We start from the raw sequence: 144,179 nt of genomic DNA on the forward strand, positions 1-144,179 counted from the left end.
AGCCACAAGGAATAAAGGACAGACACATAGAAAAGGGGAAAGCTCCTGCTGACATGGGATCTACTTGCTGGAGAGTGTAACACAGGGAGGAGCGTGGTTTCTGGAGCCTTTGAGGGCATTTTGTGGGGTTTTATTTTTGGCTGCACCACGCAGCAGGTGGGATCTTAGTTCCCTGACCAGGGATGGAACCTGCACCCCCTGCATTGGAAGGTGGCACCTCAGCCACTGGGCCACCAGGTAAGTCCCTCTTTGAGGCTTTAATAGTGACTTGCTACCTCTTTGGGCTTCACCTGGATAAAAGGAAGAAAACCAGAACCTCCTCACTAGGTCTTCAGGAGGCATAACACAGTGACTATACATGAAACATGGATCTTTGGTAGGCACATGGTAAGCATTTAGACGTGTTCCCTATTCTTGTTAGTACTCCGTCCTCAGTCGTGATCAACTCTATGTGAGCCCATGGACTGTAACCCACCGGCTCCTCTGTCCATGGGATTCTCCAGGCAAGAATACTGGAGTGGGTCACCATGCCTTCCTGCAGGGGATCTTCCTGACCCAGGGACTGAACCTGCACCACCTGCATCTCCTGCATTGCCAGGTGGATTCTTTACCGCTGAGCTGTCGGGGATGCCCATTCTTGTTAGCGTCTATCCTTACTTGAAGGAGCGTCCCCTCTCAACTCCTGATTTCCTCTCTCTGCCGCCAGGATCATCAGATGCCTTCTGATTTGTACCTGGGGGCCGCACAGAGATCTGGCAATTCTGGGTGTTGAGTTGGAAAGACTCATTGACCAAATAAGGGTCAGTTCTGTCTGTGCTGTTTTGTCACAGTTTAGGGTCCCTCTAGAGGGGTTTCCTGGGCTTCTCTGGTGTTTCAGACGGTAAAGAAATCTGTGAGCAATGCAGGACACTTGGGTTCAATCCCTGATCTGGAAAGATCCCACATGCCAAAGAGCAACTAAGCCCATACGCCACGACTACCGAGCCTGGGCTGTAGAGCCCGTGCTCTGCAAACAAGAGAAGCCACTACAATGAGAAGCCCAAGCACCACAACTAGAGAGTAGCCCCCACCCAACAACTAGAGAAAGCCTGCCCAACAACAAAGACTCAGCACAGCCAAAAATAAATAAATACAATAAAGTTTTTAAAAAGAGAGAAAGCTCTTGAGAACCGAACTTGGTGCTGCAGGCTGCCACTGGCTTGCCTACCACCATTCCCTCAACTCTGCCGAAGCTGTGTGTGCCTCTTATTGCTTGCATTAAAAGCATTTGTGCCTGCAGAAACTAACACAGCCTTGTAAATCAACTATACTCCAAGCAAAATGATCACTCCATGGGGATTTTCTGGCAGTCCAGTGGTTAGGACTCTGAGCTTCCACTGGAGGGGCACAGGTTTGATCCTGGTCGGGGAACTAAGACCCCACATGCCACGTAGCAGGGCCAAAAAAACCCTATTACCTCCCCCCCCCCCAAGAAAAAAGCATTCATGCCTAGAATATACAGATTGGCATCTGTTTCTCTGTTGAACCCTGACAAGTCAAGTACTGACCATATGCACAGAATTTCTGTCCTCTTGTGCTGGCTCTGATGAGTGAGGTCTGAACTGTTATTAAAAGCAATAAACTCTTCACATATACATGCTTTTTTCCTCATGCACCTCTGGTAAATAAAAAGGTATGAGTTTCACTTGAAGTCCTTAATATCTTTTTCATATGCATGGAGCCTCTCGTGGGTTCTGTGCATGTATGTGTGCTAAGTCACCTCAGTTGTGTCGGACTCTTTCAAGATCCCATGGACTGTAGCCCCCAAGTTCCTCTGTTCATGGGATTCTCCAGGCAAGAGTACTTGAGTAGGTTGCCATGCCTTCCTCCAGGGAATCTCCCTGACTCAGGGATTGAACCCACTTCTCTTGCATCTCCTGCATTGGCAGGTGGGTTCTTCACCACTAGTGCCACTGGGGAAGCTCATGGGTTCTGAGATGGACACAAAGATCTAAATTCCAAATCAACCCTTATTCCACTCATTACCTTCATGGCTGTTTCATTCATTACACTTACAGGATTCGTCTACTGAAAGAACCCTCAGATGAGTGTGAAAACTCAGCTGTATGCAATATCTTTTCCACACACACAGCACTTGTAGGGCTTCTCCTCTCATGGACTCTAGTGAACATAAAGGTATTTGATCTCTCTGGAGCTCTTCCCACCCCTACTCACAGTAAATCCTCCATCCTGGGTATAAACTAAGTAGACTTGAGGAATATCACTTAAACTGAATATGGGGGAATACTTCCCTGGTGTTCCAGTGGCTAAGACTCCATACTTCCAATGCAAGGGCCCTGGGTTCAACTTCAGGGAAGTAGATCCCACATGCCATAACTAAGACCTGGCGTGTGTGTGTGTGTGCTAAGTTGCTTCGGTCATGTCTGACTCTTTGTGACCCAATGGAATATAGCCTGGCAGGCTCCTCTGTCCATGGAATTTCTCAGGCAAGAATACTGGGGTGGGTTGCCATTCCCTCCTCCAGGGCATCTCCTGACCCAGGGATTGAACCCACATCTCATGTGGCTCCTGCACTGCAGATGGATTCTTTACCACTGAGCCACCTGGCAAGCCCTTAGACCTGTGTACTACACCTAAAGAGGTGACTTCCTTCCACAAAATATCAAATAGGGTCCAAAGCATTATACCTCAAGTATCCAGTATACAAAAAAAAAAAAAAAATTACTTATCATACCAAGAACCGGAACAATCAGAACTTAAATGAGAAAAAACAATTAACAGACATCAATACCAATTCAGATGTTGGGCTTATCTGAAAAAAATTTTTGAATTAAGTACATAATCCCCCTTATTCTCTCAGCTAGTTTGAGTTGAGTTTCCTGTTTCTTGCAATTGAGAACATCCTAATGGTTATAAACCACCAGGAGTTCTGAGCAGCCCACCCCAGGGTCTGGTGTTGGCTCTGGATTTCTTTGGTAACATGAAACTTGCGATAGCATAGAATTTAAGTATCCAGTGTCCTGGAAGGTAAGGCCCAGAAGAAACTGTGAGAACAATAAGGTTCTACTGTATAGCCCAGGGAACTCTACTCACTATTTTGTAATAACCTATAGGGGAAAAGAATCTGAAAAGAATATTCCACACATGAATCAATTTGCTGAACACTTGAGAGTAATACAACATTGTAAATTAACTATACTTCAATAAAACAATGGTGGAAAGCCTCCAGTAAATGTACACCTGAGTAAACCATTCAACCAAGCAAACTTGAAAGCATCTGAGAAGCACAGAGCAGTGTTCAAAACACTCTGTGCCTTAATAGCTTAGTGCAGCATCCAGAATGCATGTTTTAATATGTTTTCCCCTTTTGTACACTCGTTGCCACAAAATTTTATGGAAAGAAAACCAACTTTCTCTGTTTCATTCAGTCTGGTCCTGTCACCAAGGGCCCAATAAAAGAAAAATAATGAAACCTACACTACATATGACTGATGGTACACTGTCCAAAGTCTTAACTGGTAAGATAAAAACCTGGGTCCTTTTCTGCCTGAAAAGTGAAGCTAAGCAGGACAGAATGCAATGGGAAAAAATCTAACATTCAAATTGCAGATTGCATGATTTTATGTATCTTTATTAAATGATTATTTCTTTGAATTAATCTTTAAGGCCTCTTCTAAGAATCTTTTTCCTAGTACAATTTATTGTGATTAACTGGGATTGAGTGCACTAAAATTTTCAAATGTTTGTCCTATTTATAGTAGGTTTTCCTACCCTTTGAGTGATACAAATTCCAGGGCACCTGCTATGTTTGGCACTGGTGCCAGGTCATGACTGTATAGCAGCTAACAGATTTCCTGCCCCTATGAAATCTACATTCTAGTGGACATGGATTTTGTTGTGTCCATCATTATACTTTTGCTAAAGTCCTAAGAGCACGTCTAATTGTAAAGCCTCCCCTGTGTAGATTCTATTGAATGTGATAGTTCTGATTGAAACCCACTGCACCATCCTTACAGGGTTTCTCTGCTGTATATTTTCCTGAAAACTGTGACATTTTGGTCTCTGTTGGACACACTAGCCATACTCATACAAGTAGGTCTCCTCATTGGAATTCAGATGACTGTAGGCTATATGAGTCAGGAAACTCAAACAGGGGCTCTGTATCAACCTAGAGGGGTGGGGTGGGGAGGGAGACGGGAAGCAGGTTCAAAAGGGAGGGACATATGTGTACCTGTGGCTGATTCATGTTGAGGTTTGACGGAAAACACAAAATTCTGTAAAGCAATTATCCTTCAATAAAAAATAAATTAATTAAAAAAAATACAGCTTCCTCTTGAATTCTTAAAATACAACATTTTATAAATAGCCCCTGCTGTGCAGGTTTTCTGATGAAAATGTCATGTCTCAGTTCTGAAGAAATTTTTATCACTTGTCATGTGTACTGGACTGATCACTACTATGGACTCTCTGATGAACCTGAAGACAAGAACTCTTGCTACAGCCCTTACCACAGTCAAAACATTTGTAGGGATTCTCTCCTGTAATGGACCCTCCAATGAAGTTGGGAGGTCTGACTGAAGCTCTTCCCACACATGCTGCACTTATAGGGTTTCTCTCCTGTGTGGATACTCAGATGAATGTGAAGCTATCAGTTCCAGATGAAGCCTTTCCCACATTCTTCACATTGTAGGGTTTCTCCCCTGTATGGACCCTCTGATGGGCTTGAAGATGTGAGCTCCAACTGAAACCATTCCCACACACATCGCACATGTAGGGTTTCTCTCGGGTGTGGACCCACTGGTGGTCTTGAATATGTGAGCTCAGACTGAAGCCTTTCCCACATGTATCACATCTGTAGGGTTTCTCCCTTATGTGGACCCTCTGATGGGCCTGAAGATGGGAAATCTGACTAAAGTCCTTGCCACATATATCACATTTTAGGGTTTCTCTCCTATGTGAACTCTCTGATGGGCCTGAAGATGGAAATTCCAGCTGAAGCTCTTATCACACACATCACATTTGTAGGGCTTCTCCCCGGTATGGATTCTGATGGGCTTGAAGGTATGAAGCCTTACTGAAGTCTTCCCCACATACCTCACATTTATATGGTTTCTCTCCAGTGTGAACTTTCTGAAGAGGACCAGAGAGCTGGCTGAACATCCTGTCACATGTGTTCCATTTGGATGTTTTGTCTTTAGGGTAGGCTGTTTGATGGGCTTGAAGTTGTGATATCTTATTGAAGCCTTTACCACACAGCTCACATTTCCAAGATTTCTCTTCAGTGTTGTCCACACAGCAACTGTTGAGGTCTAAGACATGATAGAAGCCCTTCCTATACCGGCCACGTCTATACAGATCCACCCTGGGGTGAATGGGCTCATCAGCAGGAAGGGAGGAGTTCTGATTGAAGCAGTCAGCACCACCTAGACATCTGTAAGGTTTCTCCCCTGGGTTGGCTCTCTGGTGGGTTTGCATATGTGAGCTCTGACCCAAGCCCTTCCCATACTCACTACTCATATGGGGTTCCTCTCCTACTTGCAGCTGCTGCTGAAGTTCAAGATCAGAGCCAAGGCTGATGCCTTTTCCATTCTCATCAGAGGTCTGACCTTCTGAGTGGATGATGCTATGCTGGGATGTGTTCTTCACAAAGTCTTTTCCACAATTACTGTGGCCAAATGCCATCTTGCTTTTGTGTACTTCCTGATCACCATGGTGATGAGATCATTCTCATGATGCAATGATCACACGGCCACAGTTTATTTTTTATGTCAATTTGCTGATACCTACTCTGATAATTCTGACTCTCTCAGATCCATTTTCCTCCAGAAATCTCAGGAGGTCTGAATTTGAAGCTCTTGATTGCCAACACTATTAGAACTCTCCCCTTGAAGCTTTCCCACACAGTTCTCATCTTCAGCAACCTCAGCAGATTCTCCTGCCCACACCCGACAGGAGGAATCAACTTGTTTTAGCAATTTGGACTTCTTGCCTTGCAGACTTATTGAGTCCTGGTTAATTTATTTGTGAATTGTTCCCATATCTGCCCACACATAAGGCCTTCATGCAAAATGTGTCTTAGTCCTACTTCTTGAAGAGTCTCTATTTCATTTTGATTCCTGTGTCCTAGAAGGATAAAAAGTTCAGAGATGAAAGTGAGGACAAGTTCAGGGATATAAGATATTTCACAGGTCGACTGTATTGGGAGATCCTATTCAACCAGTGGATCATTCAGCTGGATTCTTAATTTTATCATGCCTATGGAAACAAAGAGGTAATAATGAGACTCCTTTAGAAGTAGTATACTCTTGGGACTTCCCTAGTGGTCCAGTGGTTAAAACTCTGCATTCCCAATGCAGTGGGTATCAGTTCAATCCCTTGGTTGGGGAACTAAGATCCCACATGCTGCACAGCATGGCCTAAAAATAAATAAATGAATGAATAAAATTAAATTTTAAAAAAGGAACTACTATGCCGAGACTTATGCATGAGGTCAAAATGAGAAATACAGTGCTACAGAGCATGGGACGTTCTCAGCAAAAGTGAAAAGAATATATTTGCACTGGGAGACATCTCCTCTGTCCTGATAATGAACCCATGAGATGATAACTTTATTGTCCTTAATTTAGCCACTAAATGCACATGTTAATACATAAGCTGGGCTCCTCAGGTGGCACAGTGGTAATGAATCCTCCTGCCAGTGCAGGAGATGCAAGAGATGTGAGTTTGATCCCTGGGTCGGGAAAATCCCCTGGAGTAGGAAATGGCAACCCACTCCAGTATTCTTGCCTGGGAAATCCCATGGGCAGAGGAGCTCAGAGGGCTGCATCCATGGGGTCACAAAGAGTTGGAGATGACTGAGCACAAGCACAATACATAAGCGAGATTTGAGAGAGTTCTTCTTTACTTCAATGATGTCTGAATATATAATATTAAACTAATGAACATTGTAACTAGGAAAAAAACTAGAAAATTTATTCCCTTAGCTGACACATCCTATGGCAGTAAAAAAATCCTATGATAATTATTGCTGCTAAATTTGGTTGGATTTTCTGATAAGCCTGAATGACTAATATTATCTTCCAGGTTTTGTAGATATGAATCAGCAAATAACCAATAGATGCTGTAGTAGCCAGCACATAAGACAGCCCCCAATGATCCCTGCTTCCTGATATGAAAACCCTATTGAAGTCCCCTCCACAACATATCAGGATTGGTGAGCGAAACCAAATAGGATATGGCAGAAGTGCTGGTACGTCACTTCCAAGATTATCCCATAAAAGACACTGTAGTTTCTGCCTTCTAATCCCTTGGGTGCAAGTACCTTGGGAAAACTAGCTGCCGTGTTTTGAGAACAGTCAGGGAGAGGGCTGTTTGCCAATGAACTAAGGCCTCCTCTCCTGTCAAGCCAGGGTAGAACTGAGGCCTCCTGACAACAACTCTGAATGACCCCTCTTGGAAGCATCCTTCAGGCCCATCAAGCCTTCAGAGGACCACAGCTCTGGCAGACTTGAGATCTTATGAGATCATGAGCCAGAACCATCCTGTGAGGCTGCCCCCAGAATCCTGATGCACAGAAACTGTGATGTCTATAGTTTTAAGCTGAGAAATTTAAGAATAAGTTGTCATACAGCAACAGATGACTAATTAGGTATATAGAAACTAAACTTAAATTAGACATTCATCAGAAGATGAACTGTGTTCTGAAATAATCCTTTCATCACACCAGTGGTTTATTCTCTACTCGTGAGCTGTCTGCAGGAGGAGGGGACAGTGAGATCCACTTGGCACCACTCTCTGTGAGCTGCAAGGGCTCAGACCTCCATGGTTCTCACCTGAACACTCATCTCCTCGGGTTTCTGGCTCCATCACCCAAAGCTGCTCTTCTCGCCCCAACTGGAGTATTATATCTAATGTGAAGGGTTGATAACCTGTGAAAAAGTAACCACACATGTGTAAGGTGAATAAAAGCAAAATTTTTAATTCCAATACTACGATCTTCATGCACTCTCAGCAGTATTTTTCCAAATTCTGATCATGACCTGTTGTAATAAATACCTCTTCTGTTGTGATCGGGCACGCAAATAAACAGATGCATATCACTGAAACAAGTGACTGAATCCTAACCATTATCTACTTAAAAAAAAAAAAGGATTCTACTTTTACAACTTTGTAGATCTCAACATTTATGTGTTTTTATTTTCATATTGTACAGAAATTTTACTTTACATGATTAAATAGATTAGCTTATTTCAACTGCCAGTTAACTTTTTTCTTTTTTTTTTTTGGCTATGTCCTGCAGCATGTGGGATCTTAGTTCCCTGACCAGGGCTTGAACCTGTGCCCCCTGCACTGGAAGTATGGAGTCTCTTACCCACTGGACCACCAGGGAAGTCCCTGATTAACTACTTTTATCATGTCTCCTTTCCTGTTTTTTAATCACAGTTTCTGTTGCACTATATGCAGTTTCTGACAAGTTATGCTACTTCTGTCCTATTTCATTAGATGCAATAATGATACAACTCACTGACTTTAAACCACACCAAGATGTTACAACTGCAATTTGAGAAAACAGACAAGGAATAAATAAGGTGTCCCATGAAGAGGAGGAAATTCAGGCCCCCACATGCAAGGAAGCATTTCAAGAGCCCCAAACTCTGAAACATGTTGACACCAAGGCAATCCTGAGGGTTGACACTGAGTCCCTGAGACCTCACCCATGGACACCAAGTTCCAGAAGTTCTCCAGCATCACTTCATGGTACAGCTTCCTCTGGGCCAAGTCTAGCAGTCCCAGTGCCTCCTTGGTGAAGGTCACAGCCACGTCCTTGAAGGACTGCCTCCTACAACACCAAACACATGTAGCTTCAATCTTATGATCAGTAGAGGGAAGGGGGTAGGAAGTCACTGTTTAATGAGTATGGAATTTCACTTTGAGAAGAACAACAAAGTTCTGGAGATGTGTTCAACAGTGTGGATGTACTTAAAAGTACTGAACTGCACATTTAAAAATTGTTAAAATGGTAAACTTTATGCTATGTATATTTTATCACAATAAAAAAATGCACATCAGGAGGTAGATGAATAACCCAATTATGGTATATACAGGCAATGAAATACAGTGAAGCAATAAAAAGGAGCTGACCTGTGTTCAAAATGAACAAATGATGCCAGACACAGAAAGAGCACATACTGTGTAATTCTGTTAACATGAAACTCAAGAAATGATGAATCTAGTCTGTAGTGACATAAAGTAAATCAGTTGCTGCCTATAGTCAGGCATGTGGGATAGGCATTAACTGGGGATGAGGGAAAAATTTTGGTGATGAAAATGGTCTACATGTAGACTGAGGCATGTAGACTGAGGCAGATAAACATGGGTATGTTTATCAGAATTGATTAAATACATTTATTATATGTAAATTATATGTAAATTTCACCACAAAATTATATAAAAAGACACAATTAACAAAGCAAATAAACAAACCACAGAATGGAAAAAATTACTCCCAAAATGTATACATAACAAAGGACTTGAACTCAGAAAATATAAAGAACTCCTTAATAATAAAAAGTAGAAGCCAAATTTTTAAATGGGCAAACAACTTCAGCAAGCTTTCCATAAGAGATATGACAATGGGGAAAACCCACGGAAAAGTATTCAACATCACAAGAGAAAAAGAAATCAGTCATGGTGAGATGTCATTTCATTCAGTTCAGTCACTCAGTCCTGTCTGACTCTTTGTGACCCCATGAACTTCAGCACGCCAGGCTTCCCTGTCCATCACCAACTCCCGGAGCTTCCTCAAACTCCTGTCCGTTGCATTGGTGATGCCGTCCAACCATCTCATCCTCTGTCATCCCCTTCTCCTCCCACCTTCAATCTTTCCAAGTATCAGGGTCTTTTCCAATAAGTTGGTTCCTCGCATCAGGTGGCCAAAGTATTGGAGTTTCCACTTCAGGATCAATCCTTCCAATGAATATTCAGGATTGATTTCCTTTAGGATTGACTAGTTGGATCTCCTTGGAATACAAGGGACTCTCAAGAGTCTTCTCAAACACCACAGTTCAAAAGCATCAAATTTCCGGCGCTCAGCTTTCTTCACTGTCCAACTCTCACGTCCATACCAACTCTCACAATCATAGCTTTGACTAGATGGAACTTTGTTGGTAATGTCTCTGCTTTTTAATATGCTGTCTAGGTTGGTCATAGCTTTTCTTCCAAGGAGCAAGCGTCTTTTAATTTCATGGCTGCAGTCACCATCTGCAGTGATTTTGGAGCCCAAGAAAATAAAGTCTGTCACTGTTTCCATTGTTTCCCCATCTATTTGCCATAAAGTGATGGGACTGGATGCCATGATCTTAGTTTTCTGAATGTTTAGTTTTAGGCCAACTTTTTCACTCTCCTCTTTCACTTTCATCAAGAGGCTCTTTAGTTCTTCTTCACTTTCATCCGACTCTTTGTGACTCCATGGACTATACTGTCCATGGAATTCTCCAAGCCAGAATACTGGAGTGGGTAACCCTTCCCTTCTCCAGGGGATCTTCCCAACCCAGGGATCAAACCCAGGTCTCTCACATTGCAGGCAGATTCTTTTCCAGCTGAGCCACAAGGGAAGCCTGTCATTTCATTAGAATGGCTTAAAGAAACAAGATCCATAATACCAAATGACAGAAAAGAAGGGCATGCTGAAAATTTCATGCACCCCTGACGTGTTGTCAAATGGTACAAGTATTTTGAAAAAGAGTTTATATTCACTTACCCTACAAATCCCGTCATTCCATTTCTAAATGTTTACCCAAGAGATATGAAAACACATCCCTAAGAAGGTCTGTGAGGCATGATCACGAGAGTAAAACAATGAAAAGCTACAAATAGGGACTTCCCTGGCAGTCCAGTAGTTAAAACTCCATGTTCCCTTGGCAGGAGGCTTGGGTTCAATCCCTGGTCAGGGAATTAAGATCCCATATGCCACAAACTATGGCCAAAAAAAAATTAATTAATGAAGTAAATAATATACAAATAAATTATGAAAATTTAAAAATAAATATATTAAAGCTACAATCAACTCAAATATCTCTTAAAATGACAAACTGTGATCTATTCATAAAATGGAATATGATAAAAAGGAACGGATTAGTGACACCTGCAACAACACAGTTGAATCTCAAAAACATTATGCAGGGACAAAAAAGTACAAGAGTACATACAGTATGATTTTGTTAATTATGTTTAATTTGAAAACAAACAAATCTGATCATATGATGACAGATCAGAACAGGAGATGCTTCGCAGGTCAAAGAAACTGACTTGAAAGAGACATGAGAGAACTTTGGGGGTAATGTAAAAGTTTTTATTTCTGTTTTGGATAGTGGCCTAATACAATTACACAACTTTGAAAACAGGATATACGATTGTCATTGACCCAACACTTCAAGATTTGTGTAGTTTCTGTAAGTAAATTATATTCTATTTTTAAAAGCCCTATGCAAAAGTGTTATGAATCAAAACCAAATTTATTCAGAGGTACAACAGTCTATAGGCTTAACTGTGACTTCTGAATGGTTAAACAAAACACAGAAACCCTTCTGAGGTAATACATAAAAGAATGCTGAATCATCAGTTCAGTTCAGTTCAGTCACTCATCGTCCGACTCTTTGCGACCCCATGAACTACAGCACACCAGACCTCCCTGTCCCTCACCAGCTCCCAGAGTCCACCCAAACCCATGTCCATTGAGTCGGTGATGCCATCCAACCATCTCATCCTCTGTCGTCCCCTTCTCCTCCTGCCCTCAATCTTTCCCAGCATCACGGTCTTTTCCAGTGAGTCAGCCCCTCACATCATGTGGCCAAAGTATTGGAGTTTCAGCTTCAACATCAGTCCTTCCAATGAACACTCAGGACTGATCTCCTTTAGGATGGACTGGTTGGATCTCCTAGGAGTCCAAAGGACTCTCAAGAGTCTTCTCCAACACCACACTTCAAAAGCATCAATTCTTTGGCGCTCAGCTTTCTTTATAGTCCAACTCTCGATGACTACTGGAAAAACCATAGTCTTGACTAGACGGACCTTTGTTGGCAAAGTAATGTCTCTGCTTTTTAATATGCTGTCTAGGTTGGTCATAACTTTCCTTCCAAGGAGTAAGTGTCTTTTAATTTCAAGGCTGCAGTCACCATCTGCAGTGATTTTGGAGCCCAGAAAAATAAAGTCAGCCACTGTTTCCACTGTTTCCCCATCTATTTGCCATGAAAAACTCAATTGATAATATTAAGTGAAAATATAAAATTGAAAACCGTACCTAGACTATGATTCTAGATAAACAAAGTGTAGCTGACTTACAAGCAGTGTAGTAATTTGAGTTTTTCAAATTTTTTGATATCTGAGTTTCTGTACTATTATTTGTGAAATGAAGATGACAAAATAAAAAAAAAACAAAACTAAAAGCAAAAGCAAAAAATATAACCATAAAAAAGCAAGTACCTGGCATACAAGGAATGTTTTCTTCCTTTATCCTTCTCATGAAAGAGAAAAAAGATAACAGAAGAGAAGAAAAAAAAGAGAGAAAAAAACAAAACATGATAATAGAGAAAAGACTTGTGATTGTCAAAGGGGAGCCGGGTGGAAGAGGGATGCACTGAGAGTTTGGAACTAGCAGATGCAAACTACTATACATAGGATGGATAAACAACATGGTCCTACTGTATAGCACAGAGAACTATATTCAATACCCTGTGATAAACCATAATGGAAAAGAATTTGAACAATAATGTGTTTATACGCATAATGCAATCACTCTGCTGTACAGTGAAAATTAACACTATAAATCAATTATACTTCAATTTTTTTTTAATGTGCCTAACCTTTAAGAAAAGAGAATCTTTGAGGAAAGAGATGCAATTTTAAGAGAGAAAACTCAACTCACCTGGAACTTGGTCATGCTCTGCCACCCCTTCTGGGGAAAGTCAAGAGTCCTGGGAAGACACAGTAGCAAAAGAGAAAGAAGCCTTGAGACATAGGTCCAAGCCCAAGTGACTGCTTCATGTGATTCACCAGCCCCTCGGGCCCTTGGGCAGTGAACAGTCTGCTCAAGTCTAAGCAGCAGAGCTCATACAAGAGTCCCTTGGGGCTCCCGGGGTTCAGAGCCATCATTCTCATCCCGGGTATTGGGGGAAATGAAAGGTAGTGGGATGTACTGGCTATGAGAGTGGACTCTGGGGCCAAGAGGTCCCAGGTCAACCATGGTACTACTCCTGTGACATAAGATACTGGTTTTTCTGCCCTCAGTTCCTGACACAGGGCTCCTGAAACCCTCATAATTTCCTGAATGCTAGAAGTGTGTTTTGTTTTGCCTTCATTCCAATAAAGGAGTCTTTTGATAACATCCAAATTTCAGAGACTGTTCAACGCTCTGTCTTAAGAAATTCACCCTTATTTCTGACAAGCCCATAGTTCTGATTGGCTATGTCACTTAATAGTTTCTGGTCTTATAATGATATTTCATTGGTATCAGCATCTGGTTCTATAAAAGGTATAAATACAGTACTTGAGAATTTTCTTCAAGTAGCCAGAAGAGTCTCAATGGCACATCCCCCTCTGTCATGATGACTGAAGTAAAAAAATATATACTTTAAAATACAACTGCTAGGTTTTTGGGGGGTTTTGTTTTTTCATTTTAAACAAAAGTGCAGTGGTCTGTCTCATTTAAATGAACAATACTGTAGTGGCCACAACAGAACAGATCTGAATTTATAAGGGTGCTTTGGGGCTTTGGTGAGCAAGTCCAATAGTCCTGAATAGGCAAGTCCACCCAGACAGAAAGTCAACTAGTGGTTGCCAGGGGCTGGGAGGGGGCAAGTGAGAGGTGATGGCTCAGGGGCATGAGGTTTCTTCTGGGGGTAATGAAAATGTTCTGGAACTAGATGGTGGTGATGGTTGTACAATTCTGTGAATATACTAAAAATCAGTGAGTTGTACATTTTGTAAGAAAAAGTATATGTTAATCTTATACGTGAATTACATCTCAAGTTAAAAAATAGGAGAAAAAAGGACTTCCCTGGTGGTCCAGTGGTTACGACTCTGTGCTTTCACTGCAGGGGGCATAGGTTCAAACCCTGGTCAGGAAACTATAACCCCACAGGTCATAAGGAGCAGCCTAAAAAATATTTTAATAAAAAAATGTTTTAAAATAGGGGAAAAAACAGCCTTGGCTCAGTGCCTGGCACATAACACAAGCTCTCAATAAGTGATGATATCATGATTACTTTCCCCATATAGTGGAAGAGAAAGCTGAGGATTCATAGAATTACTTTACTAATAATCACAGAGCTCATGAGACCTGACTGACATGAATCCAACTCTGATTCCAGGGCTGGTCTTCAGGTCTCTAATCACACAAAGGGGTATCCTTGGGGAGAAATGAAAGGGGAGTTGGAGGATATAGACTCTGCACATGGAATCAAAGGGTCTGCACATGGAATCAAAGGATGGCCGAAGACACACTTTCTCAGGCAAGGATTGGGCTGGACCATCTCAGAGGTTCCTCTGAGCTGTAAAATCCTGAGGCTGTTCCTGATTGGGAGGAGAGAGGATAAACTGCATCTTCCAGTTTTTTCCTCTGGGTTTGGGGAACCTCAGTCATCAACCTGGTTCCAACCATCCAGGGTCCATGTGACAGTGGTTAACACGCATATAGACCCCAGATGGGTTGAACAAGATTGATGAATGAGATTCCCAACAAAGGTCTGTTTAGTCAAAGCTATGGTTTTTTCAGTAGTCATGTATGGATATGAGAGTTGGATCATAAAGAAGGCTGAGCGCCAAAGAATTGACGCTGTTGAACGGTGGTGTTGGAGAAGACTCTTTTGAGAGTCCCTTGGACTGCAAGGAGATCAAACCAGTCAATCCTAAAGGAAATCAATCCTGAATATTCATTGGAAGGATTGATGCTGAAGCTCCAACCCTTTGGCCACTTGATGCGAAGACCTGACTCATTAGAAATGACCCTGATGCTGGGAAAGATTGAAGGCAGGAGGAGAAAGGGACAACAGAGGATGAGATGGTTGGATGTCACTACCGACTCAATGGACATGAGTTTGAGCAAACACCAGGAGATGGTGAAGGATGGAGAAGCCTAGCACGCTGCAGTCCATGGGGTTGCAAAGATTTGGACATGACTGAACAACTTTCACTTCACTTCACATTGCATATAAAGCCTGTAGAAGAGTATCTGGCATTCACTATGTTAACAGATTATTATTACTCATTCTTCAACAGGTCTCATCCAACCTCCCATTTATTCCATAAACATTGGAACATCTGTCCCGTAGAAAAATCCTGCTCAAGAGTGAAGGAAACTTATTGCCAGCTTGGCAGAAATGACACGGCAAGATAAAATTCCCTCACGTTGGGACAATGTACCAGGATTCCTGGGTCACTCACTCTCTCCTCTCTGTGAGTCCTCTTTGAGAAATCAGGGTCAGGAATGGAAAGATAGGAAGATATGGAAGAATGAAAAGACACAGTTGTGTGTCTCAGGCCCAGGATAACTTACAGCGGACATCCCCAGGTACCGGCTAGGGGTGAGACTCCCTTCTTCCTTTAAAAAAAGTCGGGGCTGTGGATGTCAAAGGAATCCACGGAAAACCCCTCTTTCTGCAGAGGTTAGAGAAGAGCCAGTGGCTCTGCAGTTGGAGCTCAGAACACCCGGGGCTCACACAGGCTTTCAAGGACTGAAAGCATCGCGGGAAGAAGAAACTGGACAATCGACCACTTTTAGCCGCTGCCAGCGATTGGTTCTAAGCAGTTTCACACTTGCTTCACGTGAATCTCATCACATGCCTACTAAGGAGGTACCACTATTAACTCCTCTTTACATAGTGAACAGGAGCAATCTGATAATTCTACGAAGAGTATATCCTTAAGAGATGGCAGAGTGTGCCTAAGGTAGGGGAGGCGAGGAAAACCGAGGGGCCGAGAGACTCTCAAACTCGGAGAGCGCTACCCCGCCTCGCCCCCAACCAGGGGACGAGAACCTCGCCAAACGCCAGACACAAAAACCGTCATCCCTGCCCTCCATTGCTTGTTTCCCGAGGGTGAGGGCGAGGGTGACAGCTGCATACTCCACATCCAGACAGGATCAGAAGACACCCAAACTCTAAGTACTGACTCACGTCTCAGAAGATACTGAAGCCTCTCACGCCTATAGCGGAAGTGCCCGGACTGCACGCTGCTCTCGGACTACAATTCCCAGAATCCCCCACCAGAACAAGGGCTACGGCCCCTCATCCTCGGGGACGGAAGTGGCGCTAATACCCGGCGCACTGGACTACACTTCCCAGAATCCTCGGCAAAAGTAGTGAAACTTTGAAAAATAAAGCTCGTTCAGTTCACCGAGGTGCTGTTTTAGCTTAATCTTCCATTTCCTTCCTGTCTTCTGGAGGGTTTTGGGTGTTGTTGTTTTCATTACATTACTAATAAGTGTGACTGAAAAGTAAGTGTGGCAGCCTGAGAAAGGAAGGGCGGAGAGAATCCCAAACTTGGTTTATTGCTTTTGTACCTGGATGCATTTAGACCACTGACAATGTTTACTTGGCATGACCTAGTCACTCCAATATGTTAAAGACTCATCAGAAGGAAAAGTAACCTTTGATCAAGCCACAAAACAAATAACAAAAGTTTCCCACTTTTGTTGGTTTTAATTGCTCCTTTTGAAAGCTAGAGTTTCTAGCAAATAAAGGAAAATGCGATAGCAAGAAGGGAAGGAAATAAAAAAGAAAGAAAGAAAAGAAAAAGAACGGCCTAGAATACAGGCATACCTCAGTGATATTTTAGGTCAGATTCCAGACCACTGCAATAGAGCAAATTATGAAATAACGTGAGCCCCATGAATGTTCTAGTTTCCCAGTGTATATATTAGGATTACACTATAGTAGTCAAGGTATACGATTAATATTAAAAAATGTATGTACCTTAATTTTAAAATGCTGTTGGAAAAATGGTACCAGAAGACTTGCTTGACACAGGTTTGCCACAAACCTTCAACTTGTAAAATCATTGTAAGAAATAAAACCATCATAAATACTACAGAATGTTTTTTCTCCAGGTTGGTCTAAATCATTGAGCCATGATGATTATTCAAAAAGTTGGTGTTAAAGTGGGGTATCCTGCTCAGATAACCGTAACAAATTCAACTCCTTTTTTTCAACTTCATGAGGTATAACTGCTAAGGAAAATTTTAGTATATGTGATGAATTGATATATATTGTGAAAGGATTCCCACAAATGAATTACTTAACACACCATCAAAGGCTAACTCTTTTGGGAGGCAGAAAGGGAGACCCTTTAATATCTACTCTTAGCAAATTTCAACTATACAATACTGCATTATCAACTATAGTCACAAAGCTATAGATTAGATCCTTAGATCTTACTCATCTTAAAGCTGAAAGTTTGTACCCTTTTTATAACCTCTCCCCATTCCCAGACAGCCATCACCATTATACTCACTGTCTCTAGTAAGTTTGACACTTTTTCCCCTTTAGATTCCACATGTAAGATAAAATGATACCATGCAGTGTCTTTCTGTCTTGTTTCATTTAGTTTATGTCCTACAGTTTCATTCATGTTGTCACAAATATTTCTCCATATTTTTCCTGTGAACCAAAGGTTAGAACGGTTTGATTCCAGTTTTTTTGTTTGTTTGTTTGTTTTTTAAGAAACAATAGTTCATGGGGGTTCTGTTTGTATCTCCTACTATCCTAACTGGAAGCTTCCAAGACACCCTTAAAAAGAACAAGATGAGAAAATGTCTTCTACCAAATACCAAGACTCATTGCAAAGCTATGCTGAAGTAGTGTGGTATTAGTAAAATTATTGAAAAGTAGACCAATCAAAGGGAATTGAGAGTCAAGACATCTATCTAATCATATTTAAATCACTGATTTTCTTCAAAAGTGGCACTACAAAGTAGTGGGAAATAAGGGAAATTTTCAGTAACTGGTATAGCAACAACTGAATATTCAAATGGTGAATAATTAGATTATACGGGAGGCAATATAGACCTTTCTTTAAAGATTCCGTAAGTTGATTTTAGTTGTCACCTATCAAAAAATAAATAAAAAGGAGAGGGAGGGAGAAAAGGGAAAGAGAGAACTGATAAATTTGAATAAGGTCTGGACATTAGACAATGTTATATATCAATATTCAATTTTCCTGAGTGCTATACTTGTAGATATGGAAGTAAATTTCCTTGTTCTTACAATATATCAATATGTCTAAATACTTAAGTATTTAGATGCAAAGGGTAAAAGGACTGGAACATACTCATGGTTAAGAAAAAGTACACGTCAATGTAATATCACTCAACCATAAAAAGGAATGCATTTGTCAGTTCTAATGAGGTGGAAGAACCTAGAGCCTATTAAATACAGTGAAGTAAGTCAGAAAGAGAAAGAGAAATATCATATATTAACACATGTATATGGAATCTAGAAAGATGGCACTGATGAACCAATTTGAAAGGCAGCAATGGAGATGCAGACCCAGAGAACAGACTTGTGGACACAGTGTGGGAAGAAGGTGGTAAAAACTGAGAGAGTAGCACCGAAACACATGCATGACCAGGTGTAAAATTAGACAGCCAGTGGAAATTTGCTATATGACACAGGAGCTCAAATCCAATGTTCCGCTGACAACCTAGAGGGGTGGGATGGGGTTGGAGGTGGGAGGGAGGTACAAGAGGGAGGGGACATGTGGATACCCATAGCTGATTCATGCTGATATATGGCAGAAACCAACACAATATTGTAAAGCAGTTATCTTCCAATTAAAAATGGTTTTAAAAAGTATGTGTCAATATGTGTGCACATACACACATTCACATACGTTAAGAGAATATGTTTCAAATATGTTAACTGGTGAATCTGAGTAAAGGGTACATGAAAGATTTCAGAGTTTTTACAATTTCTGGCATGTGTTATATTATTTCAAAACAAGAAGTTTAAAGAAACGTAAAAAATTTACATGAATCAAAATTCCATCATTCAGAGATCAGTAAAAATAAATACCTACCTTTCCTTTTTAATGAGATCACACAAAAATCCCATGCTTTGTTTCTCCAGGTGAATGTTTTCTGGATATCCTCCAACATCCGTTAACAACAATTTGCACTAGATAAATAAATCATAAAATACTTTGGCAACCCAACTGATTATTTCTATGTTTGCTATAATAAACAATGATGCAATGAACATTCCTTCATATACATCCATGACAGATACATGTTTTAATTCATATTATCATATAAAATAAAGTCATCATATTATGAATTTTTGGCTATATGAAACTTTTAGTATTTTATTCATTTTCATAGTTTTACAGTATTAGTAAAAATAATGGCCATTATAAATAAGTATAAAATGGAAGTTGATGAAAAAATAACCCCAAGTCGTCCTTGACTCCCACCTCCCACCAAAAAACTAGCTAGCATATGGCAAATATCCTTTTCACACATTATCTTTAGGCATATATTCACTTTGTAGTGGTGGATGGTTTAGTCACTAAGTCATGTCTGACTCTTGTGATCCACAGACTGTAGCCTGCCAGGCTCCTCTGTCCATGGGGTTTTTCAGGCAAGATTACTGGAGTGGGTTGCCATTTCCTTCTCCAATATTCACTCTGAGAGATCATTTAAATCAAGTCAATCTTACCAAGAAGGTTACAACCTACTTTTTCCCTGTTAACATCTATGGTTCTATGTTACCAACCATTTAAATGGATTTGCTAGAAAGAGCCACCTGAAGGAATCCCTTTCCATCTCAATATTTTATAGCAGTGGACCCCAACCTTACTGGCACTAGGGATTGGTTCTGTGGAAGACAATTTTTCAAAGGACCAGAGGTAGGGGGAATGGTTTTGGGATGATTCAAACACATCCTTAGCTCCACCTCAGATCATCAGGCATTAGATCTTAGAGGTTGGGGACCCCTGCTTTATAGTTTATCATCAGCATGGACTCTCCAAAACCCTGAATGTGTGTATCCTGACTGAAGCCATCAACACGTTTCTCATTTTTAAAGATTCTTGCCAGTGTGGATTTTCTGATGGTATGTCAGCCGTGAACGGTGACTGAAGTCCTTACCGCATACGTTGCACTTGTAGGGTTTTTCTCCTGTGTGGACCCTCTGGTGGGCTTGAAGCCGAGAACTCTGACTGAAGCCCTTCCCACACTCCTCGCATTTAAACAGTTTCTCCCGGGTGTGGACACTCAGGTGGACTCGAAGGTTGGAGGGGAGGCTGAAGGCCTTCCCACACTCCTCACACTTGTGGGGTTTCTCTCCTGTGTGGACCCTCTGGTGGTGGCGAAGGTTCAGGCTCCGCCCGAAGCCTTTCCCACACTCCTCACACTTGTAAGGCTTTTCGCCGGTGTGGCCCCTCTGGTGATAAATAAACTGGGAACTGTATCGGAAGCCCTTCCCACACACGTCGCATTTGTAGGGCTTCTCCCCGGTGTGGACCCTCTGATGGGACTGAAGACCCGAGGACTGGCTGAAGCCCTTCCCGCAGACACCACACTTGTAGGGTTTCTCGCCTGTGTGGACCCGCTGATGGACCCGGAAGTCTATGGCCTGACTGAAGCTCTTGTCACACGCCTCACATTTGTAGGGCTTCTCTCCAGAGTGGACTCGCTGATGGGCATGAAGGTTGGACCTCCAGCTGAAGCCCTTGCCGCACGCCTCGCAGGTGTATGGTTTCTCTCCGGTGTGAATGACCTGGTGCAGCTTCAGGTTGGAACTGTAACTGAAGTCCTTGCCGCACATGTCGCACCTGTAGGGCTTCTCCCCAGTATGGACTCGCTGGTGGGTCTGGAGCTTGGACGACTGGCTGAAGCCCTTCCCGCACGTCTCACACTTGAACCGCTTCTCCCCGGTGTGGACGTTCTGGTGGACCTGGAGATTTGAAGCCTGACTGAAGCCCTTCCCGCACTCCTTGCAGGTGTAGGGCTTCTCCCCTGTATGGACGCGGAAGTGGATGTGGAGGTCCGTGTTGCGGGTGAAGCCTTTACCGCAGGCCTCGCACCGGTAGGGCTTCTCGCCGGTGTGGACCCGCCGGTGGCAAATCAGAGGCGAGTTGTGACTGAACCCCTTGCCGCAGACGTCGCACTTGTAGGGCTTCTCCCCGGTGTGGACCCTCTGGTGTATGTGGTAATGGGCGGCCTGCGTGAAGCCCTTCCCGCACTCCTCACACTTGTAGGGTTTCTCGCCCCTGTGGACCCGCTGGTGAACACGGAGGTTGACGCTCCAGCCGAAGCCCTTCCCGCACTCTTCACACTTGTAGGGCTTCTCTTCCGTGTGGACCCTCTGATGGCACTGAAAATTGGAACTCTGGCTGAAGCATTTACCGCACTCCTCGCATCTGTAAGGTTTCTCCCCTGTGTGCGTCCGGTAATGGATGATGAGGCCTGTGCTGCTGCCAAAGGCCTTGCCACAACTGTCACACCTGTAGGACTTCTCTCCTGCAGGGTTAGAGTGATGGGGGTGAAAGGAGTTCCGATAAAAACCACTGCTGGCTTCAGGACATTTATTGACAGTCCCTCTTGGGTGAATTCTCTGATGAGTCTGCAGATGGGAGCATTTTTCTCCAGGGTCAACCTTCTGATGAACTGGGAGCACCGCGCCATGACTGAAGCCCTCCCCACACACTCTACAGGGACGCAGTCTCTCTCCTTTGCAGGGTGTCTGTTCTGCATCAGTTTTACCAGGATCGCTCAGTGGTGAATTCTTTGTGAAGCCTTCACATACATGCAGGTGATTTTTCACGTTCATCTGTTTACTTCTGCTCGGATTCTCTGACTCGGTCAGACACCTACTCCCACAGGAAGCCTGGGCTCTCGGAATCAACAACTCCTGATTCTTAAGGCAACCGAAGTGATCTCCTTTATGATTCATTATATGGTTCTCATCTTCAGAAACCTGAAGAGAATCACCTTGAAGGAACCAGGAATTCTTCCTTTGCAGAGTTAAATCATTTGTGGCCTGTTTCCAGATTTGCCAGCAGGACAGCTCTTCACACGAGAGGTATTTTAACATGACTTTCCCAAGAGTCTCCATCTCATTTGGGTTCTTGTTGCCTAAAGAAAAGGCGATATTCAGAGATGAGGACAAGTAATGCTTTGTTCAGAAATATTGGGATTTCACACTGGGGCCATGTTTACCACATTGTTTATCCTTTTGTTATTCTTTCTGAAGAATGGGGTCAGCAGACTCTTATGGAAACATGACCCATTTAGAACTGTATGTCTGTTTAATAGGAGGGTGGTAGCTTTGAAACCAGATGGCTGCAGGACAACTAAGACAACCCACACTCCAGACAAAAGCAATCAATTAAAAGTCCCCTCGTCTTTTCCTTAGCAGCCTTATGACAAATGGGCTTCTACCCAGTTAGGTTACAAAAGCTCAGAATCCAGGCACAGAACAGTATTTTAGGTCCTGGTAAAAACAATCTTCCAAGAGCAAATCTGGGAAGCAGTTGGGATAATAGCATTCATTGTTTTAAACCTGGGAGTGATTCAGGTCTCTGTGAAAGGAAGCAGGAAAAGGGAAAACTAACCTTGGACAGCTGAGAAAGAACTTGGGTGGAGGAAAGAAAGAGAGTGGAGTGCAGACTCTCAAAGGCAACCCCGAATGGGAGGAGAGGGGGTGTTCCATTCCACTTAAGAGTGTTTTGTGCAGGAAGCTGTGAACCTTGCCTTTTCTCTTATTCCCTTTGGGTTCTCTGCTTGAATGTCACTCTGTTGGATGAGGCCTTCTTATCACCCAATGTAAAAATAATTCCTCCCCACTCCCCACTCTTTCCATTCTTCCCATCTGCCTTACATGCTTTATGTTCCCCCACAGCACTTACTGGATTTACTAAACTTCCTAGTTTTTTCTTCCCTCTTAGACCCATAAGAATAACAGTCACAAGGAAAACATGCACTTCGAATTGCTGACATGTTTTAGAAAACTGTGAAACCAATTCCATACCTTGTGACGTTGGGGAAAATGAAAAGATTAAAAACATGAAAAGTGTATCAAAAGCAGTAAGGGTACCACTACGTGAAATGCTTGTTTCAGCTGCAGACATACACATAAATATGCACATGTATTATATTCATGCTGGGTCGGGATGTAAAATACTTCTTATTGAGGATCACAGTTAAAAATGTGTGGAAGGGGCTCCCCTGGTGGTCCAGTGATTCGGAACCCACTTGCCAATGCAGGGGACACGGGTGCGATCCCTGGTCTGGGAAGATTCCAGGTGCATGGAAACTCATGCACCACAACTACTGAGTTTGTACTCCAGAGTCCACGAGCAGCAATTATGGAAGCCTGCAGACCTAGAGCCTGTGTGCCACGAGAGCAGCCACCACGATGAGAAGCCCGCCCACCACAACTAGAGAGCAGCTGCCACTTGCCACAATTAGAGAAAGCCAACGCAACAATGAAAGACCCAGCACAATCTTTTTTTAATGTATGGAAGCCACTGGCTTAAAATGTTTAAAGGGGTGTCAAGTCCTAAATGATTATTTCCTTAAATGGAAACTTACAGTCAAATATAAACTGAACAAGTCCCAACAGGTATGTGTACGTTTCTGGGTATGACAGGCTTGCTAACTGAATGTCCTGAAGATGCCCATGCCCTAATCCCTGGAGCCTGCAGATATGTTAATGGACACAGCAACGAGGACTTTGGGTTTGATTGAATGAAGGATCCTGAGATGGGGAAGCTATCCTGGATTCTCCAGGTGAGCCCAGAGTAACGACAAGGGTCCTTCTAAGAGGGAGACAGGAAAGAACACTCCCAGGGTTCCCTACACATCCCTTTTGCTATAATAAAATCGTAATTGTACGTAGAGAGCTTTCCTGCGCTTGTCCTGAGTCGTCCTAGCAAGTTATTATAGAAGCGCTTGAATTTGTAGCCAGTCGGTCAGAAGTGAGGCCCTGGGAACCCCAAGCTGGTGTCTGAAGTCCTGGGGGGCAGTGCCTTTAGCCTGTGAATTTTGGGTGCTTGGTTTGAGAACTCATTGGAACACGTACAAGGCTTCTCCTGTTACCTGTGACATCAGCCTATTATGACACTAGGATGCAAACTATACTGGAAAATCTATTTAGATTTTCTGTAAAACTTCTGTAATTTTCTTTCCTAGGATGTAAATTACACTGGAAAATTATTTAGGAATTCTGTCATTTCCTTTCCTAATCAGAACTCCTTCATATTCCATGGGTCATGTCAATGCCCTTAGACTTCTGGAAATATCCAGCTTGAAACAATTACCATATATGTCATACGACTGCTTGGGTAGTGGCTATTTAGAAGTTCAGTGGGAAGTTGGCTAGAGGGATGAGGCAGTTCCTGTTTGTAAGCAGCCAACTTGAAATTGTTACATGAGAAGTGATGAACTATAATGCCTGGCATCTTGGTGTGGCTAGTTTTTGATAATTTAATGATACATTCTGATAACTGTGAACAGCTTTTATAAGTTTACTGAGTATGTACTGTTACATATTGAAATATGTTAAGAAATTAGAATTACATTAGAGGTTCATGGGGAGACAATTTTCCAAAATGATCCATTAAATCCTGAAACATGTGGATGATGAAGAGGTCCAAAAAAAAAAAAAAACTACAAAAAAAAGTTTGAGAAAGTGGGGGGCAGAAAATGCTACCAGATTTCTTAAGAGAAAGACTTGGTCTATGGCACAAAGCTGAAGTGTGACAATATGGAGGCTTATGATTCCAGAGGTCCAGTGTGCAATGTAAAAACACTGTAATTTAACTATACTTCAATCTAAAAAAAAGAAAAACAAGACCCTTTCCAGTGAAGCAAGTATGTAACATTCCTGAATGCATCAAATGTGAAGCAACATGTAGACCTGAGAAGGGAGATGGACAAATGAAGGCAGACTGGTGACTCTCAGAATTCAGGGCCTCATCCATCATGTCTGCAGATAAGCTTCTCTGCTTCATTTTTCAGGCAGAGGGGGAATATATACATTTACATTTCGTATGAATATCTAATATGTTTAAATGGGTAGAAATGAGGAATATTCAAATTAAAGAGAAAGGAAAGAAGAGGAGGGAAAGGAAAAGGCGGTTAGAAAGTGAAGTGAACAAAGCAAATCTGAGCGAGGGCAGGAGAACGGAGGGCCATGGAGAGGCTGGGGATCTGGAGGATGAAGCGCACTTCATGGATGAGGAAGGCTGGGGTCACAGATCAGGAGGAACTGGGAGGAGAGCTTCCTCACCCCTGCTCCAAACAATAGTAAGTTTGAGAGTAATTTCTTCACCCAAGAAGTATGTATTAGGCACCTATCACACAGAAGGGCCATCAGAGGCTTTGAACAGAGACAGCAAATACAACTGCCCAAATTCTTACTTTTACAGGGAGACAGATGATGAACAAGGAAATAAAGACAGGTTACTGGGTCAGGAGGTGATAACTGCTTAGACACAAATTAAGACAGGGTTAAGGCATGGAGAATGGGAAGAAGATGGGACAGTAAATCGGGCAGACACAGAAGGGCTGTCTGATGAGATGAGATCTGAGCAAAGACCTGAGTGAGTAAGGGAGTGGCTGGGGGCCTGGACACGGAGGCAGAGAGCAAGTCGAAGGCCAGGAAACAGAAGAGAACACTCCAAAAGGGCCAGGATGGCAGGGATGATGTAAGCAAGGGTAAAAGGCCGGGTGATCAAAGAGGAACTTGGTGAGGAAGCCAGGTCAGGTAGGGTCCTGCAGTCCACTGGAAGGTCTTGGAGTGAGATGGGAAGCCTTGGGACGGTTTCGAGCAGAGACATGGCATAGTCTTACCTGCTTTGTAAAGAACCAGTCTGGCTACCATATGAGATTATAGGAGTGCAAGGGTGGAAGCGTGGAGACAAGTGTGGAGGCTGCTGTCACAGGCAAGAGACAATGGCATGGATGTGGAGAGAAGCAGATTAACTAATACCTGAAGTAACAGCTGACTGGATCTCACTGGAATGCCCATTTCTTTGGGTTTCCCTCTCCACTGTCCACAGTTTTCCTTCTGTCTCCAACTGGGATACCATATCTGCTTTGAAGGGAACATGTCCTAGGAAAAGCCAGATTTATATATTTAAGGTGAACACACAGCTAAAAGAGATCTTTGTCCAAATTCTATAACCCTTGAGTGATATTTCAAAAACTTTTTGATCACAAACTGTAATAAGAAATAAATTTAGGGAACTATACTCAATGTTTTGTAATAACCTACAAGAGAAAAGAAACTGAAAAAGAATATGTATATACAACTGCATCACTTTGCTATACACCTGAAAATAACACAACACTGTATTAATGTATCAACTATACTTCAATTTAAAAGAAAAAAGAAAGAGAAATGTAACCTAGTTCACGACTATATGTAGATAAAATCAGATTTAGCCAATGTCTGTTTTTATCATATTTCCCACATTGTCACACTACTTAATGCAAATGGTCATGGGTTTTGCTGCAATGTGAGTGGCTCTTGATAAGGAACTCTGACAGTTTCTATTCTTATTCTATTTTACTGAAAAAAAACAAAAATAATCCCAATGCAATGACCTAAGGTGACTCCATGATCCACCAAAATATTTGACAAGGTATAGAAGCTAAGCTGCGCATTTCTAGTTCATCTAAAACAGGGTTTTTCAACTGAGGCACTAGTGATATTCTGGACTGGCTATTCTGTGTGGTGGGGGGTGTGTTGTGTACTGGAGGAGGTTTATCCACATCGCCAGCCACCAGATGCCAGTATCACCCCTCCCTCAGCTGTGAGAATCAAAACTATCTCCAGACATCACTAAACATCCCCAGGGACGCAAAATCACCCCTGGACAGAATTTTGCCCAAGTAGACAGGGACCAGAGAAACCTGTGAGTTAGAAACATCTCTGTCTTCCAGGTCAGGGAACCATTTCAAAAGGTCCAAAGTGGACAAAGAAATGACAATCCACTCCAGAATTCTTGCCTGGGAAATCCCATGGACAGAGGAGCCTGGTGGGCTATAGTTTGTGAGGGTCACAAAAGAGCTGGACGTGACTTAGCAACTAAACCACAACAAAATAGTAACTATAAAACTAACCTTCAGTTTAAAAAAAAAATGGCTAAAAGGTCCAACCCTTCAAACAAAGAAGGATCAGAGACTCTCATGGGGGATGAGGTTCAGGGTCAGAGGTCGCCCGTCCTCACCGACTGAGACCAAGTTCCGGAAGTTCTCCACCATCACATCCTGGTACAGCTTCCTCTGGGCCGAGTCCAGCAATCCCAGCTCCTCCTCAGTGAAGACCACAGCCACATCCTTGAAGGTCACGGCCTCCTACAACATCAAACACATGTCAACTCAATCTTACAACCTCCACTAGAAGGACAGGCATCAAGCAGGATAAAGAAGATGAACCCCCAAAACGGTTACTGATTTGGAGCGACTCCAGGCAGTTTTCAGTCCCAACACTTGTCTCTCTCTCTCAGTCACAATGCTGTCACCTCCCTACCGCCCCACTCCATCACTGTTTTTAATGTCTGCAAAGTTCACAGGCCTTCAGCAACCCTCCAGGACAGGTACACAGCTTCTGGTCTGTGCTTTAAAGGCATGAGCCACATCCAGAAACTGCTGCACGCACAGCTGGTGAAGGCATAGGCTAGGTTCACACTTCAAGGCTTTAATTACAGGACACTGGGCAAATTCCCTCACTCTCACTATCTTAATTTCCTCTCTATAATCATATCTAAATCACAAGATGTTTGAAAGGATCACATTAGCGAATACATGTAAATCACTTACACTGGTGCCTGGAACATGATAAGTGCTCAGTAAATTTGAACAAGCAGTTTTATTATAATCTCTTTCATTTCATTTTGTGACCGTACAGTACAGTATTCCTTAGAACTGGTGATTTAGCTTTATTCAATTCAAATAAAGTATAATTAGTTACAGATATTTACTTATCATCAATGCTGTAAAGATCCTTTTTCAGAGACCTTAGCCAAGAAGTAGTATTTGCAAAATCAAAGAATATGCACTTTAAAATATTTGAAAGTGTAATGGCAGGTTTCCCTCTCAAAAGGTTTTCCCGATTCACCTTTCACATGAAGGAGTACAAATGTTTCTGAATCTCTAGACAGGTTAATTAGAACCTAAAGCCTTGTTGGGAAAGACTGAAGTCAGGAGGAGAAGGGGATGACAGAGGAGGAGAACAGGACGACAGAGGATGAGATGGTTGGATGGCATCACCGACTCAATGGACATGAATTTGGGCAAACTCCGGGAGTTGGTGATGGACAGGGAGGCCTGGTGTGCTGCAGTTCATGGGGTCACAAAGAGTTGGACGGACTGAACTGAACTGAAAGCCTTAAAAAACAAAACAAAACAAATTCAAGAATCTAAGTGAAATAAATAAATAGAAAGATTTATCAACATTTTCACACAGTTATTATCATCATTATTTTCTTCATAAATCTACTTTCGTTTTTTTTTTGACACATCTATTAATTTCTTTTGCTCATATTCCAACTGGGTCTTAGTTTGTCTTGCTAATTTTTTTAAGAATTAGAGATATTAAACCTTTATCTAATGTTTACACGTACACCTCACTGGACTTCCCTGGTGGTCCAGTGGTTAAGAGTCTGCCTCCCAATGCAGGGCACAGGGGTTCAATCCCTGGTCTGGGAAGATTCTATATGCCGTGGGGCAACTAAGCCCACACACTACAAGCAGAGAGTAGCCCCCTCTTGCCACAACTAGAGAAAGCCAGTGTGTAGCAACAAAGACCTATACAGCCAATAAATCAACAACACACTAAAATTCTAAATAAATAAATAAATAAGTATATCCCATCAGTTCTAATATTGCAAATATATAGTTGTGAATGCCTATGAAAAAGGAAAATGAGAAAGTGAAAACAGCTAGTTTGTAAGCAGGGTAGCAGTATAAATTATGTTTGTCTATTTTAAGTTTCCCTAATGTTTTCAAAGATTGCTTTGTGAAACAAAGATGATAAAACAAACAAAACACACAGCCTAGCACACAACATGCACTCAAGATGTGTTGTGTTCATTAAGCTTTCCAAGGAAGATTAGGGACAAAGATGTCCCTAACCTCTGAGAAATAAAATCCTTAGAAGACAGAAAGCAATGCCTTACTTACCTGAGACTCGGTCATTTTCTCATGTTCCTTCTGGGGAAACTCAGAGTCCTGAGAAGGCATAACTGGGGAAGGACAAAGAAGCCATGAGATGCAGGCCACGGCTTTCATGACCCCATGTGGGTCTTTGCAGAAATTATGCATGAACACGCATGCTCCAAGGCAGATACGCCCCCATAGCTTGGTAAGCAGGGCTTGGAGTAGACTGCAGCTACTAACAAGACTGTCAGCCAGCAGCCACTGGACAAAGAACAACCTGCACAACCAAACACAGTTTCCCTACTGTGAAGATTGCTGATCCTACTGTACACAAAACAAAAAGACAACCTATGGAATGGGAGGAAATGTCTGCAAATGATGCGACCGATGAGGAATTAATTTCCAAAATATACAAACAGCTCATACAGCTTAATATCAAAAATGCAAACAATAGGGGGACTTCCCTGGAGGTCCAGTGATTAGGATTCCAGGCTCTCACTGCCATGGCCCAGGTTCAATCCCTGGTTGGGAAACCAAAATCCCTGCAAGCTGTGAGGTACAGCCCAAAATACAAAATAAAATAAAAATAAATTTCCAAAAAAGCAAACAACCCAATCAAAAAAACGGGCAGAAGACCTAAATAGACATCTCCAAAGAAGATATACAGGTGGCCAAAAGGCACATGCTAAGATGCTCATCATCACTAATTATTAGAGAAATGCAAATCAAAACCACAATGAGGTACCACCTCACACTAGTCAGAATGTCCATCATTAAAAAGTCTACAAATAATAAATGCTGGAGAGGGTGTAGAGAAAAGGAAACCCACTTACACTACTGGTGACAATGTACACTAGTGAAGCCACTACCGAAAACAGTACACAGATTTCTCAAAAAACTAAAAGCAGAGTTGCCATATAACCCAGCCATTCCACTCCTGGGCATATACTCAGATAAAATTATAATTCGAAAAGATACAAGCACCCCAATGTTCACAGCAGCACTATCCACAACAGCCAAGACATGGAAACAACCTAAATATCCACTGACAGATGAATGGATAAATTACATGTGGTGTATACATATGCAAAGGAATATTACTCGGCCATTAAAAAGAACAAAATAATGCCATTTGCAGCAACGTGGATGCGCCTAGAGATTATTATACTAAACGACGCCAAAAAGAAAAAGTTAAATACGATATGACATTACTTATATGTGGAATCTAAAGTATAACACACATCCATGAAACAGAAACAGACTCACAGATAAAAAGAACAAACTGTTGTTGGGGGTGGGGGGCATTGGACGAGGAGAGGATTGGGAGTTCGGGATTAGTAGATGCAAACTATTATGCACAGAATGGATAAGCAATATCCTACTGTGTAGCACTGGGAACTGTATTCAATATTTGGTAATAATCACAATAAAAAGAATATAACCGAGTCACTTTGCTATACAGCAGAAATTAACAATAACTATACAACAAGTATAGTAAATCAACTATACTTAAAAAATATTTTTTAATATTTAAAACCTAAAGTAAATGTTTTATATCGTTATAATATTTATTTCAAAAACATATGTATTTATAGTAGAAATACACACGTACATATTAACAAGCATATTAAACATTCTCAGATGTATTCAATAGATAACTGAACGTTTTCCTAGTGGTAAGGAAACCTGATTAACTGAAAACAGATGACCGACCAAGAAAGACCTTTCATTAGTAAGTACCTGCGGCTATGCTCTGAGGAGCCAGGAAGTCCTTGCTTTCCCCCCTTTCCGGATTCAGGACGGGCGACGAAAACGATGCGGTGGGACAGAATGACTGTGTCCGTCTCACGTTTCCTGTATAAACTGCAGCGGACATTCCGAGGCACTAGCGCGGGGTGACTCAGTGCTTCCTACAGAAACAGATCAGTCAAACCTCGGAAGGAGCTGTCTCCGGACAGAAAGGCCACGCCATCGCTCCTGGGTGTCTTCCCTGGGGAATCCAGTCAAAACGATGCTCCTGGGAAAATGAACTGCATCAATAGCAAAAGGTAACCCGTTAGGTGCCGCCAGTATTCGAAGCTGCTGACACGTGTGATCTTACTTGAATCTAATCACAACCCTAACCAGTAGTGACCAAATCTCTCGCAATCTTACAGAGGATAAAAGTAGGGGCAGTGATAATCAACAGATCGCCATATATCGTAAGGATAGAAGTAGCACCGCTGCTTGGCAAGCCAGGGAGGACAGCAGAGGGATTCCACACTTCTGCTCTCCGCTTCTCGGCTTCCGCCGGCGGCCACGATCTCTCCATACTAAGACAGATGGCCAGGTAGTGACTCGTACCACGCTCAAGCCAGAAAAGCTCGGAGGGGTCGAGGGGCGCAGGGATAACTCACCTCCCAAGCCGAAAGAAATGGTGGCAGCTGCGCTTTCCCGGAGCGGAAGAGCCTCTGACTACACAGAGCTCCGGAACTACATTTCCCAAAAGCCCTGGAGAACAAGAGTAGCAACCCCTCATTTCCGGATAGAGTTCGGGGTTGGGGTGGAGGATGGAGAGGGGGCGGGGTAGGGCGGCGAAATACATTTCCTGGGACCCCAAGTGGAGGAAGGGCCATGCCCGCCCCTTTGGAGCTTTAACCCCAGACTCTCGGGAGTTCTCGGCCAAAGATTTCCAGAATATTCCTTCATGCTGTCCTGTTAGTGCCAACCTAAAGCAGTTCTCTGACGCCAGTTGAGCTTTGCTTTATCTCATTGATAGAACATAACAAATATTTGAAGAGTCAGAATCTTAATAAAAAGAACTGTAAGAAACATATCAATGCAGTAGGACTGTAACCACTCTACCAGAAAAAAACAAATGGGGCGGGGGGAGGATGATAGCTTTAAAATGTAGTTTTAACGTTTTTAGATATGCATGAAAGACCCCAAAGTGCAATGGGGGAAGATCATCGATTTCTACTATTGTTAACAGAAAAGTCAAATAATTCAGAACTTGGCTGCTGAGGACAACTAGACATGAAGTGGAAAGACAAGTTTCGTAGCCTGTTTGATCAATTTCTCAGTGCAATCAGGGCCTTTGTACTCAATCCTCAGAGTTGCTAAATTTGAAAGATGAAAACATTATTGTTAGTTAGCTGTTTAGTGGCCTCAGTCGTGTCCAACTCTTGGCCACCCCATGGACTGCAAGCCTACCAGGCTCGCCTGTCAAGGGGATCTCACAGGCAAGAATATTGGAGTGAGTTGCCATTCCCTTCTCCAGGGGATCTTCCACCACCCAGGAATCAAACCGGGGTTTCCTACACTGAAGGCAGATTCTTTACCATCTGAGCCACCAGGGAAGCTCCTAGCTGTTAAGTCTTGGGCAAATAAGATAAACTCACTAAAAGTAATTTAATTTTTCAAAAGCTGGAAGAAGAATTTTCCTTGTCCAAAGGACAACTAGACATGGAGTGGAAAGGCAAATTTCATAGACTGTGTGATCAATTTCTCGATGCAATCAGGGCCACTGTAACCAGAGAGTTACTGAATTTGAACTTTTCCTGTCCTTTTTCTTATAGCAATTGCATAAAAAAAAACCCAGTGCTTTTGGATCCTTTCTCTAACCTTCCGATATGCATGAAAATTTTGTAAGACGCTAAGTAAGCTCTGAAGATCACAACAAACTGTAAATTTCTTAAAGAGAAGGGAATACCAGACCACCTTACCTGCCTCCTGAGAAACCTGTATGCAGGTTAAGAAGCAACAGTTAGAACCGGACATGGAACAACGGACTGGCTCAAAATTGGGAAAGGAGTAGTCAAGGCGGTATATATTGTCACCCTGATTATTTAACTTAAATGCAGAGTACATCATACAAAATGCCAGGCTGGATAAAGCACAGGAGTTTGAGCAGGCTGCGGGAGTTGGTGATGGACAGGGAAGCCTGGCATGCTGCAGTCCTCGGGGTCGCAAAGAGCCGGACAACGAGTGAGCAACTGAACTGAATGACACTACTTTAATAATGCGGATAATGAGACCAGGACAGGGTAAGTAACTACCACAAAATTATACCCCTAGGAAGTGGCAGAACTGGCTGGTAGTTGAGGGAGGCCAGTTGAAGCGCCGGGAGACCTTCAAACCAGACGACCAGCGACTGGGCAGTCCCCAAGTTGGGGCTACAGGAACTTCTCTAAACTGGAGGCTCACCGGAGGGGAACACAAACTCTGCAGCCGGACGTGGTTTCTCTTACTCTCTCTGAGGACGAGGGTCAGAGACTCACTGGCTTCACCACCAAGATTAGCCGGGCCCCGGGAACTGAAGACACTTCTACCCGAAGGGAAAATGGGAAGTAGCCAGTCCCTCCTACAACGAAAGCACCGCCTATCTACTAGAGACAGCCAGTGGACCACTTCCCAGAATGCTCCAGCAGTCCAAAACGGAAGTGCTCTGTGCTACGCGGACCTCAGACTACACGTCCCAGAATGCCCTAGAGAAATGACTGCCACGGCCCGCCCCCTGAAGTGGAAATACTTCTGAATACCCTGAACTTCTGGGTATGTATTCTAGAATGCCAGCGCGGAGTTTGGCGAAATTGTTGCGTTTGGGGCTACTATTGCCTTTCTTGAGAATCCCAATCATTATAGTGTTGAAAATTGAGCATCACTTTAGCCACGTTCAAGGGGCTTGAGAGGAGGTTGGGGTAGGGAAGAGAAGTCAGTAGTAAAATTTTAAAGAACTGCCCTATAGGAATAAGTACATAGGGTAATGAATCACCTTTGCTGGAGACTAAAACCAAACTCTAAATCACCTCAATTACTTGAAATCGGATTAGCCTGAATCTTTTCTGTTAGTATCTTCAAGCACTTAAGTCCCGGCTTCCCTGGTGGCTCAGATGGTAAAGAATCTGCCCGCAAAGCGGGAGACCCAGGTTCGACCCCTGGATTGGGAAAATCCCCTTCAGAAGGAAATGGCAACCGACTCCAGTATTCTTGCCTAGAGAATTTTCCATAGACAGAGGAGCCTGGCGGGCTACAGTCAGTCCATGGGGTCGCAAAGAGTCAGTCGGACACGACTGAGCTACTGACACTCAAGCACTTAAAGGGAACAAATGACAATTCTCTCTAGGGAAGATAACATTATCCAAGGTTCCAAATTACTCCTATAATTTAAAAATTAATATAGGGCAAAGTAGTCCTTAAAGAAAAAAGCATTATAAAATATATCAAAAAAGTTTATAAATGTCAAACTACCAAGAATGGGTTCACATAAATTATAAAGCAAACTTGGAAAAGCAAAACTGACAGAACCACAAGGAGAAAAATTCACTATCAGAATGGGAATTTTTAATACGTAATTAGGAAGAAGTGTGGGATTTTGAAAGCATATACTAGTACATAAGCTAATTATTAAAATGAAAAAAAACTCCTTGGTAATTTAAAAAATAACAAAAAATACAGTAAGTAGATGGAAGCAAATGAAGAGATCTATGAAACAGAAAACAAACAAGGACTTCCCTGGATGGGGAACGAAGATCCCATATGCAGAGAGGTGTGGCAAAAAAAAAAAAAAGAACAACACTTTAAAGGCAGTAGTTTTCCAGCCCTTGACTTAACTCACTAAACTATACAAATTACCTTGAGAGTTGGTGAGCTATTTTGATATCTACTCAAAACAAACTATAACATCTAGTGCAATTTGAGGTAGCATGGACTTTCATACTCATATGAAGGTGTGGTCTAGGAAATGAATCTGGGAAACCTGCCTCTCGAGTTATATACATACTCATTTTTGCTGAGTGAAGTTCTTTAACCAAACAAGTGTTAAACATCAGTGAAAAATGAACTAAGAACTAGGAAATGGTATTCAAACCTCAACAAGTTGTTCCCATCATGCTTTGTTCTTTCCCTAAGCACATCTTTTCCTTAGGGAAATCTTTGATGAATTTTACCCCCAAGACTTACATATATTGACTCTTTATCTTCAGGTTTGCCCAATCAGTGTTACCTTGGTAAACAATTAAAACACTCATTTTGTAAATTCCTTCCACCCCATAGCTCAAGGTTCTTTGCGTTTTACAGTACCTGGAATGAACCAGTTACTTTCTTAATCAAATCAAGCACTTGAAAGGAAAAGCCAGTAGTCTGGATTATCCATCCATCAGCCCAGTAAGGAACAGAACTAAGATGTATAAATTTCTACTGTTGGAATTAAAATAATCTTCTGTGCTGCATGGATTTATGCCTAAACTTCATTAGTTACAAAAATATATAGTTATACTAGCTGATATTCTTCGGAGAAGGCAATGGCACCCCACTCCAGTACTCTTGCCTGGAAAATACCATGGACAGAGGAGCCTGATAGACTGCAGTCCATGGGGTCGCTGAGTCGGACACTACTGGGCGACTTCACTTTCACTTTTGTGCATTGGAGAAGGAAATGGCAACCCACTCCAGTGTTCTTGCCTGGAGAATCCCAGGGACCGGGGAGCCTGGTGGGCTGCCGTCTATCGGGTCACACAGAATTGGACACGACTGAAGCAACTTAGCAGCAGTAGCAGCTAGTATTCTGTATCTTTGAACAACCATATACATTTCTTTTTATAATTGATTCCCAGAGTTCTATTCCTTAACTTGGGCTATATATACCACATGTTCTTACTGTGAGGAATTAGTATGTTTAGTAATTTTCTACATTTTACATAGTTTTTACTACCTACAGTACTATAAACATCATAGTATTTTACTGTAAAATTGATGCTTAATGAAAAATTTAAAATATGGAATCTAAAATGTGGAAACTCTCTGAAATTCCTGTCACTGTTTACATGAGGGTGAATACCCTTTTACAGATGACAGGATGCATTAACACGTTTAAGCTGTGTGATGTCCCTAAACTACATCAGCCTGTTACATGCTTTTGTCCCGAGTCTTGGTCATTTTTCTAGATTTGGTTTCATATACCAAAATGTATTTAAATAAACTAGTGAATATTTATTTCACCTTTACAAAATTTAGCAGCATCCTTGATGTGCTACTCACCTTTTCTACTTGAATCTCTTAATTGTAAGTTCTGCTTCTATGATTTCTGTCATAGAAGTCACATCCTGTATTTTGATATATACCCACCAACTTCTCTTCAAGAAGAAATTTCTCAATCCATCGCTAGGAAAAGTGTGCAAGTCAGTCACTGAATCAATGTATTTGATGAAATGACCAACTTTCAACAAATAATTTTTTTCCTTTTATTTCAGGCCAGGAAGGAGTAGTAATGGAGTAGAGAACTCGATGAAAGTAATCTACTTTATAAACAGCATCTCTTCTCAACTTTGGAAGTCTTGATGAAAGTTAATACTAAGACCTTTGGAAGACTATCACATCAAAGCCTAGATGGAAATGGGGAGAATAAAAAAAACCAATAATCGATTCATTTACCAAGAAATGTTTGTCCTTTGTCACTGTCAATAACTCTGACTCGAAAAAAGAATCAATAGTATGTTTTCTGTACTGCAAGATTAACAATCCATTTTTCAGTAAGTCTATACTGTCACAAGGGCTTCCCTTGTGGCTCAACTGGTACAGGATCCTCCTGCTATGTGGGACACCTGGGTTCAATCCCTGGGTTGGGAAGATCTCCTGGAGAAGGGAAAGGCTACCCACAGTATTCTGGCCTAGAGAATTGCAAAGAGTTGGACATGACTAAGCAACTTTCACTTCACTTCATACTGTCACAAAAAGTAACTGAATTTGTACTGTATAAATCTGACAGAATGCTAGACAAACTCTAAGATGGTAAGATCCAACTGGAAGCAAGGCTAGGCAGACAAGAGGAGCTAATCAAAATGGGATTAATACCTCAGACTGCAGTACTGAGTGGTTTACTTATACTTTTAACTCTTTGTCTCTCTGAATTACTTTTAAGGCCACATTTAATTACCTGTTCTGAATAAAACTTTAAATGAAATTTTGAGGGTGATTGCAATATAATTTATAAAACATTTTTCATTTACTAATTCAACAAAATTGAGCACCTATGAAGTATTATGGGTTTCCCTCATGGCTCAGCTGGTAAAGAATCCACCTGCAATGTGGGAGGCCTGGGTTCAATTTCTAGGTTGGGAAGATATCTTGGAGAAGGGAAAGACTACCCACTCCAGTATCCTGGCCTGGAGAATTACATGGATTATATAGTCCACAGGGTTGCAAAGAGTCAGACATGACTGAGCAACTTTCACATGAAGTATTACTTGGCCATGGTCAGACTATGCAGATACAGAACAAAGTCTCTGCATTCTGGAAAGACTACTGGGCATCGAGAGTTCTAATGGGCATTAGTTTTGACCCGTCCATCATACTTTTGTACAAGGCCTGATAAAGTCATACTAAGTCTTCTCTTCTGAGTAGTATAAGGTCAAAGTTGAACTGAAGCCCTTACTATAACCCTTATAAGGGATCTCTGTTATGTGGCATCCTGACTACCGGGACATGTTGAGCTATGGTTAAAACGCTGACTTTTTAATGAAACAAATGATTTTTTTTTTCTTTTGAACTTAACTGGAAGAATTCACATGACACTTGAGTTTTTAAAAAATTATTTTATAGAACTTTTTTCCTAAGTTGACTCTCTGATGGTCTTACCACCCCTATGACTTTTATAGGATTTATCAGCAGCATGGATTCTTTGATGAATTGTTAGATTGGAGCGCCAACTGAAGCTCTTACCACACGTCTCACACTTGTAAGGTTTCTCCCCTGTGTGGACTCTCTGATGAGACTGCAGTTGTGAAGACCGACTGAAGACTTTACCACACACATCACATCTGTAGGGCTTCTCTCCAGTGTGGACACTCTGATGAAGCTGAAGACTTGAGGCCTGACTGAAGTGCTTCCCACACTCCCCACACTTATATGGTTTCTCTCCTGTGTGGACCCTCTGATGCATGTCGAGGTTCAGGCTCCACTTAAAGCCCTTCCCACACTCCTCACATTTGTATGGCTTTTCTCCAGTATGGACTTTTTGGTGGGCTTGAAGGTGTGAACTCCGACCAAAGCTCTTGCCACATTCTTCACATTTGAATGGCTTTTCTCCACTGTGGACTCTCTGATGGGCCAGGAGATTTGAGGCCTGCCTGAAGACTTTTCCACACTCCTCACAATTGTACGGTTTCTCTCCAGTGTGGATCCTGCAGTGAATTTTAAGATCTGCTCTACGACTGAATCCCTTCCCACACTCTTCGCATTTGTATGGTTTCTCACCAGTATGGATCAGCTGGTGGATCTGAAGTCGTGAACTCTGATTGAAGCCCTGCCCACACTCCTCGCATTTGTAGGGTTTCTCTACACTGTGGGCCTTCTGATGGATTTGAAGATAGGAACTCTGACTGAAGCCCTTCCCACACACTTCACATTTATAGGGTTTTTCTCCTGTGTGGACGACCAGATGAACTTGATAATGGGAGTTCCTCCTGAAGTTCTTCCCACACTCCTCACATTTGTATGGTTTCTCCCCTGTGTGGACTCTTTGATGTGCCTGAAGATTTGAACTCAGAGTAAAGCCTTTACCACACACATTACATACGTATGACTTCTCTCCAGTGTGGATTCCCTGATGGGCCTGAAGACTTGAAGGCCGACTAAAGCCTTTCCCGCATTCCTCACATTTGTAGGGTTTTTCTCCTGTGTGGACTCTCTGGTGAATGTATAGATTTGAGCTACAAATGAAGCCCTTCCCACACTCCTCACATTTGTACGGTTTCTCTCCCGTATGGACTCTCTGATGGGACTGAAGGTGTGAGTTCCGACTGAAGCTCTTACCACATGCATCACAAATGAATGGTTTCTCCCCGGTGTGGACTCTCTGATGGTCTTGAAGGTGGGAGGCCTGACTGAAGGCCCTGCCACACTCCTCACAAGTGTAAGGTTTCTCTCCCGTGTGGACTTTACAATGAACGGTAAGTGCTGATCGACGACTGAAGCCTTTCCCACATTCCTCACATGTGAATGGTTTCTTTATGCTGTGGACTTTCTGATGAGTTTGCAGTTGTGAGCTCTGATGGAATTCCTTTCCACACTCATCACACACACTGCATTTTTCTATGTGAACTCTCTGATGAATATGAAGAACTGAGCTATAACGGAAGCCTTTTCCACACTCATGGCACATGTGAGACGTCTCTTTTGAGTGTAACTGCTGGTGAAGATCAAAGGTAGAAAGACTGATAAAGGTTCTTTTACATTCATTACACTGGTAAGGTTTTTGTCCTGTGTGAATCATACTATTCTGATCCAATGTGGAAACCTTCGTGCTGTCTTTTCTATAATCATTGTGGCAATAAGACTTTTCATTCTTGTGTACTCCTCGATCATCAAGGTGGAATGAGATCTGACCAATGCTGTCAACATCCTCTTTACACCGACACAGTTTACTTTGCGTGGAAATTTCCAGGTATCTATTCCGATGATTCCGTGACTCAGTCAAGGAACTTTTTCTCCAAGAATCCCGGGCTCTCAAAGATGCAAACCTTGGATTTCCAGTATCACTGGGACCACCTGCTTTCTCATTTAATATATAGTTCTCATCTTCAGAAATTTGAATAGACAGTCCTGCCCCAACCTGGTCGGGGGAATAACCTTGTTTGTGGAGCTGACAACTATTTATCATGGAGTCTTGACATCTGGTTAAGTCATTCGCAATTTGTTGCCAGATTTGCCAGCAGGAAAGCTCTTCATGTAATCCTCTCTCTTGAACAGCCCTCAGCTCACTTTGATTGTTTTCATCTATAATGACAGAGAATTGAGAGATGTGGACAGGTGAAAGCTTTGTTCAAAGAGTCAAGATTTCACACTTAAGACACAGTATGAGACTTGAATGAACCCCAGCATGGTTTGACTTATCTTTTTCCCCACAAATAAAGTTCTCAGGTTTGTATACTGACAGAAACCAAGAGATGGTCCATTAAAGTCTCAAATACTTAACAGTAATGAAACCCATTTAAAACAAAATGCTATCTGAGATACTATTTATAGCATCTTTCAAAAATTACATGTCGCTCCTATCACAGTACAGTATCAAGAAAGACTAGCATTTTGTTGTGCTCACAGGTTTCACAATGTCTGGCAGTTAGTTAGTCAGGGCTCAAGAAAGGCATGTACAGGTGAACCCCAGTTTGATTTCCAGGATGCTTGACAATTTTGAATTCCAGATTATGTCTGAATCAAGTCAGAGAAGCAAAAGAGCTTTCAGAAGGCAGGTGTCTGAAAGAGGAAAAGCACTGGAAAGTACAGCATGCTGAAAAGCTGCACCAGAGGCAGCAGTACATCAAGGGAATTGTGCTGAGAAGGTTCAAGGTGCTAAGAATCAGTGGGGGTGAAAAAAAGCACAAAAACCTATACACTGTTCTGGCTTCTTAGGGCAGTAGACAGCACATCAGTATCATAATCTGAAACCTATACACTGGATCCTTCTGAGGTAGCTTTATAGCCTAATATGGCTCCACACCCCCATAAAGTAAAAATCAACATTTACAGGCTAGGGAAGAATGATGTCTCAGCATGGAAGGGACTTCCCTGGTGGTCCCCAATGCAAGGGTTCCAGGTTTGATCCGTTTGGGAACTAGATCTCACATGATGTAACTAAAGAGTTTACCTGTTGCAACTCAGAGATGCCACATGCCACAACCAAGACCTGGCACAGCCAAATACATAAATAAATATTAAGAAAACAAACAAACTGGCTGCTTACTTACAAAAAAAATAACCATAGCATGGAAAAATTTTGGACATAAATACATTGGCCTTTAACAAAAATGATTTCCAAAGTGAAGAAGGCAGTTTATGAGTGAGGTGGAAATAAATTCCATAGCTTATGATAAGTATGTAGAAGAAGACTAGACACTATCAAAGAATCATCAAAGCAGTCAATGTGAACAATGATCTGAAATCCCTTCTAAAGGATATGTACAAATCCCACACAAGCAAAATGTTTGTAGAGGTAACAACCTAAGATCCATTTCTGGGCTTGGGAAGAAGGAGATGGGATGAAGCTGGGAAAATCTTTTCAGGGCAAGGCTAACTCACCAGTTGGCTATTTTCTGAGACCTTTTCTCCCCGGATATGATGGATAAGGAAATAGAATTCTTTTTTCCTTTTATGAAGAGCTACCTAAGAAGTAGACATAAGAATTGTTCATTCAAAAAAATATTTTCTCCCCAAATGAATATGCTTGGTACTAACGGCTAAAGGAAAGTCACAGGGAAAGCATTTCACTCAGTTTGGTTATAATTACAGGTTCTATGCATGTGTCTGCTCAAGTTGATGAGGGTCAACTTGTATGGAAAGGCAAACACCCACATATATACCATGGGACCTGAGAAGTTAGAATTAAGCTAGGAATTCATTTGAAGACACAAAAACATTTTGCAATATCCCTATTCACTCGGATTTGTTCACCAGCCACTGGCTATTTAAGTGGTAGGCAAATTTCTCTATCCATTGACTCATCCATTTATTCAACAAATATTTAGAGTCCTTGTCATGTACCAAGACTATTCTAAGCACTTAGGCTTGTGAGTAATAAATGGAAAAGACCAAATTCCTCCACTCTGGGGACTTCCCTAGTGGTCCAGTGGCTAAGACTCCACACTCCCAATGCAGGTGGCCTGGGTTTGTTCTCTAGTCAGGGAAATAGATTTCACATGGGCAATGAAGATTGAAAATCCAGCATGCCTCAACCAAGACTGACACAGCCAAATAAAGAAATCAATATTAAAAAACAACAGTGACAAATTTCTCCATTCCTGGAATACCCTCCAGGGGAAGAGAGAGAAGTGAGAAACAGGTGAACCAAAATGTATGTACCTGAGTGACAATCAGTACTCAGAGGTCAAAAAAGGCAGGGCAGAGAAAGAGAGAGAGAACTGGATTTTCTACAGTGTGGTCCAAAGACAGCCCTCTCTTCCTCTTGAAGGTGAGTGACCTGAGGTAAGTACATAGGCCTGAAAGATAACAGGTGAAAGAGTATTCCATGCAGAGAGGACAAGGAGACACATCTTTTGTAGGTCTGAGAAACAGTAGGGAGGATGATGGAGATGGAAAAGACAGCGTCAGAAGGAGGAGAGGAGATGTCTCACTCAGGGAGGTGATGGGGTCGAAAAGCAGACCATAGAGGATTCCAGAAGTTGCTTTAGGTGGTTTTTATTCTAAGTAAAACAAGTCATAAGAGAATTTTGAACAGACAACTAACATAATCTGTCTTAAACTTACAAAGGATCCCTTTACCACTTCAAGAACAAACTGTAGGAGGGGAAAGGTGGGAGCAGGTGACCAAAATAGAGACTGTGCAATAACCTGGGAAAGAGATGTCCCATGGGGACCAGGTGATGGACAGCACAGGGCTGCTGAGAAGCACAACGTATCGAGAGTTAACCATGAGAATGAACAACTGCTTGGTGCTTACCTAAATTTCTATCTGGGTCGCTGAATTCATCATCCAAAGCCTCTCTTCTCTATGTTTTGTATCTCTTTTGAAGAATGAGAACATGCAGAAGTGCAAGTTAAAATGAACATGTCAGAGCTAAAGTTTACTGGAAATTTGAGTTTCCAACTGCATATTTAAAATACTGAAGAGTGAAGTCTGAACAGCAGAGAAGAACAAATAGTAAACTCGGGACTAATGGTTCTGATTATATTTCCATTATCAAGGCTAATTGTTAAAAACTACTGTAATGATGTAAAGTAATTAGCCTCCAACTAATAAAAATTTAAAAAAAAAAAAAAAAAAAAAAGCTAATTGTTTTAGGAGATTTTGCCTTGATTATAACAATAATAAACAAATATTTTATGTTTCAAAAAAAGATACTGAAGGCCCTGTTTTTCAAACTTTGTATCATGACCCACTGAAGAAGTAGCATTTATTTCATGACTCAGACACATATGTAGGAATATGCATTACTAAAATGAAGGCTGAATGACCTATTTCTGACCAATGTCTATTTTCCTAAAATCTGTTTCCACTGGCTTTCACACCACTCATGCATCAATCAGGGTTTTCGCTGCAACGTGATCTACCCTTCCTAAGAGGCTCTTGATATTTTCTCTAATATTTGATTTAATTAAAAACAGCATGTAAGGCTCGATAAGTTGGCTTTATAATCCACTAATGGGACTGCCACTAATGGGACATGAGTGAAATCTGAAGAACAGACAAGGAACAGCAGGATACTGTTCATTTACTGTTCTTTGACCAAAAAAAGAAAAAGACCTGAGCAATAGCCTCTCATGTCCCACTGGAATTGGAAAAGTCTGGTCTCCAAACTTGGGGAACCATTTCAAGAACCCCAGAGCCTTCAAACACCAGGGTCACAAGACACTTGCAGAAAAAGGCTGTCCTCACCCACTGAGACCAGGTTCCAGAAGTTCTCCACCATCACATCCTGGTACAGCTTTCTCTGGGCTGAGTCCAGCAACCCCAGCTCCTCCTCTGTGAAGGCCACAGCCACGTCCTTGAAGGTCACTGCCTCCTACAACAAACAATACCAGCTCAATCTTATAGCCAGTGTCCCATGGGAGAGCGGCAGCACCAGGAGGGAGAGGAGGAGGATAAGTGGCTCTGGCTCCTGTGCAATGTGTAGCCTTCCCAGTCCCGCTCCTTCCATCCTGCCAACACCACACTTGACTTTCCTTAGCCTCACTGCAAGTGCAGCTATGAAGAAGGAAGCTTTGTGTATTTACCTGGTGTTCTCAGTGAACTCATAAACAAACTCCCTAGAATTCTAACTGCTGCATCCTGAACTAAAAAGGCTTCACTTTTTATTTTTGGCCATGCCTTGCAGCTTGTGGGATCTTAAGTTTCCTGACCAGGATTGAACCCAGGCCATGGCAGTGGAAGCGCAGAGTCTTAACCACTGGACCACCAAGTCGAAGTTACTCAGTTGTGTCTGACTCTTTGCGACCCCATGGACTATGCAGTCCATGAATTCTCTAGGCCAGAATACTGGAGTGGGTAGCCTTTCCCTTCTCCAGGGGATCTTCACAACCCAGAGATTGAACCCAGGTCTCCTGCATTGCAGGTGGATTCTTCACCAGCTGAGCCATAAAGGGAACTCCGCAAAAGGTTTCACTTTTTAATTACAATCATCAATTGTCCCTGAAACATTTACTAGTTTAGGCCCGGCAGTATTTGATGGCACCTGCCTCTCACTGAAGTAGGAACCAGGTGAGGAGGAGGGTCATATGAGGGAATTAACCAAAAGGCCATGCCAGGTTTCAAATGAAACCTTCTTTCTTTCCCCATTTGTCTTTCTCTTATCTAATGGTATACTCTGACTCCAGAGTCTTGGTTTTCTGTATAAGTATGAATTGGTTCCTCATTTTTCACAACCCTTTCATTTAAAACAAAGATAAAACCAAGTACGTACCTCTTTAGACAATTGTTCTGAGGTGTCAATGCAGTGACAAGTGCTGTAAGTACCACTGGACTTTTAAAATTAAGGTCATGGATTATTTCAATCAGAAGAAAAAAAATACTGGGTTAGCCAAAAAGTTCATTCCACCTTTTCCGTATCACCATACAGAAATATAGGAAGAAACTTCTTGGCCAAGCCAGTACAAGATGGAAAAACAAACAAACCAGTAAATAAAATACACACAGGGTCTGATTCAAGCACAGGAAGACAAACCCTCACTCTTGTCATGAGAAAACTACCAATAGTTATTTTTTCTGTGCGAAGAGGCAGTTTTATCCTGCTGTGCCGTATTTGGCTATTTTACCAAAAAACATTCAAGGCACCACTTATAAAATATACCACTTCAATTCTGCATATCTATTATGTCAAGGGCAAAAAGAGGCAATATTTTTCAGAATATATTTTTTGAGAAAAATGTTAAATCAGGAAAATCGTCACTGTAGCATTCGTAAAACAGTAAAAGTCCTAAACTAAAGGTCTATGAATAAAGAATAGTTTAAAAATAGGTACATAAGAAAGCTAAGAGCTGAAGAACTGATGCTTTTGAACTGTGGTGTTGGAGAAGACTCTTGAGAGTCCTTTGGACTGCAAGGAGATCCAACCAGTCAATCCTAAAGGAAATCAGTCCTGAATATTCATTGGAAGGATTGATGCTGAAGCTGAAGCTCCAATACTATGGCCACCTGATGTGAAGAATTCATTCACTGAAAAGACCCTGATGCTGGGAAAGACTGAAGGCAGGAGGAGAAGGGGACGACAGAGGATGAGATGGCTGATGGCATCACCAACTCGATGGACATGAGTCTGAGCAAGCTCCGGTGTTGGTGATGGACAGGGAAGCCTGGCATCCTGTAGTCCATAGGGTCGCAAAGAGTCAGACACGACTGGGTGACTGCACTGAAGTTTTTTGGAACATAATAAAGCAATTAAAAGTGAATGTTAGGTAGTATTAAATGAAAAAAGTTTTAAAATTGTATCTATGTTATAAAGGAACTTCTCTGTAGCTCAGATGGTAAAGAATCACCTGCAATGCAAGAGACCCGGGTTTGATTCCTGGGTTGGGAAGGTCCTCTGGCAAAGGGAATTGCTATCCACTCCAGTATTCTTGCCCGGAGAATCCATGGACAGAGGAGCCTGGCAGGCTACAGTCTGTGGGGTCACTAAGAATCAGACATGACTGAGCGACTAACACAACTACTACTATGTTATAAATACAAATACACAGTTATGAATACATATGATGAAGAGATTGCAGAAATGTAAAAGCAGCTAATTTGTAAGCTGGGAAATGGTAAAGTGGAAGATGTTCTTCATGTCCCTTAATTTTTCTTTTACTTTTCAAATAAAAAATGATGAAATAAAACCAAAATTAAAACAAAAACTAATTACATAAGACAGAAATTTTTTAAAAAGCACACATGGCTCACAAATGTCTTCACAGGCTTAGACTCTCCTTGAAAAAGAAAAACCCACAGGGAACTACAGTCAGTATTCTGTTTTTACAAAATATTTCCCTGTAAGGGAAAAGAATCTGAATATATATATATATACACACACACATATATATATAACTGAATCATTCTGCTGTACCTGAAACTAACACAACATTGTAAATCAACTATGAAAGTGAAAGTGAAAGTTGCTCAGTCATGACCGACTCTATGCGACTCCCATGGGCTATACAGTCCATGGAATTCTCTAGGCTAGAATACTGGAGTGGGTAGCCTTTCCCATCTCCAGGGGATCTTCCCAATCCAGGGATTGAACCCAGGTTTCCCGCATTGCAGGTGGATTCTTTACCAGCTGAGCTACAAGAGAAGCCCAAGAATACTGGAGTGGGTAGCCTATTCCTTCTCCAGTGGATCTCCCCAACCCAGGAATTGAACCAGGGTCTCCTGCATTGCACGTGGATTCTTTACCAACTGAGCTATCAGGGAAGCCATACTTCAATTAAAAACAAATAAAGAAAAACCGATGTAATATCTCTGAGTATGAAATGGTATTTTTAACAGCAAGAGAGACAAGCTCTACTCACCATGAACATGTTCATCTTCTCTCTCCTTCCAGGGAAGTGCAGAGTCCTAGGAAGACAGAGAGGGAAAGGAGAAAGAAGTCAATGAAAACTGGCTTACAAAAATGTGACTAACCCAGGCGGGGCTCGCTGTGAATCAGCAAGGCACTCAGTCGCCAAGTGGCTGCAGCCGAGTGGGCTTGAAAGGGATCCTGCACCAATACGGGATGCCCCCGAGACCCCTCTCATTAGCTGTTCAGGGAGCACCACGCCCACCCACACACAGTGGCCCCATCAGTGTGCTGCGGCTTCCACAGTGGTCATCTTATTCCAAGGTGTAACCAGAGACCATGTGAGTAAGAGCAGGCTTTGGAGTCAAGACGCATGGGCTGAAATCCGGGCTATACCACTCACTAGCAGTGTCATCTTTGGCAAATTATTAACATCTCTCTGCCTCAATTCTGTCATCAGCAAGTGGGGGAGAACAGGGGTATCCACCTCATGAGACTGGTGTAAGGCAGAAAGCTCTGAGAATCCCATCAGGATTTTATTTCTCAGCAACTGTGGTAAAGCAGATGATATTGTACAATTTGAAATGATCCTTATAGATGCAGTTTCTAACAACAGAACACTATCAAATATGGGCAGGTCCCAGGTGGTTGTCCCAAAATGCCAGTTTTTAGAGTTCTGCAAATCTCTGCTTGTATTCCTCATAATTTTGTTACCACAACATTAATATTTAAACTGAAATAGACAACTTTTTATAAAAGGTACAAAAATACATTTTTTCTTTTTAAGCAGGAAGTACCCTTTTGACAATTATGCACAGATGTAAAGAGAACTAATAAAAGCCTGGATTCTGCAACAATAATAAAAAACACCTGGACAGTCCATAACAAAAAATTCCATACAGGAATCTGAATTATAAAGAAAGAAATGTTTAAGAAATAAATGGATGAGAAGAGAGAGCTCCTCCCCATGGCAGAAAGCAAACTAATAACTGTAGAGTGAAAGACAGAAAATCCATGGGTGCTAAAATTTGGAAAAGTTTAGTGAGGAGTAAGACAGCCACATTGTTTCAAAATATTAATTGCAGAAAGGTCAACAGTTACTTGGCAGACACCTTAACCAAGCACACAAAACTGAAATCACCAGCTGGGACAAACCCACAAACTGATGTTTGCTTGGTATGATGCCTTTAGAGGGCTGCCTCACCACTTCTGGGGCATCACTGTTAATAATGCACAACCTGAATCCAATTATGAACAAATATCAGATAAACCAGGGCTTCCCTGGTGGCTCAGTGGTAAAGAATCCACCTGCCAATGTAGGAGATGAGTTTGATCCCTGGTCCAGGAAGATCCCACATGCTATGGAGCAACTAAACCCACGTGTCCCAACTATTGAGCCTGGCTGTGATCTAGAGCCCATGAGCCACAACTACTGAGCCTTTAAGCTGCAACTACTGAAGCCCATGTGTGTCCTAGAGCCTGTGCTCCACAAGAGAAGCCACCGCAAGGAGAAGCCCGTGCACCACAGCTAGAGAAAAGCCTGTGCAGCAACGAAGACCCAGTAGAGCCAAAAACAAATTAAAAAAAAAAACCACATTTTTTTAATGCATAACCTGAATCTAATCATGAACAAGCATCAAATAAACCACAGCTTCCTTGGGTGGCTCAGTAGTGAGGAATCTGTCTACCAATGCAGAAGACACAAGTTCTATCCCAGATCTGGGAATATACCACATGCTGCGGAGCAACTACTCCTGTGTTTCACAACTACTGAGCCTACAAGCCATAAAGCCTGTGCCCCACAACAAGAGAAGCCACCACAATGAGAAGCCCATGCACCGTAACTAAGAGTGTAGCCTGCTCACCCATGCAGCAACAAAGACCCAGCACAGCCAAACACAAATAAATAAAATTATTTTAAAAAATAATGTATAACCTGAATCTAATCATGAACAAAGGTCAGAGAAACCAAAAAAGAGGGACCTTCCACAACATAATTTACCAATACTCTTCAAAAATATCAAAAGTCAAAAAGTCTGAGGAATCATTCTAGACTAAAGAAGACTAATGAACTGAAAACTAAGTGCAATGCATGTAACTGGACTACACCTTGAAGAAGAAAACTGGCTCACCAAGACTTTATTAAAACCAACAAGGACCTACTGTATAGCACAGGGAAATTATACTCAACATTCTGTAGTAACCTGTAAGGGAAAAGAATCTGAAAAATAAATGAATCACTGTGCTGTGAAATAAACATGATATTATAAATCAACTAGATTTCAATTTTAAACAAGATCTTAAAGAAAAGACTAATAAAAAACGTTAAATATGGGCTGTGCATTAGATAATAGTACGTTACCAATGGCATTAACCTCCTTTTGATTAACTGGCTCTGCAAACGAAAAAATATGTAAGTATGATAAAGCAGTGAAAAACCACACTGCACTGAGGGCTAGTAACAAAAACAGCTCGAACTTGGTGTTTTCAACTGATCAACAAGAATCATGAAATGAGAAAAAGACAACACAACACAGACAAAAATAACCAAAGAACTGGGACCTCCCTGGTAGTCCAGGGCTTGAGAAGTCACCGTCCAATTTAGGGAATGCGGGTTGGACCCCTGGTCAGGGAACTAAGATCCCACATTCTGTGGAGCCACGAAGCCTACTTGCTGCAACTAAGACCTGATGCAGTCACTAGTAAATAATATTAAACAAAACAAAACAACAAAGAACTGTTCTCTCAGCAGACATGAGTGATAGACCACTTCATTAATAATGACTCCAGTCCCATTTTGTTTCTCTCATCCACTAGATACAAATCATTATGATATTCAGTAGTCAATTGCATCTCCTTCTTGACACCATCCAATCCAAAACAAACCCTTACTGCCTCAAGCTCTCCTCAACTCAGTTAACACAAACTGAAACCACAGAAGCAGCCGTACCTCACCGCCTCACACCAGGACACCAGTGCTGCATAGGCGTCCTTGCTGCAGTAAGCTAAAACAAAGTGAGCTTTTTGATTACAGGTATGTTTCTGGTGGCTGCTGGCTGGCGGTCACAAATGAGCAACTGAGCAAAACAGAAATAATTGGTGACTCCACATAAAGAGTACATGAGAACTCCTTATACTATTTTTGCAACTTTTCTCTAAGTTTGAAATTATTTTTATATTATTTCCTAATATTTTAATGAAAATAGTTATAGAAAACATTTAACACAGTATATCAACTATACTCCAATAAATATTTTAAGAAATAAAATTTAAAAAGAGAAGCTAGGAATTAGTCATAGTAATAACAATAGTATTAATAGTAGTGGCTCAATGATGACGACTATGGCAAAAATATCTAGTACAATAACTACTAGTTGATCTTCCCACTTTAGGCACACTTTAGCCTAGTTTATGAGGCCTTCTAGGTGGCTCAGTGATAAAGAATCTGACTACCAAGCAGGAGACTCGGGTTTGATCCCTGGGTGAGGAAGATACCCTAGAGAAGGAAAAGGCAACCCACTCCAGTACCCTTGCCTGGGAAATCTCATGGACAGAGCTACCTGGTGGGCTACAGTTCATGGGGTCCCAAAGAGTTGGACACAATTTAGCAACTAAAAAGGAGCAACAGCACTCTAGTTTAAATGACAGCAATGTCTCTACCCCCAAAAGCCTGGAAAGGATATATCTTCACATCTAATACCCTTCCATTTTGATTTTACACTTGCTAGCTACCTTCCGCTCAAGTCAGGATTTTTTGCAAGGATCCCTGACAACTGACAATCATTAGTGGGGTAATAAAATCCTCGGACTACAGCTCTGCTTTACGTGTGACATCCAGCAGGGTCAATTTCCTCAGCCTCAGTTTCCAGACAAGATCTCTCCTGAGCTTCTCATATTTTCATGTGCAGGGGAGTTACTACAGGATCTTGTTGGAATGCAAACTTCTGGGCCCCCTATGTAGAAATTCTAAATCAGAAGGTCTTGAACAGGGCTCAAGGCTGGGCTTTTCTACCCAAGTGATGCCAATGCTGCTGGTCTGTGGACCACAATTTGAGTAGCAAGGCAGTGTAACCTCAGTCTCAAAGAAAACAGCCTCCACTAAACAGATACATAAACAAAGAGTAACCAGACAAAAAGGCACTAAAATAATAACAGCTGTTATCTTTACACCCCAAACTTATGGGTCGGCAAGGAGATCCAACCAGTCCATCCTAAAGGAGATCAGTCCTGGGTGTTCATTGGAAGTACTGATGCTGAAGCTGAAACTCCAATACTTTGGCCACCTCATGCGAAGAGTTGACTCATTGGAAAAGACTCTGATGCTGGGAGGGATTGGGGGCACGAGAAAAAGGGGACGACAGAGGATGAGATGGCTGGATGGCATCGCCGACTCGATGGACATGAGTTTGAGTAGACTCCAGGAGTTGGTGATGGACAGGGAGGCCTGGCATGCTGTGATTCATGGGGTCGCAAAGAGTCGGACATGACTGAGCGACTGAACTGAACTGAAACTTATGGGTAATTAAAATTTTTCTTTACATCTGCATTACCATAATGATTGTTACTTCTATAATATAAATATTACTTGATATAAAATAAATGACCCAGTTGAGAAAACTAGCTTAAAATTGACAGAATAAGGAATTCCCTTGGTGGTCCTTGGTTAGGACTCAGTACTTCCACTGCCATGGGCCCTGGTTCAATCCCTTGTCAGGGAACTAAGATCCAGCAAGCTGTGTGGTGAGGCCAAAGAAACCACACACACAAAACACAACAAACAAACAAAAAAAAAACTTCACAGAATAACCTAAACCTTGCTCTCAAGGTCCCCACAGCTAAGTCCCAACCTACTTTCATGAAGAGATTCTAGTCAGTTCCCTATGCTCAAGAAGAATACATCAAAGAGATTAGCAAACCCAGGAGTTGGACTCAGCCTGCTTGGGGTTACAACCACAGCTCTCCCTCTTACTATTCAGGTGAGGATGGGCCAACAGGATTGTGTTCCCTGGCTCCATCTTCTTATCTCTAAAGCAGAGAAACAGCAGTACTGATGTACACAGCCAGTGAGATAGAAACATGTTCATCTGTATAAAGCTTTTGGAATGGAACTTACGTGACCAAGGCTGTTACAATCATTACTCATTACTCATTCATACGTTCTACAATTTATGTATCTTAAATAGAAGAATGCTCATTACTCATTCATACGTTCTACAATTTATGTATCTTAAATAGAAGAATGCCAAGTTCTACTCCCGTGGGTCTCTGTTGCCTCTTCCTTCGTGTAGTGCTTTTTGAGAAGTCAGGGCTGGGGAAGGAAAGAAGGTTGCGAAATCCCAGGATTGTGTTTGCATCCTCTATATTTCACACCTTCTTGTACCAGCTAGAAGAAACCCTCCCTTTTCTAAACAAGTCCGGAGTCCAGGACAATTCAGCTTCCTGGGCTCACAGAAACTCACTGTGAGAATCCGGGTGCTTCTGAATTACAGTAGGATTAATAACAATCATGCGTCAGGCAATTGTTGACCTTTTGCTATCTCTTTTTTCTCCAATACTGTATTAAGAATTACTTTTATTTCTCTTTTAAAGAACAGCAACGGAGGCACAAAAGGGTTAAGCAACTCACCCAGTGTGACAGAGTATGAAGCCAAAGAGCGAGCTTCATAAGTGGGAGGTCAGGTTAGTGGTGCAGAAAGCCGAGGAGACCCTCAAATCCCAAAAAGCACAACCTGAGCCCGCCCCTTCCCGGGACGCTACCAAACGCTCCGCCCAAGGGCACGAACATTATCACTCTTGGCCGTCAAACCTCTGCTTCTAGCCGCTGCTCCTCTTTCTCTCCAAATGAAAAGTCAGGAGCTGCCGACCCCAAGCGCATTTCGGGGGCGTTTGAATGGATCGTGAAAAGCAGACCTGAAACACCATCATCAAGCGAAAGATGGCTGCTACGTCGTCCTCCTGGGGCCGAAGGGCCTGAGAGTACCGGAGCTCCTGGACTACACTTCCCAGAATTCCGCGGGGAGATATTCGCTGTCCAGCTTTATTATACCTGCAGTATGCGAGCCTACTGGAGAAGGAAATGGCAACACATTCCAGTATTCTTGACTGGAAAACCCCATGGATGGAGAAGCCTGGTGGGCTACAGTCCATGGAGTCGCAAAGAGTTGGACACGACTGAGCGACTTCACTTTATGAGAACCTACACGGAGCTTTGGACTACACATCCCAGAATGCAAAGGGAGTGCGTGTGGGCCCTCCACACTACCGCCCTCTTGGACTACACTTCCCGCGAAGGTCAAAGCGGAAAACCGTCAAAGCGTCACCCCCTGATGAGGAAGTGGCCAGTGCCTCTGGTTTTCACTTCCCTTAACCCCTAAGGTCTCAAGCAAATGTCTTGCCATTCTATCGCGTCAGCCTTAGAACAGGCTTACACGCTTAAAGAAGAAGCATTTTGGACGTGTTCAAGGGCCTAAGTGACATAAATGCATTACCAGCCACAGAGGCTTCCTGGTAAACCCGAATTTTACTGTTTAAATAAAAGAGAAGGAAACTGGGCCTTCTTTGGAACGGGCTTAAGTCAAAAGTCAAAATACCTCAATCCCTGAAATGTGACCAAACATGCTATGTCCTTACTGGTTCCACATCGAGAGGGTCCTCTGTTGTAACTGTGTGTTCCCTCCTCATGCACATCTTTTCAACAGGAAAAGTGAAAGTCGCTCAATCGTCTCCGACTCTTTGCGACTCCATGGAGTATATGGTCCATGGAATTCTCCAGGCCAGAATACTGGAGTGGGTAGCCTTTCCCTTCTCCAGGGGATCCTCCCATCCCAGGTTTCCCACATTGCAGGCGGATTCTTTACCAGCTGAGCCACATATGTAAAGAATCTACCGGCAATGCAGCAGATGCAGGAGACACGGGGTCGATACCTGGGTCGGGAAAATCCCCTGGAAGAGGGCATGGCAACCCACTCCAGAATTCTTGCCTGGAGAATTCCATGGACAGAGGAGCCGGTCAGGATACAGTCCACAGGGTCGCAAAGAGTCAGACACCACTGAAACAGGTGAGCACACTGTATCTGTATCCACTTCGTTTCCAGCTGCTGAATTTCCGCTCTCCATGTTCTATATTTATGGTTAAAGTACAGCAAAAAGATTCAATGGTTGAAGCATAAATTTATCTGTGTATGCAAAAAACAATTTTTTTTTAAATTTTGAAATTGGCTTCTGGGATCCTATCATAATTTTGATCTTTATATGCCTTATGACAATATAGAACAATCATATTATGAGGTGTTAACTACAAGGGATATTTAGTAGTAATTTTTTCAAACTCTATTGTAATGTCCTGCTTTGATGGTACTATTGAATGAAAAAACTGTAACATGAAGTCATAAAATGAAAAATTACCACAAAATGCTCCTAACTACGGAAAACCACTATGGAAGAGTATCCCTTTACACATGATCTTATGCATGTTTACATACAGATGTATGTGTGCATGCACACACACACACACACACACACACACACACACAAAGATTCAATTATACTCTGAAGGTTACAATCTGTGACCTATCAAAGCCCATACTGTGTATCTTTTGCCATTATATTTGCCAGAATTTTAATGTCTTCAGATTAATATACAAATATAGCAAAACTCAAATTCCTGCAGCTGTACACTTATTTCCATTTAAAAAAATTCAGTGACATCATTGATGTGGTGCTTATCTTTTCATATTTAAACTTCATAATCTAAAGCATTCAATTATATGATTTTTAGATCAAAGAGATGTATAACCTATATACTGATAACTACTCCTTTCCCAAAACCATGCTTTACTGCTACCAATAGGTCAAAGGACATAAATGTCAGTCTTGCCTCAATAATACATTTAATAATTTTGTCAAATTCCTACAAGTTTCCTGGGTATTTTCCTCATGGATGTGGGTGACGAATATGGCATAGCCCCTAACTGACAAGTTTTGACAGAAGAAAAGCTACAGTATTTAGTAAGCAAACATTTCAAAGTCTGGATAAAAATGAAAGGAATTAGAAATCAGTAACTTCAAGGTCGACCAATAAAATTTTTTCTAGTGACAATTTTTGTGACATTTTCAAAATGTTACAGTAAATCCTGCCTTAACATTGAGTGACTCACAAAAAATCAATTGTACAGTTACCTATTGTTGCAAAGTTAGTAACATTTTCAGTTTGTACTGTCAGAAAAAAAATCAAAAGACAGTTCAATTTATATTAGACTCAATCCTTGGAAAACTAGACAGGGCCTCAGACAATAACCCTACTTGAGAACAGAGGCTGTGGGAGGCAAGGAGCCAGTTGCAATAGGCTCATATCATATTAATACTGCAGATTATAATATCAAGTGGTTTTCTGTACTTCAACAAATGATCACTTCCTGAATTAATTTTACTTGGTAGCTTTCCTCCTCTGAAACAATTTTCAAATAGTGTACATTTCCCCCTTTCTGTTTATTTAACATATATGAACTGAGCACACCTACAAGCAAGAGTTGATGTTAAGGTTGTGTAGATTCAACATCCAAGTCCCTGCCCTCATGGAGCTCACATTCTCTTGGACATCAGTTTTGACAAGCCCATCCTTACACTTTCATTAAAGGCAAGACCAAACTCTTCCTCTTTAAGTGCTATCGCCCTAAGTGGTATCTAACAAATGTCAAAGTTCTGAATGCAACCCTTATTGTACCACTCAGAGGAGGTTTCTGCTGTGTGGTCTGGTGAACACTGGGATATGCTCAGCTACTGCTTCGACACCCAATGCCTTCCCTCCTATGAGACCTGACACTTGCAAGAACTCAGGGTTGCACATGAGTTTTTTGAAACAATCATTTTGTGGAACTTCTTTCCTCTGACAGTTCCTTGATGTTCTTACCACTCTCATCACTTTCATATATCTCCAGTATGAATTTTGTGATGACTTACAAGATTGGAGCGCCAACTGAAGCTCTTACCACACACGTCACACCTGTAAGGTTTCTCCCCTGTGTGAACTCGCCTGTGATACTGAAGCTGTGAAGACCGACTGAAGACTTTACTACACACGTCACATCTGTAGGGCTTCTCTCCAGTGTGGACACTCTGATGAAGCTGAAGACTTGAGGCCTGACTGAAGTGCTTCCCACACTCCCCACACTTATATGGTTTCTCTCCTGTGTGGACCCTCTGATGCATGTCGAGGTTCAGGCTCCACTTAAAGCCCTTCCCACACTCCTCACATTTGTATGGCTTTTCTCCAATGTGGACTTTTTGGTGGGCTTGAAGGTGTGAACTCCGACTGAAGCTCTTGCTACATTCCTCACATTTGAATGGCTTTTCTCCACTGTGGACTCTCTGGTGGGTCAGAAGATGAGATGCTTGACTAAAGACTTTTCCACACTCCTCACAATTGTACGGTTTCTCTCCAGTGTGGATTCTGCAGTGAATTTTAAGATCGGCTCTACGACTAAATCCCTTCCCACACTCTTCACATTTGTATGGTTTCTCACCAGTATGGATCAGCTGGTGAATCTGAAGTCGTGAATTCTGATTGAAGCCCTGCCCACACTCCTTGCACTTGTAGGGTTTCTCTACACTGTGGGCCTTCTGATGGATTTTAAGATATGAACTCTGACGAAAGCCTTTCCCACATACCTCACATTTATAGGGTTTTTCTCCTGTGTGGACGACCAGATGAACTTGATAATGGATTTTCATCCTGAAGTTCTTCCCACACTCATCGCATCTGTATGGTTTCTCTCCTGTGTGGACTCCCTGATGGGCTTGAAAACTTGAACTGTAAATGAAGCCCTTACCACACACTTTACATACATATGGTTTCTCTCCCGTGTGAATTCTCCGATGGGCCTGAAATTGTGAAGGTTGAATGAAGCATTTACCACACTCCTCACATTTATAAGGTTTCTCTCCTGTGTGGACCCTCTGGTGGATATGCAGATTTGAGCTACACGTGAAACACTTCCCACACTCCTCACATTTGTATGGTTTCTCTCCAGTATGGACCATACAATGACTGTTAAGTGCTGATCTGCGGCGGAAATTCTTACCACATATATCACATTTGAATGGTTTCTCCCCAGTGTGGATTCTCTGATGTTCCTGAAGATGTGAAGCATGAATGAAGGCCCGTCCACATTTGTCACAATTGTGAGGTTTCTCTCCCGTGTGTAATTTACAATGAACAGTAAGTGTTGATCTACGACTGAAGCCTTTCCCACATTGCTCACATCTGAATGGCTTCTCTACAGTGTGGACTTTCTGATGAATTTGCAGCTGTGAACTCTGGCTGAATTCCTTGCCACACTCATCACACTTATAGCGTTTCTCTCCTGAGTGAACTCTCTGATGAATGCAAAGTGCTGAGCTGTAACAGAAGCTTTTTCCACACTCACAACATGTATGAGACTTCTCTCCTGAGTGTATTTGTTGATGAAGATCAAAGTTGGAGAGATCACCAAAAGATTTTGTACATTCATTACACTGAGGAGGTGTCTGGCCAGTGTGAATTACAGATAGTCCGGCCCCATTCTGGCCAGGGGAGTCATGTTGTTGGTGGAATTCAAAATTTTATCATGGAGTCTTGACACCTGGTTAAGTCACTTGCAATGTACTGCCAGATCTGCCAGCAGGAAAGCTCTTCATGTGGTCCTACTTCTGAAATAGTCTCCATCTCACTTTGGATCTTTTCTTCTGCAATGACACAAAATTCAGAGATGTGGACAACTGAAGGTTCTGTTTGCTGTTTTCAAGATTTCACATTTAGGAGAGAGTATGAGACTTGAATGAATCCAGAGAATGTTCCGTTTGTCTCTTCCATTGTGTGTCATGTGCTCTGGTTTGCATGCCAATGGAAACCAAGTAGTGGTCCAGGTCACTCCTACCCACTACCACTAAACCTAACAAAACCCGTTGGTGCGAGTTTCCTACATGAGGTGCAAGTTAAACATCAAAAATTTAACTTGAAAACTGGATAATTAGATGCAAACTGTTCACCTATAGACACTTTCTATTGGATTCAAAGGCAGTGTAGAATCTCAGATAGTAAACTTTATAGTTAGTAAATGATGCAGACAAAAAAAGTTATAGAGATGATAAAATATGAATCAACTAGAACTTTAAGAGAAAGCAAAAACTTTTTTCCAACTAAACAAAACTTGGAAGAAACTAAGATGCCCTTCAGCAGGTGAATGTATAAATAAAAAGTATGGTACTTCCACACAATGGAATACTATTCAGTGCTAACAAGAAATGTACTACCAAGCCAGGAAAAGATGTGGAGGAAATGTAAACACTTATTTCTAAGTTTCTAAATGGAAGCGAATCAGACAAGCATATATACTGTATAATTCCAACTATATGACATTCTAGAAAATCCAGTGCAGCCAAATAAAATAAAGTAAATAAAACTACATATTTAAAAAGAAAGAAGAACCAGCATCATCATCAACAGGAAAGGGGTCATCACATGAAATACCTGTGAAAGTTATATATATAAATCTCCAACACCTGAAATGCAGGTTTTGGTTATCACAATGCATGCATTTCTTACCATGGTTCATGCTTTTTTTTTTTTTAAAGGCCCTCAAAAACTGAGTTTAACTTCTTGAATTACTTTGCTGTACTGCAGAAATTAGCACAACATTATAAATCAACTATTCTTCGATTTATATTAAGGAAAAAAAGGAAAGAAACTAAAATAGAAAGGAATTCAGAAAACTGACTAAATTTTAAAAACTAAAAGGAAGAAAAAAAGAAAGTAATCAGATAGGCAATCATCAAAAGACAAAAAATGCTCTGCAACCTCCTTCCTTGACTCTGGTTTTTACATGACCTATAAAATCCCATTCACACTGAGAGAAACAGAGGTCTCCCATCCCATCCATCAAACTTACAGAGTCAACAAATATTTACAGATGCCTGCCACATACTGGGCTGCTCCTGGTACTCAACAGGACAGACAAAACTCCACACCCCTGGTGATCACACTCCAGGGCTGAGAGAGGGGTGATAAACAAGCAAAGTCTGTGAGATCCAATAAGATGCAGAATGAGGAGAGAAAGGGGAGAATTTTACACAGGGTGGTCAGAGAAGGCCTCTCTCATGATGTTGGAACTGAGCGGAGACCTGAAGGCAGAAAGGGAGGGAGCTGGAAGACTAGTGGTAGAAGAGTAGGTCCGGCAGAGTTAAGGGCTCAGAGGGGAAGAATCTGCTGTGATCACAGTAACTGGCCCCCAAAGAACTCACATCTTGATTTTTGGAGCCTAGACTATGTCAGACTATGTGGCAAAGGGGAATTAAGATTGCAGAAAGGATTTAGGCTGCGGATTAGCTGACCTTAACATGTAAGTGCACCCTCTCCTTTGGGGTGGAGTGGGAGGCTCAATGCAATCTAAAGTCTCCTATGAAGCAGAAGCGTGATGCAGGAAAAAAGCGGAAGAGGGACACGTGACAAGGGAGGACGGGGCAGAGACAAGCGATGTCGCTAGCTGTGAAGCTTGAGGAAGGTGGCCATGAGCCACTGGAAAGGCAAAGACACAGATTCTCCCCCAGAATCTCCAGAGTGAAACCACGCCACACCTCTGACCTCTGGAAGTGTAAGACGTTCAACGTGTGTCGTGTTAAGCTATGGTGTTTGCAGTGATTTGCTCAGGCAGCCACGGGTGATACAGCATCCCTGTCGAGGCTGAGCCATGTGTGGTGTACAGCATGGGTGGGAGACAAGGAGCGAGAGAAAAGGAATCAGAGGGACAGTGGGGGACCATGAGCAGATCCTGGAGGACTCCAGAAGCCACTTTAAGAGGTTTAACTTTAAGAAAAATAGGAAGATATAAAAGGTTTGGAAGAGAGGAATGGCATCCCTTTCCAAAGTGATTTCCTAATGGCAGTCCTTCCTAAGCCTCACTCTTGGCTGCTACCTGGAGAACAGACTATAGGAGGGGCAGGGCAACCAGTACAAAGGTGTGTCAAAGAAGAGGTCTGGCAGTTTGGATGAGATGACAGCCAAAGGGTTGGAGAGAAGTAAAAACACATGGGAGGGCTTCTCTAAGGACCCCCATCTGCCTGGTTCTTACCTGACTTCCCTTCTCTTTGAGTTGCTGTCTTCACCACCCAAAGCCTTTTTTCCTCTTCTAAGTGGAATATGTGATATCTGAAGGGGTAACACCCTGTGAACATGCAGAGTAACATATTTAAAATGAACATACTCTGTGACTGATTGATGTTGACGTTTGGTAGAAACCAACACAATACTGTAAAGCAATTATCCTTCAATTAAAAGCAAATAAATTTAAAGTCAGGAAAAAAGAAAAGAAAATGAATACACTAACAGTACAATTTACTGGAAATTAAAATTCCTGTATCTAATGTTGGTCAATGAGTCAAAACAAGCATAATGAAAATATTTTTAAGAAAATATGACCTATTTGAAAAAATACTGGAACTTCTCTGGTGGTCTAGCAGTTAAGACTCAGAGTTTCTATGCAGTAGGCACGGGTTTGATCTGTGATCAGGGAACTAAGATCCCTCATGGCCCAAGGTGCAGTCAAAAAGTAAAAAGGAAAACAAAAAACCCCCAAAATACCAATATTTCAAGACCTGGACACATAAATACAGTAAGTACTACAGAAACCAATTTCTCACCCGTGCCTATTTTCATTAAATCTCCCCCTCACTGGTTCTTATATGACTCACACAAATGGCCAGAGTTTTTCCTGCAATGTATTCCATTCTTCCTGACAAATTCTGATATTTTTCTCCCTTATTTTATTTTGTTAAAAATCTTTGGCATGAAAGTCAGGTCCCCACATGCCATGTCAAGACCCCAAACGCCTTCCACATCTGAGGACACAAAGCCAAACCAGGGAGATGACCTTGTTAGAAAAGGTGCCTGGGAGCTCTCTGTGACTAAGTGACTAAGTGACTAAGACTCTGCACTCCCAATGCAGGGGGCCTGGGTTTAAATCATGGTCAGGGAGCTAGATTCCACATGCCGCGACTAAGACTCGGAGCAGCCAAGTACATTTTTTTTAAAAAAGACAGGGCGCCTGTCCTCACCCACTGAGACCAGATTCCGGAAGTTCTCCAGCATCACATCCTGGTACAGCTTCTTCTGGGCCAAGTCGAGAAGCCCCAACTCCTCCTCCGTGAAGGTCACAGCCACATCCGTGAAGGTCACTGCCTCCTACAACAAACAATCTCAGCTCAATCTTACAACCAGTGTCCAGTGGAAGAGGGACAATGCCAAGAAGGAGAGGTGGTTGATGGGAAGATATTCCGGCTCCTGTGGAAATGTGTAGACTTCCCAGCCCCCCTCCTTCTGTCCTGCCAACACCACACACTGACTTTCCTCAGCCTCTCGGGAAGTGAGGCTATGGAAAAGAAAGGATGGGTGAGATATGAGTTCAGCTTCTGAAGGACTTCAGTCAATTTGTAGAGTTTCCAGCCCTTCTTCTATCCTGCCAATCCACACACTGATTCTCCTCAGTGGCTTCCTCAGTGATTCTCCTCCCTCAGTGGCAACAGGCTGACTGAAGTCCCTCAGAGTCTGGACTCACTTCCTACCCATCCTCTCCACCTTCTTGGCACTTTCCCTTTTCAAGCAGCCACTGATTGTAAGATGCACATTACATGTGTCTGGTGTTATACCAACATTTAAAAAAAAAAAAATATATTTATTTATTAGTTTGGCAGAACCAGGTTTCAGTTGCAGCATGCAAATTTTTAGTTGGGGTGTGTGGGACCTAGTTCCCTGACCAGGGATTGAACTCAGGCCCCCTGCATTGGGAGTATGCAATCTTAGCCACTGTACCACCAGGAAGTCTCCCCAAATCATTTTAACAAACTAAAATCCCACAAGCCGCGTGGTGTATCAAAAAAAAAAAAAAAAAAAAGAGAGAGAGAGAGAAAGAAAGAAAGAAGAGCTGTGCTATGCTATTATTTGGATATTCTACCTAAGAAACAGCCAACACAACACAGATCAAATATAGTTCTTTCTATATTGAATGCATAGTACATCAAGGACAAAAAACTGACATTGTTTTCACAACTGATTTGAGGGGAAAAGGTATCATGGAAGAGAGCTGTCACTGAAGGGTTGACCAGAACAGTCAAATTTGTAAACCACCTAAATGTCTACAGGTAGGATGTAGTCAAAAATAAAAAGCTGCCAAAAAAAAAAAAGAAGTGTATCAATACAGTGTCAAATGTGAAGTACCCATTTTAAAAAATATATAATATTAAGGGAACAAAGTCAAAATTTAAAGTTAGATGTACACCTAAATACAAATACAGTTATAAATGCACATGAGGAAAAGACAAAGAGAAAATAAAAACAGTTTGCCAGTAGGGAAGTAATGAAATGGGAGAGTTATTAATTTCTAGTCATTTTTCTAGTCCATAAAATATATAATAATCACATAAAATAAAAACAAACACAAAGAAAACTCAAGAAGGACAACGTAATGTCTCCCGCATCTCCTGTTCTGCTTGAGTCATCCCAAAACAAACGTGCAACAATCTGAGCAATGAGATGGAACTTTAACGTGAGAAAGGCAGGTACTACTCACCTTGAGTGTGGTCATGTTTCCTTCTATGCCTAGGGATGGGCACAGTCCTGAGTGTGCCCAGGAGGAGCAGAATTGTCTGAGGAGGTCAGAACTGTCTGAGCGAGTTCTGAGAGTCTGAGAAGGCAGAAAAAGACATGAAAGAGTAGCTTGGGTCACAGATGGTTCTTGTGAATGAGTGCATGAACGTTCAAAGCAGCATTACTCATAATAACCTACAACTGGAAACAACTGGAATGTTGGCCTATGTGTGAATGAACAAACAGAAGACAGACACAAAGGACTACATACTGTATCATTCTATTTATATGAAATGTCTAGAATAGGCAAATCTATGGAGACTGAAAGTATGTTAGTGGTACCCTGGCTTTCTGGAGGGAGAATGGGGGTTAACTAAGGAATCCAACTGCAGAAATGAAATTGTTCCAAATTATTATGGTGATAGTTGTGCTGCTCAGCAAAGTTACTAAAAATCATTAATCTGTACACCTGAAATGGGTGAATTCTATGATACACATATTTCAGGCTGGTAAAAATAAATGTTTATTAATCTACATGTCATTTAGATTTGCAATAAGAATTTATGGGTTGAGTCAATACTAATATTTATATATAAATGAATAAATAAATAAGTAGGGAAGGAGAAGCTTCTCTTTACAGTAGATGTAAATTAGTAAATGTATCTCCCTATTAAAAAACTTTAATAATTAAAAAAAGAGATAACTTTACAAGGAAGAAATCTGACAGACATTACCTGAGCCTAGGAAACAAAGCTGAGTTTACTAACTAATACAGGGATATACTGATATCCTTTGGCTCCAGCTATGTTGCAGTGACAAGGACACCTCACACTTCTGTGGAATCCCTGCCAACAATGCATAATCTGAACTTAAAAATGGAAAACATCAGACGAACCTCAAATGAAGAACTTTCTCCAAAATAACTTGACTATATACACCCCAAAAACATAGACAGCGTATTAAAAAGCTGAGACATTACGTTGCTGACAAAGGTCCGTCTAGTCAGAGCTATAGTTTTTCCAGCAGTCATGTATGGACGTGAGAGTTGGGCCATAAAGAAACCTGAGCGTCAAAGAATTGATGCTTTTGAACTGTGATGTTGGAGAAGACTCTTGAGAGTCCCTTGGACAGCAAGGAGATCAAATCCGTCAATCCTAAAGGACATCAACCCTGAATATTCATTGGAAGGACTGCTGCTGAAGTTGAAGCTCCAATACTTCGGCTACCTGATGTGAAGAACTGACTCATTGGAAAAGACGCTGATACTGGGAAAGATGGAAGGCAGAAAAGGACAACAGAGGATGAGATGGTTGGATGGCATCACTGACTTGATGGACCTGAGTTTGAGCAAGCTCCAGGAGTTGGTGATGGACAGGGAGGACTGGCATGCTGTCTGTGGGGTCATAAAGTCGGACACGACTGAGTGACTGAACTGATACTCCCCCAAAATATCAAGAACAAAAAAGACGAAGATTGTAGAATCATTCCACATTAAAGAAGAACCATATGATTATTTCAATAGATGCAGAGAAAGCCATTGAGAAAATTCAACATCCATTTATGATTAAAAAGAAAAAAAAAACCCTCCAGAAAGCAGGAATAGAGGGAACATACCTCAACATAATAAAAGCTATATATGACAAACCCTCAGCAAACATTATTGTCAATGGTGAAAAATTGAAAGCATTTCCCCTAGAGTCAGGAACAAGACTAGGGTGCCCATTCTCACCACTACTATTCAATATAGTTTTGGAAGTTTTGGCCATAGCAATCAGAGCAGAAAAAGCAATAAAAGGAATCCAGATTGGAAAAGAAGAAGTGAAACTCTCTCTGTTTGCAGATGACATGATCCTCTACATAGAAAACCCTAAAGACTCCACCAGAAAATTACTAGAGCTAATCAACGGATATAGTAAATTTGTAGGATATAAAATTAACACACAGAAATCCCTTGCATTCCTATACACTAACAATGAGAAAACAGAAAGAGAAATTAAGGAAACAATTCCATTTACCATTGCAATGAAAAGAATAAAATACTTAGGAATAAATCTACCAAAAGAAACAAAAGACCTATATATAGAAAACTATAAAACACTGATGAAAGAAATCAAAGAGGACACAAATAGATGGAGAAATATACCGTGTTCATGGATTGGAAGAATCAATATAGTGAAAATGAGTATACTACCCAAAGCAACCTATAGATTCAATGAATCCCTATCAAGCTATCAATGGTATTTTTCAGAGGATTAGAACAAATAATTTCACAATTTGTATGGAAATACAAAAAACCTCGAATACCCAAAGCAATCTTGAGAAAGAAGAATGGAACTGGAGGAATCAACCTGCCTGACTTCAGTCTCTACTACAAAGCCACAGTCATCAAGACAGTGTGATATTGGCAGAAAGACAGAAATATAGATCAATGGAACAGAATAGAAAGCCCAGAGATAAATCCATGCACCTATGGACACCTCTTTTTTGACAAAGGAGGCAAGAATTTACAATGGAGAAAAGACAATCTCTTTAACAAGTAGTGCTGGGAAAACTGGTCTGCCACTTGTGAAAGAATGAAACTACAACACTTTCTAACACCATACACAAAAATAAACTCAAAATGGATTAAAGATCTAAATGTAAGACCAGAAACTATAAAACTCCTAGAGGAAAACATAGGCAAAACACTCTCTGACATAAACCACAGCAGGATCCTCTATGATGCACCTCCCAGAATATTGGAAATAAAAGCAAAAATAAACAAATGGGACCTAATGAAACTTAAAAGCTTTTGCACAACAAAGGAAACTATAAGCCAGGTGAAAAGACAGCTTTCAGAATGGGAGAAAATTATAGCAAATGAAGCAATGGACAAAGAATTAATCTCAAAAATATACAAGTAACTCCTGCAGCTCAATTCCAGAAAAATAAATGACCCAATCAAAAAGTCGGCCAAAGAACTAAACAGACATTTCTCCAAAGAAGACATACAGATGGCTAACAAACACATGAAAAGATGCTCAACATCACTCATTATCAGAGAAATGCAAATCAAAACCACAATGATGTACCATTACACGCCAGTCAGGATGGCTGCTATCCAAAAGTCTACAAGTAATAAATGCTGGAGAGGGTGTGGAGAAAGTGGAACCCTCTTACACTGTTGGTGGGAATGCAAACTAGTACAGCTACTATGGAGAACAGTGTGGAGATTCCTTAAAATACTGGAAATAGAACTGCCATATGACCCAGCAATCCCGCTGCTGGGCATACACACTAAGGAAACCAGAATTGAAAGAGACACATGTACCCCAATGTTCATTGCAGCACTGTTTATAATAGCCAAGACATGGAAACAACCTAGATGTCCATCAGCAGATGAATGGATAAGAAAGCTGTGGTACATATACACAATGGAATATTACTCACCCATTAAAGAGAATACATCTGAATTAGTTCTAATGAGGTTGATGAAAGTGAAGCCTATTATACAGAGTGAAGTAAGTCAGAAAAACACCAGTACAGTATACTAATGCATATATATGGAATATAGAAAGATGGTAATGATAACCCTGTATGTGAGACAGCAAGAGAGACACAGATGTATTGAACAGTCTTTGGACTCTGTGGGAGAGGGTGAGGGCAGGATGATATGGGAGAATGGCATTGAAACATGTAAATTATCATATGTGAAACAAATCACCAGTTCAGGTTCGATGCATGATACAGGATGCTTGGGGCTGGTGCACTGGGATGACCCAGAGGGATGGGATGGGGAGGGAGGTGGGAAGGGGGTTCAGGGTGGGGAACACATGTACACCCATGTTGGATTGAAGTCAATGTATGGGAAAACCAATACTATGTTGTAAAGTAAAACTAATTAATTTTAAAAAATTATGTCAAAAAAATGAAAGAACATTAAGAAAAGTATGAGAAAAGCTCTGTAAAATGTTTATAAACAAAAAATACAACATAAGGCATAAAATTGGACTTTGAACTTGGGGGGAAACCAGTTATGAAGACTTTTAGTTAAAAAACATAACAAAATAAATACAAGACTGTGGATTATTTAATAGTACATTATCCAATATGCTATCTGGCATTACTTATTTATGATTAACTTAATAGGTATCTACTAGATAAAACACTATTCTTTAGTATAATATCTAACATTACCAAGTATGTGATGCTAAAATTCTACAATCAGTCTTTCTGAAATCCCTCTTACCTAGACACCTCCTGATTTCATGGTATATGGGCTTCCTTCATGCAGAAAGTTAAGATAAGCTGTCATTGAATACAGGTACCTTCCTGGTATTATTTGGCTGATGGAGGTACAGAGCAGATAGGCAAAATGTAAACAATCAGTGAATTTGGGTAACAGGTATATAAGAGCTCCTTATACTATTTTTGCAACTTTTCCATAGGTTTAACATTATATAAAGATAAAATAGCCTTAAAACTCAGAAAACAGTCATAGGAATGGAAATAATGAAAATAGTAAGACTAATCAAGAAATTATATGGAAGTTCATTAGTTTATTCTTTCTTATCAGTGTTTGGAAATTCCCATAGTTAAAACACATAAGGGGAAAACCATTGAGAAAGGCGTGATTTAAAAAAAAAGAATCTGCAAAATGTTTATAGACAAATATACAAAAAGAGCCACTAAGCAAAATGTATTAGAAGCTTAACACTTGCTATCATTACACCCTGGATTAATGAGTAATTAAGAAATTTCCTCTCTCAAATTTCCTAATTCTTGAATGCTCCACAATAAAAGCCTGTAAGAAAAAGAAATATTGTTCACAACAAGGGAAACAAAATAGTTGACAATGACTTTAAAAACTCACAGGAAAGTCCAAACCCATCTTATTTAAGGCCCTTCACAATCAATTCCTAACCATGATGCCTGATTCCACCTGGTTCCTAAGCCTTAAGGACTAAAAGAGTATAAACTCAAACTCTGGACTGATTGCCTGAATTTCAACCCCAAGTGAGCCCCTGACTTTGTGGGTGACTATGGGCACATAATTTACAGCACTCTGAGTATCAATCTCATTTTACAGAAGGGGGAAAAAAGCAACATTTCTTTTCAGAGTCATGTTGTGGCACAATGTATTTATTTGTGTAAAGCCCTCATCATTGGGGTTTCCTTGGTGTCTCAGAGGGTAAACAATCTACCTGTAATGCAGAAGAACCGAATCAGATCCCTGGATCAGGAAGATCCCCTGGAGAGAAGACAAAGGCTACCCGTTCCAGTATTCTTGCCTGGAGAATTTCATGGACGGGAGGCCGAAGGGCTACAGTCCATGGGGTCGCAAACAGTTCAACAGGACTCAGCGACTAACACTTTCACTCACTGAAGTTAACAATTAAGGGTTAATTATTATCAATGCTCATGTCCAATTACACATCAGATACATTCTCTGATTGATATAACTGCCATTGTAAGAGAAAAATATTAAGTCCTACTCACGTGAAGCTTTGCAGTTAGTAGCCCAGGAGTAACTCCTACCTCCTGTAGTTCTTTTTGAGGTCACGCTGGGGAAAGAAACAATGCTAGGAAATGCCAGGACCGAGCCCTCGTCCTCGTTAAAAGTTAAAGGCTCCCTTCCCTCCAAGCAGTCTGGAACCTTCTCTTCCAAGTCAGAAGGGGTGGGTGCAGGATGACCCAGTGTCCCACAGACATAGAAAGAAGGGTAAGGGTCACTGAAAGTGGATCTCTGATGCTAGCCCAGGCACCTGACAAATCTTTGAGAAATTAACAGCAAGGAGAAATCAGCATTCACTATTTGCCAGGAACCGGCTAAGATTTATTTGTATCACCTCTTCCCAAAATAACTCTATTACTTTTTAAAGAAAAGTAGATTCCCTATTTCCTCCTCTTTTGTTTGACTTGGTGGGCTTTTTTCATGTTCCTTTAGCTGTTGGGTATTTCTCTCCCTTTTCATCTTGTTTAGATTGCTGTGTCTGGAGTGGGCTTTCTGTATTCTTGTGGTCTGAGGTTCCTTTTTATTGTGGAGGTTTCACCCAGTGGGTGGGGTTGGACGATTGGTTTGTCAAGGTTTCCTGGTTAGGGAAGCTTGTGTCAGCGTTCTGGTGCGTGGAATTGGATTTCTTCTCTCTGGAGTACAATGGAGTGTCCAGTAATGAGTTTAGCGATGGGTCTCTGTGTTAGGTGTGACTTTGGAGAGCCTGTATGTTGACACTCAGGTCTATGTTCCTGCGTTGCTAAAGAATTTGCATGGTATGTCTTGTACTGGAGCTTATTGGCTCTTGGGTGGTGGGTGGTTTTGGTGTAGGTATGGAAGCTTTTGGATGGTCTCTTATTCCTTAATGTTCCATGTAGTCAGGAGTTTTCTGGTTTTCTCAGGATTTGGGCTCAAGTCTCCTGCCTCTGGATTTCAGTTTTATTCTTCCAATAGTCTCAAGGCTTCTCCAACTATACAGTACTGATAATAAAACTTCTAGATTAATGGTGAAAAGATTCTCCACCATGAGAGACAACCAGAGAGGTTCACAGAGTTACATGAAGAATAGGAGAGGGAGGAAGGAGATAGAGATGAGCAGGAGGAGAAAAAGGGGACTTAAGAGGAGAGAGACAGATTTACACAGTTATCTGTTCCCAAAGTGTTCTCCGTAGCCCAGACACCCACAAAGATTCACAGAGTTGGACTGGGAAGAGAAGGGGAATGGAGGAAATAGAGGTGTTCTGAGGTAGAAAACAGAGAGTTAAAAGTGGGAGAGTATCACCACACTCCTGAATAGAAATGGGAACTGAATATTGGATTCTTAAATGACCAAAATTTATATCACATACTACTGAAAAACAAAGATTGAAAATTTAGTGTAGAGGTTAGACTCTTTGAAATACAATATTTAAAAACAAAAACAAAAACACACAAAAAATTTAGAACTGTATATGAAGTTTGGTTTAAAAATAGGGTTTCTCTCTCTTTTTTTTTTTTTTTTGGCAAGGTTATAGTGAAATGAAAATGAAAGTTAAGGAATAATAGAGGAGTATTAGAGGACTCTAAAAGGAAATAGGAGAGAAAAACAAGAAAAAGAAAAGAAAAGAAAAAAAAATTTCTTTTTCCCTAATTAAAAAAAATCGTAAAAATATATGAAAATGAAAGTTGAGGAGTAATGGGGGAGTAATAGGGAATTATAAAAGAAAATAAAAGAGAAAAAATAAAAAATAAAAAAGAAGGAAAGAAAAAAAAAATTTTTTTTTTTTTAATTAAAAAAAAAATATGTACATATATATCTAGGAATTTCTCTGGGGTTGTTGCGGTCAGCGTAGGTTCAGTTCAATTTCAGATAGCTCCTCTTTCCAGCTTACACTTCTCGATATCTGTAGGCCCCTTCCCGTGTAGTCGGTGTTACCTTCAGGGTTTTTAATCTGTTGCACCGGTCCTTTCTGAAGCGGTTCCCTTTGTTTATTTGGCTTCTGTTTGCCGTCTCTTTGGTGTCTAATTTCCGCCCTGACACAGGCGGGCGGAGGTGATCTCTTATTTAGGTTCTCTAGTTCAGTTCAGTCCTGCTAAGGGGAGGGCGGGGCGCTGCAGACAGATACTGCTCTGTGTGGATAGCACTCACCGTGTTCCGTTCACGCTGGGTTTGCCCCGCTCACGGGTGTCTGTGCTTTCGCTGTCTACACTGTAAAGTTGCAGGATATAAAATTAACACACAGAAATCTCTTGCATTCCTATACACTAACAATGAGAAAACAGAAAGAGAAATTAAGGAAACAATACCATTCACCATTGCAACAAAAAGAATAAAATACTTAGGAGTATATCTACCTAAAGAAACAAAAGACCTATACATAGAAAACTATAAAACACTGATGAAAGAAATCAAAGAGGACACAAACAGATGGAGAAATACACCGTGTTCATGGATTGGAAGAATCAATATTGTCAAAATGGCTATACTACCCAAAGCAATCTATAGATTCAATGCAATCCCTATCAAACTACCAACGGTATTTTTCACAGAACTAGAACAAATAATTTCACAAGTGGTATGGAAATACAAAAAACCTCGAATAGCCAAAGTAATCCTGAGAAAGAAGAATGGAACTGGAGGAATCAATCTGCCTGACTTCAGACTCTACTACAAAGCCACAGTCATCAAGACAGTATGGTACTGGCACAAAGACAGAAATATAGATCAATGGAACAGAACAGAAAGCCCGGAGATAAATCCACGAACCTATGGTCACCTTATCTTTGACAAAGGAGGCAAGGATATACAATGGAAAAAGATAACCTCTTTAACAAGTGGTGCTGGGAAAACTGGTCAACCACATGTAAAAGAATGAAACTAGAACACTTTCTAACACCATACACAAAAATAAACTCAAAATGGATTAAAGATCTAAATGTAAGACCAGAAACTATCAAACTCCTAGAGGAGAACATAGGCAAAACACTCTCCGACATAAATCACAGCAGGATCCTCTATGACCCACATCCCAGAATTTTAGAAATAAAAGCAAAAATAAACAAATGGGACCTAATGAAACTTAAAAGCTTTTGCACAACAAAGGAAACTATAAGCAAGGTGAAAAGACAGCCCTCAGATTGGGAGAAAATAATAGCAAACGAAGCAACAGACAAAGGATTAATCTCAAAAATATACAAGCAACTCCTCCAGCTCAACTCCAGAAAAATAAATGACCCAATCAAAAAATGGGCCAAAGAACTCAACAGACATTTCTCCAAGGAAGACATACAGATGGCTAACAAACACATGAAGAGATGCTCAACATCACTCATTATCAGAGAAATGCAAATCAAAACCACAATGAGGTACCATTACACGCCAGTCAGGATGGCTGCTAACCAAAAGTCAAGCAATAAATGCTGGAGAGGGTGTGGAGAAAAGGGAACCCGCTTATACTGTTGGTGGGAATGCAAATTAGTAAAGCCACTATGGAAAACAGTGAGGAGATTTCTTAAAAAGCTGGAAATAGAACTGCCATATGACCCAGCAATTCCACTTCTGGGCATACACACCAAGGAAACCAGATCTGAAAGAGACACGTGCACCCCAATGTTCATCGCAGCACTGTTTGTAATAGCCAGGACATGGAAGCAACCCAGATGCCCATCAGCAGACGAACGGATGAGGAAGCTGTGGTACATATACACCATGGAATATTACTCAGCCATTAAAAAGAATTCATTTGAATCAGTTCTAATGAGATGGATGAAACTGGAGCCCATTATACAGAGTGAAGTAAGCCAGAAAGATAAAGACCATTACAGTATACTAACACATATATATGGACTTTAGAAAGATGGTAACGATAACCCTATATGCAAAACAGAAAAAGAGACTCAGATGTATAGAACAGACTTGTGGACTCTGGGAGAAGGCGAGGGTGGGATGTTTCAAGAGAACAGCATTGAAACATGTATATTATCTAGGGTGAAACAGATCGCCAGCCCAGGTTGGGTGCATGAGACAAGTGCTCGGGCCTGGTGCACTGGGAAGACCCAGAGGGATCGGGTGGAGAGGGAGGTGGGAGGGGGGACCGGGATGGGGAATACATGTAAATCCATGGCTAATTCATTTCAATGTATGACAAAAACTACTGTAATGATGTAAAGTAATTAGCCTCCAACTAATAAAAATAAATGAAAAAAAAAAAAAAAGTAATGGGTGGCTCAGGCGATAAAGAATCCTCCTGCAAAGCGAGAGATCTGGGTCCGATCCCTGGTGAGGAAGATCCTCTGGAGGAGGGCATGGTAACAGTATTTGTGCCTGGAGAATCCCATGGACAGAGGAGCCTGGCGGGCTACAGTTCAAGGGATGGCAGAGTCAGACACGACTGAGCGACTAGGTGCGCGCGCGCACACACACACACACACACACACACACACACACACACACACACACAACGGTAGGCACGGGGAGATTAACACACACACACACACACACACACACACACGGTAGGCAAGGGGAGATTAACACACACACACACACCGGGAGGCACGGGGAGATTAACTCCCCATGTGAAGAAGTAGAAGCGAGCGTGGAAAGCGGAGAGGTGGAACGGGCTAGCCCAAGGCCACGTAAACATAATCTAGGAGATATGCGAGGGGAGCTGGTACTCTCTCAGGGTCTCCAGAATACCCCAACCGCTCCGCCAAGGGGAACGCACACCGCTGCCTTTGCTCCTCCGCACCTGCACTCTCCGCCGAGGATTCTTTTCCCCTAAGTCGACTGCCAGGTAATTGAGCATCCCATGCATAGATCCAGAACATTTGGAAGGGCTACCAAGACGCGGAACTGACAAGCCCGCCCCACGGAAGAGACACCAGCAACCTCACTCTCCCTGGACGGAAGTCCTAGGAGTTCACGGGGCGTCTGGACTACACTTCCCAGAATCCATCTGATTTCCCCTTCTTGAGCGGCAGTGCAAGAAACTAACAGTGTCAGAACTACACTTCCCGGAATGCCAAGGGACACTAACCAGAGTCTCACTTTCCAGCAAGAAGTGTTGGAACTACGGGAGCTCCTTGACTACACTTCCTAAAACTCCACAGCGGAAAGAACCCCACAGTCCCGACTCCCCGGCGGTGATGAGGTTCCCTGCACGAGGTCTGTTAATTTTCCTTGAGTTCCCCAGTGAAAATATTTCATAGACACGACTTTCTGAAATCAAAATGTCTCCCAATTATGGCAGGAGTGTTGTTGGAAAGGGAACAAGTAGGGAGATACAATCTTCAAGATATTAACTGCTTAGGGGACACAAGGTGATTGAATGCAGGCTCATTTTAGTCTAATCTGATGTTAGGAGGCTAAAGGTGTGAGGTAAAAGAATAGGCGAAGAGGAATGATTTAGGAGGGGCAATGGGGAAGGAAGGAGGTAGCAGTGCCAACTCCAGACCCTGTGGTACCACTGCTTTGGCAGGAAAAACAAACTTGAGAGGGCCAAAATGGAAACTCGTCCTCATGGAAAAGTGCTCTTCCCTCACCTAAACTTTTCATTGACGTTGCTATGATCCCTACTTTGGATGTGAAAACACCAAATATCAGAAAGTTAAAAATTGTCTGCTATCTCAATGCAAGTATAATTGCTGAAGTGCTTGGCACTGGAGTCACGGTGATTCCCAAAGCCTATGATTTAATGCCAGAGCACTGAGGAGAATTCTATTGGTGAGGGAGGATGTTTATATTAATATGAAATGTTGTATTTAGTATATTAAATATTAATATTTCTGGTTAAAATCTTTATTATAGGTATTAATTTTAAAACATACATTCAGTTCACTCAGTGGTGTCCAACTCTTTGTGAGCCCATGAATCGCAGCACACCAGGCCTCCCTGTCCATCACCAACTCCCAGAGTTTACTCAAACTCATGTCCATCCAGTCAGTGATGCCATCCAGCCATCTAATCCTCTGTCGTCCCCTTCTCCTCCTGCACCCAATCCCTCCTAGCATCAGGGTCTTTTCGAATGAGTCAACTCTTCGTATAAGGTGGCCAAAATATTGGAGTTTCAGCTTCAGCATCAGTCCTTCCAATGAACATCCAGGACTGATCTCCTTTAGGATGGACTGATTGGATCTCCTTGCAGTCCAAGGGACTCTCAAGAGTCTTCTCTAACACCACAGTTCAAAAGCATCAATTTTTCAGCGCTCAGCTTTCTTCACAGTCCAACTCTCTCATCCGTGTTACTCGAAGCTAATTAAAACAGTATAAAGCAAAATGGGGGATGGGGTGGGGTGGAATGATACTTAGATTCTGTCCCTTGAAGATAAGCAGATTTTTCCTCTCCCTATAAACATACTTAACATATATCAACACACAGACTTGGTTTTTTTGTTTTGCCCACACTATATGGCATGCAAGATCTTATATAGTTCCTTGTCCAGGGTTTGAACCCACACCCCCTCCAATGGAAACACAGAGTCTTAATCACTGGACCACCAGAGAAGTCCCCACTATGTACTTGTTTTTCAAATCTCGTATTTTTCCTCTATTTCTCTAAATTCAATATAAGCTAGACATTTTCTGATAAAAGCCACTGAAAATCTAAAACCTTTCAATGATGATTATATAATGATTCATTGAATGAATCTGAGAGATGAAAACAAAACAGCCCCTGACATGTGGAAGCTGGCATGGCACTCGAACTAAGCCAATGTTATTCTCCTTTAGGATATAAACCAATCACAGAATACCATCCTCAAATGAGGTGTCTCTGAGACTATGGGTAAAGTAAGACAGAATAAGGCCCCTGCATAATTTTGTTTAGACAGACAAAAATAAGGTCACTGTGCCACCCACATAATACCAAGCATCATCCTCTTGGCTAAAAGAGTGACTGCTACTTCTTTACGACTTTAGACTTTATCTTTGTTTTGTCTGCTCTCCCAAAGCTTTCTGACAGCATCCAACCTAGAGTGAACCCTGCTTCCTTAGGCTCTGTCCCAAAACACCCAACCAAAGCCCAAATCCGTTAACAGATTGAGCAGGGACATTTCCACATGGCAGGGTGGAGATGCAAGGGCTTCTCAGTCCTATTGTCCCTTGGCAGTACCAGTTCCCTGAGTGAAAAACTGAGCTGCTGCCTACCCTCTGGCCACATGGGGACAAACAGGATATACATAAGCTTCCTGTTACCAGGGAGAAGCTGGTGCAGTGGGTGCGGACAGAAGTCTGAGAGGAGACTCCTAGAAGAGAGGGAGACTATATCCTACCCAGGCTTTTGACCAAGCTCAAACTCCCTTGTGTGCAACTCGCCAACTCCCATGATGTCCCAGGGATTGCAGTGTCTGGAAGAAATACAAGGGTCCTGTGCAGGAAGCTCTATCCAGTCCAGGTCACTCACAACTCTCGTTTTTGTGCAGTACCAAACGACAGATGGCTTTACTGAAACTTGGAGATAATCTCCTCCCTGAGGGAGAAATTTAAAAATTGAAGGACACATAAGGACAGAAGCTAGTAAAATCCCATGCTAACTGGATGCTGCATCTTATTTAAGGGGACATTGCAGATTCAAATGTCTCCAGCCAAATAACATACTTAGGGATTGGATCAAGGTCTCCGTGTCTTCACCAGAGACAGTGGCCCTATTCTCCAAGATAAAAGGGGGAAAGAGGAATTAAGACTTTTCTGGGAATCCTGGACGCTGCATCCCATATGGTAGTTTTTCTAGGCCTTTGTAGGTCTAAAGATTAAACTGGTGACACTGGGCTTTGGGGATGAACCTGGTACCCATAGTGCTTATGTGCTTGTGTGGCCTATGTGCCTGATGAGGTTGTGGGTGTGATGCTTTGGGACATTTTAGGTGCCAGTCACTGTGGTTTCCATAGGCAAGTGCAATGTGGGCACTGACATTTTGGCTGCTTTTGGCTCAGAATGACTCCAGCTCCTGAGTGAGTATGCTACCTCAAAGCAAAGAATTCAAGCCATAACAGTGACTCCTGCCTGCCACCTAAATTACCCAAATCCCCAGTGGGCTTTTCAATAAAAGCAGTGCTACATACAAGGCCAAACCATGGATAAGCTAAAATGATTGCCCTACACCTCAAAATATGCATACTTTCTCCAACAAGATTTTATTCACACTATCTCAAGCCACTGTACTACGAAAGTAGTGTTAAAAAAAAAAAAAAAAAGAACTAACAGGTCCAAAGTGGAGTCATTTGTTTCACACACACAGTCACACACACTCACCCTGGCTTAAGACTCAATATTAAAAAAAAAAAAACAAAGATTATGGCGTCTGGCCTCATTACTGCATGGCAAATAGAAGGGGAAATTGTGGAAGTAGTGACGGATTTCCTCTTCTTAGGCTCCAAAATCATTGCACACAGTGACTGTAGCCATGAAATCAGAAGGCGATTGGTTCTTGGCAGGAATCTAATGACAAACCTAGACAATGTATTGAAAAGCAGAGACATAACTCTGCCAACAAAGGCCCATATAGTCAAGGCTATGGTCTTCCCAGTGGTCACATAGGATTGTGAGAGATGGACCAGTAAAGAAGAAAGAACACCAAAAACTTTATGCGTTCAAATTGCAGTGCTGGAGAAGACTCCTCAAAGTCCCTTGGACAGCAAGGAGATCAAACCAGTCAATCTTAAGGGAGATCAATCCTGAATATTCACTAGAAGGACTGATGCTGAAGCTGAAGCGCTAGTATTTTGGTCATCTGATGCAAACAGATGACTCACTGGAAAAGTCCCTGATTCTGGAAGATTGAGAGCAGAAGGAGAAGAGGGTGTCAGAGGATGAGATGGCTGGAGGGCATCACTGATGCAATGAACATGAACTTGGGCAAACTCCAGTAGATGGTGAGGGATAGGCAGGCCTGGTGTTCTGTAGTCCATGGGGTCACAAAGAGTCAGACACAACTGGGTGAGTCAACAACTGGTTTAATTCTCAAACCACTGAACTACTGAAAAGGAAAAGTTAAAATTTTATATAACTCCCTGCTCGTTCTGCCTGGATAACTCAGCTTCCTCCTTGCAAAGTCTGGGTTACGTAGGTCATGTAGTCTCAGAAAGTGGGGACTTACAATACTAGGAAGTGGAGGTTATCTCACTCATCTTGTCCTGCTCTTTGCAATTGCCCAGCCCCTGCAAACCTGCTTAATCATGCCTATCCATGTAAAGGTACGGCATCCCCCTCCCCATCTTGACAGCTCTTCCTGCGTGTTCAAAACCCCTGATTTTAAACCAGCCTGTTAGCACCTAGTGTTGCGCACTATAGTTTGTCTATAAAATCTCTGTAACCCCTTTGTTTGGGGCTCAGAGCTTGGAGTGTTAACTCCTCTGAGCCCACCGGTATAATAAACCTGAGCTCTCCATCTCTCGCAGTGTGGTGCTTGGTTTCATGATTCCTGGTTTCTGCAACACTACGAAGGTAGTACTTTTTTTTTTTAAGGCCTAAAGTGGAGTCATTGTCACACACACACACCACAGCAGCAAATCAAGACTTTATTTCAGTTTTCATCTTTCATAGAAATGTAATCTTAATCAACTAGGTTGGTATTTTATGGTCAGCACTAAAATCTCCATCCCCCAAGGAACAGGTATCTGCACTATAAAGCCCTTGCCATTCCCATCCCTCCCCAAAAAAGATGTCATGAGCTAAAATTATCCTTTCTTTTCTTTAACTAACAATTCCTTTGCCCAACTCTTTTTCTTAAGGAAAAAAGTGTCCATTTTGAATAACCCTCGTATGGTGACCAGTTCACAAACTGCTTCATAAAGGCAAATTAGATGTTTAAATTTACCCATTGGAATTTTTTTTGGGGGGGGGGGTGGCCGTGCAACGAGCGGCTTGTGTGATCTTACCCCCCCGACCAGGAATCCTACCCAGGTCCTTGGCAGTGAAAGTGCGGAGTCCTAACCACTGGACCAACAGGGAATTGAATCTTGATGTTTAAGAGTAGCAACCTCATCCCAAACTTACGGAAAGCCGTCAGAGAAGGAGAAATTTAATTCATCCCGTGTTCTACTGCGGCAAATGACAGAGTAAGATGGACAGCGCGCAGCCTGGGAGGAGGATCCTCACGGGGAGAAATCTGGAGACCCTCCAACTAGACCAAAACTTACCAATCCACATCCGGGAACGGAGAGGCCTCAGCCCAAAGGAACCACCTTCCACGCCCCATCCCTCAAACCACTGCTCTCTGAAGAAGCTCTCTCCCCCAAATCGATGACTGGGTTAGACAGGTTCCCAAACAAGTTCCCACGGGTCGCAAAATGCAGAAACCAATCACCGGTGCCAGGTAGGAGAGGGGGATAACAGGACCGCCCAAAGCATAAGTTCCGCCCAGAGAGGAAGCTACGCCCAGAGCGGAAGTTCCACCCAGAGGCTGCTCTGGAGACACACTTCCCACAATTCCCTTGTCGGGGTCGCGCCTGTAGCGAAAGTGTCCGAGAGGATACCGAACTTGTTGACTACACTGCTCAGAAAGCCAAGTGGGCATAACCCCCGAATTCTCAGAAGGCCTGCCATCTGAAGCCCGCCTTGCAGGAGACCGACGTTCTATCCTTGGGTCGGGAAGATTGTGTGGAGAAGGAAATGACAACCCACTCCAGTATTACTGCCTGGAGAATTCTATAGACAGGAATCTGGCGAGCTGTAGTCCTTGGGGTCGCAAAGAATCGGACACGGCTGAGCGACTAACACTTTTCATTCTTTCCACTGGACGTATTTAAGACCCTTCACAGATGTTGGACTATAGTTTCCACAATGCCCTTGCAGGCAAAGTTTATGCAGTCGACTTCCTGGGCAGTAAGGTGGATCCCTTCTAGAGGCGAGTGTTACCCTCTCCTGAATCCAGGAGCGGGGACTATTGTATGTTGTTTAAGCTACTGTTTGTAAGCAAAACTACATTAGCATTTCAAAGTTTAGTTCAAACTCCAGTGATGGACTTCAGATTCTCGGAAAGAACATCGCACACGGTGAAGGCTCTAGAAGCTGCACGTTTGGAAATCTACATCAAATTGTTGATAACAACACATTAAGGTTGTATTATAGGGACTTCCCTGCTGAGTCACTGGTTAAAATTCCAGGCTTTCACTGAAGTGACTTGGGGTCAATGCCTGGTTGAGATTAGAGATTGTACAAGTGTGGTGAGGCAAAAAACATACAAAGCTCAAAAGTGTATAACCTTCATGGGCCCAAGAGAACACAGTAATTTGGTTGATTCTTTACTGTGTCTCTCATATGAGTCTGAGTCACCTAAGTCAGTGAGTCAGAGACTTTCGTGGTAGTTCAGTGGCTAAGATTCCGGCTTCCACTGCAGAGGGCCTGGGTTTGATCTGTGCTCAGGGAACTAGATTCCAGAAGCCCGTAATAAAGATTCCGCATGCCGCAAGAGCGAAGATTCCGCGTGCCACCAATAAGACTTGGCACGGCCAAATAAATAAATATTGTAAAAATATTAATTCAAATGGATCATAGACCTAAATGTAAAACCTGAAACTGTGCAGCTTTTAGAGCAGGAAAAAAAGCAGGGGCAGAAAAACCTTTGTGACATTAAATTAGGCAGAGTTCTTATATCTGAAACCCAAAGCACAATCACGGAAGACAAAAACTGAAGTTCATAAAAAATTTAAAAAACTTAAAAATGCTCTGTGAAAAATACTGCTAATGGGGCAAAAACAAAAACCACACACTGTGACAAAGTATCTGCAAAACACATGAGAAAGGACAAGTGTCCAGAACTATAAAAAACTCAAAAATAAAGAAAAAGAAAACAGTTCACCAAAGAAAATAGGTCTATGGTTATCAAACATTCATGTATAAAAATGCTCAACTTAGTCATTAGGGAAATGTAAATTAAGACCAACATGAGAAACCACTACTACTGAAATGCTAAAAAATAAAATCCTAGTATGCACTGGTGGTGGGAATGCAAAATGGCAAAGCCACTTTAGACACATCTGTTTTTCACAGTTAGATATACTCTTACAAGCCAACAATCCCACTCCTAAGTATTTACCAAAAAAAGAAAACCTGTGTTGATACACAAATATTGTCAGACATATCTAGTTAATACACCATATAGAAATTATCATACTTGCTGCCACTGGAGGTGGAACTGACAAGAACAGTACACAAGGAAACATTCAGGTTTAATAGAAATGTATATATTGATTTTGGTGATGATTATACAAATAGATACATTTGTCAAAATTCATGAAGTTGTAAACTTGAGATTTATGCATGTGCTTCCATGAAAATTACACATCAATAAGGAACTGTTAGCATACAAAATTGCTGGCCACACACAACCTGGTGATTCTGTACCCATTATTGGGTTATGACCTTCAGTTTGATAAGCACTGGTTCAGAAGACCTGCAGGGTTTGGACGATGACCCCAATGTCTAATCGAATCCTCCAAGCCTTGGAGAATTCCTCTGTTTACAAGTTTATAGAAAATTTTAGAGAGGAACTGAATAAAAATTTCAAAAGTGACTGTTCTCCCTTTCACTCATTTCACATTGCTCGACACCTGCAGTGTGGTAGGCACTGAAAAGGCAAAGTGGACTTGCTGTAAACAAAGTCCATGCCTTCCGGGAGCTTCTATTCCAGTGGAAGAGATTCGGGCATTTCTGTCTTAGAACATTTGGTTCCCTCCAGATCGGATCCATCCTTCCCACGCCTCTCATCCGTGTAGTTATCTGCTAAATGTGAGGGTTGTGAGTGAAGCTCTCTGTCTCTACACTCATGAGACTTCTCTGCTGTGTGGTCACCCAACCACCATGACACTTTGCAAGTTCTCAAGGAGATAAATGTTTTGTTTTCTATGACAGGACTATTTCAGCACGCATGTGAGATATTAACACATGCAATTTTATAGAGATTCTCTGCTGTATGTATTCTCTGCTGAGGCAAAGTCCTTGTCACCCTCATCCCCAGCATGGAGTCGCTGATGAATTGTAAGATTGGAGCTCCAACTGAAGACCTTACCACACTCCTCACATTTATATGGTTTCTCTCCAGTGTGAACCCTCTGATGGGCTTGAAGGTATGATCTCTGTCTGAAGCGCTTACCACACATATCACATTGGTATGGTTTCTCTCCTGTGTGGACTCCACGGTGAGCCAGAAATTTTGAGGCCCGACAGAAGCCTTTCCCACATTCCTCACAGTGGTAGGGTTTCTCTCCAGTATGGCACCTCTGATGGGCCTGCAGCTGTGAGCCCACACTGAAGCCTTTCCCACACACTGCACACTGATATGGTTTCTCTCCAGTGTGGACTCTCTGATGCACTTGAAGGCTTGAGAACTGACTGAAGGCCTTCCCACACATCTCACATTTATGGGGCTTCTCTCCTGTGTGGATTCTAGAATGAACGTTAAGATGTGAATTCCGGCTGAAGCCCTTCCCACATGTACCACATTTGTATGGTTTTTCTCCAGTGTGGCCTCTCTGATGGGCCAGAATATGCGAGGCCTGCCTGAAACCTTTCCCACACTCCTCACATTTATAAGGTCTCTCTCCTGTATGGATTCTAAAGTGAATGTTAAGATCTGAGCCACGACTGAAGCCCTTTCCGCATGCATCGCATTGATAGGGTTTCTCACCACTATGGCCTCTCTGATGGTCCAGAAGACTTGAGGCCCAGCCGAAGCCTTTCCCACACTTCTCACATTTATAGGGCTTCTCTCCTGTGTGGATTCCACAATGAACATTAAGATCTTCACATTGATAAGGTTTCTTTTCCGTGTGAACTCTCTGATGGACATGGAGATAGGAGCGCTTACTGAAGCCCAGCCCACATTCCTCACATTTATAGGGTTTCTCCAATGGGTGGGCTATCAGAGGAGCCTGAAAATGTGAGATTTTTCTGATGTTCCTCCCACACTCCTCTAATCTGTGTGGATTCTCTCCAGTGGGGACTCTTTGATGTTGATGAAGATATGACCTCTGACTAAAACCTGTATGTGACGTCTCACGATTGTTCAGTTTTGCTCTACTGTGGACTCTCTGATGGGCTTGAAGACTTGAAAACCGACGGAAGGTGTTTTCACATTTTTCACATTTATAGGGCTTCTCTCCTGTGGAGGCTGTCTGGTTCATTTGAAGGTGAGAGCCCCATATGAAATCCTTCCCACACTCCACCCCTTCATAGGGTTTTCCTCCAGTGTAGTCTCTGCACTGAACTTGAAGATGTGAACTCTGAGTGAAGTCTTTACTGAACTCATCTTTATAGAGTGTGTCACTTTGTTTTTCCAATTGAGAGCCAATTCCTTGAATAATTCCCATGGAATCTCGACACCTGGTTAATTCCTCTGTAACTTGTAGCCAGATTTTTGAGCAGAAAAACTCTTCGTGGGGCAGATACCTTAATCCAACTTCTCCAAGAGTCTCTATGGCATTTAGATTCTGATTTCCTAAGAGGATAAAGAAAATTAAGAGATGGGGCATATGAGTGCTTTGCTCAGAGATGCCAAGGTTATAAACTTTCGCCCACACCCTAAGGCCTTATGGGGACATGAAAAACTTCTATTTTTCTTCAGCATCATGTATCATTTGCATACCTCCAGACACTGAGAGCTGTTCCACCAGGCTCCCTTTCACTACTCATTAGTGGGATCCATTCAGAATCATAGTAAGTTTCATAAGTGAAATATAAATTAGAGATCTAATAGCTACAGAGCAAAAAAAAATACCTCCTAGGGAATGTTTACCAAGACGAGGCTGCATGTTACTCAAGCCTTACTTTCTCTGCTGCAACAAGTGTTTAATAAACAGCTTTCACATAATCGCACATCTGATCCAAGTGCTCAAAAGCTCAAGTAAGACCCTTACTGACAGATTGTCAGAAGACATCCCCAGGCAGTGTTGAAAACTTTTGCTTTATTAGAAGTTTTCTCCACTGGCAGGAGCTTTGGAGGCCCTGGTAGGTTGGAAAGATACATGTTTGGAAGAAAATAATTTATCACCTAAGGGCCTAAAGTTCAGAGAATAAGCAGATAGAGTGCTCTTTTGTTTCCTGCTGGGAAATATCCTTCAGGAAGACAATACACAGGGAAGTTTACTATAATAACATACACTATTCTAAAACTTCACATCAATATAGTTCCTACAACTTCCATGGGGAAAAAAAGACTGAAAAATTAGAAGATAACCTAATTTTTACAACAGAGTAAGACCTTGCAAGGAGGAAATAAATAGGGTGGAATACAGATTTTAAGTCGGTATTGGACAGGAAGAATTACATTCTCCTTGGAACTCTGTTCCACCAATTAGTCATATAGCTTGCTACTAACTTCTTTAGAGGTGTCTTTTCAAATAATGCCTTATCGGTGGTGCCTCTTTTATTACCATACAATATCATATACTAAATTCTCCTATCTATTCTACATTCTTGGAAATCTCCATTAACCATACACTGTTTTGTTTTTACATAGCCCATATTCCCATCTGACATACTATATACATAGTATAGGGCATAAAAAGTCTTGATCTTTTCCATTTTATGTCTTCTCCTGCTTGAATGTAATACCCACAGGGATAAGCATTTTGTACTGTTTGCAGGTTTATCACCACTCAGAACTCTGTCTGATATGGTCAGTGTTCCAGAAATACATGCTGGATGGATAAATAAATCCTAGTTTGATGTCTCCGTGACAGCTTGAGCCATGTTACAAAAGTAAAAGAGCTTTTGCAAGTAATTTACTCATCATAGGAAAGGAAGAGGAAACAGCCAATTTGTTGGGAAACTGAAAGTCCTCACTAGATGTAGGGCTAACCTAAATGAATGTTGCTGAGAGGAAATCACGATGATCACAACATCAGGGAATTTCCTGGTGGTCTAATTGTTAGGACACTGCGCTCTCATTGCCAATGTCCAGGTTGGATCCTTGGTTGGGGAACTAAGATCCCACAAGACACAGTGTAAAAAAGAAACATAAATCTTGGCAAGAATCACTCGAAAGGCCAAAAAATAAAAAAGCATAGGGCATAAAGATGGCCATGGGGCATATAGATGGACTGTTTCTGAAATTCTTATACCCTTTCCCTGTATCGATAAAGATTTTCCTTTTTCATTCAGGAGTCAATATTTAGACCCCTATGTTACCCTTGCCCTGTGAAAAAGTTGTTTCTAAAAGCAGACTATAAAACTGATGGGCATAGGGGACATCAGAAGCCACTTTCTATACTGGAATTTTATTTTGAATGAGAGATCTGAGCTGAGAAATGACAATGTTTGAATTTAAAAGAATCACTCAGAGTGGAGAATTGATTGTGAAAAAGCAAAGCAGAAGAGAGAGTATTACAAAGACTGTGGCAGTAATCCACAGACTACACTCTGACCTGGACAGCTGGAGAGGCGACAAGAAGCAGGACAGACTCAGTCATAGGACTCTCACCTGAGGAACAACAGCTCTGGGCTGCTGTCTTTATCATTTGCAGCTTTTCTTCTCTTTCTAACTGGGATGGTACATCTGGTGTGAAGGATTGATGTCCTGTCAAAAGGCAAGGACAAACATTTAAAATGAATGCATTAGAAGCTCAAATTATGAAAAATTGTGGTTTACACTATATCAACACTGACATAAAAATCAGTGTTTTCCAAGCCTTCAATTATGACCCATTGGCAGAAATATACTTTATGCAAAACCAAGGATGTGCAGTCATTGCTGTTGTTTAGGTGCTAAGTCATGTCCAACTTTGAGACCACATAGACTGTAGCCCTCCAGGTTCCTCTGTCCATGGGACTTTCCAGGCAAGAATACTGCAGTAGGTTGCCATTTCCTTCTCCAGGAGATCTTCCCGACCAAGGATCGAACCCATATCTCCTGTGTTGCAGGTGGATTCTTTACCACTGAGCCACTTGGAAAGCCCCCAGGATATGAAGACTAAGTATAAATTATTGGAAGACATTATTTTCATTGCACCCTTTTCACCAGTTCTCACACTATTCTTGGCAACAGGCCATAGTTTTTATCACATTGTGCAGTTACTGCCAAGAGATGTGATATTTTCTACCCTATTTTGTTTCAGTTCCTTAAAGCATGTCATGACCTGCTAATTGGAGATGATTACAATTTGAAAACCCGAAAAGGTAGAGCAATCATGCAGACAATTTATAGTATGTTTACAAACACACTTTGGTCAGCAGAGAAAGAAAAACTATTTCTGTGGGACTTCCCTGGTGGTCTAGTGGTTAAGAATGTGCCTTCTAATGCAGGGGACGCAGGTTCAGTTCCTGGTCGGGGAACTAAGTTCCCACAGGCCATGGGGCAACTAAGCCAACGCATTGCAACTAGAGAAGGTACACTTCAATGAAAGATCCTGCATGAAGCAACAAGATCCCGTGTGCCTCAATTAAGACCTGATGCAGCCAAATAAATAATTATTAAAACAAACTAACAAACAAAAAGCCCTGTGATCTCTGCATCTCATGCTGATTAGAAAACCAAAATTCAGTTTAAGAGCTCCGAAGCTCTGCCTGTTCAAGGGCACATGAATATTGCAGGGGGTCTCTGTTCAGTCACAGAGGGCACCCGTCCTCACCCACTGAGAGCAGGTTCCGGAAGTTCTCCAGCATCACTTCCTGGTACAGCTTCCTCTGGGCCAAGTCCAGCAGCCCCATCTCCTCCTCTGTGAAGACCACGGCCACATCGTTGAAGGTCACTGCCTCCTACAACATCAATCACACTCCTGATTCTTGCAACAAACATTCCTGGATGAAGGGTAACAACTGAGAAAAGTGGGCAGGATGTGTACAAAGTGGTTCCAGGTGCTGAGAGACCAGAGTCAATTTTACTGTAACATAATTAAACATCCCCAATAATGCATTTATGTTGTATATATTTCTCTTTTCATAATAAATGCTGAAAAGGAAAACTTTTTATATAGAATTTTTTGCTTCCCTTCCGATTATTTCTTTAGGATAAGTTCCAAACAGTGAAAAATTGCCATGTCAGAGAAAAGGCAGCTTCAAAATTATTATGTACAACAGCAGATTTTCTTCTCAACTTTTCTCTTATTTTACCCTCCTCCAAGAGTATATAAGTAACCCCAATTCTCCATATCCCACACTTTGGATATAACCATATTTTTAAATCCTAGGCAAACTTATCAGTAAAAGAACAACTAATTTGATTATTTGTACTTATTTGATCATTAATAAGCTTATCATATTTTCACATATTTACTAGGCGTTTTTATTTTTTTTCTTCAGAACTTGGCCTGTTGATATTCTTTTTTTTTTTTTAATTTTTTTTTTTTCAGCAACAGAGGTATCAATGGTTTCATAGAGGAGTAGCTTCCTTGTCTGAAGCAAGGTCCTGGAGCAAATCCTACTGTGTGTGTCCCATGGCAGGCAGGACATGGCCAATACATATATGTTTTTTAATTACGTTGGCTGTACCACAAGGCACGTGGGATCCTAGTTCCCCAACCAGGGACTGAAGCCACACCCCTCTGTAGTGAAATACAGAATATTTAACACTGGACCTCCAGGGAAGTCCCACCTGTTAATATTCTTTGCACATACTCCAATTGGGGTTTTATATTAGGATTCTGTAAAATTCCTATTACAGATTTCAAGCTTTGGTTTTTTGAGCATGGTGATGGACAGGGAGGCCTGGCATGCTGTGGTTCATGGGGCTACAAAGAGTCAGACATGACTGAGCGACTGAACTGATTACACATATTTTCACCCACATTTGGCTACTGTTCATGTATAGCACTGGGGACAGTATGGTTTCACATCCTTGGCAGTTCTGACATTAGAGGCCAGATGATTCTTTGTTGAAGGGGGCTGCTGTGTGCACTGCAGGGTGTTTAGCAGCGTCCCTGGCTCTGATGTACTGTATCAGTAACATCCCCCAAGTCATGACAGCAAAATTGTTTCCAGACATGGCCTGAGGGCACAATTATTTGCTTATGACAGTGGTCATGTATGAATGTGAGAGTTGGACTGTGAAGAAAGCTGAGCGCCGAAAAATTGATGCTTTTGAACCGTGGTGTTGGAGAAGACTCTTGAGAGTCCCTTGGACTGCAAGGAGATCCAACCAGTCCATCCTGAAAGAGATAAGTCCTGGGTGTTCACTGGAAGGACTGATGCTGAAGCTGAAACTCCCAATACTTTAGCCACCTCATGTGAAGAGCTGACTCATCGGAAAAGACCCTGGTGCTTGGAGGGATTGGGTGCAGGAGGAGAAGGGAAAACAGAGGATGAGATGGCTGGATGGCATCACCAACTCGATGGGCATCACCAACTCGATGGGCATGAGTTTGAGTAAACTCCGGGAGTTAGTGATGGACATGGAGGCCTGGCATGCTGCGATCCATGGGGTCACAAAAAGTTGGACACGACTGAGCGACTGAACTGAACTGAAGAATCACCTGTATACAGCAATATTTTAACATCTTCTAGTCTACTCTGATATGTGAAATTACAAAAAAGTGATAAAACAACAAAAGTGAAACTATATTAAAATTAAAAAGCAATGATCATCTGGCACTCTTCTTGGAAGAGGCTCTCAGATGTCTACTATTCACTTCAGGGTTTCCCAAGAAAGACAAACAGGATGTGTTTAATCGCCGAGAAATGAGGTGACAACTGAATGCCTAGAAAGGCAAGCCCAACTCACCTTGAACTTGGACATTTTGTCCTCCTCCTTGGGAACTGCTGAGTCTTAGGAAGGCCTGATAGGAGAAGAAGAAAAAAAACTGTCAAAGTCTGGTCAAGGATGTCACTGAATCATGTTGTTATTGTTCAGTTGCCAAGTTGTGTCTGACTCTCTTGAGAACCCGTGGACTGCAGCCCACCACATTCCTCTGTCTATGGGATTTCCCAGGCAAGAACACTGGAGTGGGTTGCCATTTCCTTCTCCAGGGGATACTTCCCACCCAGGGACTGAACCCACGGCACAGCAGAAAATGGAGGGATTAACAATGTCTATCTCGTACAGCTACTGTCTTTGCTAAAATAATTAAATTGTATTCACAATTTCAGTACAACTTATGTGGCAAAATGCACAGGCTAATGTAACTTTTCACCATTCGAATACAACTTTTAATTTTAATTAAACCTGGAGTATAAAAACAAAACAATGCTTAGGATTGCTGTCAGAATTAAATGAGTAGGCGGAAAGCTCAAAGAACACTTCCAAGGCACCTCATTTCTCAGTAGCAGCAGAAAGCAGGTCATGTTCAGTAACAAAAAACCTGTCCTCATAAATAGTTTCTATCACTGGATCCTTCAGAGGTTGTTGCTTTCTCATATGAAAATCACCTTTAGCCTCTGACGTGTTATTTTTACTTGGTTTGTCATACTTAACTTGATGCCTTTGCAGTAATATTTAAGAGTACATTGATGATTTTTTTCCCTGTGTAAAATATGTATCACATAAAATTTTATATTTGAACCATTTTTTTAGGGTGTCAAGTTCATTAGGTGCATTCATATTGTGAATCACCACCACTATCTGTCTCTAGAACTTTTCCACCACCAGGAACTGAAACTCTGTACTCATCAAACACTTAACTCTCCACTGCCTATCCCCTTGGCCCCTGGTAACCACTATTCTACTTTTATAGTCGTAGTGTCAAATTTTTCATGACACTACGAATGATCACTTTTTCAAAGATATAAGACCTTGCTAATTTGACTTTGCTTAACAGTAGGGCCTTAAAAAAACTCATATCATTGAGCTGAAGAAAAATTAACAGAATCCTGTTATTTAACAGTAAGTTAATCAGTATGCCATTTAAATTAACAAGCTAATCACAGTAATGACAAAAACAATACAAATGGCAACGTTTAACACTGCAAAAGCATTAACTATGTGCTAGGGACCTTGAGAAGCACTTGGCACATATTGCTTCATTAGGTACCTCCCACACACCTGTGAAGAATCTAGTGTCGTACAAGTGGTGTGACGCTGGTCTGATCACCTCCACCTCTGTGCCTCTCCTCAGCTATAACAGGGAGAGAAGAAAAGAGAATTGTCAGTCCTATGGTTATTGTGAGGGATGAATGAGCTAAATGACCTTAGCACTGTACCTGGCATTTTAGAAAGTTCTCAATAAATGATGATGATCACGACTGTTGTTCCCACATAACAGACGAGAAAGCCGAGGCTCGGTGAGGTCCAGAGGCAGGAGGAACCTGAATCCACTCTCACAAAGGAGCTAGTCTTCTAGATCTTGTATCTCTGCTGCTTCTAGGAAAAAAAAATACACAGATGGGAGTCTGAGGTCTCATGGAAAGAGAAATGAGAGCTTGAGAGCTGGGGACAGAAGACAGACATGGCAACTGGAAAAGGACTCTGAAGTCAGAGGACCTGCTTGAAGGAGATGAGAACAGTCAGGAAGGGTGGAGGCTTTGGAATCAGACCACTGGTATTTAAACACTAGCATCTCCAACTTCCTACTCTTAGTCCCAAGGTCTGATCTGTAAATTAGGAATTAACTTGGTTATAATCAACCAGTGACCAACAGAAGAGTCAAGATTTTCACCCAGAGTCTAACCTAATAGCACATCAGACTCACACGGGAGTTTTTAAAAAACGGTCAGATCTTAAATGGAAAGCAACTTTTAAAAGCTGTATTTAAAAAAATTGTTTTTTTAAAACAAAACAAAGACAAAGAAATGCTCAGAACTTATTCACAACTAATTAAACCAGAAACTGTGGAGGAGGGTTGCTAACATCTGCATTCTTACCCCTCTCCTAGCACCCCAGCCTGTGATTTCATTGTCCAGTCAGGACACTGCACCAGGAAATGAACCCCAGGTAATATGACACGGGATGATAACCATGACCAATGTCCAGTAGTTTCCAAGCTCCAGCCAGCTCTATTGTAAGGCCTAAAATTCCCAGTTCTACCCTGACACCTCTGAGCCTCACAGAGGCCCAGAAGGCCTAGCTCTTAGCTCCCTCTGCTGTCTCCAGACATGACCCCTTCCCTGGGGAAGACTCCCCATTTGGCTAGTTCGCCTATGGGTTAACCATGTTTTTATTTTTATTTATTCATTTATTTGTTGTGCCTTGTGGCTTGTGGGACCTTAGTTCCCCAACTAGGGATCGAATCTGGGCCCCTGAAATGAAAGTGCTGGGCCTAAAAACTGGACTGCCAGCGAATTCCCTTAACCATGTTATATTTTAATTCATTGATTAAGTTATTTATTTATTTATTTGCCAGCACCACATGGCATGTGGGATCTTAGTTCCCTGACCAGTGATCAAACCCGTGTCCCCTGCAGTGGAAGTGAGGAGTCCTAACCACTGGACCACCAAGAAGTCCCATCCCTTAACCATGTTTTTAGATTCTAGCTATTTGACGTCTGTGATTCCTAACTTCTTCCTCAGTCTGTTGAATCACAGGGCCAGACTGTCAACCACAGTTAGTAACACATTCCCCGCAAGCCAGCTTTCCAAGGCATATAAGGGTCACAAGGGTCTATAACATGTTATGGAAAAAATTCAAACAAACTTTTTAGTCAATGTAATATAACCCGCCCAACCACTGCCCCCTGCTCTCCTGTTCTTAGTGCCCCAAAGGGGGATGTCACCACCTCTTTACTTCCCACCACTATAGTCATAAAGACACAGTTCTCTTGTTCTGCTCCATGACTCCTGTGTGTGACAGGCCTTGTATAGCCCTGGGTGGCATGCTGTGTCTCTTTTTTGGGGAAACTAAGTATAGAAAACGTTCTTTCTTGGTAACCTCTCAATGCTGTCATTCGATCACCTTTATAAATGAAGACCTGACACAATTCACCCCATCAAATGATCAGATGTAGCCCACCTAGTCCTCAACCTAACAGGTTTCGCCTCTGTGCCAGCTTCAACACTGTTCAAGCAAGCCAACCACATCCTCCTGCCAGAACCAAGGGTTACCCTACCCTGTTTACTACAGAGCCTGCCTCCCAGAGCCACTGTTGCTTCATTCTAGTCCCAAGTGCAACCACGTGTGGCCTTGCATGGCTGTATGTGATAAACAGATAACAAACTGCTGCCAACCTCATCTGCCCGGTGCAGATATCTCCTACTGTTTAGGACAGGGATTCCGCCTTCCTAAATCAGGTGAATTGGAACACCATCACAATCATCCAGAAAGCTAAAAAAGAACACATTAGTCCAGGGACTTCCCTGGTGGTCCAATGGTTAAGATTTTGCCTTCCAGTGCAGGGGGTGTGGGCTCAATCCCTGGTCAGGGAGATTCCACATGCCTCTTAGGCCAAAACATAAAACAGAAACAATACTGTTAAAAAAAATTCAATAAACAAACAAAAAAACCCACAGAAGCCCAGAGTCATTGAAATAGTAAAAGGACTGGGTCTTTACCCTTTGTACCAACTTCCTTAGGTGATTCTAATATGACCCAAGTTTGGGAACCAGTGCAGTCTTCCATTCTGCCCCTCAAGGTGTTATCTGAAATGCCTAAGAATAGCCAGGAAGCCCAGGGCAGGGCTAGAACTGGCACTCAGGCCTCCTGATGACTAGCTTCCTGCTTCTCTCTGTTGTAAGATGCCCTCGAAGGTCTAAAGAGGTTAAGAGTAAGTTGTAAATGCCCTGGAAGGCAAATCCTCAGAGGAAAAATGGAGGCTTCCATTTACACCAGTGTTGCCCACATGAAACATAATGTAAGATACATGGGTAATTTAAATGTTTCTAGCAGACACATTGAAAAATGTAAAAAGAAGTGGCCTTCATTTTAACAATATATTTTATTTAATGCAACATATCCAAATTATCTTCAACCTGCAACTGAGACATTTTACATTCTTTTTCAGTGTTTGAAATCTCTTGTGTGTCCTACACTTAACAACACATCTCAGTTGGCACCAGCCACATCTGAAGAACAAGTCTCATGTGGCCAATGGCTACCACAGTGAATGGTGCAGACTCAGGCCTTTTTAAAGCAATAGAGACCATGTGATTATCCCCCAGGAACTGCTGCTGCTGCTGCTAAGTCGCCTCAGTCATGTTCAACTCTGCGACCCCACAGACGGCAGCCCACCAGGCTCCCCCGCCCTGGGATTCTCCAGGCAAGAACACTGGAGTGGGTTGCCATTTCCTTCTCCAATGCATGAAAGTGAAAAGTGGAAGTGAAGTCACTCAGTTGTGTCTGATCCTTAGCGACCCCATGGACTGCAGCCTACCAGGCTCCTCCGTCCACAAGATTTTCCAGGCAAGAGTACTGGAGTGGGGTGCCATTGCCTTCTCCACCCCCAGGAACTGACTAGGTTCAAAAGACAACCAATTCTGTTAGTTATCAGTTTCAACAAAGGTTATTAAGGAAACAATTCATTTTTGCTCAACTGTATGTTCAAATTGAAGTATTAAAAGAATAAAATGGGGGAGAAAAGAAAAGAAATAAAATATTTTTTTGCACTTTTAATAACTCACTGCATTTTTCATATTGCATACTCTTCTATAATAGAAAAAAGAGTACAACTGTAGTCTGTAATACATATAGGATGTACTATGTGCCAGGCCCCATTTCAAGCACTTCCCACATCATATTTCTTTTAATCATCACGTGTCCAACTCTTTGCGCCCCCCTCAGCTGTAGACCGCCAGGCTCCTCTGTCCATGGAATTCTCCAGGCAAGAATACTGGAGTGGGGTACCATTTCCTCTCCAGAGGATCTTCCTGACCCAGGATCGAACCCAGATCTCCTACATTGAAGGCAGATTCTTTACCATCTAACCACATCTTACCTGATGTGAGAAAAGTGAGGGACAGAGAAGTTAAGTAAGCTGTCCTGGTCACAGAGTGCTGGAACAAGGAGGTTTTAAAGCCAGCTGCTGAGGTTTGACTCTGGCTCTGCCCCTTGCTGGGTCACCAGGTCATTTATTCAACTGTCTTCCACTGTTTCTTCATTTTAAAAATGACAATAATAATTATTGCACACAAAGCACTGTAAATTCACTGAAACAGAAGAGGTGCCCAACAAATGTTAGCTTCTCTCAGCATCCCCATCATGATCCTGACATCACAAACAAAAAACTGAACACTAACATCGATTTGACAGCAAACTTATGGATACCAGGGGAAGGCAGAGAGACAAATTAGGAGTTTAGGATTAAAATATATACAGTACTATACACTTGACTGTGTGGATCACAATAAACTGTGGAAAATTTTGAAGGAGATGGGAGGGAATACCAGACCACCTGACCTGCCTCTTGAGAAACCTGTATGCAGGTCAGGAAGCAACAGTTAGAACTAGACATGGAACAACAGACTGGTTCCAAATAGGAAAAGGAGTACGTCAAGGCTGTATATTGTCACCCTGCTCATTTAACTTATATGCAGAGTACATCATGAGAAACGCTGGGCTGGAAGAAGCACAAGCTGGAATCAAGATTGCTGAGAGAAATATCAATAACCTCAGATATGCAGATGACACCACCCTTATGGCAGAAAGTGAAGAGGAACTAAAAAGCCTCTTGATGAAAGTGAAAGAGGAGAGTGAAAAAGTTGGCTTAAAGCTCAACATTCAGAAAACTAAGATCATGGCATCTGGTCCCATCACTTCATGGGAAGTCGATGGGGAAACAGTGGAAACAGTGTCAGACTTTATTTTTTGGTCTCCAAAATCACTGCAGATGGTGATTGCAGCCATGAAATTAAAAGATGCTTACTCCTTGGAAGGAAAGTTATGACCAACCCAGACAGCATATTAAAAAGCAGAGACATTACTTTGCCAACAAAGGTCCGTCTAGTCAAGGCTATGGTTTTTCCAGTGGTCATGTATGGATGTGAGAGTTGGACAGTGAAGAAAGCTGAGCACCGAAAAATGGATGCTTTTGAACTGTGGTGTTGGAGAAGACTTTTGAGAGTCCCTTGGATTGCAAGGAGATCCAACCAGTTCATCCTGAAAGAGGTAAGTCCTAGGTGTTCATTGGAAGGACTGATGCTGAAGCTGAAACTATAATACTTTGACCACCTCATGCGAAGAGTTGACTCATTGGAAAAGACCCTGATGCTGGGAGGGATTGGGGGCAGGAGGAGAAGGGGATGACAGAAGATGAGATGGCTGGATGGCATCACTGACTCGATGGGCATGAGTTTGAGTAAACTCCGGGAGTCTGGCGTGCTGCGATTCATGGGGTCGCAGAGTCGGACACAACTGAGCGACTGAACTGAACTGATACACAAAACAGAGAACCAACAAGGACTCACTGTATAGCACAGAGAACTAGACTCAGTATTTTACAATACCTGTTAGGGAAAAGAACCTGCAAAGAGTATATATACATATGTACTAAATATATATATATATGCACATATATATAAATAACTGAATCACTGTGCTGCATACCTGAAACTAACATGAAAGTAAAAGTCACCCAGTTGTGTCCGACTCTACTGGAGTGGGTAGCCTTTCCCTTCTCCAGGGGATCTTCCCAACCCAGGGATCGAACACCAGGTCTCCCACATTGCAAGCGGATTCTTTACCAGCTGGGCCACAAGAGAAGTCCAAGAATACTAGAGTGGGTAGCCTATCCTTTCTCCAGCAGATCTTCCTGACCCAGGAATCGAACCAGGGTCTCCTGCGTTGCAGGCGGATTCTTTACCAACTGAGTTATCCGAGAAGCTCAAAACTAACACAACACTGTAAATTAACTATGCTTCCATTTTTTTTTTTAAATTGGTCTGCTAACAAGGAAATCTGTTTGAGACCATGACAATATTAGGCACGATGATACATTAACTTCTTTTTTTTAAGGTAAAAAGTGATTTAGAGAGAAATATACTTCACAAAGTGTGGGCCATCCCAGAAGGCGAGAGAGTTGATGATACATCAACCTTTGAACACTCGGGAAAAGTTGGTGAATTCTACAGCTCACCAAAGGAAACTGAGGCACCAAAGCATATGCCTATAGATTGCCTTTTTATTTTGTTCTCTAATTCCAGGCTATAGCCTCTCTGGGTGACTGTTTGCATCACACCTACTCACTAGATAACTCCTCTCTGCTGACCCTGTGCTGGACTCTCCAAAAAGAATAGGACCAGGTCCATGAATCAGAGGTCCCTGTAGCCTAACAGGAGAGAAAGATAAAATTGAGAGTTACATGCCCATGGCAAAGTGCAACTCCAAAGAAGCACAGGAAATTCATCATTTTCCTTTCATAACTGCAACTCTTTCTAAGTTTCTTATATAAAAAACATACTGCTAGTGGCCAAGTGTGAAAACTCTTAGAGTTGCTGTTAATACCTGTTAAGGACTGAATTGTGAGTCCCACCCATAAACTCATACATGGAAGTCCTAATCACCAGAACCTCAGAATGTGACTGCAATGGTAGACAAGGCATTTAAAGGGGTGATTAAGTTAAAATGAGGTCATTAGAGTGGGCCTTAAATCAATCTGGCTGGTGTCCTTCTATGAAGAAATTGGACATTAACAGGGATAGTAGGGGCATGCACACACACAAAGGAAAGACCTTGTGAGGACATGACAAGAAGGCAGCCATCTGCAAGTCAAGGAGGGAGGCCTCAGAAGAAACCAAATCTGCTGACAGACTCCTAGCTCCAGAACTGTGAGAAAATTTATTTCTGTTGTCTATGCCAGTCAGGCTGTGATATTTTGTACCAGTAGAAGCTGAAGCTCCAATACTCTGGCCATCTGCGAAGAGCTGACTCACTGGAAAAGACTCTGATGCTGGAAAAGACTGAAGGCAGGAGGAGAAGGGGACAACAGAGAATAAGATGGTTGATGGCATCACTGACTGGATGGACATGAGTTTGCACAAGCTCTGGGAGTTGGTGATGGACAGGCAAGCCTGGCATGCTGCAGTCCATGGGGTCGCAAAGAGTCGGACACGACTGAGCGACTGAACTGAGGTACTGTACTTCAGATACACTAGCTTATTTATTCTCATCTAACCATGTCATGGTCTTTAACTTCAGCTTACTTGTTTTCAATCATACATTGCCCACTGCTGCAACTGAATATTCCATCTTGAATTTTTTTTCCACTTTTACAAATAATACATGGATCTGTCATTTCAGGGGCCTCTGACATTCAGTGATGTGTCAGTGATGTGGCATGCTGCAGTACATGAGGTTGCAAAGAGTCAGACCCAACTGAAAGTTGGAACAACAACAACAAGTTTTAGCAAACTAACACAGTCTCGGTATAATAATTAATGTTTAAGTTCTATTGACTCAACATCTGAGTTTGCTTTAAAATACTCAATGGGAAAAACCTGTGTACAGGGAGACAGCGATGCAACAAGATCAGCAAGAACTGAAGCAGGATGACTGTTACACAGGAGTCATTATATTACACTTTGTGGGGCTTCCCCAGTGGCTCAGATGGTAAAGAATCTGCCAGCAATGAGGGAGACCAGGGTTCTATCCCTGAGTCAGAAAGATCCCTTGAAGAAGGGAAAGGAACCCACTCCAGTATTATCGCCGGAGAATTCCAGGGACAGAGGAACCTGGCAGGTTGTCTGGAAATTTTCAGAATTAAGAGTTAAGGATATGAATAATCTGATAACACTTGTATATAATATAGATAAATACATATAGAAAAGCTGCAAAACAGAAATGCACTTAAAAATGTTGATAATCACCTATATCCTATAGGTCTGTGTCCTATATAAGTCATACATATCCTATAAGTTATAACATACGTATCTACATGGGTAATTCTTAACGGTTTTGACTATGTCATAGCTCTACATTTTCTGAATTCTCTACAATGAATCCACATTTCTTCTATAATCAGTATACAAGCTTTAAATAATATTTAAAATAAGATTAAATGAAAATGCTTTCAAATTTTTACAAAGATGGCCAAACTCACTAACCCTGCTTTCAAATCCTCTACAATAAAATTTCAACCTACCTGCACAAATTGATCCCAAAAGTCTCCTCTGCAGTCAGTTTCCTAATGGTTGACTATTTCGATAGACTGCTTTTCTATCTACGAAAGGCAGGTGAGTACCTGCCTTATACTCTTAAAATCCCTTTCTATAGAAAAGGAATCCAAGGAACAAAAAGATTAAATTCGCATCCAATGTTACCTTGCTAGTGTCAGACAAGTGTATGCTTCTCGGTTCTTGTCTGTCATAATGATTTGGAGCAAGGGACATTAAAGCCCTCAGCGCGACACAGCTCTCAGGTCTTGAATAAACCGTGTCATAGCTCTTAGACAAATCAGTGTTACAGCTCTATTTTATTTAGATGAAAAGAGTGGAGGAGCGCGCCAGCGCGCCGGGCGGGGCGGGGGCGGGCGCGGGGCGTGGAGAGCGCCTACGCACGCGGGAGAGCGCGCGCTTGGCTCCTCCTTTTATATGTTTTCTCCCCCCTGGGCCTGCCCTAAACAAATTGCGCTCAGTGCTGTTCTACCTCAAGTCCTCACTCCGGTCCTCGGACCTTTCTTTGACCTTTCTTTGTTCTATTTTCGCGGGCTTTTCCCTTCCTTGTCTTTTAGCCACCGCCATTTTGGATTCCTTTTCCCTATTCTAACTACCTAACACTAGGAAGTGACTTCCCTGTGGCTCAGATGGTAAAGCGTATGCCTACAATGCAGGAGACCTGGGTTCAATCCCTGGGTCGGGAAGATCTGGAGAAGGAAATGGCAACCCACTCCAGTATTCTTGCCTGGAAAATCCCATGGACGGAGGAGACGGGTAGGGCTACAGTCCATGGGGTCGCAAAGAGTTGGATACAACTGAGCGACTTCACTTTCCTTCACACTAGGAAGTAACTAACGGTGTGGAAGGTGCTGGAGGAGGCGGAATGGACAGCAAAGAGACCTGGAGACAGTCAAACTGCCGATTTCAGTCCGCCTACAACCCCAAGACTTGTGAACCGCCCCAAACACAGAGAATCCAGCGAGTAAGAGGAAGGCAAGCGGCCGCCCTCACCCTTCCATCCCGCCCTCTGTCGCAAGTCGCGGCTTTTTTGCCCTGCGACCGAACACCGAGTCCAGCTGATCCCAGGACCGGGTCAGAAAAGTTAAAGGAGACAGCAGGCTCCCAGGAAATGACTCACCTACCCGAGAGAATCGAAGTCCGCAATCGCAACCTCCTAAAGCGGAAATACCTCCAACTATTCGGAGCTCCTGGACTACATTTCCCAGGACCCACAAGAGGGGTAGGAGTCATTGCCCCGCCCCCTTACAGGAAGTGAAACGTCCCCGGCCTCAATCGAATTTCCCAGAATCCACGAAAGCAGCGAGGTTCGTGTTCTCGCGCTCCGGTAGGCGAAATACCACCGGAGACGCACAGCGCTGGATTATGTCTTTTTATTTCTCCAGCGGAGCGAATAACCCCTCCGCGCTTTCCCGGAGCGGAAGTTCCGAATCACAGGAAGCCTCCGAAACTACACGTCCCAGAATGCTCTCTGCCGCTGAGCTTCCCACCTGTTTGCAATTTTACTTTTGAATTAGCAAGTGGAGTATGCGTAAGCTGTGGGGCGCTTGTAGTACTTGGCTTTTTTTTTTCCCTCGTTGTTTCCTGACAGAAATTGGAAATATGTATGGAAAAGTAAATGGCAAATAATTGTAAAGGCGTGGTATGTGTGAAGGAAAAACAGAGATCGTAAAAGGGCTGTGCTATAATGAGCCATCTTCTTTACTACCTGGCCCTGTATTCAACCTTGGCCAAGAAAATGAGATGCAACCATTGAATGGGACGTTAAACAGAAGCAGAAAAATGCTCCACTTTTCTTTGCTTTGAATTTCTTACATCGTTAGGGAATTGAAATATTACTTGTATTTCGAAAAAGTTATTTGTTTTCCAATTAAGAAATCACACCATGTAATTCGTACTCCTTTTCAAGCGGTTAATTGACGTGTAATTTCAAGGTACAACATATGTTGATTTGATGATGAATGTATTGCAATATGATTATCATCTTAGTGTCAGCTAACACTTCTATCCCCTCAACTAGTTTTCATGGCTTTTTTTGGTTTCAGAACAGTTAGGGTCTAGTCCCTTAGAAACTCTGAAATTTATAATACAGTATTATTGATTATTGATTATATCACTGTGCTGTCCATTAGCTCTCCAGGACTTATCTCCTAGTCCAAATTTGTACCCTTAAAAAACAGTATCCCATTCCCACCCAGCCCTCCAACCTGTAATAGCTATCATTCTACTCTATATTTATGAATTTGCCTTTTTTAAGATTCCACATATAAGTGATAATAAACAGTATCTCTCTGTCTGATTTAATCTCACTTTAACATAATACCCACCTTTGTTGTTGCAAATGGGTCTGTTTCTTTTCTTTCTTATGGCTGAATAAATTCCATTGTATATATGCCACAGCTTCAACACTTAGGTTGTTTCCATATTGTGAATAATACTGAAAGAAACATGGGAGTGCACATACCTCTTCAAATAACTATTTTCATTTACTTTGAATATACAAGCAGAAGTAGAATTGCTATGTTGGTTGCTCAGTCAGGTCCAACTCTTTGTGATCCCATGGACTGCAGCCTGCCAGGCTCCTCTGTCAGTGGAATTTTTCAGGCAAGAATACTGGAGTGGGTAGCCATTCCCTTCTCCAGGGGATCTTCCCAACCCAGGAATCGAACTGGGTCTCCTGCACTGGAGGCAGATTCTTTACCATCTGAGCTACTGGTACCATCTGAGCTACTGGGAACCCATCTTTGTAGTACAGTTTGGAATTAGGAAGTGGGATGTCTCTGGCTTTGTTCTTCTTTCTTCTGATTGCTTTGGCTATTACAGGTTTTTGTGGCTCCATACAAAATTTTAGAATTCTTTTTCTATTTCTGTGAAATATGCTATTGGAATTTTGATAGAAATTGCACTGAATCTATAGATGGCTTTTGGGTAGTAGGGACATTTTAATGATATTAATCCTTCTGATCCAAGTTACACAGGATATTTTTCTGCTTATTTGTGTCTTCAATTTCTTCCATCAAAGTCTTATCATTTTTGGTATACAGGTCTTTCATCTCCATATTTAAATTTATTCCAAAGTATTTTTATTGTCTTTAGTGATATTGTGAATGGAATTATTTTACATATATTGTTACTGTATAAAAATAGCAACTGGTTTTTATACATTAATTTTGTATTATTTAACTTGACAGAAGGCTGATGAGTTCTAACAGTTTTAATGTATAGTGTTTAGAAAATATATATATTTATTTACATATCTCTTTTGTTTGCATCTGCAAAGGGAATTTTATTTCTTCCTCTCTGACTTGGATGCCTTTTAATTTCTTTATACTTTGATTGCTCAGCTAGGACTTCCAGTACTCTGTGGAATAGAAGCAGTGAGAGTGGACACCTTTGTTTTGTTCCTGTTTGTAAAGGAGAAGCTTTCAACCTTTCACCAGTAAGTATGATATTAGCTCTGAGTTCACTGTATATGGCTTCCATTATGTTGAGTTATGTTCCATCTATACCTATTTGTTGAGAGTTTTTATCATCAAAGGATGTTGTACTGTCAAATGCTTGTTCTGTATCTACTGAGATGGTCCTATGATTTTCATCTTTCATCCTGTTAAAGTGATGTAATGTGGTACATATTGCATATGTTGACTCATCCTTGTATTGGAGGGATAAATCCCACTTGGTCCTAGTGTTGTTTAGTCGCTAAGTCATGTCTGACTCTTTCGTGACCCCACAAATTTGTAGCCCGCCAGGCTCCTCCGTCCCTGGGATTCCCTGGGCAAGAATACTGGAGTGGGTTGCCATTTCTTTCTCCAAGGGATCTTCCCAACCCAGGGATCAAACACACGTCTCCTGCATTGGCAGTCATTTCTTTACCACTGAGCCACCAGGGAAGTCCTGGTCCTATTATATGATCCTTTTAATACTCTGTTGAGTTAAATCTGTTGATATTTTGTTGAGAATTTTTACATCTATGTTTTTCAGAGATATCAGTGTGCAGTTTTCTGGTATTCATCTTTTTTTGATGGGCTTTTTTCACTTAGTACAATGTTCTCTAGATACATCCACATTATAGCATGTGTTGGATTTCTTCTTTTTAAAGCTAAGTAAGAGAGCATAAAATATCCAAATTATTTGCCAAATAAATAGCAAATCCTTTAACCCAAATCTTAAAGTTATTGTTCCATAAAGGAGCAACATTCCTCTCGTTCATTGTTGAGAAGAGTAAGGCAGCCTATCGTCATTCACCAAGATATACAGTCATAATATCACAGGGTTCTATATTCATATAATCAAAATCACACATTTCCATCTCATGTAGTTTCTCACTTAATAAGTCTGTTCACACTTAATAAGCCTGTTATAAGTAATCCACATTCACAATATCCATAAAATGCCCACATAATAAAAGCATGTCTTTCAAGGCATCACATACATTTTAAGTCATACTCACAGATAAAAACACAATCTCATAACTAAAGCCATAATCTCACATGCCTTAAAATGGGCATTATATTATATAATTCCACACACAGTCACAAAAGCACTCAAACTTTTTATTGCTTATTTACAAAGAGTCTGGGAAGAGAAGTTTTATTAGGAGACCAAAATATGTGTTCAAATTTCATTTTCAAGGTGCCCAGACATCTAGGGAAGGAAATGTTCCACTTCATCCTGGGGCCATGGAAAACTCAAATGGGAAGGTCAGAGTTTACTGCAGTTTCACCTAAGGTCAGCAGGTACAGTGCTGTTTTCACAAGTCCCACTGAAGAACTGAAGAGGAATAAGGCTGGATTGAAATCTGATTTGATCTGGGTAAGATGCGGTGCTGTATTAGAACTTCTGTGGGGCCTTTCATCAATAAACAGAAAATAAAAATAACAGTATTTTGTGATTCTTTAGGTATAGTAATAAGTTGAGTTTCTTTGAATTAAACATTTCCTTTGACCAAAAATTAATGTTTATTTCTGATTTTAAAAGACTTTTTGGTAGGCCCCTAAATCAACCCTGAATATTCACTGGAAAGATTGATGCTGAAGTTCCAATATTTTGATGTGAAGAGCCAACTCACTGGAAAAGACACTGATGTTGGGTAAGATTGAGGGCAGGAGAAGGGGCGACAGAGGATGAGATAGTTGGATGGCATCACGGACTCAATGGACATGAATTTGAGCAAACTCTGGGCGATAGTGAAGGACAGGGAAGCCTGAAGTGCTGCAGTTCATGGTGTCACAAAGAGTTGGAAAAAGTGACTAAACAATAACGACAAAGAGTATTGTGGGCTCTAGGCATTTTGCATACTGTGTCTAATGGATGAGTTGGCCCTGCTAGTGTATGTCTCTGGCAAAAGTCAGCCAGACGTAGCCTTTAACGGAAAGAAATACAAGATACTGGGCAGGAGGAATTTCAGGGTGGGGATGGAGGAGTGGGAAGGAAGTATGCTTAACAAGTTTTATAATATCTCAAAATCTGAAACAAACCATAAACAAACCAAACAGAAACACAATCCCATACATGGTGGTTGTTTAGTCGCTAAGTCGTGTCTGACTCTTTGTGTCCTCAACGACTGTAGCCTGCCAGGCTTCTCTGTCCATGGGATCTCCCAGGCAAGAAAACTGAAGCAGGTTGCCATTTCCTTCTTCAGGGGATCTTTCCCACCCTGGGATAGAAACCCCATCTTCTGCACTGACTGGCGGATTCTTCACTGCTGAGCCACCAGGGAAGCCGCCACACACGGTTACAGACACACACTGTGGTCCCACAAAAACACAGAGAATGAAAACGCACACATACAACGCCAGGGGGTTCTTTCTTTAAAAAACAAATGCACACTTAGTGCCAGGTGTGCTTCTGGCGCTACTCGGGATGCTGATGCTACCTGAGCGGGAATGGGGGTACGGATGGGGGTCAAAAGACTTAAGTCCCAATCCTCAGAGCTCATACTCAAGAAACCACAGTACCCAAGAGCCCGCCGTCTCCTCCTGCCGCAGGTTGGGGTTCTGAAGTCCCCAGGATCCCACCCCGCAGACTAGACTCAGATTCCACTCGCTATTTCCACGTACGCTAGCCTCACCAGCAACCATCTTCCTTCCGAGGTCTAGCCGTTCTCCACCACGCGCAGACACAGTCCTGGCATCTGCGCATTCGGAGCGCTGAGCTCTCGCAGCGCTAGAAACGTTCCGGATGGACTGCATTTCCCAGAAGCCACCGGGCTCGCTTCAGCCTCGGGTCTTGGGTGCTCTTCCGGTGGCGGAGGAGCTGTAGTCCCTACGTGTTAAGTAGATCCCATCCAAAAATAAAAACGGCACACGCTTCCATAGTCTCTTTCGGTAGCCGGACTGGAACCCCCTCTGGTGACAGGCGCTCAAGGCGAGGACGCTTCGAACGCAGACAAGAGGTGTCAGTCCTCGGGTGTAAGGCTCGTGTCTGCGTGAGCAGCGGAGATTTATGTACCTATTGAGAAACTCGTGTGTGTGTAGACGTGTCTCCATGAAGTGTGCGTTTGTATGTCATTATTTAACTGGGTGACGGTGCTTATTTAAATGACGCGTGACTTTTGGATAAGCGACAGTTGTGTGGCTGTGTGGATTGTCACTGGAATTCTTGGCTCTTGTCTCTGCCGATTCCTTGTACCTCTCCCCTCACAGCCACTTGGCGTCTGTGGCAGATAAAGAAGGGAAGCCAGAATCTTAGCTTTAGAATGGAAGAATGGAGGACCCCATCAAGAAGACATAGATTGGATCACGAGATGAGATTTTCTGAAGCTGAATACGACCCCAAACAGGCTATTTGGGGAAGACCTAATGACGTCCTAGGAGTGGGTTTCCTCCTTGGAGGGTCTCCTTTGAAAGTTTCAAGGGGCCAGCTATGTTTCACAGCCACAGCATTTCCAAAACTCTGGCCCCAGAAGCCTGCTGTCAATTCCACAGATTCCACGCTAGACATCAGTGACCCCAGCCTTTCTCACACTGGGAAAGGTCAACGCTGTTCCAGCCTCCTTCCTACTCCCATCTGGTTGTTTATGGTGGACTGGAGGAGAGTGTACGCTTATGGAAGGGGGCGTGTTTTGTAAATGAATGTGCTCTCCAAGAAAATGCTGATGTTTCATGTTCACTTTCTCTTTTCCTAGTGGTGCCCTGTCTCTAAAAAATAGGATCCTGAGAGAGGAAAGAATATTTGTTAAACAACTAAAAGTTTAAGTTAAGGTGAGTTTGTGTTTCCTCATTCGTAAAACACACTTTAATTTTAAAGGCATATGATCCTTCTTTCCCTGGGGATGAAATATACTGTCTGATAGTAACATATCCGTAAGTCATAGGGCCATGCAGATTAATCATCCTTGTCAGGGTCCCCAGGCCCTTCTGTCTCTAAATTATTTAACCTGTGGCCTAACGTCAGTCCTGTGATCATGTTAGTTTTTGTGGCAAAAGTGATGGGATGTCACTACTGTGGTTCCATTTTATCATATAAGACTCCACTGTAGCAGACTGGAACTAGAGACTCACCTTGTGGGCTTGATGAAGTAAGTGGCAATGTTGGAGAAGTTCCTGTTGCAAGAAACTGCAGGCAGCTTCTAGGACCTGAGGGTGTCCTCCAGCTGACAGCCATCAAATATTTGTGGCCCTCAGTCATCTAGCCACAAGGATATGAATTCTGCCAACAATCTGAATGAACTTGGAATTGAATTCTTCCCAGTTGAGCCTCTGAATGAGAACACAGCCCAGCTGACACCTGTTTGTAATTTCGAGACCAGCCTGAGGAGAACACCCAGTGAAACTGTGTCCAGACTCCCAAGTCCACAAAACACTGTGAGATAATAAATGTGTGTTGTTTTAAGATACATTTATGGTTAATTTGTTATGGCAGCAATTGAAAACCATTACCACAGGAAAGACTGTGCAGACTGGAAGAGACTGAGGAGGAATAACAAACAGCCTGGGACTTCCCTGATGGTCCAGTTGCTAAGACTCTGTTCCTAATACAGGAGGCCCAGGTTCGATTCCGAGTCAGGGAACTAGATCCCACATGCCACAACTAAGTGTTAGCATGCCACAACTAAAGATCCCACATGCCACAATTAAGACCCAGTGCAGCCAAATAAATATTGTGGGGTGGGAAGAAATAATAGCCAAATGCAATGTGGGGTCATGTATAGGATCCTGGAAAAGAAAAAGGACATTGATAGAGGGAAACTGGTGATATTTGAATAAGATATGCCATTGATAGTATCTACCAGTGTTAATTTCATGGTTTTGATAATTATCCTAAGATGTCAACAGTAAGTTGAGGAATATACAGGAAACCCTCTGTACTACTCTTGCAAATTTTCTCTAAGTCTAAAATAAGTGGAAGTAAAAATTAAACCAAAAAAAAAAAAAAGAGGAAAATTTTGGCTGTCCCAAGATCATAGAGATATTTTCCTGTTTCTTCTTCCAGAAACTTTTTAGCTTTAGTTTTCACATTTAGGCATATGATCCATCTTGAATTTATATATGTGTGTGTGGTAGGATCAGGGTTAAAACCATTTTTCCCATACAGCTAGCCAACTGCTTTGGTACCATTTGTTGAAAAGACTATCCTTTCTGTTCTAATTTGCAGTTAAGACTTTTATTGTTTTTTTAAAAAGTGGCTATATATGTGCAAGTCTCTTTCTGGACTCTATTCTGTTGGTCTGTTTGTCAATCCTGTGTCAGTCCCACTGTTTTAATTACAGTAATTACATAATACATATGTCTTGATGACTGGTAATGTATATTTGACAACTTTGTTCTTTAAACTTGCCCTGACTGTTCTGGATTCTTAGCTGTGTGCTGTGCTTAGTCGCTCAATCATGTCCAACTCTTTGCAACCCCGTGGACTGTAGCCCACCAGGCTCCTCTGTCCATGGAGATTCTCCAGGCAAGAATACTGGGGTGGGTTGCCATGTCCTTCTCCAGGGATCTTTCCAACCCAGGGATCAAACCCAGGTTTCCCGCATTGTAGGCAGATTCTTTACCATCAAAGCCATTTCCATGTAAATTTAGAATGAGTTTTATTAATGTTCTAAAAAAAAAGCTCCTAATATCGTTTAGAGATACATTGAATCAATGTATCAATTTAGAGAAAATCGGTCATCTTAAAATTGATTCTTCCAGTTCATAAACATGAAATAAGTGTTCATTTCTTTCTTTCTTTCCTTAATGTTTTGCTTTCAGTCTATAAGTTTGTTAGGTTCATTTCAAAGTGTTTCATAATTTTCTTTTTTTTATACTGTTGGGATTTTTAAAATTTCATTTTCAATAACTTTATTTTAATATAATTGTTGTTTTATACTGTGACATTTTACTCAACAAACTTGCTAATAAATTCATGTATTAATTCTAATAGTTTCTAGAATTGAAAAAATTTTTCTATGTACAAAATCATGTTGTCTGCAAATAAAGATGGCTTTACCTCTTTCCTTCCAATCTTCATACTTTTCATTTCACTTTTTTCTCTTATGGTATTAGAGAGGTCTTCTAGTAGAAAGTTAAATGGAAGTGGTAAAAGTGGATACCCTTGCCCTGAGCTCAGGGCAGTGGTGCATATTTCACCTCCCAGTTTTATTCTGCTAGATCCCTTTTATCAAGTTAAAGTTCTCTTCCATTCCTAGTTTGAAGGGTTTTTATCATGAACTGATGCTGAATATTATAAAATGGTTTTTCTGCATTTAATGAAATGATTGAATAGTTTTTCTCCTTTATTATTTTTTAAAATAATTTTATGTATTTTTATTTTTGGCTATGCTAGGTCTTCATGGGCTGCACGGGCTTTTCTCTAGCTGCTGCAAGTGGGGACTACTCTTTGTTGTGGTGCATGGGCTTCTCATTGTGGTGGCTTCTCTTGTTGCAGAACACGGGCTTCCCTGATAGCTCAGCTGGTAAAGAATCCGGCTGCAATGCAGGAGACCCTAGTTCGATTCCTGGGTCGGGAGATTCCCTGGAGAAGTGATAGGCTATCCACCTCAGTATTCTTGGGCTTCCCTTGTGGCTCAGCTGATACAGAATCTGCCCACAAAGCAGGAGACCTGGGTTGGATCCCTGGGTTGGGACCATCCCCTGGAGAAGGGAAAGGCTACCCACTTCAGTATTCTGGCCTGGAAAAGTTCATGGAGTCATAAAGAGTTGGACATGCCTGAGCGACTTTCACTTTCACAGGGCTCTAGGGCACTGGGGCTCCGTAGTTTTGGCTTCCAGGGTCTGGAGCGCACGCTCAGTAGTTGTGGCACACTGGCTTACCTGCTTCGCAACACGTGGGATCTTCCTGTTTCAGGGATGGAACCCGTGCCTCCTGTATTGGCAGGTGGATGGATTCTTTACCACTGACCCACCAGGGAAACTCTGTCTTTTATTATTTAAAGTTGGAAGATCACATTGCTTGCTTTTTAAAAATTAAGTGACTTTGCATTTCTAGAATAAATCTCTTGCTTATACATATCAGTGGTCTCTTCTTGCTAATACTTTAATATCCTTGCATCTACATTCATGAGAAAGATATACTTTCCTTTCCTATAATGTCCTTGTCAGGTTTTGATATCATAATTATGGACCTCATGACACGGTCCGTTTTGGGGGTTTGTTTTCTAGAAAAGATAGTTTGGTTGGCATTTTTAATCCCTCAAGTGTTTGGAGAATTTGCCACTGAAGCCTCTGGGCCTGACATTTTATGGGAAGGTCCTTAATACAGATTTAATTTCTTTAATAAATCTAACTATATTCAGATTTTCCATTTTTTATATCAGTTTTGATATATTGTGTTTTCAAGAAATTTTTAAATTGCATCTACATTTTCAAGTTTATTGTCATAGAGTTCATAAAATTATGTTATCAATGTATCTGTTACCAAAATAATGTCTATAATATATGTAGTGATATCTCCTTTTATATTCCTGATATGGGCAATGTTTTTCTTGACAGTTTACCAAGAGGTTTATTAATCTTATCTTTTCAATGAAATAGCTTTTAGCTTTATTGATTTTACTCTTATGTTTGGGTTTTTTTTTTTATGCCATTTGTTTCTTTTAGTATGTTTTACTTTCTTTAGACTTGTTTTTCCTTTTCTAACTTCCAAAGATAGATCATTGTTTTTTAACCATTCTACTTTATAAAACATACATTTATGTTTAGGTGAAGGGGATCAAAGGGTAAAAAGAAAAGGAAAACATAAGTGGGCAGTCATTATAAATGCTCATGATATCTATTGGAGAAAATAAATTATGGATTTACTTGGCATTGCAGTAATTTGACAAAGTATTTTCATAATAATTTCACTACCAATTGATTTGCTATGACTTCAGTACCCCTAGTAATTATCAATGGTGATGAGATAATGAATAGTATTTATCTGCAGCATTTGTGAATACAAAACAAAAACAAAAATACACATTTAAAGCTAAAATATCTTTTGGTTTTTTATTGTTTTGTTTTTTATAATTTGCTTACTTATTCTTTTGGCTGCCCTGGGTCTTCATTGTTTTGAGTGGGCTTTCTCTAGTTGCAACAAGTCAGGGCTTCTCATTGCAGTGGCTTCTCATGTTGCAGAGCACAGGCTTTAGACACAATGGGCTCAGTGGTTGCAGCTTGCGGGTCTAGAGTGCAGGTTCAGTAGTTGGGGTGCACGGGCTTAGTTGCCCAGCGGCATGTGGAACCTTCCCAGACCAGGGATCGAACCCGTGTCCCCTGCTTTGGTAAGCAGATTCCTATCCAGTGGGCCACCAGGGAAGTCCTAAAAATGTCTTTGTAAGCACTGGTGTGATTACATCTCACAAGCTTTGATATGCCATACTTTCATTATCATTTAGCTCGAAATATTTCCTAGCTTTTTTGCACATTCATGCTTCCATCTAGGATTATTTTCCTTTTGCTTGACTTCTGTTGTTTAGTATTTCTTGTATTATGCGTCTGTTGATAAAAAATTCTCTCAGCTTTTGTTTAAAAAAAATAATTATTTCACCTTCCTTTCTGAAAGATGTCTTCTCTGGGGATAAGATTCAGAGTTCTCAGGGTTTTTCCTTTTTAGCACTTTATAAAGACATGATTCCATTTTTCAGGCTGCTAAAGATTCTGTTGAGATATGAACTATTTTTCTTGTTTATTTATAACAGATGTCTTTTTTAAAAACTACATACTTTTAATATGTTTTTCAGCTTTGTTTGTCAACAGTTTGGCCAAGATGTGCTTAGGTATGGATTCCATTATTTCAAGTGGTTAGGTTTACTGAGCTTTTCCATTTATATATCAAGATATTTCATGACAGTTGCACTGTTTTTGTCCATTACGTCTTCAAATAAATTTTCTGTTCTATTTTGTTTTAGGTGTTCAGTTCTACATTTTGGCAGTTTCTTGTATTTCTCTTATGTTCAGCTCTGTTCTTTTTTTCTCTCAGTATAAGATTATTGTTAATTTGACTTTATGTTAATTAAAACAGTTTTCTGCTGTTAAATCATCCCGTACAGTTTTAATTTTCAGTAATATATTTTTATAACTATAAAATATCCATGTGATTCCTTTTTTAAGAGTCTTAACCTCTATCGATATACTCCATTTTGCATTCCATTTTGTTCATCTTTTCCTCTCTTTTCTTTATCATGTTAATCATAATATCTTCAAATCCTTGTCTGTTAGCTCCACTGACTGGATTATCTTTGGGTTTATTTCTACTGAGACTTTTCTTTCTTGATTATCAGTAACATTTTCCTGTTTCTTTGCATTTTCATTAAGTTTTATCATATACTGGCATTGTGAATAGCGTATTATTGACACCCTGAAGTTTTTGTTGTATGGTCTCAACCCTGGCAGATAGGGCTGGATTGGGGAGGATCTACTCATTAGTGACTGGACAGCCCAGGCTGGGTACATGTGGTGTGACCAGAATTAGAAATAGGCCAGAGGGGTGTGTCTGGAACTGGCTTTGCTTCAGAGAGCCCCTGCTGTGTATCCAGCTTGTGTGACTTGTTTCCTCCGCATAAGAAAGGGTGTTTGGATTTGTCTGGGGGGTGTGTGTGTGTGTGTTAGTCACTCAGTTGTGTTTGATTCTCTGTGATCCCATGGACTGTAGACCACCAGGCTCCTCTGTCCCTGGGATTTCCCAGGCAAGACTACTGAGTGGGTTGCCATTTCCTTCTCCAGGAGATCATCCCAACCCAGGATTGAACCCAAATCTCCTGCATTGCAGGCAAATTCTTTACCAGCTGAGCTATCAGGGAAGCCCAGAATTGTCTGGACTCCTACTTACATCCCCTGACATGTGTTTGGGAGGGGAAAGAGTGGCAAGGACGATGGGAAGCAGGAATAAAGAAGAAAAAAGAAAGACTCTCATACTTTAAACAATTTTTGGAGTTCTGAGCTACGCTGGGTCTCAAAGCTTCTTTTTCCTTCCTCAGCTCTGGATTCTCTGGACTCAGTTCTGACTTCTCTGGACTCAGCTTCTGAGAATGATTGGCAGTTCTAAAATCATGGCCCCGGTAAGTGGACATCTCTCATTTCCTTCCTGAAATATTATAGTTTTAAATTCAGGTAATATTTTCATTCTTTACCCTAAAATCTTCTTCCTAGAGAAGCAGTATCTCTGAGCCAATTTTCACTTTTTCCCTTTACAGAGAATGATGTGTCCTCTCTGTTTGCTCCCTTTCTTTGAACTTGTTTTTCAGTTCAGTTCAGTTCAGTCGCTCAGTCGTATCCAACTCTTTGCGACCCCATGAATCGCAGCACACCAGGCCTCCCTGTCCATCACCAACTCCCGGAGTTTACTCAGACTTATGCCCATCGAGTCGGTGATGCCATCCAGCCATCTCATCCTCTGGTGTCCCCTTCTCCTCCTGCCCCCAATCCCTCCAAGCATCAGGGTCTTTTCCAATGAGTCAGCTCTTCTCATGAGGTGGCCAAAGTATTAGAGTTTCAGCTTCAGCATCAGTCCTTCCAATGAACACCCAGGACTTATCTCGTTCAGGATGGACTGGTTGGATCTCCTTGCAGTCCAAGGGACTCTCAAGAGTCTTCTCCAGCACCACAGTTCAAAAGCATCAATTTTTCGGCGCTCAGCTTTCTTCACAGTCCAACTCTCACATCCATACATGACCACTGGAAAAATCATAGCCTTGACCAGACGGACTTTTGTTAGCAAAGTAATGTCTCTGCTTTTTAATATGCTGTCTAGGTTGGTCATAACTTTCCTCTCAAGGAGTAAGCGTCTTTTAATTTCATGGCTGCAGTCACCATCTGCAGTGATTTAGAGCCCCCAAAAATAAAGTCTTTCAGTTTTTCATCAAATAATTTATGTATCTTGTATGAGTTCAGTCTTCTCTTAGGGGCAGTGTTGGAGCAGTGAAGGGGTAGAGTACCTTGAAGGAAATATCTGAGTTTCTCTTATTGGGTTTGTAGTTTAATTATATAAGAATGGTGGTCCTATTTGACCAGAAGAGGGAGAACTTTCTCCACTGTTTTCCAGGTAGATTAAGGGAGAGAGGTTGAAAGCAGTAGAAGGGTCCGACAGAGGATGAGATGGTTGGATGGCATCACTGACTCAATGGACATGAGTTTGAGCAAAACTCCAGAAGATAGTGAAGGACAGGGAAGCCTGACATGCTGTAGTCCAATGGGGTCACAGAGTCAGACATGACTTAGGGACTGAACAATAACAAAGGGTGAATTTGGTTATGAATGGTCTCAGTCTTAGTGTGGGATGACACCTCAGCTTTGAAAAGCTTTTAGGTTTGGGTTGAAATGGAATTGGTCCCTTCCTGGAAAGAGAGACAGATGGGGTTCTGGCTAAGGAATCACTGAGAAATGAATAGGGTTCTGAGGTCCATTTTGTGGTGGAAGAGAAATTGCTGGTCTTGAGTGATTCAGTATTGTTCTGGATCATTCTATATTAGTGTGTTCTAATTCACGAACCAAAAGTTCAATAAGAGATTGAAGGAAGATCATTGGGAACCACATCTGCTGGATAATATTAAACTGTGGGGAAGAGATTAGGATTTTTGTCCAACTGAAATACTATAATAGTATATATGTTATTATTAATAAATACAGTGAAAGTGAGAAATAGATTTAAGGGACTAGATCTGATAGGCAGAGAGCCTGATGAAATATGGACGGATGTTCGTGACATTGTACAGGAGAAAGGGATCAAGACCATCCCCGTGGAAAAGAAATGCAAAAAGGCAAAATGGTTGTCTAAGGAGGGCTTACAAATAGCTGTGAAAAGAAGAGAAGCAAAAAGCAAAGGAGAAAAGGAAAGATATTCCCATTTGAATGCAGAGTTCCAAAGAATAGCCAGGAGAGATAAGAAAGCCTTCCTCAGCGATCAATGCAAAGATATAGAGGAAAACAACAGAATGGGAAAGACTAGAGATCTCTTTAAGAAAATTAGAGATACCAAGGGAACATTTCCCGCAAAGATGGGTTCGATAAAGGACGGAAATGGTGTGGACCTAACAGAAGCAGAAGACATTAAGAAGAGGTGGCAAGAATACACAGAAGAACTGTACAAAAAATATCTTCACGACCCAGATAATCACGGTGATGTGATCACTCGCCTAGAGCCAGACATCTTGGAATGTGAAGTCAAGTGGGCCTTAGAAAGCATCACTATGAACAAAGCTAGTGGATGTGAGGGAATTCCAGTTGAGCTATTTCAAATCCTGAAAGATGATGCTGTTAAAGTGCTGCACTGAATATGCCAGCAAATTTGGGAAACTCAGCAGTGGCCACAGTGGCCACTGGAAAAGGACTGGAAAAGGTCAGTTTTCATCCCAATCCCTAAGAAAGGCAATCCCAAAAGATCAGTCCTGGGTGTTCATTGGAAGGACTGATGCTGAAGCTGAAACTCCAGTACTTTGGTCACCTCATGCGAAGGGTTGACTCATTGGAAAAGACCCTGATGCTGGGAGGGATTGAGGGCAGGAGGAGAAGGGGACGACAGAGGATGAGATGGCTGGATGGCATCACCAACTCGATGGACATGAGTTTGAGTAAACTCCGGGAGTTGGTGATGGACAGGGAGGCCTGGCGTGCTGTGATTCATGGGATCGCAAAGAGTCGGACACGACTGAGTGACTGAACTGAACTGAACTGAACACTTTAAGAAAGATTAAACCTGATGTCTATGAAAAACCTGATGTTTATATGAAAATGTAAATTTGTCAGAATAAGGGAAATCCTCATGATATAATCTGGCATATAATATACTTGTGTCTTGACAATAATGGATGCCCTTCTCCAATTAGATAAAATTGTTTGGATTCTTCTTTAGTCAAGAATCCCCACGTTGATTCTTCCCTGATGGTCCAGTGGTTAAGACTCCATGCTTCACTGCAGGGGGCAGGGCTTCCATCCCTGGTTGGGGAACTAAGATCCCATATGCTGCATGGTACAGCCAAAAAATAAAAAATAAAACATTAAAAGAAAAAATCTCCAAGTTTCAGCATGTGGAAATAATTTGGGCTGCAGTATAAATTATATGTTATCTTACTAGCTATAAATACTGGTATATCTGGAAAGTTGTTTAAATTTAGTTATTGATCTCTGTTTAAAAGTGAAATAGAGACTGATGGTTTTGGAAAACTCAGCAGTGGCTACAGAACTGGAAAAGGTCAGATTTCATTCCAATCCCAAAGAAAGGCAATGCCAAAGAATGCTCAAACTACCGCACAATTGCACTCATCTCACATGCTAGGAAAGTAATGCTCAAAATTCTCCAACTGAGGCTTCAACAGTATGTGAACTGAGAATTCCAGATGTTCAAGCTGGATTTAGAAAAGGCAGAGGAATAGGAGATCAAATTGCCAACATCCATTGGATCATTGAAAAAGCAAGATAGTTCCAGAAAAACATCTACTTCTGATTTATTGAGTACACCAAAGCCTTTGACTGTGTGGATCACAACAAACTATGGAAAATTCTTAAAGAGATGAGAATACCAGACCACCTGACCTGCCTCCTGAGAAATCTGTATGCAGGTCAAGAAGCAACAGTTAGAACCAGACATGGAACAATGGACTGGTTCCAAATTGGGAAAGGAGTGCGTCAAGGCTGTATACTGTTACCTTGCTTATTTAACTTTTATGCAGAGTACATCATGTGAAATGCCAGGCTGGATGAAACCAAGCTAGAATCAAGACTGCTGGGAGAAATATCAATAACCCCAGATATGCAGATGACACCACCCTTATGGCAGAAAGCAAAGAGGAACTTAAGAGTCTCTTGATGAAAGTGAAAGAGGAGAGTGAAAAAGCTGACTTAAAACTCAACATTCAAAAAACTAAGATTTAAAAAAAAACCAAAAACCTAAGATCATCACAAGTCCAAGTTCGATGCATGAAACCGGGCACTCAAAAGCCAGTGTACTGGGACAACCCTGAGGGATGGGATGGGGAGGGAGGTGGGAGGGTGGTTCAGGATGGGGGACACATGTACATCCATGGCTGCAATGTATGGCAAAAACCACCACAATATTGTAAACTAATTAGCCTCCAATTAAAGTAAATTAATTAATTTTTTAAAGAAAAACTAAGATCGTGGCATCCGGTCCCATCACTTCATGGCAAATAGATGGAGAAACAATGGAAATAGTGAGAGACTTTATTTTCTTGGGCTCCAAAATCACTGCAGATGGTGACTGCAGCCATGAAATTAAAAGACACTTACTCCTTGGAAGGAAAGTTATGACCAACCTAGATAGCATATTAAAAAGCAGAGACATCACTTTGTCTACAAAGGTCTGTCTAGTCAAGGCTATGGTTTTTCCAGTAGTCATGTATGGAAGTGAGAGTTGAACCATAAAGAAAGCTGAAAACTTTTGAACTGTGGTGTTGGAAAACTCTTGAAAGTCCCTTGGACTGCAAGGAGATCCAGCCAGTCAATCCTAAAAGAAATCAGTCCTGAATATTCATTGGGAGGATTGATGCTGAAGCTGAAGCTCCAATACTTTGGCCATCTGATGCAAAGAACTGACTCATTGGAAAAGACTGATGCTGGGAAAGATTGAAGGCAGGAGGAGAAGGGGACAACAGAGGATAAGATGGTTGGATGGCATCACTGACTCGATTGACATGAGTTTGAGCAATTGGTGATGGACAGGGAAGTCTGGCGTGCTGCAGTCCATGGGGTCGCAAAGATACATGACTGAGCAACTGAACTGAGGCACTGTACTTCAGATACACTAATTTATTTATTCTCTTCTAACCATGTCATCGGAGAAGGCAGTGGCACCCCACTCCAGTACTCTTGCCTGGAAAATCCCATGGACGGAGGAGCCTGGTAGGCTGCAGTCCATGGGGTCAGGAAGAGTCAGACATGACTGAGCGACTTCACTTTCACTTTTCACTTTTATGCATTGGAGAAGGAAATGGCAACCCACTCCAGTGTTCTTGCCTGGAGAATCCCAGGGATGGGGTCGCACAGAGTCGGACATGACTGAAGTGACTTAGCAGTAGCAGTAGCAACCATGTCATGATCTTTAACTTCAGCTTACTTGTTTTTATCATATATCGTCCCCTGCTGCAACTCAGTATTTCATCTTGAATTTTTTTTCCACTTTTACAAATAATACATGGATCTGTCATTTCAGGTGCCTCTTACATTCAGTGATGTGTCCATAGACTTCTCTCAGGAGGAGTGGGAATGCCTAAATTCAGATCAGAAGAATTTGTACAGAGATGTGATGTTGGAGACTTACACTAACTTGGTATCACTGGGTAAGGACGTCTACCTGGAATAATGTAGAATCTGCTGTCTGGAATATCCACTTTCTTTACTGTATATTTTATGCTCTGTGCCAAGACACTCACAAAATTTCTGCTTCATACTCTCAAAGGACTATTTTGGGCTTTGTTAGATGGAAACATCACAATATGTTCTAGTAGCTGAAAAAAAGCAATGTGGTCAGATATAGGGGAACAAAGATGTCAAGGGCTTGAAATTAATTTGTAGAAATAAAACAGAGTTTTCTTATTCATGGTTATGTGCTTGGGTTTCATCCTAAGATAAAGACAAACCTTTGGAAAAATTACATAGAGATCCATCTGGTTGTGTTGTTGTTTAGTCACTAAGTCATGTCTGACTCTTTGTGACCCCATGGACTGCAACACATCAGGTTCCTCTGTATTCCACTACCTCCTGGAGTTTGCTCAAAAATATGTCCATTGAGTTGGTGATGCTATCTAACCATCTCATCCTATCCTGCCCTCTTCTCCTCCTGGCCTCAACCTTTCCCAGCATCAGGGTCTTTTCAAATAAGTTAGCTCCTCACATCAGGTGGCCCAGGTATTGGAGCTTCAGCTTCAGAATCCGTCCTTCCAATGAATATTCAGGGTTAGTTTCCTTTAGGATTGACTGGTTTGATCTCCTTGCATGCCGGGGTCCAGCCTTGGCAGGATCCAGGGGGTACCCTCAGGATGAACGGCGTCGGCGAGAGAGAGAGAGAGAGAGAGAGAGAGAGAGAGACGACACGTGAGACCAGCCTTGATAGGGCCAAATCGGTGTTTTACTTTTTGACAACCCGTTTTATTCCCTTTCACAGAACGTTTTCAAGGTACAAGATGCTTACTCATGATTACACAGGGTTAGCATTACATCATTTTGATTTTTTAGGAAGAGCAGGATTTTTTTTTGCTTTCTAATTCTATAGTAATTTTTAGCACATGATCTTCTGGCCTTGAGGCTATTAACATTTCACGCCAGTCAGGTGATTGTAAGCCTATTTTCCATTTTTTATGGTGACTCTAACTGAAAGGTAACAGGGTCATAGGGAAATAGTACAGAGTAGAATTATATTCTTGTTAATACAAAAATTAATCTTTCTGCAAAAGTTGTCAGTTGCGTTTATCTAAGAAGTTTACCCCACACTGACTCTGCGACTTTGGTGAGGCAGCTTCTGCCTAGCACTCCTGACTGACAATTACCATCTCATTGTTACCACACTAGGGCTAAGTCCTTATTTCTCTAGATCTTTAACTATATTAACAATGGTTTCTATAACACAACCTTAGCACATTAAAAGCAAAAACACAGCAAGCAAAACACAGCAAGCAACTCACAGCAAGCAAATTTCAACCCAATAACCACCTATAGAATAATTTTTCTTATGTTTTCTAATAGGACTCCTTTACCCCTTAAAAAGGCTCTACGTCTATTAGGGCTTTTATATAATCAGGTTTTTTATGCTATTTTATGATTAGGATATTATAAGCAATCATGCATATTAGTACCAAGGGCATAAATGCATTTAGCTAACAAACTACCAGCAAAGGAGTTTAAATTAAAACACTCCTTTCACCCTGAATAATCTCATAAAATACCACCCCCTGGGAAACTTATTGATTAAAGTTCTAAATTGATTCTTATTTGGGAAGAGATCGGGGAAGGCCTTCCTGCCTGTGTCAGAGAAATTAGGGAGTAGTCCATTGAGGCAGGCATCAGAAAGACAGATACCATCTTTAAGGTGAGCGCCGGGGGCAGCTTTTCGAAATCCCTGAAAACCTGATCTGCCTTGCCTGCCAGGCTTTCTCCTCGTGACCTTGTCATGGGTGGGATCTTGTGAGCTGGCTTTTCGAAACCCCTGAAAACCTGATCCGCCTTGCCTGTCAGGTTTTCTCCCCTATGGCCTTTTTAGGGGTAGGGTCTCGTGTGTTGGCTCCTGGCACTTGCAGTCCAAGGGACTCTCAAAAGAGTCTTCTCCAGCACCACAATTTGAAAGCATCAATTATTTGGAGTTCAGCCTTCCTTATAGTCCAACTCACATCCATGCATGACTACTGGAAAAACCATCTGATAGAAAATACTAAAATGTAATTGATCAAGACCTACTCATAGATTTTGATTCACTCAGTCTCAGTGGATATCTAAAGGTTAGTATATCCACAAACTGATCATGCCTTCTTTAAACCATTACTATAAAACTTCTCACTGCTTCCTTCAGGTTGGTACATACAGTCTTGAGGGTTTAGCCCACTGTAGCTCCTTTTGCCTGGCAAAGAAATAAAGCTATTCTTTATAATAAATAAACAAAATAAAAAGGTGGGGAGGGTAGTATATGTAAGAAATTCCTGTGGTAATTCTGATGCACAACTGAGAACCACTAATTTTTTTTCTTTGCCTACTCACTAATGTTACATTCTCATGTGAACTTTCATAGTTTTCTGAGCCCATCATGCCTTTAAAAAACTATATCACAGTAATTTAGAATTTTATGGCCTTTTACTTCTAATGGGTTTACTTGTCAATTTTATTATTCTTACTATATTTCCCCCTGTACTGGAAAAATAGCATGTGTTCATTTTCTCATTTTCTTTCAGACTTTGATTTCACAACTGAGAACAACAAATTATCTTCAGAAAAAAGCAGTTTTGAAGTAAATCCATACCATTGGGAGACAGTGAAAAGTAAAACCTTCAACCTTATGGGGTTTATTTTCAGAAATGACTCACAGAGCAGAAATGAATTTGAAGGACAACAGGCATCTCAAGTGGGACATTTTAGTCAAATGATATTCCAAAAACATATATCTCTTCCTCTGCATCAGAGAATTCACACTAAAGAGAAGTCATATGAATGTAAGGAATGTAGGAAGGGCTCTAGAAAATATTCACATCTTACTGAAAATCTGAGAGACCATAGTGGTGTGAGACCCTATGAATGTCGAGAATGTGGAAAGGCCTTCTTAGTTCTCCAGCATTTTATTAGACATAAAAAAAGTCACACTGATTTGAAGCCCTATGAATGTAATGGATGTGAGAAAGCCTTTAGGTTTTATTCACAGCTTATTCAACATCAGGTAATTCATACTGGTGTGAAACCCTACGAATGTAAGCAATGTGGAAAGGCCTTTAGACGTCATTCTCACCTTACTGAACATCAGAAAATTCATGTGGGTTTGAAACCCTACAAATGTAAGGAATGTGGGGAAACTTTTAGGTTGTACCGACATATGTGTCTCCATCAGAAAATTCATCATGGTATGAAACCTTATATCTGTAAGCAATGTGGAAAGGCCTTTGGTCATCGTTCAAGTCTCTATCAACACAAGAAAATTCATTCTGATGAGAAACCATATAAATGTAAACAGTGTGGAAAGGCCTTTGTTCGCAGCTATCTACTTACTGAACATCAGAGAAGTCATACTGGTGAAAAGCCTCATGAATGTAAGGAATGTGGAAAGGCCTTTAGTAGGGGCTCAAGCCTTCTTAAACATAAAAGGATTCATAGTAGTGAGAAACACTATGATTGTAAGGAATGTGGGAAGGCCTTCTGTAGAGGCTCTCAACTTACACAACATCAGAGAATTCATACTGGTGAGAAGCCCCATGAGTGTAAAGAATGTGGGAAGACTTTTAAGCTCCATTCTTACCTTATTCAACATCAGATCATTCACAGTGACTTGAAACCATATGAATGTAAACAGTGTGGGAAAGCCTTCAGTCGTGTCGGAGACCTTAAAACACATGAGTCAATTCATGCTGGGGAGAAACCTTACGAATGTAAGGAATGTGGAAAAACCTTTAGACTTAATTCTCAACTAATTTATCATCAGACAGTCCATACCGGCTTGAAACCATATATATGTAAAGAATGTAAGAAGGCCTTCCGTTCTATATCAGGTCTTTCTCAACATAAGAGAATTCATACTGGTGAAAAACCTTATGAATGTAAGGAATGTGGTAAGGCCTTTAATCGCAGTGAGCGACTTATTCAGCATCAGAGAATTCATACTGGTGTGAAGCCACATAAATGTAAGCAATGTGGGAAGGCCTTTACTCGTTGCTCTCAACTTACTCAACATCAAAGATTGCACTTTGGTGAGAAACTCGTAATGTAATGAAAGTCAGAAAGCCTTTAGCCTTGACACATCCTTTAATATTATCACTTTTCTACCACCTAACTATGTTATGCTAAAGCTTATTATTTAACATAAATATAAATGCTTGGAAGGGTGTCTGGCTCAGAGTATTTGCTTACTATTAATAATCATTCTTTAATGATAATTACTAGTATTGTTATAAATTCACATGGAAGGAAGACCTTATGAGCATTTAAAAAATCTTCCTATCATCAATCATCCATATTTCACGTCAGAGCATTAATTTTGCACAAAATCTCATAGAGTGTATTAAACAGGAAATTTTTTTATTCAGAGCTCATCCCCCTGAAGATGAATAATGGGAAGAAACCCTATGCCTTTGTTGAATGTTGTGTGTATAGCTGTTGAAAAATTACAAAATGGCTTGAAGAAATTTTCTTACAGTAATTTCTGTAATACAGGTGACAGACAATTCATATTCTCTACAATTCATGGAGATTAGAGATTAACAGTTGGGTAGCCAAAAGAGAGGTGTGGACTTGGCAAAGTTTTCCTCAAGTATTTGAAAAATTTCACATTTACATGAATGGTACAATGGTATAATGAAGGTTTGTTTGCCTTCCACCTAGAGTCAGTGTATTGCCACTCTCTAAGAATGTACATATATTCACAGCTATCATATTTATAACATATTGAACATATATACATATATATGTTATATACTATATATAGTATATCATAGTGCTGTGCTTTTTGAGTAAATGTTTCAGGTATCGCCTCACCTCTAAAAAAAATCAACATACAACTCAAAAATACAACTCCTAGATTTAAAGATTATCTTCTACATGACTGTTAGGCCATTGTCACCTAAAAGACATTAATACTAGACCTATAATGTTGTATAATCAGTCCGTTTACAGATTTCTCCAATTACTTAAGAAGTGTCTTTCAAAAGTGCTTTTTCTAAAAGCTCAAACTAAGGTCATATTTTTTATGATTATGGCAATTGAGGCTATTTTGGTCAAGAACTTATCATCTACCTATTTTGTGAGTTAAACTCTTTGAAGACTCAGGAGAAGTACCCATATAATGTTGCCCATTCTAGATTTGTGCTAATTTTTCTTCAGATAGGTTTGTTTCTCTAACCTTCGCATTTACTGTGAACATTATGTCTAGAGGCTTGACTCAGTATCAGATTAAACATTTTTGACAAGATAACTTCATAGACAATATTGTGTACTCAATATTTTGTCAAATAACAGGGGGCACATAAGTGAAGCTATGTTTAATCTCCTGATTCATGTATTGACCACCAGCTCTCTGCATTGCATCAGTTATTTTTCTTTTTTTTTTTTTTTTTTTGCAGTTAAGAAGTAGTAATCCATAGTCACATCAGCAGTCCACTTGGAAATTTAAAGTCTTTTGTATTTTAAAGAAATTAAGACCAAAAAGCTCTAATCTTTATTTACTCATATATTTACTTTTTCACATGATCTTCATTCCTTCCCAATGATCTAAATTTCTATTATCAATTCCCTTCAGCTTGAAGAACTTAATTTCTTGGAGTACATGTCTGCTAATGACAAATTTCTGAATGTTGAGCTTTAAGCCAACTACAGAGGATGAAATGGATGGATGGCATCACTGACTCGATGGGCATCAGTTTGAGTGAACTCCAGGAGCTGGTGATGGACAGGGAGGCCTGGCATGCTGCAATTCATGGGGTTGCGAAGAGTTGGACATGACTGAGCAACTGAACTGAATGACAAATTTTAATTGTTTCTTACTGACATTTCTTTGTTCTTTATGTATTCTTTTCTTTGCTACTGAATTCTGCGTCTTGTTTTATATTTTTCTGCTTCATTTCTGAAGACAAGTCATTTTTGTCTTCATGCTTCCAAGATTTTCTCATTACCTTCAGTTTTCAGCTGTTTAAGTATGATGTGCCTCGGTATGGTTTTCTTGGTTAAGTATGATGTGCCTCAGTATGGTTTTCTTTGTGTTAATCCTTTTTGGATTAACAGGGATGATTTCCTTTGGGATTGAGTGGCTTGATCTCCTTGTTGTCCAGAGACTCTCAAGCGTCTTCTCCAGTACCAAAGTTCAAAGGCATCAATTCTTTGGCACTTAGTCTTCTTTATGGTCCAACTTTCACATCCGTAAATGACTACTGGAAAAACCACAGATTTGACTATACAGACCTTTGTTGGCAAAGTGTATCTGTATCATCGCCTGTTAATTCTGTTTCTCTGGAGAACCCAGACTAATGCACACAAAAAAGAAAAAAATCTCAGCTATGCTGGGGCTCAGCAATTATGCCATCCATTGAATGTAACCTATGGAAGTTGTTTGAAGGAACTCTTAGGGGAAGGGATCCAGCCTAATGATACTTAAATCACAACTAAGCTTTCAGGGAAAGGGAAATGAAGTGCACATCTAAGAGTGATGCTCCCGCACCTCTGACCTTCCAGTTCCTCTCAAAGTCTCCAAGCACTTTCCCTTCTTGATGTTGGTTCACAAACTCAGGAGTTTCCAGGTGAAATTCAAAACTGACCCATGTACATGGAGGGCAACAGAATAGGCAGACCACTCCAAATTGGTAGGTGGCAGGGCAAATAAGCAAGGGAACTTATGTAGGAGGCTTATCTTGGGCAGCTGCAAGCTGTTTACAGAGAAGCCTTAAATGAGTTCAGTCACATTTACTGTCCAGATGGTCTTCACGTTAGCATCTCAAGGCTGCATCCTTGAAATGGCTCCTGGTGTGAGAATATTGGGCAGACTGCACATTCCAAGGAAGTGGGTTAGGGAGGAGTCTCCAATTGCCAGGGTCCAGCTTTCAGGTCAACCAGTGGTCACGTCCTTTTGATGACCTCTTCCAATAGCCTCCATCTTTTAAAAGGCTGTCAGTGGGACCCTGCACAGCCTTTTGTTAGAGCACCTCCCAGTCCAGCACTAATGTCCACATAATACTCATTTGGAGGAGTTCCATGTTGTGAGACAACCCCACAAAGTAACACCTGTTTATCTGCCCATACCTTTTATTTCTTTGTCAAATTGTGCTCACATGGTGGGGGTCACATTTTCAGGAAGTCTGTATGAAACAGAAACTTCTTTAACTTTGGATATTACAAAGCATCTTAATGTACAGAATTCTGACACATTTTCTCCCTTTTTCTTGTAATTTTCTCCACAACTATTCATAACTATTCATGGACTGCGTGCTGCAGCCCATGGGGTCACAAAGAGTCAGACATGACTGAGTGACTGAACTGAACTGATTCATAAACAGACATATTAGTGACAGTCATTCTGCCACAATCATCATAAGACTCAATTTGTTGTTTAGTCACTAAGTTGTGTCTAACTCTTCTGCAAACCCATGGGCTGTAGCCTGCCATGCTCTTCTGTCCATGGGATTTCCCAGGCAAGAACATTGGAGTGGGTAGCCATTCCCTTCTCCAGGGGATCTTCCCAACCCAGGGATTGAAACTGCATCTCTTGCATTAGCAGGCAGATTCTTTACCACTGAGCCACCAAGGAAGACTCAATTTAAATAGTATTAATACATGATAATTTACTATTTTTAAAAGAAATGGATGTAAATTTATAAATTCACTTGGCAACTATGAGCATGGTTATAGGAAAGGTTTATATTTTTCTATTGGCTGACATCATGGAGATATATTATCTTTGAAATGATTAACTATTACTCAGCTACCCCGATAAGGTAATAGAGGGAAGCCACCTATGTTGTTATGAGCCTGGTAGCTTATACTGTTTTCCCACAATTCTTCCTTTACCATCTGCCCTTGGCATGGTTCACCCCTGCCTCTGTTAATGTTGGGCTTGTCCACTTGTCTAATCAACAGAATGTGAGCTGATCAGGACGGTTGTACAGACTTTAAAGATGTTTTGGCTCATCATTTTGTGCTTCTGCCATGGACCATGAAAAGAACATGCCCAAGAATCTGCTGGCCAAAATGAGACATCAGAAACAGAAGGGGAGAATAACCTTTATAACCACGTGAGTTATTTCAAAAATCACCCCCTTCTAAGAAAGCAACTGGAGGTTGTTCCATGGGAGCAAGCAGAAAACTAGAAACTCAGTGTAGGAGAGAAGTGAAAAGAATCTCTAATGTGATGGTGGTGGAGATCACAGTATCTCTCATGTCAGGCACAAAGGGCAACCAGCCCAGAATGGATCATATTATATGACTCAATATACTTCCTCATTGCTTCAATCATTTTGGTTCTTTTAGTTTCTGATGAGTGTATCCTAACTGTGTTAAACAACTAAAACTTATGGATCATACTGGGAGATGGAGATGCAAAGACAAAGCTGATTCCATCATAGGCATCAACCAGCTCCTTGTCTAGTGGAGGGTAAATGCACACACAATGGCCTAGGTGTCAAATCCTGTCCTAGAAATTGTGCAGATACTTTGTGAAACTGTACACACCTAATGCATCCAATGATGTATGAGAAAGGAGCGAAGAGATACTGAAAAATTCAAATGGCCAACAGACAATCAGAAAACTGGAAATGTGAACCACAATCATTACAATCAGGTACCACTGTATACCTACCACAGTAGCAAAATATGTACATACATTTTTTAACTGATGATGCCACATATCGTCAAGGATATGAACACACACTGCTGTTGGGAGTGCCAGCTGGTATATTTGTTTGGAAATCTATTAATATGTAGGAGAACTAAACTTATTAAAGCTGAACATGGACATACCCATAAATAAACTCAAGCAAATCTACTTCACAGTATACACAGAAAGAAATGTATATACTCTGAAAGACACGGCTAATTATAACAGTCCTATAACGCATTCTGACTTCCCAACACGGTATCTTCCAGAACACATACTGAAAGATTTTTAATTAGGGACTATGTTGGAATACTCTTTTTATGTGGATCTTGGCTGGTACTATGAAGATTCCTTAAAGGAACTGTGCTGGATATTCAGTGAAATTGTTGTGTCCTAAGTAGAGATTCAAAGACAAGAAAATCAACAGATTAAACTAGAAAAGTGATCAAGGACCTCCAATTCAAAACAAAACAACCCAATACAGTCATGCAATTTTAAAGAACAGGTAATCGCAATACAAAAACAAAAAAATACATTCTAAAAGAAAATCATCATATAGTCTTACTCACGAGATGTAAAAATTCTAAATAAAATAGTAGTAAGTGAAATCAAATAGTGCATCTAAAAACACACACACACACACACCCAATGGCTAACCTGAGTATACCTAGAAACAGGAAGAAGTCAAAGAGTCTGTCAGTATAAATAATTATCACAGTATAACAAATTAAATACAACTGCAGGAGATAATAAAATGGCATTTGATAAAACTCAGGAGCCATGCCTACTTAGACACAACAAAGATATTTACTCATAAGTAAGAGAAAACATTAGAAGGCAACTGAGAGTACGATACTGTCATCCTGTCATAGCTAAACAATCAGACTTGGTGACTGAAATTTCCAACTTTATCATCTCTTAGTTATGGTTGCGCCTCCCAATGCAGTTTCACACCCTCAAGATGTTAATAAGTCACGAGAATTGGTATTTCCATAGTGAAGTTTGAGATATGCCAACGTAAACACAGTTGAACCATTTTCTTCACTACTCTTTAGCCTTTTGATAAGCTGATAAGGTACTTTAGGTGGTTCCTTAAGAGGGTATTTTAGAAGATGCTGCTTCATAAGCTTCTTTAATCAGAGAATTAATTTCCTTTGTTTCTGAAGTACTATTAAGCACTGGTGACTTCCGAGACCTACAATTTCGGAAATGGTAGGATAAGGTGCTATCACCATATCTCCTAGTTAACATGCAAATATGGTACCCAGGAGAAGTAAAATACTAACTGGTGATGATATATTCTATTAAAACACTCAAAGTATTCTGCTTTGTGTTACATTTGATTATTACAATTATGTGGAATAATGCTGTCAACTACTAGACCACAAACGAGTGAACAGAGATATCATGGATGGCCTATCTGCAAAAATGGACATAGAGGTGAGGTGCAGATTAAAACAATGACCAAGATGAACCACAGACATTTGTCAGTGCAGTTCTGATGTAACTGATTTTTGGAAATCAGTCATTTTTAAAGTGTCAAATCCTGAGTATATAAACATTCTTTTATTTCATCATAACTAATATGCTTTCATGCCGGCACTAAATCATAACAGCCACCCAGATGAAAATGAAAAGTCACCAATTTTGAGATGCATTCTGATTCACAAATATTAAATTCTTCTTAGAATTAAGTCATTGTGTGTAATTTCCTACTCTAAAAGTCACACAAATCTTAAGATGAACTATCAGAATGAATTAAACTTATACTGATTCTTTTTTTTTTTTTTGGTCAGTTAGCCTATATTTCCATTTAAACCAGAAAGTTTCGGGCTTGAATATTCCATAAAAATTATTTTATTTTCTACTGTGCAATCTTACATCTGGATTCTGCTTATTGGTGTTTTACTTAAAAATTTTGCATTTACCTGGGTCAGGAAGTTTCCCTGGAGGAAGGCATGGCAACCCATTCCAATATTCTTGCCTGGAGAATCTCCATGGACAGAGGAGCCTGTCGAGCTATAGTCCATGAGTTCACAAAGAGTTGGACATGACTGAAGCAACTGAACACGTATGCATGCAAATTCAATTAATCTAGCTTTTGCTTTTTGGAGGCTATCTCCATTTAGTTTTGTTACTAGATATATATGTTATCCAGATGAGATAGCAAAAAAATTTTTTTCCTCTTGAAATTGATACCTAAGAAGATGACAATTTCCAACTATTGTTTCTAAAAAAGAGATCTTGGAGCAACTTTTTTCAGTCTTTTCCTTTGCTTATTGATCCAAATATGTTTAAATACATTGTGTTGCCTTAAATTAAAAAAAAAAAACAAAACCTCCATATCTCTAATTATATCTCTTTTCTTATTAATGATTCTACAATGTTGCCAACTTTCTTGACTTCCTTATTCAGATTTACCAAAGTCTGATGAAGTATACAACATATATATCTTATGAAGTATTAAGTATTCTGCTATTCTAATCATTGTCCGACAAGTGAAGAATTTCTTATTCTAATTAAGTTACTTTGTGACTTGTCTCCTGTTTTAAAAAGTATGAATGTTGTCTCTCAACTTATAGAGGGAAGGACAAACTTTTCATTTTAAATTTCCAACCATTCATTGATTGATACTTTTGTAAAATATAATGATAATGTTATGGCAATAGCAAATTTCTATAAAAGTTTCCAAACATTTACTTTCACTTTCTGCATTTATCTCATGATTGACAGGCGATGATTTTATAAACTGGCAAAATGTCTCTGGACAATAGTTGAAGTAGCACTTGTCTAAAGGCCTTCCTACAATTCTAATTCAAATGGCTTCTCATTAGGATGAATTCCCTGATGTATTTTAAGATGTTTACCATGATTACAAGTCTACCCATACTCCTTAAATTCACAGGATTTCACAGCAGTATGAATTCTCTGATATGCAAGAACCAAATTAAATTTAGAATCTTCCCATATCCCTTAAAGAGTTTCTGATGAGCATAATTTTTCCAACACTTATGAGACTTTGTACTATGAATTAAAGATCTTAAAAAAATAAAGATCTTTACATATTTCCTAAAATTAAATGGCTTCGCATCAGTATAGATGTTCAAGATCATACAGAAGTCGAAAGGCCTTTTCTTAGTCCTCATTTTCAAAATATTTCTCACTAATATGAATTTTCTGATATCAATTATCCATACACAGTTTAGGGTTTTGCACATTCCCTACATTCAAAAGGTTTCTCAAGAGTAAGACTTCTCACATTAAGTAAGTTGTCTATACACACACAAAAACACATTCTTTCACATTTCTTCAGTCACAGTTTCACCAGCATCAACTGCCCCATTTGAATAGGCTGTCCATAAAAAGGCTTCCCCACACTCTTTATATTTGTAGGGTTTATCATTATTATTAATTATTTTATGTTGAACATGGCATGCACCACAAGTAAAGGTCTTCCCAAATTCCTTACATTGATGAGGTTTCTCACCAGTATGAAATCTCTGATGAACACTAAGTTGATAGTCACTATCAAAGGTGTTCCCACAGTCTCTACATTCATAGTATTTCTCACCAGTATGAACTCTCTCATGTTTAACAAGGCTTGAACCCCAACTAAAGGCCTTCCCACATTCCTTACATTTAAAAGGTTTCTCACCCGTATGGATTTTCTGATGTTGAGTAAGGTGATAGCCACGACTAAAGGTCTTTCCACATTCTTTACATTCATAGGGTTTCTCACCAGTATGGATTCTCTCATGTTGAACCAGACTCGAGCCACAATTAAAGGCCTTCCCACATGCCTTACATTTATAGGGTTTCTCACCAGTATGAAATATCTGATGTCGAGTAAGTTGATAGCCACTACCAAAGGTTTTTCCACATTCTTTACATTCATAAGATTTCTCACCAGAATGAACTCTCTCGTGTTTAACAAGGCTTGAACCCCAACTAAAGACCTTCCCACATTCCTTACATTCAAAAGGTTTCTCACCAGTATGGATTTTCTGATGTTGAGTAAGGTGATAGCCACGACTAAAGGCCTTTCCACATGCTTTACATTCATAGGGTTTCTCACCAGTATGGATTCTCTCATGTTGAACCAGACTCGAGCCACAATTAAAGGTCTTCCCACATTCCTTACATTCGTAGGGTTTCTTGCCAGTATGAAATATCTGATGTCGAGTAAGTTGATAGCCCCAACAAAAAGCCCTTCCACAAATTTTACATACATAAGGTTTCTTACCAGTATGGATTTTATGATGCTGAGTAAGTTGATAGCCACGACTGAAGGCCTTCCCACATTCTTTACATTTATAAGGTTTCTCACCTGTATGAATTATCTCATGTTTAGCAAGGCTTGAGCCCCAAAAAAAGGCCTTCCCACATTCTTTACATTCATAAGATTTCACACCAATATGAATTTTCTGATGTTGAGTAAGGTGATAGCCACGACTAAAGGCCTTCCCACATTCTTTACATTCATAGGGTTTCTCACCAGTATGAATTCTCTCATGTTTAACAAGGCTTGATCCCCAACTAAAGGTCTTCCCACATTCCTTACATTCATAAGGTTTCTCACCAGTATGAAATCTCTGATGCACAGTGAGTTGACAGGCACTTAAAAAGTCCTTCCCACATTCTTTACATTCAAAATGTTTTTTAGCCATATGAATTCTCTCATGTTGAACAAGTTTTGAGCCATGACTGTAAGCCTTCCCACATTCCTTACAAATGTAGGGTTTTTCTTGATTAGGAGTTCTTTGCTGTGCAATAAGAGATTCATGCTTTTTGTAAGTGGGCATTTTTTCATAGCTGATTATCACTTGACTGAAGAATCTCTCTTGGTGTCCCTGGAACCCCTTGAATCTGCTCTTACACTTCCAGTTATTTTTGAAAATGGATGCCTCAAGCTTAATGGTTTTATCTCTTTCCTTTATCTTCCACTGGGAAAAATTTATTTCAAAAATGTCCTTTTTTGAAAATGTATTTTTTGTCTCATATGTCGACTCCAAATCTGAAAGAAAACAAGAAAACCACATTTTATTCCCTTTACCAGAAAAAAAAGTCCTTTATACTAGAAGTAAAGACAAATTGAAAATAATACTCATAAGTGAACTGAATCAGGAGACTTAGTGAATTCCTAAGCACAAGCCTCTCTCCTGTCCAACAACAAATTCAGTTGTGATTTTTCAACTCTTGTGATCTCATCATGTTCTTTTTTTTTTGGCCTTTTTAAAAAGTTTATTTAAAAAAAACAATAAAATTTATTTTTTATTAAAGGATAATTGCTTTACAGAATTTTGTTGTTTTCTGTCATCATCATGTTCTGATTTGACAGTTTTCTAGAGGACTCCATAAAGGTCATTTTAACAAGTTCCTCATCATCTTCCTTGGTAAACAGTCTCTTAAACTAAAATGTGCCTTTCCACCAATCAAGTCACTGGGCAAGGATATTATGATCTGAATTCAGGGCTGCTAAAGAGAGTGGAATTTGTGGTTCAAGGTTTATCAAAGGAGAAGCCATGCAAAGGAGCCCCAGGAACCTATGTTGCGGTTCTCCCTTGAATCTGTAACCAAATGTTATGCATTCACAAGGTGCCTGGGGCATTGACTAAAATCGGAGATTCTAGAGGTTGCACACTGGAAGTCAACCCAATTCAAATGGAAAGACCTCAATGAACACCCCCAAGCATTTACTTTGAGGCCTCTCAAAAACCATATATTGAAAGTAAGAACCATACCCTGGAGCAATAGTTCTCAAACTTTTTGGTCTCAGTAGACTCTTATACTCTTCAATATTGGTGAATCCCTTGCTTGCGCATGCGTAAGTATATCTGCAATACAAAGTATACAAATCTAGTGTTTTTGCCTATTAGTGGCTGTTTAATACCTTGGTAAGCTAATAAATGGTGGATGAATACTGTGGAAATGATTGTGGGAAGTAATTTTAATCAATAATTGGGCACAGGCCTAAACTGCATTGACTATTGCTATTTTATTTAATAATTTCTTATTGTTTTGTATACAGTAACATTTGGGTGTAAAGACTGTTTGTATATCCAAAAGGAAGCCAGTATTTAAACTGACCAACCTAATATTACAATTACTTTGAGATGACCAAATGTAAACTAAGAGGAGTGCACTTTTGTACAACTTAGCCTCAATAAGTAGTTCAACAAATTTGAATTGAACTTGAATTATAATTACTTGGTATTTGAATGTTTTGTTTAAGGCTCAACAGTGATAGTAAATGAACAGAAGTTTAACTTCTTTTTAGATGTTTAAAAAAAAAAAAAAGCATTGAGGACCCAAAAGAGCTTTTGTTTATGTAGGTTATATATTTTGAAATTAACCATATTAGAAATTAAAACTGAGAAATTTAAAGTTATTAATTTATTTAAAAATGATAAATCATTAATGTTAAATAACACATTTTGTGAAAAGTAATATTTGGAATAAAAATTCCAAAACAAAAAATTAATGAATAACTTCTTAAAATATTTTGTAAGTCTCTTTAATATCTGGCTTAACAGAAGACAACTGGATTCTTTTGCATTCAAATTGTGGCAATGCTATTTTGGTTGAAGAAATAGCACTGAAGAAAACAGCATGTGAAGAAAATCCAGCCTCTAACAGATATATAATTATAAAATAGCAGAATATTCTATGAGTTTGTTTAGGTAATAGTGGATGCTGTTCTTTGATACAGTAAAACATGAGAAGTGATGGTTTCTTAAAAGGTTAGTTCCAAGGTGGAGTATGCAACCATACCCATGAACTTTTCATACTATGTTACAGAATCCATTGTACTTTGGATGATTTTCTTTTATCCATGCATAATTCTGTAATATCATGCACTGGTCATTTGAAAAATACTGGCTCACTGAATACTGCAGATATTTGAAATGCTGACGTATTTCATTACATAATATCGAAAAAAAACCATAAGTTAAAAATATATCTACCTCATCAGAAAAATATTTATTGAGAAGCTGTAAAGCTCAAAATTCCCAAAGAAAGGCAAGGCCAAAGAATGTTCCAACTACCGCACAACTGCACTCATCTCACACGCTAGTAAAGTAGTGCTCAAAATTCTCCAAGCCAGGCTTCAGCAATACGTGAACCGTGAATGTCCAGATGTTCAAGCTGGTTTTAGAAAAGGCAGAGGAACCAGAGATTAAATTGGATCCATTGAAACCAGAGATCCGTTGGATCAGAGAAAAAGCAAGAGAGTTCCAGAAAAACATCTATTTCTGCTTTATTGACTATGCCAAAGCCTTTGACTGTGTGGATCACAATGAACTGTGGAAAATTCTTAAAGAGATGGGAATACCAGACCATCTGACCTGTCTCTTGAAAAGCCTGTATGCAGGTGAGGAAGCAACAGTTACCACTGGACATGGAACAACAGACTGGTTCCAAATAGGTAAGGAGTACGTCAAGGCTGTATATTGTCACCCTACTTATTTAACTTATATGCAGAGTACATCATGAGAAACACTGGGCTGGATGAAGCACAAGCTGGAATCAAGATTGCAGGGAGAAATATCAATAACCTCAGATATGCAAACGACACTACTCTTATGGCAGAAAGTGAAGAGGAACTAAAAAGCCTCTTGATGAAAGTGAAGGAGGAGAGTGAAAAATTTGGCTTAAAGCTCAACATTCAGAAAACTAAGATCATGGCATCTGGTCCCATCACTTCATGCAAAATAGATGGGGAAACAGTGGAAACAGTATCAGACTTTATTACTTTGGGCTCCAAAATCACTGCAGATAGTGATTGCAGCCATGAAATTAAAAGACACTTACTCCTTGGAAGGAAAATTATGCCAAGCTGGATAGCATATTTAAAAGCAGAGACATTACTTTGCCAACAAAGGTCCATCTAGTCAAGGCTATGGTTTTTCCAGTGGTCAGGTATGGAAGTGAGAGTTGGACTATAAAGAAAACTGAGCACTGAAGAATTGATTCTTTTGAACTGTGGTGTTGGAGAAGACTCTTGAGAGTCCCTTGGACTGCAAGGAGATCCAACCAGTCCATCCTAAAGGAGATCAGTCCTGGGTGTTCATTGGAAGGACTGATGCTGAAGCTGAAACTCCAATACTTTGGCCACCTCATGCGAAGAGTTGACTCACTGGAAAAGACCCTAATGCTGGGAAGGACTGGGGGCAGGAGAAGAAGGGGATGACAGAGGACAAGATGCCTGGATGGCATCACTGACTCGATGGACATGGGTTTGGGTAGACTCCAGGAGTTTGTGTGGACAGGGAGGGCTGGCATGCTGCGATTCATGGCGTCGCAAAGAGTCAGACATGACTGAGCAACTGAACTGAACTAAAAGCTCAAAATAATGGATATAAGCGTCACACAATTCTAATTTTTACTTGAAAGTTTAAATTTTATCATTGGCAATAAATACTCTTGTTCTTAAAGTGACATGCTCATTTAGAAGAAAATGTTTCCAACTACTCAAGCCTTCAACCATAGTCTGCTAGTCAGTCATTCTTTCAAGGAAAAAAAAAAGGGTGTTCCATGAAAAAAGCAGCTAGTTTAACTCATAATTCAAACAACAACTCAGGCAGTTTCCTGCAAGGTAACCACTACACTTCAGTATACAGCAGAAGAGCTTAATGAAGACTTTCCATCTCATAACACAGAATATTTTCAAAACACATCCTCAAGGATCAGGATTTAATAAAATGAGGCCCAGAGCATGATCTGAAGGTCAGCCAGCATGAGGATGGTCACAATGTAAAAGGGTTGTCTCATGTCAGGAGTCAGAATGCAAGCAAGGTTAGGACAAGTGTTCATGTGCTTAGTGATTTGCATGGGTTGTCACAGCCCAAGTAGGATAGAAAGGCAATCACACAATCAAGGTGGTGGTGGTAGTGATAACAGAAGACTGCTTAGTCACAGAAAGTTTGATCAAATAAGTACAATCATCCCTTGGCATCTTGGGGGATTGGTTCCAGAACCCACCTCAGGTACCCAAGGATGCAAAGTCCCATAGTTGGCCCTCCTTTTCCATGGATGTAGAACCTGTGGAAATGGAGAATCAACTGTATACTTCTTGAAAAAAATCTGCATATAAGTGGACCTGCATGGTTCAAACCCATGTTGTTCAAGGGTCAACTATAAATAAATTAAGAATAATGGAACCCAGGTGTTTCATTGTCAGAAAAGGGAATTAGAAATATGGAAGGTGCATAAGCTGAAATGAAACCTGTAGTGCTGAAAAGGAACTAGAGACATCTGTGTGGACTCATGGTATAGATGTAAAAGTGTGTACATATATGCATGCATGCATATAAACATATTCTCTCCCTACTCTGTTCACTGAGAGGGCCTAGGGACAGCCATTCCCCAGCAGCAATGAGCAAATCTAGCACTCAGATTCTGGCTTCTAAATATCATACTCAACTAAAAGGAACCAAGGCACCTTGAAGAAAAGGCTGACTTTAGGGCTGGAGTTATGTCAGAAAATAAGGAGGTGCTCTAAGTGTGATGGAGACATGCCAAAGGACACTGAAGCTACTATTTAGAGGGTTCCCATGGATCACATCTGGGACCAGCTCATGTATTTTGAGCTTCAAAATAAATAATGGGAAGAACAAATTACAACCTGCTGACTAGAAATCCAACATATGAATAAACTGAAAGTTTGAAGAGGAATACAATATTTAATAGCCTCAAAGTTCCTCCTCATAAAAGCCTCATTAAAGGGGTTAATTTCCAAAATACACAAACAGCTCATACAACTCAATATCAATAAAGATAAACAACCCAATAAAAAAATGGGCACAAGACTTAGATAGACATTTCTCCAAAGAACACATACAGATAGCCAACAGGCACATGAAAAAATGCTCTACATCACTAATTACTACAGAAATGCACAACAAAACTGCACTGAGGCACCCCTTCATACCAGTCAGAATGGCCATCATAAAAGTCTGTAAGTAATAAATGCTGGAGAGATTGCGGAGAAAAGGGAACCCTCATACACTGTTGGTGGGAATGTAAAATGGTACAGTCACTATGGAGAACAAAAACAGAGGTTCCTTAAAAATACTAAAAATAGAGCAATTATTATTATCCAGTAATCCCACTCCTGGGCATATATCTTGAAAAGACAAAAACTCTAATTCAAAAAGATCCATGCACCCCATGTTCATAGCAGCATTATTTATAATAGCCAAGACATGGAAACAACCCAAATGCCCATCAACAGACAACTGGTTTAAGAGGATATGATATATATACACACAATGGAATATTACTCAGCCATTTGCAGCAACATGGATGGCTCTAGAGAACATCATACTAAGTGAAGTAAGTCAAACAGAGGAAGACAAATATTATATGACATCACTTATATGTGGAATCTAAGAAATAATACAAATGAATCTATATACAAAACAGAAACAGACTCAGACATAAAAAAGAAACTTATGGTTACCAAAGGGGAAAGTCAGGGGAGGAAGAAATTAAGAGTATGGGATTAACAAAACTACTATACACAGAATAGAAAAGCAACAAGCACTTACTGTATAGCACAGGGAACTATAGTCAATATCTTATAATAACCTTTAATGGAATACAATCTGAAATATATATATATACACACACACACATAGATATGTATAACTGAATCACTTTGCTATATACTTGAAACATAATATTGTAAATTTTTATTCAAGAAATAAGGACTGTAAATCAAGAAAAGATGAATGGTTTCAGACTGAAACTAAACGATCCAAATTCCTAAGAAAACAACAACACAACTGTATATTATCTAACCCGTGCTTATCTCTGGGACCCAATTTCTTAGTACACACTCCTTTACTAACACTACCCTTCTTAGATTTCTTCCAATAAAGCTCCTTACCACCTTCAGGGCCTTTGCCATTCAGTCCATTGTGACTGAAATGTTCCTCCCCCAGGTATTCATATAACCTGATCCTAGACATCACATTTCTATTCACAAAAGCTTTCCCTGACCCCCTTATCTGAATTAGCTATATCAGTTCCCATCATTTTCTGTTCTCTTATGCTGCCTGCCTCTCATAAATAACATGTTTCATTACATGATACTATTTATCTATTTATTTACTTATTTATGTTCCTCCCCAATGACACAAAGTACACAAGAATGAGCATGTTATCAATCTTGTTCCTGATGGTATTAATAGGGCCCAGTATGCAGCCTGGCTAGGAGTAGGAACTCCAAATATGTGCTAAATTGATGAACGAGTATGTATATTCATTCACATATGCAAATGCAAAACAGCTGTAAAATAGCTATATCCAACATATAAGTAAAATGGTTCCAATGGGAACAAAAAAGAATTTCTCACTGAAATGGAAGGAAATAGAAGAGAAACAAAGAGTCTCAGAAATGAGATCAAGATGAAGTTCCGCTGGTAGCTCAAACTGAGATCTCTATCTTCTCCCAGGTGTCAGGCCTTCACTCCACAGGCCTTGGTCCTTCATGAGGAACTTCCAAACACCATCCCAGGTGTTCCCTTTCTCCTCCTGTGTAACCTGTGAGGTTGTTCCCTGGGCTGATGGCTCCCTCCTGCCTTTGCCTTCCTGGGATCTAACTTCTTGCACCTCCTCACATCCCCAACAATTATCCAGGGCTCTTCTCCTTGCTCCAATAATGCTGCTATATCTGGCTTAGAAATGGAGTGTCTGCTTGCAGGAAACGAAATCTCAAATGGTTTGAGAGATTTGTTTTTTTTTTTTTTTTAATTATAAGTGCAAAACATTTGGTTAAATTTGCAATAAAGGTAAAAATAATATTGATAAAGACTCCAGAGAAGAGAGAAACAGTGGGAATGAAGAACATGAGATCATATAGAGTAGATAAATGACCTTGTTTTAGGCTCATTCAGGTTCTACGTCTTCTGAGCAAACAGAACACGTAACAGTGGTTTTAAAACACAGATTCTAGAGCCAGACTTCTTAGGTTCAACTGTTGCCACTGTATCCCCACAAGCTGTGTGACCTTGGGAGGTCATTTAAACTGTGTATGTGCCTCAGTAATCTCATCATAAAAAGGGTTAAAAATAGTACCTACCTCATGGGGATGTTGTAAAAGTTAAAAACATTCATGTATTTGCTCTGCTTAGTACAGGGCCTGGTTTTTAGTAAGCATAATGTTAACTATTAATGTTATTATTGTTACTGTTATTATTTTGCTAAGGTGAAAACAAGTTTTGTGAGACATTTCTAGGATTTAACTCAGTGTAGGATTTAACTTTGTAAAGTGCAAAGTTCAGATTGTAATTTTCAACTTCAAATATGTTGGTAGTAAAGGAACATGTTCACTTAGTATGCAATGAATTTCTGTTCATTCAATCCACCACTCTATTAAAGTTGAGAGGTTCTTCTGAAAGCCACAGGGTATCAGGATTTTGTTTCTAGCTGTACTTCCTATATATGGGTCAGAATATGACAAAGGGGAGCAATTCTTGAAGGTGAATAAAAATCACCAGGGGACTATGAGTAAATACAGATGCTGGAGTAGGACCTGACAAGCTGCAATTTCTAACAAACCCTGGAAGAAGCTGATGATAGGTGTTTGTATAACACTTAAAAATAAAAAAGTTAAAACCCCACGTAAACCAAATCATGGCTTCTAATCACTGAGAGAACAATCCACATTATTCCCCGAAACCAACACCACAGCCTGTCACCTGGGCTCTGTCTGTCTCCCTCACTCATTTCTGGGTACTCCCTCTTTCACAAACTCTGTTCTGGCCTTTCTATGGTCCCTCACATAAAAGAACCACACTATGACTAGCAAGGACAGAGATCACCTGTAGAAATGCTGACGTTAAACACAGTTTGAAATCTGGTTTCTCTGACAGTAGTTATGAAATAAACATATGCCCCATAATACAAATCCAGCTCCTTGGTCACTGAAGAGAGGCCACTGCAGAAAAGGCCAGAGGAGGGTTGAAGCTCCCTGAGGGATGGGATGATCAAGGTGCTCAATGAACCCATTTCTAAGCCAGTGAATACCAAAACATTATTTTGAGAACATGAAGGGAGAAATTCATCTTCAAAAACAGCCCTGTAGTTCCCAGTGGAGAAAGCTGATGTTGCAGATAGAAGAGTCTAAATTATTTCAGGCATGTGACCTTACCCAGTGAGACCAAGTTGCTGTAGTTCTCCAACATCACATCCACATACAAGTCCCTCTGAGCAGGGTCCAGGAATTCCCACTCCTCCTGAGAGAAGTCAATGGCCACATCCCTGAATGTCACCAAGCCCTAAAACCAAAAACCCACTCATTACTTGTGAAATTAAAGAAATTGAAAGAGGAGTATGAAGAATAACCTATAAGAAGAGAAAAATACAGCAACCAAGTCAGCTGAAAGCCTGTGAAACAGATGGGTAGGAAAAAGTAAGGAAATTAGTATGATTAAAGCAGAGTGGCTGAACAGACTTGTGGACTCTGGGAGAAGGCGAGGGTGGGATGTTTCAAGAGAACAGCATTGAAACATGTATATTATCTAGGGTGAAACAGATAACCAGACCAGGTTGGGTACATGAGACAAGTGCTAGGGGCTGGTGCACTGGGAAGACCCAGAGGGATCGGGTGGAGAGGGAGGTGGGAGAGGGGACCGGGATGGGGAATACATGTAAATCCATGGCTAATTCATTTCAATGTATAACAAAAACCACTGTAATGATGTAAAGTAATTAGCCTCCAACTAATAAAAATAAATGGAAAAAAATAAATAAATAAAGCAGAGTGGCTACATGTTCGAGAAGAAGCCTGTTATTGCAGAAAGAACTTCCTGTATACTGTGAGATAACTCAGCTGTCCAGATCTGTCTGATATGCATAAAATAATCCCAGTTTCCCCTCTATTAAATAAAAAGTGTGTTGGGGGAAGGGACAGGGGTGCTTATGGGTGTGTATACATACATGCAACCTACTATGTGCCCACTTCATAAATTCTTTATATATAGGAATTGTTACACCATCTTGTTCCTTTAAAAAAACATGAAAAAAAAAACACCTTTTTTCATCAAATGTACTATAAAATCTATTATTTTAGAAAAATGATTTCCATTAAATGAAGGATTACCATTAAACCTCAAGTGAATCATTTTGTTAGATCATAGGCATTTTCCTTTTTCTTCTTATATTAATTTTTTACTGAAGTATAGTTGATTTATAATATTGTGCTAGTTTCAGGTATATAGCACAGGGATTTCAGATTCTTTTCCCTTATAGGTAATTATAAAATATTGAGTACAGTTCCCTGTGGTTAGCATTTTTTCTTATTGTGATGAATTGAATACATAAAACATTATTAGATGCAATTCAGTTCATCATATGAATGTACAAGATTAATAACTATTGTACATTTAGGGTGAACAAAACTTTTAAAGATTTTCTTAATTCCAGGAGTCTGTTATCATCCAGTATTTAAGAATCTGGATCCTCTTCTTATGTGGTACCATCAACCATCCATCGCTTAACAATTCCTTGTTCTCAAGTTGGAAGATACGGATAGAAGATCAGACATGACACAGATGTCACAACCTTGTCAGTAACAAAATGGACTTTGACACTGGTGTTTATTGATAAGGGAATCCCTGGAAAGAACCACTCACTCCCCACTCTAATCCTGAAAGTTTGCAAAACATGTGATCTCATACAAACTGAAGCTGAAACTAAGAAATCCCAAATTCTATCTTATCTTTCTGGAAAACTCAGGTCTGTGTAGAAGTTCCAAGTATTCCTGTGTGATCCAAAGGAACCCTCATCACTAACTCATCACACCACAGACTTGTCATGGGAATGAGAAACCCTAATAAGGGAAACGGGGCAGCCCTGGCTGAACAAATATGGAAGTAATAACAAAAGGCAAGACCTAAGACAGCCTTATATGGATCTGTGCCAGTTAAACACCAAAGCTCTACCAGAGAATACACAATTGAAACTCTTCCCATGGGTGACCATTCAGCTGGCTAAGGGCAGAGTACCCTGACCCGCTTTTTTGACAGCTGCATATTAGCCTGAAAAAGGAAAACTACTGGGGGAACTTTATCCTTTTTTTCCTAGATAGAACATGAATTAATCAGCATCTTGGCTTGCAAAAGGAAAACTGTTGCTTTCTAAAAGTCTGAAGTCCTTCATTCTCTCCTCTTTCCTCCTCTTGTATGAATCCTCTTCGTGCCTTTGAAAGATGATGAACTCAACCTACTGTTGGCTCTCCTAGTATATAAACAAAAGCGAGCTGATTGTTCAGTATAATTCTTTGTGTTATTCTTCGAAAGATGCTCAAATATTTCCCTTAGAGGACTCCATCCCTTCACTGCTTTTGATGGAAGACTGAGCCACAGGAGATGTTGAGTCATGTGGTTGATGAATACAATGGCGCTGACTGGAAATGGCACAGAGGGCAGATGCTGGGCTAATTGGCATCACGGTTTACTGGAACAGGAAAAACTGAGAAGGAGATTCAAGGAGGGGGTACTGTTAAGTAGAAAGCTTTAGGGTAATTCAGGAAAAGATCCACATGACCTAAACATCACAACATGTCAAGAAGAAAGACCAACTTACGTCAGTCATGGTTCTAGAATCCCAGGAACTAATTAGTGCTCCATAGGGTTCCTCTATTGGTGAAGCACAGAGTCCAGAAAAGCCAGAGCTGCAGAAGGAAAAAGAAGCTTTAGTCCAGGTGTGCTGAAGTGAGCCTGTCCTGACTTAAACAACTGAATAAAAAGACATCAAAATAATAGAATGATTAACTCTACGGGATAGAATTTTAACTTCCTTCTCTATACATTTACTGGATTGGTGAATGTTTTGCAACAAACCTGCGTTAATGCTAATCAGAAAAATAAAAGTGAAAGTTGATCAGCTGTGTCCAATTCTTTGCGACCCCATGGACTGTAGTCTGCCAGGCTCCTCTGTCCGTGGAATTCTCCAGGCACGAATACTGGAGTGGGTATCTGTTCCCTTCTCCAGGGGATCTTCCCAACCCAGGGATCAAACCCAGGTCTCCCACAATGCAGGCAGATTCTTTTCCATCTGAGCCACCAGGGAAGCCCAAGAATACTGGAGTGAGTGGCCTATCCCTTCTCCAGGAAGTTTCCTGACCCAGGAGTCAAACTGGGGTCTCCTGAATTGCAAGTGGATTCTTTACCAGCTGAGCTACCAGGGAAGCCCAATCAGAAAAATAAAGATATTTCCAAATGTAAAAAATTGAGTGATAGGGAATTCAGTCGTGAAGAAAACTGAACCAACAGGCCCAACAATGAAAATCAGTGGGTCTGAAACAAATGACACCTACCACCTCCTCAACATTTTGTAGCTGTAGTTAGCTATACAGTGAGACACTTTCACTGTCAAGATTCTCCTGTGAATGAACACAAATTATTTTTTTTCCTTCAAAGTCAGAGCAAGGAAATGTATGCACATAAACACAACAATATTTCCTACAGAGCAGATACTTAACAAGTGTGGCTACACCACTCTCATTCTTCACTGGTCAATTTAAAACATTTGGATATAATTCTTGAAAAATGTCTCCCAATGCATCCAAGGATCTGAACAATTTGCCATGTGAACAGATGGCTACTGACTGAGGAGAAGGACAATAGGGGGTCTCTGGGGAGAGGGCTGCACCAGCATAGTGGGTCATTCACCAGAAGGTCCAGGAGAGACACTTCAGTTCAGTCACTCAGTCGTGTCCGACTCTTTGCAACCCCATGAATCGCAGCACGCCAGGCCTCCCTGTCCATCACAAACTCCTGGAGTTTACTCAAACTCATGTCCATGAGTCGGTGATGCCATCCAGCCATCTCATCCTCTGTTGTCCCCTTCTCCTCCTGCCCCCAATCCCTCCCAGCATCAGGGTCTTTTCCATGCGAAGAGTCAACTCTTCGCATGAGGTGGCTAAAGTATTAGAGTTTCAGCTTCAGCATCAGTCCTTCCAATGAACACCCAGGACTGATCTCCTTCAGGATGGACTGGTTGGACCTCCATGCAGTCCAAGGGACTCTCAAGAGTCTTCTCCAACACCACAGATCAAAAGCATCAATTTTTCGGTGCTCAGCTTTCTTCACAGTCCAACTCTCACATCCATACATGACCACTGGAAAAACCATAGCCTTGACTAGACGGACTTTTGTTGGCAAAGTAATGTCTCTGCTTTTTAATATGCTATCTGGGTTGGTCATAACTTTCCTTCCAAGGAGTAAGCGTCTTTAATTTCATGGCTGCAATCACCATCTGCAGTGATTTTGGAGACCCCCAAAATAAAGTCACTACTTTAAAGACACTACTTTATAGTACTTTATAGACACTACTAATGGAGATATCTAAAGTCAAGGAAAACAGAAATTCTCACAATTTAAAAACAAAGGTGGGACTCCCCTGGCAGTCCAGTGATTAGGACTTCGCCTTCCAATCCAGGGAGTGCAGCTCGATCCCTCCGGCCGAAAAACCAAAACATATAACAGGAGCAACGTTGTAACAAATTCAATAAAGACTTTAAAACGAGACGCAGAGAGAGATAAGAAACAAAGGGAACTATGAATTAAAAAAAAGAAAGACAAATTCACCTGAACCTTGATTTCTAAATATGCAACAACAAAAAATATGTAACAATTCTTTCCTACTCCTCAGGGTCGTCTCAGAAACCGAGCAGCACCGGGGGGTGGGGGAGGAAGTGGGGGTGAGGGGGGACGTGGGGGTGAGGGGGTCGGTAGGGGCGGCGGGAAGGGATGAGAAGAAATCGTGAGACACCAGAATTCCTTGGAACTCAGATAGACCTAACTAAAAACAAACAAAACACTCTCCGGGGTCACATCTGCCGTCGTCCACACACAATCAAACGGCATTAAAGGGGAAGCTGCAACTCAGCTGAGAGCAATTCTTGGGGACAGAGGTCTGGCTGCGGTGGTGCTGACACATAAAGCTGGCCCCGCAAAGAGGAATCCTACACGTCTTCCCAGGAGACTGTGATGAGGACGCTTCCAGATGTAAAACTGTAAAACCCTCATCTCAATACTCGACCTGTGTCTTCTTGCCGGAAACACACATTCTAGGGCTTAACACAGGACTTCTTTTCTTGTGGTCACTTAACTCAGGCAGCGACTAAGAGAGTCTAGAGAGAACCCAGAGCGTCCCGCCAAAGCAAACCACACGTACTAACAAGGCCACGCACCTCGTCGCTTTGTCACACAGTCCCAATCTCTCACACTGTTAGGGAGACACACTCTCGCCCTGTCACGCCGTCTGTCACACACCATTTTTCTCAGACTCTCGCTCACACACACCACCCAACCTGTCAGCCGCCGGGCCTTCTCACCTCGAGCGCCTCCCTCCCTCACTGCCGTTTCTGACAGGGCGCTAGAGAAGTCCGTTGAGCCCTCCCACCCTCACCGGGAGCTGACCACTTCCTCCAACGCGTCAGACTCACCGCACAGAGTCCAAAAATCTCGGAGACACCGGAAAGGGACCCACAGACTGGGATTAGTTTAGGCCCAGGGGTTCATGGGAAATAAGACCCGGAAAATCCTCAGAGGCTCTAGCCTAGCACTTCGAAGCGCTCTCCTCAAACTCGCCCCGCCCGGAGAGGATTTGTGCCGAAAGACTTCTGGGAAATGTAGTCCGGGGCCAGCCCCCCCGGAAGATGGGAACCTGGACCTTCATCCCAGCATGCAACTTGGCTCCCCCTGTCACAGGCGCCTTTTCTAAAGCCAATCTGAATTTCTGGTCTTTGCCGGAGAGAGTGATTCCGAGTATTGGTCGAACCTAGTGCCCTCATTGTCTTTGGCGTGGCTGAGGGAAAGTTAAGAAGTTGTCAGCGAAGGTCGAGGAAGGCATTCTCAAGTCCAGGGCAGGTAGAGATGGGGGTTATGGTAGCTTACCTTGAACGGCGTCGGATTTGTGATCTCCGAAAAAGATTTAGTTTCAGGACCAGGGACCAGGCTTGATCACTCAAGAACTTTTGTGTAGTGGAGTTTTAATAAAGTATGAAAAGGGACAGAGAAAGCTTCTGACATAGACATCAGAAGGGGGACGGAGAGTGCCCCCCTCTCTAGTCTTAGCAAGGGAGCCATATACTTTTTTAATTGGTTATTACAATAAATCAAAAGAATGTCTCAAGGTTGTAAAGGCCCACTCCCACAATTTACATTTTAAGATGACAGAATTAGTTCAGTTCAGTTCAGCCACTCAGTCATCTCCGACTCATTGCAACGCCATGGACTACAGCATGCCAGGCCTCCCTGTCCATCACTGACTCCCAGAGTTTACTTGAACTCGTGTCTGTTGAGTTGGTGATGCCACCCAACCATCTCATCCTCTGTCATCCCCTTCTCCTCCTGCCTTCATGACGACGATTTCCCAGCATCGGGGTCTTTTCAAATGAGTCAGTTCTTTGCGTCAGGTAGCCAAAGTGTTGGAGTTTCAGCTTCAGCATCAGTCCTTCCAATGAATATTCAGGACTGATCTCCTTTAGGATAGACTGGTTGGATCTCCTTGCAGTCCAAGGGACTCTCAAGAGTCTTCTCCAACATCACAGTTCAAAAGCATCAATTCTTTGGCACTCAGCTTTCTTTATAGTCCAACTCTCACATCTATACATGACTACTGGAAAAACCATAGCCTTGACTAGACAGACCTTTGTTGGCAAAGTAATGTCTCTGCTTTTTAATATGCTATCTAGGTTGGTCATAACTTTCCTTCCAAGGAGCAAGCATCTTTTAATTTCATGGCTAGAGTCACCATCTGTGATGATTTTGGAGCCCCCCCCCAAAAAATAAAGTCTGTCACTGTTTCCATGGTTTCCCCAGCTATTTGCCATCAACTGATGGGACCGGATGCCATGATCTTAGTTTTCTGAATGTTGAGCTTTAAGCCAACTTTTTCATTCTCCTCTTTCACTTTCATCAAGAGGCTCTTTGGTTCTTCCTGGCTTTCTGCCATAAGGGTGGTGTCATCTGCATATCTGAGGTTATTGATATTTCTCACGACAATCTTGATTCCAGCCTGTGCTTCATCCAGCCCAGAGTTTTTCATGATGTACTCTGCATATAAGTTAAACAAGCAGGGTGACAATATACAGCCTTGACATACTCCTTTCCCAATGTGGAACCAGTCTGTTGTTCCATGTCCAGTTCTAACTGTTGCTTCCTGACCTGCA

General features: G+C 41.2%; 6 protein-coding genes and 4 long non-coding RNA genes across 23 annotated transcripts; 3 read left to right on the plus strand and 7 right to left on the minus strand.

Moving 5' to 3' along the window:
- Positions 1-3,610: 3,610 nt before the first annotated feature.
- On the minus strand, positions 3,611-20,220 carry ZNF233 (zinc finger protein 233). The gene is given in 12 exon segments (XM_020893197.2): positions 3,611-4,542; positions 4,544-4,686; positions 4,689-4,940; positions 4,943-5,049; positions 5,051-5,719; positions 5,721-5,801; positions 5,803-6,001; positions 6,004-6,123; positions 7,833-7,928; positions 8,715-8,839; positions 19,069-19,166; positions 20,138-20,220. Coding segments are annotated over 11 exon segments (1,944 nt in total). The 5' UTR covers positions 19,104-19,166; positions 20,138-20,220; the 3' UTR covers positions 3,611-4,425.
- LOC139029848 (uncharacterized) lies at positions 11,329-16,161 on the minus strand. Its single transcript, XR_011482090.1, has 2 exons — positions 12,923-16,161; positions 11,329-12,176 (listed from the first exon to the last, which is right to left on the minus strand). It is a non-coding gene; the product is annotated as an uncharacterized lncRNA (long non-coding RNA).
- On the minus strand, positions 19,068-33,331 carry ZNF227 (zinc finger protein 227). Its single transcript, XM_020893178.2, has 6 exons — positions 31,555-33,331; positions 30,899-31,188; positions 29,183-29,244; positions 27,229-27,355; positions 25,986-26,108; positions 19,068-22,126 (listed from the first exon to the last, which is right to left on the minus strand). The coding sequence occupies exons 2-6, from the start codon at positions 31,032-31,034 to the stop codon at positions 20,070-20,072; spliced, it is 2,505 nt and encodes an 834-aa protein (XP_020748837.2). The 5' UTR covers positions 31,035-31,188; positions 31,555-33,331; the 3' UTR covers positions 19,068-20,069.
- Positions 33,332-33,552: 221 nt separating this feature from the next.
- LOC139029849 (uncharacterized) lies at positions 33,553-36,854 on the plus strand. Its single transcript, XR_011482091.1, has 2 exons — positions 33,553-33,691; positions 36,388-36,854. It is a non-coding gene; the product is annotated as an uncharacterized lncRNA (long non-coding RNA).
- An 859-nt stretch (positions 36,855-37,713) lies between these two features.
- Positions 37,714-72,598, minus strand: LOC110137025 (zinc finger protein 208-like). The gene is given in 10 exon segments (XM_070451580.1): positions 37,714-39,910; positions 43,524-43,650; positions 46,631-46,676; positions 52,664-52,796; positions 55,493-55,548; positions 55,550-57,211; positions 57,213-57,339; positions 59,721-59,813; positions 60,703-60,829; positions 72,431-72,598. Coding segments are annotated over 10 exon segments (4,602 nt in total). The 5' UTR covers positions 72,497-72,598; the 3' UTR covers positions 37,714-37,745.
- Positions 72,599-79,840: 7,242 nt separating this feature from the next.
- On the minus strand, positions 79,841-97,782 carry LOC110137004 (zinc finger protein 45-like). 6 transcript variants are annotated; one of them, XM_070450731.1, is made up of 7 exons: positions 97,705-97,782; positions 88,747-88,906; positions 88,589-88,661; positions 87,332-87,386; positions 85,245-85,371; positions 84,098-84,193; positions 79,841-82,114 (listed from the first exon to the last, which is right to left on the minus strand). In XM_070450731.1, exons 4-7 carry the CDS (start codon positions 87,344-87,346, stop codon positions 80,571-80,573), a joined length of 1,782 nt encoding a protein of 593 aa, XP_070306832.1. In that variant the 5' UTR covers positions 87,347-87,386; positions 88,589-88,661; positions 88,747-88,906; positions 97,705-97,782; the 3' UTR covers positions 79,841-80,570. The 6 variants fall into 6 exon arrangements, with proteins under 6 accessions (XP_070306832.1, XP_070306835.1, XP_070306833.1 ...); XM_070450734.1 differs by having other exon boundaries at positions 85,245-85,431; XM_070450732.1 differs by having other exon boundaries at positions 97,701-97,781.
- Positions 97,783-97,878: 96 nt separating this feature from the next.
- LOC139029846 (uncharacterized) lies at positions 97,879-101,458 on the plus strand. Of its 2 annotated transcripts, none has more exons than XR_011482087.1 (3): positions 97,879-98,111; positions 99,925-100,019; positions 101,213-101,458. It is a non-coding gene; the product is annotated as an uncharacterized lncRNA (long non-coding RNA). The 2 variants fall into 2 exon arrangements; XR_011482088.1 differs by having other exon boundaries at positions 97,881-98,514.
- LOC139029847 (uncharacterized) lies at positions 101,120-102,800 on the minus strand. Its single transcript, XR_011482089.1, has 2 exons — positions 102,092-102,800; positions 101,120-101,428 (listed from the first exon to the last, which is right to left on the minus strand). It is a non-coding gene; the product is annotated as an uncharacterized lncRNA (long non-coding RNA).
- Positions 102,801-102,822: 22 nt separating this feature from the next.
- ZNF404 (zinc finger protein 404) lies at positions 102,823-119,523 on the plus strand. Of its 6 annotated transcripts, XM_070450739.1 has the most exons (6): positions 102,823-102,990; positions 103,707-103,782; positions 108,741-108,776; positions 109,977-110,057; positions 115,163-115,289; positions 117,888-119,523. In XM_070450739.1, the coding sequence occupies exons 4-6, from the start codon at positions 110,028-110,030 to the stop codon at positions 119,405-119,407; spliced, it is 1,677 nt and encodes a 558-aa protein (XP_070306840.1). In that variant the 5' UTR covers positions 102,823-102,990; positions 103,707-103,782; positions 108,741-108,776; positions 109,977-110,027; the 3' UTR covers positions 119,408-119,523. The 6 variants fall into 6 exon arrangements, with proteins under 6 accessions (XP_070306840.1, XP_020748860.1, XP_070306839.1 ...); XM_020893201.2 differs by lacking the exon at positions 108,741-108,776 and having other exon boundaries at positions 102,823-103,026; XM_070450738.1 differs by lacking the exon at positions 108,741-108,776 and having other exon boundaries at positions 102,823-103,007.
- On the minus strand, positions 117,983-142,610 carry ZNF283 (zinc finger protein 283). 3 transcript variants are annotated; one of them, XR_011482086.1, is made up of 5 exons: positions 142,452-142,610; positions 139,586-139,673; positions 137,151-137,277; positions 121,371-129,008; positions 117,983-121,336 (listed from the first exon to the last, which is right to left on the minus strand). XR_011482086.1 is itself a non-coding variant. In XM_070450729.1 (4 exons), the coding sequence occupies exons 2-4, from the start codon at positions 139,592-139,594 to the stop codon at positions 127,294-127,296; spliced, it is 1,851 nt and encodes a 616-aa protein (XP_070306830.1). In that variant the 5' UTR covers positions 139,595-139,673; positions 142,452-142,610; the 3' UTR covers positions 117,983-127,293. The 3 variants fall into 3 exon arrangements, 2 of the variants coding, with proteins under 2 accessions (XP_070306830.1, XP_070306831.1); XM_070450729.1 differs by having other exon boundaries at positions 117,983-129,008; XM_070450730.1 differs by lacking the exon at positions 142,452-142,610 and adding an exon at positions 142,341-142,445 and having other exon boundaries at positions 117,983-129,008.
- Positions 142,611-144,179: the final 1,569 nt, after the last annotated feature.

This window comes from Odocoileus virginianus, chromosome 20 (genome assembly GCF_023699985.2).
Source record: "Odocoileus virginianus isolate 20LAN1187 ecotype Illinois chromosome 20, Ovbor_1.2, whole genome shotgun sequence".
NCBI classification, from domain to species: Eukaryota; Metazoa; Chordata; class Mammalia; order Artiodactyla; family Cervidae; genus Odocoileus; species Odocoileus virginianus.

Coding starts and splice junctions, on each gene's coding strand:
- ZNF227 (XM_020893178.2), bottom strand. CDS start 31,034: ATGTCCGCTGCAGTTTATACAGGAAACGTGAGACGGACACAGTCATTC. Junction 27,356..29,182: donor AGAAAATGACCGAGTCTCAG/GTAAGTAAGGCA, acceptor TTGATGTTGTAG/GAGGCCGTGACCTTCAAGGA. Junction 26,109..27,228: donor CCGGAACTTGGTCTCAGTCG/GTGAGGACGGGC, acceptor GGCTTTTCCTAG/GACATGTTCCCTTCAAAGCA.
- LOC110137004 (XM_070450731.1), bottom strand. Junction 84,194..85,244: donor CCGGAACCTGCTCTCAGTGG/GTGAGGACGGGT, acceptor GCCTTTTGACAG/GACATCAATCCTTCACACCA. Junction 82,115..84,097: donor CCAGAGCTGTTGTTCCTCAG/GTGAGAGTCCTA, acceptor TTATCCTCTTAG/GAAATCAGAATCTAAATGCC.
- ZNF404 (XM_020893201.2), top strand. CDS start 110,028: ATGATTGGCAGTTCTAAAATCATGGCCCCG. Junction 110,058..115,162: donor GTTCTAAAATCATGGCCCCG/GTAAGTGGACAT, acceptor CTGTCATTTCAG/GTGCCTCTTACATTCAGTGA. Junction 115,290..117,887: donor CACTAACTTGGTATCACTGG/GTAAGGACGTCT, acceptor ATTTTCTTTCAG/ACTTTGATTTCACAACTGAG.
- ZNF283 (XM_070450729.1), bottom strand. Junction 129,009..137,150: donor CAGCAACTTGGTCTCACTGG/GTAAGGTCACAT, acceptor GTTTTCTTTCAG/ATTTGGAGTCGACATATGAG.